Genomic DNA, 144,179 nt, shown 5'->3' with positions numbered 1-144,179 from the left:
AGAGAGTTCCAGCCAGAGTCCTCCTCAAAGAATCTTCCAGCCAGAGACTGTTTCAAAGGGCCTCTCTCAAGAGCCTCTACCACAAGGTCTGTCTAAGCAAGAATTCTAGTGACACCAGGCCAGCTCCATCTCAGCTGACTTCACCAGAGAGAGTTCCAGCCAGAGTCCTCCTCAAAGAGCCTTCCAGTCAGAGAATGTTTCAAAGTGCCTCTCTCAAGAGCCTCCAGAGGGACAGAGTCCCCTCAGAGGAGCTCCAGCGAGACCTCCTTAGAGATTGTTCTCCAAGAGCTTCCCTTCTCCAGAGCCTCTCTCAAGAGATTCTCCAAAAGGATTTTCATAAGAGCTCTTCCTCAAAAGGATTGATTCTCAAGAGATTCTGCTTTTTCTTATATAGGGGTTTTTCTCCTATGTCACCTCCCCTAAGTTCTTCTATCTACCAATCACAGTAGATGTTTTCCAAGGGACAGCCCATTCTGAATTCACTGCTGGGTCGACTAATCCCTTTAGTAAGTTTGAATCAGAAAAAACACTGCTGGGTCGACTAATCCCTTTAGTAAGTTTGAACCAAAAAAACTTCTGAATAAGTTTTCACCTCTTTTCTCCTGGCACGTTTACAAGTTGCCTGACCTTTAATAGGTACTTAGCACCTCGTTGTATTAATTCTAAAAATAGGCATGGCTTAAAGAACTTTTTGCCTCATTATAAGTATGGATTAAAGTACTTTCAATGTTTAGCAAGGAGTTCTCTCCCCCAAAGCAGTTCCAAGTGCGGGTGGGCAGAGGTCCTCCCATTCTGATCCAAGTAGAGTTCTCACATCCAAATGTGGAATGTTCCCAGTAGGGAATTGTTCCAATTGAAATTTCCCCAATGGGGAAATTTTTAACATTCACAAGTCTGAGAAATTTCAAGATTTATACATGGTAGTATAATTATTTATATTTATAGAATAATTACCTATCAAATAGGCAATCACCCACAACTAATTACCATTTTCAATTCAATATGACCAATTTATGATAATAATAGGCATTTATGTAGATTCATAATAAAATATCTTGAGAAGATTGTGAAACAAATTTTTCTGGACCTTATTATCTGAGTAGTAACACAATATATTTGGATAAAGGCAACCATAAAGTTTTCACCTTAGTTTATACTCTACTTTAGTTTATACTACAAAGAGAAAAAGGTTGCTTTTCTTGTTCAGAGGCAAAATATTCATGTGCATTAATTGAACAACTTAAGGCTTACAAAGCCTTTTCCTAGGCGGTAAAAGGAGTGTTCCATTTTACCAATGGATAAAGGGGATTCATAGAGGTTTAAATGACTTGGCCAAGTTTACATAGCTATTGTGTATCAGAGAAAGAATTTGAATCCAAGTAATCTCATGAAAAATCCTCCTATCTTTCCACTATGTCATATCGCATCACAATGAATATTAATTCAGTTTACCTAATATGTATCTAGTAGCTTTTTGTATGTAAAATAATGGCATTTAATGAACAAAAGTAAATTCATATTTTTCTCTATAGAGCTGACTCTGAAACTCACATATATAAATTGTATATGAATACCTACTCAGAGATATGCTCAGTTAAGGTACATGATGTAATATAAGATTCAAATATTCTTCTTATTACCATATTCTATACCTTTCCCCACACCTTTCTGAATTGTTTATAATGAATAGAAAAATAAAATTCAATGATATTCATTCATTTTCCCCATGCAATAGAAAGTAACAATGAAAATTGTTTCTCACTTTCATACCCAGTAATCTTAATATTTTTGATAGCTGTTGTCAGTCAGATTTTCTTCTGAAAGTACTGCAGGTTGTTGCAAATGAGACACCTTTATCATTGAAAGACATCCAATTTTCCCCAAATTCTGGAATTTGTCATATTTGAATGAAAGAAAGAAAGACAGGTCCTTTATTTAAACCATGGTTTGGGCTGGCCAGGATTTTGACTTACTAGATCACTAAAAAAAGAGATTAAGTAAACAAAACAAACAAACAAGAAAGCAAAGTTTACTAGTGGAGGAGGTTTGGGGAGAAGGGTGAGAGAGTTAAAGAATGGACAAAAACATAAAAACATGCAAATATCAATTTGAAACAAAGTGTTAGAATTATATGTGTATGGATAGAAAGATAACTATAGGGGAAAGTGACTAGTATTTTTAAACTGTCTTATTCCTCTATTTTTTTTTACATTTTAGGTACTATGAATACAATATAATCCAATAAACATTTATTCAGTACTTAACATGTGTTAGGCCTTTCAGTACAATGAATAAAAAGAAAGAAAAATCAAAACAACTCTGAGATATCATCTCCTTCCCATCAGATTAGATAAAATGACAAAAGGGCAAAATGACAAATCTTGAAGGGGGTATGGAAAACTGAGGACACTTAAACACTGTTGATGGGAACTGTGTACTGATCCAACTATTTGGAGAACAATTTAGAATTATATCCAAAGAGTTCTAAAACTGTGTATACCTTTTGATACAACAATACCACTATTAGGTTTATTTCCTAAGGTGACCAGGAAAAAGGAAAATAACATATATGTTCTAAAATATTTATAGCAGCTCTTTTCATGATTAAGGCAAAGAACTGGAAACTGAGGTGCTACCCATCATTGGGGAATGCCAAAGCAAGTTGTAGCATCTGATTGTGATGGAATATTCTATACCATAGAAATGAAGAGCAGGATTAAAAAAAAATGGAAAGACTTAAATGAAATTATGAATTATACTGTGAAAGGGAATTTTTAAAAATCTTAACCTAATCAAGTACTTGGAGTGCTCCACCCTTTTAACTTAATCATTCAGGAACCTGTGAATCCTTTTGATGAGTTCATACCCTCAGAGGACAGGAGGTGGATCCCACAGACACAGGCCCCTGGGTAGTGATGGAAAATTGAGAGATTTTGATTGGTTCTGAGGTGTGATAGATCAGCACACAGTGGAAGGTAGGAGGAACCAGAGAGACAGGAAGTGATGTTGAGAAAACTGCTTATAAAAGCCTGCTGAGATCATACTGGGTCACTACTTCTTCTGCTTCCACTGTGCTGGTGGCTCTTGTTGAGGGAGGACCTCTGTGTTGGTGTCTCTGCATTGGATTCTTCTGCATGACATTTCTTTTGCTTTGGAGGCTGAGATTCTCTTGGACATTGGAACTTTGTCTGGGAGAGAGCTAGATTTCTTTGGGGCAGACTTAGAGTGGTAGGCTAGACAATTCCCCTATTACCTTCCCACATTTCCCTCTTTACTATCTCTCTCCTGCTTTAACAAAGCTACTAAAGCTGCTAACAGCCTCATGACTTAAGAGTTAATTTTATAAATGGTGACCACAATAATTTTTTTAATTCTTATATTTATCAAACCCATTTTTAATTATTATAATACCAAGAGAATATTATATATGCTAAAAGAATATTGCTTGAAGAATAATTTGTTTATGTCTGCCTCCAGAAAAAAAAATGATAAACAGAAAAAAAAACAGCATGGTTTTATATATACACACATCTTTTTGTCAAATATCTTTTCTAATGCAGGGAAGAAAGCAAGAGAGGGAAATACCTAGAAATTCTAATGTAACAAACAATAAATAGATTTTTAAAAAAGGAAGCCCCAACCCTCAAAAAGCTTATAATTTAATAGTGGAGAGACAATACCCCAAAAGAGGCAGGAAAAGTAGGGAGTGAAGGATTACAGGTACCTGGTACAAAATTATACAGAGTTGAAACCTGCCAGAGTAGAAGATGTATAGTGAATGAAGCTTGTCCAAAAGTGCAATTTTTGTCTTTTACAAAAGAAGGCATTGGAAGCAGTTTGGAAAGAGGTGGAGCCAATCAAGGCTTGAGTTAGCAATAAAATGAGATTAGACTTGGTGAGTTTAGTCAGGGGTGAGCATTCTTGTTCCCTGAAGTTGAAACCAGACAGATCAATGGATGCAGAGGAAGAGTGGAATTGCAGTCTGAGAATTTTATGATAGGAAAAAAAAAATTTTAAAATCACTTAAGTCTCTGCATAATTTGTGGGGATAGGTAGGTGGGGTCTCTATATATTGATTTATAAATGAAGAATTAGAAAAATGGCTAGAAAAGAGCTACTTCCTATTGTTATTCTCCAATTCATGCAAGTAATAATTCTTTTTATTGTCCAGATGGGGTGGTCAGGATTTGATGCTGCTCTGAGTGGGATGGCAGATCATTTTCAGCAGGGTGGGAGGTGGTATGATTGGTAGATGGTTTATCTCAGGCCTGCTTGAAGACATGTGGGGTGCTCCCAGATGCACTGTCCAGATTTCAGAATTAGGGTCAACCTGGTGGGCACTTCTGCAGATGGTTCTGGTAGAAGGGGTCACCTTGACTATTCCCTTTAGGAATCTTGTGCTTCGTAGATATAGTTGAAAAATTCCTCCCCTAGAGCAGTGGATCCAGGAAAAGTTGATGGAAGTTAGTAGTACGGAGCCTGGAGGCAGTTGCTGAGGCAGTTCCTTCAGGTCTAAGCCAAAAGACCCAAGGACATCACATTTCTCCTTTCCTAAGACTCTCCTTTCTAAGCCAGTTCATGGGCATAGATTCTGGGCATAGATGAAGAGCAATGTCAAGTCTAATGGTCTATGAATGAATGAGATTATGAGTGATGTTGGGGTGATGGTGGTAGGGAATTATTGGAGCTAGCTCGAACCAGTGATTATTATATTTTCAGTGTCAGCATTTATCCCTGGTATATTTAAACAAATGTGTACCTTCAATGGTATAGGGAAATCACAATGAGGAAATTTACCAATGCGAAATGATGCCTGCTCTTCAATGTAAAGTTGCAGTGCTTAAGATACTGAGAAGTACAGTGAGAAGCCAGTTCACAGTCACTCTCTATCAGAGGCAGAGCCTGAAGGTAGGCTTACCTGCCTCTGACTAAGGCCATCTTTTTCATCATACCCCATAGCTTTTTAATGTTTTCCAAAAAATACTCTTATCGATGCTATAAATTTTAGCAGCTTTAATAATAAGTTGTATTAGTTTAAAATGGCATTGACTTTTAGGACCCTTTGTAATTTTAATATCTTCAAAGTACATTAAGACTTTGGGGACTTATATTACATAACTACATATGAATATAATACCCAGCTTTTGCCATGAAAGTCTGTCATTATACATTTTTATATGTGGCAAATAAAATTAAAAAAAAAACTACTAAACAGAAAAAAGAACATTCCATTTATACTCTTTATATTTATGGTATCATTTCTATTTTCATTTTCTTTACAACTAGTGAGAGTCTTATTCACTCATCTACAATATTAATTTTTCAAAATCATTTCTGCCTGAGTTTGCTTTGTCTCTTTCACATTTGACCTCCCCCTGCCTCATTATCCAAGCCTTCCTACCAGAGTAGCTCATATAATTGAGTTACAAAGTTCAAAATGAAATAAACAGGACTAAAGCCGATTTTGTGGGGCATCAAACAGAAGGCATTTAATTCTACATGTTTGTTGAACTCCTGATCATATATCAGCACAGAAAGTGCCCACTCAAGGAAGGACTTGGCTGTAAAATGAACCTATTGAACATTTTAAGATTTCATTAGAACTTTTTACACCATATTCTCTATATTAATCTCTCAAGGGACAAAAGTATTTAAGCATTCTCTAACATATTATAGGAATCTGCATGTCAAAATGCTTGCTAGCTTTAGTAGTTTTCCTTTGAGTTTTATTTAAGCTTTTCCTGGATTTGCAGATACATTAAGTTCATAGTAATTATCTTCAAGACAAAAGGTGTTTGTGTGCTTGAATGGAAATAACATTTCTGAGACTGAAGAATAATTCAGAGGCAGAACTAACCCTCATTCATTGAATTAAAATAGTAAAACCTTTGCTTTTAGGTACTTAAATTCAACTGCCTCTGAAAGGATTTCAGATAAGGTCTTCTTTGTTTTGTTTTGTCAGGAGAAAGTACTAAGAAATGCATTTTTTGAAATATTTTTTTAAACATCAAAACTCTGGTTTTTACTCTCTTTCTTTCCCTTGGTAAACAGCCTTCATTGATGAAATGTATGCTTCAAATTTTGTCTTACTCCTACCCAGAAGATCTTTAGGAAAATATTAGAAAAAGAAGAATTCTTAATATTGAATTACAAAATTTGTGGAAATTTTTTAAAGTTGATCTTAAAATTGTTTTGAATCTACTCAGTTTTATCTTGTGTCTATGTTTATTTTTAATATGTTTTTGTAAGGCTTAATTTTCTTATTCATCTATCACCTTTTCATTTTATTGGATTAATTGATTCACATGAAAATTTTTTATTTTTTTAATTACTGGTAGAAAAATTTTTGACAATTATTTTCTGGCATTTTAGAATTGAGATTTTCCTTCTTCCCTCCTTTATACTGACTTCCCAAGGAGATAAATAATCTGATATAGGTTATAGTAGTGCTTTCATATAATTCATTTTTGTATATTGTTCATGTTGTGACAAAGGATACCTATCACATGTATATTAAAAAACTCATTAAAAAATAAGTGGAAGATGATGTGTAATGCAACTCCAACAATTCCTTCTTTGGCTGTGGATAGCATTTTTCACCATGGGTGTTTTGTAGATACCTTGGGAACTTGCTTTGATGACAATACCTTAGTTCTTCAGAATTGATAATCTCAATATTTCTGCTACTGTATACATGGTTTTACTGTTTCTGTTCATTTCAGTTTGCATCAGTACTCATAAATCTTTTCAAGTTTCAAGGAACTTATCTTGTTCATAATTTCTTATGATGCAATAGTATTTCATTGCAATTATCTACCACAAGTCATTCATCCCTTCCCCAAGTAATGAACAACCTCTAAATTTCCAGTACAGTGATACCTTCGTACTCATCATTAATTTGTCCTGGAAGGCTGGCTGACTAACAAAACGATTGAGTGCTAAGTGAATTTTTCCCATGAGGAATAATGTAAATTGAATTAATCCCATACAGATGCCCAGAAAACTCAGATTTTATAAGGCATTATATGCATTAATGGAATTATGTTTTACTAAATAAACATTAAGAATACAAACACAAAAATAATAATAAGATTAAATAAAATAACTTTAATTTAACTACCTGTATTGAGAGAAGTTTAAGCCTAGGGCTATGGTAAGACAAAGAAATATATTGTCTGGAGAAGGAATCCCCTTATAAAATATACGAGGGCAACAGACCTCTTGGAATTCTTTCTCTTCTTTTTTCAGTCCCTTATCATCACTGAAGCCTGCTTGAGATTTACCAGGTGAAAACTTCACAAGAAAATCTATCCAATGATGTTTGTTTTTGTTTGAATTTCGAAATTCCTCTAAAGTGGTAAATGGTCTGGTCATTTAACGAATTTATAATTCTGCTTATAAAAGCTTTAAAAGGATGTCTTTTTCCACAAAATTTTGTACTTCTACCCATTTTTGCACACATTTCCATGATTAGTGAAGTGGGAACATCTTCATTTGCCTTCTCCTCACCTGAATAAAACTCCCTGGCCACTAATTATTGATGTTTCCCTTGAAGTCCCCATAGCTCTTCATGGTGGAGCTCTTTTTTATGCTCCTTAACTAACAGCAGGCATATGCTTCCTGAGGACATCATGCCAACATTTTCTAACAAGGGTGTGAAGTTTCAAGCAAACATCAGATACCATGACAATTTTTTCATTGTCAAAATGCATCAAATACCAAATTCGACTAATTCCCAAACCATCAAGTCCAAAGAGGTGGCTGTATTTGACACTGAAAAAAGAGTTGCTATAAATAATTTTAAACAAGTACATCTTTTTCTGATCTCTCTGGAATAAGGACTCAATATTTTTGTTGCTGAATCAAAGGATATGCATAGTTTTATGGCACTTTAGGCAGTGTTCCATATTGTTCTCCAGAATGGTTTTATCAATTCACAGTTCCTCCAATAGCTTAATAACTTTATTAAATCAAAGAAGTGGTAGTAGGAAAGAGAGAGAAACATAGGAAAGAGGTAGAGAGTTACTTAGTTTTCTATTCTGTGGCCACCATGATGGGGCTCTTTACTACACTCTATCAACTGTCTGCTCTTCCACCTGAATGCCAAAGAACCTCACTTGGCTTGACTTATAAATTTTTTTTTTCTCCACCTGCTAACTTTCACCTGTCACATCTCAGGAACCAATCACAGTTTCTTAATTTACCTGGGTCATCTGGAGGACTGTGCCTGTGGCTGTTTTGAGATATTTTTTGACCCTCATTGCTTCCTGTCTCATTAGTTCTTAATTTCCCTTTTTTCCAGTGGTCTGTTTATCTCAACTGACTCACTGGTATTTGACTTCCAGATGATGTCACATGAGCTACAAGGGCAAAAGGAGGAATTTACTTTAGAAAGAGGGGAAGAATTGCCCCAATAACTCATATCATTCATATAAACACTCCTTTAGGAATCTGGGTGCTGTATCACTTGGTACTTACATGTCTAGTATTTATATTATTTCATTTTCTTTGGAGACTTTTATCTAGTTATATTTTCTTCTTTTTCTCTTTCAATTAGTCCTTTAATGTAGAAGCTGCTAGGTTCCTATGAATTCCTGATTGTGGCTACAAGGTATCTGAATTGTTTCTGGATAATTTGAGTATATTCTTCTTGGCCCGAAAATTCTGAAATTTGACTATTTTGGTCCTGTGATATTTTATTTGGGGTTCTCTTTTAGGAGATGATTGGAGGATTCTTTTGATTTCTATTTTACTTTCTTCTTCTTTGAAGTTTTCCCTGAAAATTTCTTGTAATATAGTGTCCAGAATATTTTTCTGATCAGGACTTTCTTATATTATCTCCTTTGGATCTATTTTTATGTCAGTTCTTTTTTTCCAATGAGGCATTTAAATTTTCTTCTTTTTTATTCATTCTTTGTATTTTGTTTTATTATTTTCTAATTTCTTATGGATTCATTAACTATAGTTCTTAGAGACTTGCTTTTTTAGTGAAGTTTTTTTTAATCAGTTATTGAGTTTTTATGTCAATTCTCATATTACTTGATTTTAACTTCTTTTCAAGTTCTTCTAGGTATTTTTATGAGTTCTGACATCCTTTCACACATTTCTTTGAGGACTCTTAATTTTTCCTTTTTCACATTGTTATCTTCTTTTGAATTCATATTTTGATCTTCCCTGGCTCTCAAGTAACGTAACGTAAGGTTGGGTTTTTTCTTCTTTGCCTTTTGTTCATTTTTCTAGTTTAACTATCTAGTGAGGCTCTTCTATGCTCATAGGTAGAGAGATCACTATTCCAAACTTGCAGAGTATTCTTCTCTGGTATTTGGTTTACACCTGGTCACCTGTTTTCCCCATGGTGTTTATCAAGAGGGTGGCCCTGTTAACTTGCTATTGTGGGTCTTAAAATTAATAATCAAAACTAAATATTATATTTTATAAAGTTTTATTAATAATAACTAAAGCAAAAGAACTATCTGACTTCAGCCCAGTTGCAGGTCCAAAAGAGCAAGAGGGAGGAGTTACCACCACTTAAATACAATCACGCAAAATATGGGGACACAAGAAAATGGAATTTTGGGAAATACTAAGGGACATCTAGGGGATGAAGTCCAAAGGCTCAAAATCTCCATTTATACATATCCCCCTCTGATACTATTGGGAAACTAGTTTCTCCAAAAGGATCATGGAAACATAATCAACTTAAAAATTACAATCATTTGTGGATAAAAGGAAAAGAAAACAAAACCAATGATTACTATGTTGACAAAAAGCCAATTTGGGGGCAGCCCCCTTAAAATTACAATTAAATTGTTAGCTTATTAAATTCCCTACAAGTTGTATATAGTTTAACCAGTTTTGTTGAAATCCATCTATCATCATCTATGTGACAATTAACAAAGGCAACATATGATCTCTGATGGATCTAGTGTCAAGGGTTTGGGCAAAATGTTCATGGGCTTACAATGGTATTTTTCGTCTTCAGCAAAGTTAAAGGTACAAATTAAAGATCAATATAGGCAAAAGATAACTTAAAATTATTCAGTATAACAGAAAGATATTGATTAAATTAAAACAGATAAACTAAAAAAAATTTTTAAACCGTACAGCAATCAGTAAATCCAATACTAAAAACCAATGAGAAGGTGCAGACAGGCAGTGCAGTCAAAATCCTTTTCACCAATTTCAATAGACTTGTTCACTATTATAGTAGGAGAATAAACTCAATAGTTAGCAAGAAACTTCCAGATCTCTTTTAAAGTTTCCTTCCCCTCCCCCCATATTTATTATCCATTAGGTTTTGTTTTTCAGGGGTCTGAATTTCCTCATAGAAGCACAGGGCAGAATCTCCACTCTGCATATTGAGAACATTTAAGACTTTTAGAACTTTGTCAAAATATTTCAAGTTAGTTTGTAGTATAAGCAGCCTAGCTTGTGGCATATTCTTGAGGAGAAAAAATAAAGTGGGAAATCTCCAATGAAAATAAAATGTCCCAGGATAAGAATTAAGCAGATCCAAACTGCACTTTTTTGCTCTTCCAACTCAAACTGTTGTTTCAGAGTTTCAAGCATGCTTTGCAATAGCATTTTTCCTGAAAGACACTGAATGGTATTTGTTTAAAGAGTAAACAGAAAGAAGCAAAACTTGGAGGGAAAACAATAGCATATTTGCATATGAGAGAAAAAAATACTTCTCCTTGGTGTTTTGGATCAAGAGAAAGAAGGAAAAAGAAACAGGGTTATCCCCCAAACTGACTTTAAATCCACTGATTTGGAATTAACTGCTCTCCCTGTGAAAAACCCTTAGTAACAGCCTTCTAAACTAGAAGTCCAGTATCAGCTTAAAAAAATCTGCTGGAAAATTAGAAGGTGTGGGGTTCTTTTTTCCACACTGAAAAATGGCTATGGCAGGCTAGAAACACACACATGGAGTGTGGAAAGGGATTGGGGCACAACCATTTGTATACATCATCCTCTGGGGAAAAAATGACTGGGATTGGCAGGCTTTTGTGGTGGGTCTGGGCTCATCAAGAGGAGGCTCCAAGCTGGGTGGAGAGCAGTGAGGAATGCTGGCCAGGCAGATGGACAGGAGAAATATCAGGTTGTGTCAGGTAGCAGGGCAGGGCAGGAGTACAGGTACACCCTGCCATGGGTCCCTCCTGGTGGGCAATGACCGGGAAAACTTACTATCTTTACTGTTAAGCTATCTGCTCAAATTTTTTTGAGTATTCATAGTCCCTTTTTGGTTGCCAAAATGTGGGTTTTAAAATTAATAATCAATAATTAAATATTATGTTTTATAAAGTTTTATTAATAATAACTAAAGCAAAAGAATTGCCTGACATCAGCCTGGTTACAGGTCCAAAAGAGCAAGAGGGAAGAATTACCATTACTTAAATATAATCACGCAAAATTTGGGGACACAGGAAAATGGAATTTTGGGAAATACTAAGGAACTTCTGGGGGATGAAGTCCAAAGGCTCAAAATCTCCATTTATATACTATGGAATTTTGCAGCTGTTTTGTCCCACTACATTCTTTTGCCCTCATTACCAGGTCCCATGTTATTTTGTGACTTGGGTTGCTTTCTGCTCTGCTGCTTTCCTTCCTTAGTCAAGTGGCTTGGGCTTGGTAGGTCCCCTGTTCAGGCTCTGCTGCCTCAGGCACTCTAATGCTTCACTTCCTCAAGCCACATATAAGTGCTTTTGTCTCTGTTCTGCCAGCTCTACCTACACAGAGTGGCTTAAGCTGGGCCAGTTCCCCTCTTCTACTTTGCTGCTTCAGGCCCTCTTTTGCCATATGGGAGTGTATAGGTTTCCCTTCCCTCTCTAAAACCCCTGACTTCTTGACCTTTTAGAATCATTTAATATCCCAATAAATTAAAAGTTGGGGATGGCCTCCTTCTAGTAATGGGTGGTAGAGGAGCCCTCCTTACTGTCCACTTCAAAGCAGGTGAAGATATTCTCTGATTGTTTCCTGCAGACCATGATGAACCAGAGTTTGGTACTTTGTGGCAGTCCCATTGAGGCTTGCTTGGGAAGCTGTGAGCCAATCAGGGAAAACATATCCCTCATCCTCCTCTGAAGAGAGCTCAAAAATAATCTTTAGACTTAAAAGACTGACAGAAAGAAGTGGCTTCAAGAGTAGAGACTGTGCTTTCATGTGTTCTCGAAGTTCAGATTAAGTAGCCTAGAAAGGTCTTCTTTTACTTTTGTCTCCTTTCCTTTGGTGCAGAACCTAGGGAGAACCCCAAAAAGCAGTTATGCAGGCAATTGTGTTGGCAACAGAAAAAGGGAAAAGAGAAAGAATCAATCACAGAGACTAGAATAAAAAGAACTGTCTTTTTTGTTCTATAATCAGTGAAGGCAAAATATGTATAATGGTTATGTAGTCACATTCCATAAAGAAACTGTGAATGTCTCAAAGAGTTTTTATATATTAGCCACTCAAATGATTTTATTAGTTGTGTCAATGTGGAAATCTAGAAGTTCCTAGTTTATTTAGTAGGGAAGTAGAAACCCCAGGTTTTGACCTTGTCACAGGAGAGTTTTCCCCCTTGAGGGAAGGTCTCACTTCACCAGGCAACTGAGGACTTCTAGATTTCCTCATTGACAGTAGTGATAAGTTAGTGGATTCCGTTTTATTTACTCTATTACTTTTTTCTTACCATTCTTCTTTCTGTGGAAATAAAACTACTTCTTTTCCAAATGTATGTTTATAAAATGATATGTCTATATTTCCTGCCTCCCTCCCATTTCTGCAGAAAATCATTGTCTAGAGTCAGAAACAGAATTTATCCACAAGAAATTAAAGTAAGAGTAGAAGAGTATAGTTTTGTAAAAATTAAATTAGTCTCTAGTAATAGAAATATTATGTTTTATGAGGTATTTTAAAGATTATTAGATACAAAATAATAAATTACATGTGTGTCCATGGCTGATTAGCCAATTCAGAATCCCTGCACTTAGTTTACTTACTACATCATTGCAAAATGGAAGAGATTACATGGGAGGCAGAAAGACAGTTAAATACTAATTTTGATCTTGCTCAGGTGGAGACGCAGGTGATATTATGAGGAATTCTGGGAAATACCAAGGACTTCTGGGGACTGAAGTCTGGGGTTCAAATCTCCATTTATATATATATATATCCCCCTGTGATCATATTCGGAAATCAGTTTCCTCAAAAGGATCATGGAAACATAATCAACTTAAAGATTGCAATAATTTGTGGGTAAAAGGAAAAGAGAACAAACCCAATGATTGCTAGGTGCATTTGTTATGGGGTTCAGATGTGTACCCCTGGGGTTTGGGAAGGATACCTTTTGCAAGAATGCGAGACTCCAAAATTTAGCTTAAAAACAAAAAGAGAAATTTATTAATTTAGAAAGTAATGTTGAGAATAGCCAGGAGGATAGCAATGTGGAACAGCAAGATGGGGAGCAGTTCCTTGGGAGGACAGCATGAATGGAAAGGCTGTTCCCCCTGAGAGGACAGCATGAGTGGAAAAGCTATTCCCCCAGATGACATCAGCTCTGGGGATTTTATACTTTTTTTACAATGGAGAGTGTTAGTCACCCAGGCATTAGGTGAGGTGGGGTGATCATCTGCCTGGGGACATTAAGATTCCTTAGGGAACAAACAGATATCTGATAGGATCGAGGTGTGGCCTGGAGGTGCTTCTCTCTGTCTATCTTAAATCTAGAGGATGATCAAAGGGAGATATTCATCTCAGGACCCTAGAGGAGTCATTGGGTGTTTTTAGGCTCAGAGTCATGAAGATGGAAGGGAGCACGGGAGTTTCCCTGATAATAGTTTGCCTGGGTTTCTGGGGGGTACAGTGCCTTAGCAAATGCATTTTTAAACAAGGTAAAACTTATTTGGATCTAGAACATCATCAAAAAATCTAGATATCATTAAAAAATATGGCAGAGGAGTCTAGAGAAAAAAAAACCCAAACCTCTGTACTGTTGATGTTGGGTAAAGTGAGCTGAAGAATTATAAATGAGAGATTCTCCTCTTTTGGGAGTCATCCATAGGGGTACAACGCCCTGGGATTAGCTTTCCAGATCCTTTGGTATAAGACACCAATGTCTCATCCATTCACATTTTTATAAATGTGGGAGGTGGGGATTAAATTTGTATTTTACTTCAACAACTAAAATGGACCTTTCCTCCTGTTAGGGGCAGGCAAAATGACCAGAGTTGTTGGAAAAAAATATAAAAATCATGTCTAAAAAGATCCCTTAAAATCAATTTGAGATATTAAGCTCATTAAATTTTTCAAAGGTTGTTATACAATTGTAACCAGTTTTTATGAAGTCTATCCATCCTTTAGGTGACAATTTACAAATTCAAAAAAGAAAAAGGGCTGTTTTATATGGGCTTAGACAATAATATTTGTTCAGTATAGTTATAGGGGAAAAACAACACAATATAACAGTAGTTAAAACCCAGTACATTAAAATGGTTCAGTGTAACAGAATAGTATTGAATTCATTAATATATGAATTTAAAAACCAACAAAATTAAATCTTAAACAAAAAACAATCAGTAAAATGCAATAAAATACAGAGATTTATTATAAAACATTGGAGTCTGAAAAGTCTTAAAAAATAACCTCCAGTCTCTTTAAAGTTCCTTGGTTGTTTTTTTTGTTTTGTTTTGTTTTGTTTGTTTGCTTTTACCCATTTAGATGCCTATTGTTAGAAGGCAGAAGATTGGTAAGGGGTAGGCAATAGGGTTCAAGTGATTTGCCCAGGGTCACATAGAGAGGAAGTACCCGAGGCCACATTAGAACCCAGGACCTCCCATCTCTAGGCCTGGCTATCAATGCACTGAGCCACTGAGCTGCATAGTGAGGATGGGTTTTAGGAATCTCAAGTTGGGCAAAAGAGTTGCAGGGAGATGAAATTCTACCCTGAATCTCAGTTGAGATAGCTAACATAATCAGTGCACTCAAAATATAACCTGTGAAATATGCCATGCTTGTAACTTCCTGTTTGGAAAAGTCTCTTCCTTCTCCTCCTTGTACCCCCCCTTTGGTCTGCCACCAATCACATGGAGGTTAATTGTAGCCTAAGGAAAATTCACCTCCATTTTTAACAGCTGGTGTTTGTGAGTCCTGAAGAAACTGGGGCAGCTACCAGCAGCCGGGGTCCTTGGGTTGGGCATGGGACAATGAGCAATCTGGGTCAGAGGCCAGAGTTGCTGGGGTCGGGGCTGGGGCCGGGGTTGGGGCTGGGGCTGGGGCCGGAACTGGGAGAGCGATCTGGGTCAAGCAGGTCTGGATTGCTGAAGCGCAGAAGCAGGCAGCAGGAACAGGGCAGGCAGGGCTGGAACCAGCTGAGTGATCTGAATCAAGAAGGTCCGGAGGGGATGGCTGGAATGAGCTGAATCAGAAACAGCTCTGTGAGGGTAGAAGATAAGCCTTGGACAGAGAAACGTGGCTTAAAAATAAATCTAGGCTATTTTTTTTTAATTGAGAAGTTCTCATCCAAATCTTGTGGTTGCCAAAACTGTAAAACTTAAATCAGTCTCTAGTAAAATAAATATTATATTTTACAAGGTTTATTAATTATTTAGAAATCAAGGATACAAAATAATAATACACATTTGTGCCTATGGCTGATTAGCCAATTCAGAACTCCCATGCTTAGTTTACTTACATCATTGCAAAATGAAAGAGACCATGTGGGAGGCAGAGAGACAGTTAAATACTAATTGTGATCTCACCCAAGTGGAGACTCAGGTGACATTATAGGGAATTCTGGGAAATACCAAGGACTTCTGGGGATTGAAGTCTGTTGTTCAAATCTCCATTTTTATAGTTTCCTTCTTGGGAAGCCAGACAACCTCAAAGCAATGAACTTAAGGCAAATCTTAATATAAAGACAAAGAGAAGGGTTGATATAAAAGTAGTGTCAATGTGGTAGTGCCTAAGTGGGGGAGGAGGCAGAGATAGAGAGACAGAAACACAGAGACAGAATCAGGTACAGGGAGAGATATAGGGATGGGGTCAGAGACAGGGAGAAAGAATGATAGAGACAATAAGAAGGGAGAAAAGGAAAAAGGGAGGGAGGAAAGAAGGAAGGAAGGAAGGAAGGAAGGAAGGAAGGAAGGAAGGAAGGAAGGAAGGAAGGAAGGAAGGAAGGAAGGAAGGAAGGAAGGAAGGAAAGAGGGAATGAAAGAATAAAGGAATGAAAAATGAAGGAAAGAAGGTAAGAAAGAAGAATAAGCTTATACCTACTGATCTACACTCTATTAAATATTGCAAAAAAAAGTTACAATTAAAGAATTACCTGGATGTTGTTGAGTGACTATTTCAGACTTTTCTCTCTTTACTTCTTTTATCCATCACCAAAATAGCTAGTATTCTAAAGGTTATGAGAAATCAGGGAACAAATACATTGTTGATGAAACTATGGATTTATTTACGTTTACCATAAATCAATAGGAAAAAACATTATTTTCTTGGCAGAATCATTATCCTTTATAATATTCTTCAACTTTTATACATAATAGTATTGTGGAAAAGGCACTAGATTTGGAGACAGAGAACCTAACTTGGAATTCTGGATCTTCCAATGAGCTAACTGTTTTGGATTAGATGCCCTCTAAGGTCTTTTCAGACTCTAAATCTACAATGTAATAATATGAAAATTAATTAGAACAATGAAAATTACATATTCCTAGGATTAGGATTAAAACGAAGTTAATTGTAGGAATTTTATACCCATATGCAGTATGAGAAATAGATCCAGGGTAAAAAAAAAAAAGTATTAAATGAGGATACTGCTGATTCTCTTTTCTACTTTTTTTTCTATTTTTCTTTTTTTTATTTGCTGGGTAAATTTTCAGGAAAATTAAGCTAACCAGTAATGGTTTTAATTGTTGTTATACTGTGTTTACTATGCAGATACTGATTGGCAATTTAACCAGTCAATGACAAAGGATAAAAGAACTATGAAAGACATTTGATATCATTTTAAATCTGACTTTTATAAGCTGATTTAAGGCAAGTAGGTCCTGTGTAGCAATCTATCCTTACACAGTCTATAGTGTGTAGTTAGAATTTTATACCCCAGGACTAAGTTCCCCAGAATTCCTTTAGTATTTCCCAAAATTCCTTTTATCTGCATCCTCACATATGTCCTTACATTTTGTTGTTAGAAGTTTCTGTAAGCACACACTTGAGGTCTTTTTTTTTTTCCTGCTTAGGCAGTTGGAAAAATGCTCATTTCTTTCTCTCACTTTACTTCCCTTTACTTTGTTATTAATAAATCTTATAAGAATAATACTTGGAGTATTTGGATATTTAATTTTAATTTTACAATAGTATTGCTTGGGAAATGCTAGAGTAACAGTGAAAACTATTTAATCATTAATCTAGTAGGATTAGTCTACCTGGACATCTTGTATATAAATTGAAGCAGAACATTCTGCTGGGATTCAGTAGTTTCCAAACCTACAAATGTCCTCAAATATTCCAGTATGATTATGATCCTAATCTAAGAAAATAAATTGGACAAACATTTAAATAATATAATCTGTAATTCAAGGTGTGGGGAAAGTATAATAGGTTCCTCCTCTTCCTATCTGGCTACTTCTTTCTTTTAAATGCATGATGAAATTCAGAATTAAAATGGGAACCACAGGAAGTTCCACAATTTGTAAAGCTACCTTGTTTTCCTCTTTTCAATTCAATGTCTTTCATAATGGAGATTGGAATCCCAAATTAAACATTAATATTCATGTTTTAGTCAAGGGAGCTTGTTTTTATTGGATAGCCATTATATTTTTTTGGTTGTTTTTTCCATTTCAATAAGTTTATTTAGTCAATTTAGAACATTATTCCTTGGTTACAATAATCACATTATTTCCCTCCTTCCTCTCCACCCACTCTTCCCACAGCCAACACGCAATTTCATTGGGTATTACATGAGTCCTTGATCAGAACCCATTTCCATGTTGTTGTTTTCACTAGGATGTTCATTTAGAGTCTACATCCCCAAAAATATGCCTTCAACCCATGTATTCAAGCAGTTGTTTTTCTTTGGTGTTTTTACTCCCACAGTGTTTCCTCTGAATGTGGATAGTAGTTTTTCTCATACATTCCTCCGAGTTGTTCAGGGTCATTTCATTGCCACTAATGGAGAAGTCCATTATATTCGATTGTGCCATAGTGTATCAGTAGCTGTGTACAGTGTTCTCCTGGTTCTGCTCCTCTCACTCTGCATCACTTCCTGGAGGTTGTTCCACTCCCCATGGAGTTCCTCCACTTTATTATTCCTTTTAGCACAATAGTATTCCAGCACCAACAGATACCACAATTTGTTCAGCCATTCCCCAATTGAAGGGCATCCCTTCATTTTCCAATGTTTTGCCACCACAAAGAGCATAGCTATGAATATTCTTGTACAAGTCTTTTTCCTTATTATCTCTTTGGGGTACAAACCCAGCAGTGCTATGGCTGGATCAAAGGGCAGACAGTCTTTTAGTACCCTTTGGGAATAGTTCCAGATTGCCCTCCAGAATGGTTGGATCAATTCACAACTCCACCAGCAATGCATTAATGTCCCAACTTTGCCACATCCCTTCCAGCATTCATTACATTCCATAGCTGTCATGTTAGCCAATGTGATAGGTGTGAGGTGATACCTCAGAGTTGTTTTGATTTGCATTTCTCTGATTATAAGAGATTTAGAACACTATTTCATGTGCTTATTTATAGTTTTGATTTCTTTATCTGAAAATTACCTATTCCTATCCATTGCCCATTTATCAATTGGAGAATGGCTTGATTTTTGTACAATTGATTTAGCTCTTTACAAATTTGAGTAATTAGATCTTTGTCAGAGGTTTTTGTTATGAAAAATTTTTTCCCAATTTGTTGTTTCCCTTCTAATTTTGGATGCATTGGTTTTGTTTGTGCAAAACCTTTTTAATTTAATGTATTCAAAATTATTTATTTTACATTTTGTGATTTTTTTTCTACCTCTTGCTTGGTCTTAAAATCTTTCCTTTCCCACAAGTCTGACATGTATACTATTCTGTGTTCACCTAGTTTACTTATAGTATCTTTCTTTATATTCAGGTCATTCACCCATTCTGAGTTTATTTTGGTGTAGGGTGTGAGATGTTGATCCATCCCCAATATCTCCCATACTGCCTTCCAATTTTCCCAGGATTTTTTTATCAAAAAGTGGGTTTTGGTCCCCAAAACTGGGATCTTTGAGTTTATCATAGACTGTCTTGCTGATGTCATTTACCCCAAGTCTATTCCAGTAATCCTCCTTTCTGTCTTTTAGCCAGTACCAAATTGTTTTGATGACCACTGCTTTATAGTATAGTTTGAGACCTCGGACTGCAAGTCCTCCTTCCTTTGCAATTTTTTTTTTCATGATTTCCCTGGATATCCTTGATCTATTGTTCTTCCAAATGAACTTTATTATATATATTTTTTTCTAAATCTGTAAAGAATTTTTTTGGTAGTTCAATGGGTATGGCACTAAATAAGTAAATTAATTTGGGTAGGATTGTCATTTTTATTATGTTAGCTTATCCCCACCCATGAGCAATCAATCTTTTCCCAATTGTTTAGATCTAGTTTTAGTTGTGTGTAGAGTATTTTGTAGTTGTGTTCATATAGTTCCTGTGTTTGTCTCAGCAGATAGATTCCTAAGTATTTTATATTGTCTAAGTTGATTTTAAATGGAATTTCTCTTTCTAATTCTTGCTGCTGAGATGTATTGGAGATAATTGAAATGCTGATGACTTATGCGGGTTTATTTTGTATACTGCAACTTTGATAAAGTTGTTGATTATTTCGACTAGCTTTTTGGTTGATTCGCTAGGATACTTTAAGTATACCATCATATCATCTGCAAAGAGTAACAGCTTGGTCTCCTCATTGCCAATTTTAATACCTTCAATTTCTTTTCCTTCTCTAATTGCTACTGCTAGTATTTCTAGTACCATGTTAAATAATAGAGGTGATAATGGGCATCCTTGTTTCACTCCTGATCTTACTGGGAAGCCTTCTAGTTTATCCCCATTACAGATGATGTTTGCTGATGGTTTCAGATATATACTGTCTATTATTTTTAGAAAAGGTCCTTATATTCCTATACTTCCTAGTGTTTTCAATAGGATTGGCTGTTGTATTTTATCAAAGGCTTTTTCTGCATCTATTGAGATAATAAAAAAATTGAGATTTTTGTCAGTTTGCTTGTTAATATGGTCAATTATGCAGATAGTTTTCCTAATGTTGAACCATCCTTGCATTCCTGGTATGAATCCTACCTGGTCATAGTGAATAACCCTCATATCACTTGCTGGAGTCTTTTTGCTAGTATCTTATTTAAGATTTTTGCATCTATAGTCATTAGGGAGATTGGTCTATAATTTTCTTTCTCTGTTTTTGACCTGGCGGGCTTTGGGATCAGTACCATGTTTGTGTCATAAAATGAATTTGGTAGAACTTCTTTTTGGCTTATTCTGTCAAATATTTTGTATGATATTCTAATTAGGTTCTTTGAATGTTTGATAGAATCCATTTGTGAATCCCTCTGGACCTGGGGAATTTTTCTTAGGGAGTTCTATGATGGCTTGTTCAATTTCTTTTTCTGATATGGGGTTGTTTAGATAATTTATTTCTTCCTCTGTTAGTCTAGGCAATTTATATTTTTGTAAGTATTCATCCATATCACCTAGATTTCCATATTTGTTGCCATATAATTGGGTGTAGTAGTTTTTAATGATTGCCTTAATTTCCTCTTCATTAGAGGTAAGGTCTGTCTTTTCATCTAGGATACTGTCAATTTGGTTTTTTCTCTCCTTTTTAAATCAGACTAACTAGTACTAGTCTATTTTATTTGTTTTTTCAAAGTAGCAGCTTCTAGTCTTATTTATTAAATCAATAGCTCTTTGACTTTCAATTTTATTAATTTCTTTGGTTTTTAGGATCTCTAATATAGTCTTCATCTGAGGATTTTTAATTTGTTCGCTTTCTAGTTTTTAAATTTGCATGCTCAATTCATTGACCTCTGCCCTTGTAAATTTATTAATATATGAACTCAAGGATATAAATTTGCTGCTGAGTACTGCTTTGGCTGCATCCCATAGGTTTTGAAAGGATGTCTCATCATTGTCATTTTCTTCAATGAAGTTAATTGTTTCTACTATTTGTTCTTTAACCAGTTTTGGAGAATTGTATTGTTTAATTTCCAATTAATTTTGATTTACCTCTCCATGTACCCTTACTAATTATTATTTTCATTGCATTATGGTCTGTAAAGGTTGTATTTAGTATTTCTGCCCTAATACATGGTCAATTTTTGTGAATGTACCATGTGCTGCTGAAAAGAACATATATTCCTCTTTGTCCCTATTTATTTTTCTCGACATGTCTACTATCTCTAATTTTTCTAAAATTTCATTCACTTCTCTTACCTCTTTCTTATTTTTTTTTGGTTTGATCTATCTATTTCAGATAGAGGAAGGTTCAGGTCTCCCACTAGTATAGTTTTTCTGTCTATTTCATCCTTGAGCTGCTCTAGTTTCTCTTTTAGAAATTTGGATGCTATACCATTTGGTGCATACATGTTGAGTACAGATATTTCCTCATTGTCTATACTGCCTTTTATCAGGATTTAATTACCTTCCCTATCTCTTTTAACTAGATTTATTTTTACTTTGGCTTTGTCAGATATCATGATTGAGACTCCTGCCTTCTTTTTATCAGTTGATGCCCAGTAAATTTGGCTCCATCCTCTTACTTTCACCCTATGCATATCTATCTTCCTCATGTGTATTTCTTGTAAACAACATATAGTAGGGTTTTGGATTCTAATCCATTCTACTATTCACTTGCGTTTTACGGGTGAGTTCATTCCATTCACATTCAGAGTTATGTTTACTAGCTGTGTATTTCCCAACATTTTGATTTCTACTCCTGGTCCTGCCTTTTCTTCTTTCACTATTTCCTTCTACACCAATGTTTGTTTATAATCAGTTCCCCTAGTTCCCAGCCTTATTTTACTTCCCTTTCTATCTCCCTCCCTTCTTATTCCCCCCTTATTTTCCCTGTAGTCTTTTTAAAAATGGCCCCCTCTCCCTCCCTTGTACTGCTTCCCTCCCCACCAGTTCATTTGTTACCCTTTTACTCCCCTCTGCCCCAATGGATTGGATTGTTCTTCCCTCTTTGGGTCAGTTTCAAAGCATGTATGAGTTGAGTATTTCATATCTCCTCACTCTTTACCCTTCCGGTGTATCAATGTTCTCCCTCCTTCCTGCCATGAGCTTCTTTGTGACATATAAATTTACCCCCATTTATTTCTTTTCCCATTTCTTTTAGTATTTACCTCTTTTTTAAACTCTAGTTGTATATATATATATATATATATATATATATATATATATATATATATATATATATATATATATATATATATGCATATGTATATACACATCCATAAATGTTTATTCATGCATGGACATATCTATATACCTATTCATGTCTTGTCTTTTCAACCTATACAGTTTTTCACTGTTCCCTCTAAGTGTAATTCTTCTAGCTGCCAAGGTGATAGCAACAGTTTTTAAGAGTTACCAATGATCTCTTTTCTTATAAGGATACATATCATTTTAACTTATTGAATCTCTTAAAAATATTTTTTGTTGTTTTGTTTTTTCTTTTTCCCCTATTTTTTAATTACCTTTTGATTATTCTCTTGAGTTCTGTGCTTAGACATCAAAATCTCTGTTCAGGTCTGGTCTTTTCTTTACGAATGCTTGGAATTCTTCTATTGTGTTGAATGACCATCCTTTTCCCAGCAAGAATATAGTCAGTTTCTCTGGGTTGTTAATTCTTGGTTGTAGACCTAGTTCCCTTGCTTTCCAGAATATCATATTCCATGCCTTTCGGTCCTTCAGAGTGGATGCAGCCAGATCCTGTGTTATCCTCACTGTGGTCCCGTGGGATCTGAGTGACTTCTTGGAAGCTTGTAATATCTTTTCTTTGGTCTGATAGTTCTTGAATTTGGCTATAACATTCCTGGGTGTTGTCAGTTGGGGATTAAATACAGGAGGTCATCTGTGGATTCTTTCAATCTCCACTTTCCCCTCTTGTTCTAGGATATCGGGGAAGTTTTCCTGAATAATTTCCTGTAGTATTATGTCCAGGCTTTTTCTTTTGTCCTGGTCTTCTGGTAGACCAATGATTCTTAAATTGCTTCTTCTTGAAAGATTTTCTAAATCGACTATTTTGTGAATGAGATGCTTCACATTTTCCTCAAATTTTTCATTCTTTTCATTTTATTTTATAGTGTCCTGCTTCTTTGTGTGGTCACTTAATTCCAGTTGTATTCTGGTTCTTAAAGACTGGATATCATCCCTGGCTTTTTTGTCATCCTTTTCATTCTGGTGTGATTTTTTTGAAGGTTGTCTTTCATCCTCTTTACCTCATCTTTCATCTCCTTTGCCTCATCTTTCATCTCCTTTGCCTCATTTTCCAGCTGGTTGATTTTGGATTTCAAGAAACTGTTTTCTCGTTTTAGTTCAGGTGCCTATTTTCAGATGACTTATCTTAATTTTTAAGTTCTTTTCCCAATTGTCTTCAGTCTCTCTTAATTGTGTTTTGAATTCTTCCATAGCTTGTATCCAATTTGCTGGGATTTCTGATTTATCGTTTGCTGATCTCTCCCCCCTGTTCCATTTGCTGAGTAGAAGCTGTGTATTGTAGTTTCTTTCTTCTTTTTCTGTTGTTTGTTCATATTCATCCCTTCTTTACTCCCCATATTTGTCTGTGCTCTTGCTCCTCTCTTTTTTTTTTCATTTGGGGGCTTCTGTCAGTCTCCCCTCTTGGAGCTTTAATAGAAGATCTCTCGGTATAGTCTCTGGGGGAGGGTTGTTGGGGGTTTGAGCTTCCCTGTCCTCTAGAGGCTTTTGATTTGATTAATGTCCAGCAGTCAATGAGGATGGGTGTGGAGCCTGGGCTTCCCTGAGTTGTGGAGACTTTTGATGGGATTAATTTCAGCTTAGTTGGGCTGGGTGTGTTCTGAGTCCAAAACCTCCTGGAAGGCTGGAAAAAATATGGAGGATCTACACAGCTCTGGCCAGACTGCCAGGGCTATGCTCCCTCTCTAGCTCCTTCCCAGCTGTCTGTGTTTGATGCCCTGAATTTGGCACAACTCTGCCCACAAGGTATACCCTCCAGACCAGCACCTTTGCCTTCCCAGAAGTTCCCACTGCCGCTGGAGTCTCAGAGCTCTGGGTGGGAGGGGGTTTGGGTCCTGAGACCTTCCTTCTGTCTTCCCCTTAAATCCGAGTGTTCTTGGATTCCAGCTTTTCAGGGGGTGTACCTTTTGAATTAAGTCCAGCAGGAGGGTTCCTTGGCTCTGTCTTATTGTTAAGTTTGATTTTCAATCCCCTAGGATCATTCAGTTTGTGATCGGTTAGGAAGGGTATTCAGAGTTTTGAACTTCTGCTCCTTCTAGGCCACCATCTTGATTCTGCCTCCTGGATAGCCATTATAAAACAACATCACAGCATGAATTCTTGAATAAACATAGAGAAGTTAGAATAGATCATGATGATAATCTTTGGGAAGCTTGGTTTTTCTCTTTTTAAACATGATGAACAAACACATGCCAAAACAGATTAAGATAATACACAGTATATGTAGGACAGAGAAAGAAATGCATTGTTTGGATCAAACATAAATCCAATGTCTCCTAATGTCTGGTTGGATAAGACTTCCTTGAAGGTAGAACTTTTTATGAAAAGTACTTCAAAAAATTGGAAAGACATAATTTAGTAATCTGTAAAGGAAAGGTCTATACCAAAAATGAGAACAATAGGAGATTCCAAGGGATGGGATTGCTTTTGCTATTACTCCTTTTTCAAAATGGTCAGGTAGATATATGATCTTTAATTTTTTTTTTAATCTCTAGAATTCAACTTCTGTTAATGCCTTTCATCTCCTCCTGAATTCAAAGACACAGAAAAGATTAAGTCACTACTTTGAGGTAAGGGAATCAAATGTACTTTGAATCACTTCTTAGGAAATAAAATTAGACATCAATTATGTTTTTAAATTATATTTAGAAACCACTATTTTGATCTAGACTATTAAGGCAGAATTTGTAAAAAAAAAAAAAGTTATCATTAATGTCAGTCAAGGCAGCTAGGTGCTGTAGTAAAAAGAATGTCAGACCAGAAGTCAGGAAAATTCAACTTCCAGGGTTCTAATGTGGGCTTATACATTTAGGAGTTATGAGACTCTGGGCAACTCATTTAGCCCTGTTGGCCTCAGTTCCTCATTTGTCAAATGAGCAGGAGATGGAAATGGTAAACCACTCTAGAAAATTTGCCAAGAAAACCCCAAATGGAAGCATAAAGAATTGAACATACTGAAACAATTGCAAAACAACAGAAAGTGCCAGTCAACCATGTATATTTTAATATAAGGAGAATAATTTAAAAGGTAATCTTTGTTATAATTTTCTGCTTTCTTAGAGTTTATAATCTACAGTTCTCCATTAAGGGCATTGGCAGCCTCCTTGGTTTCACCTTAGGCTGCTCCTACCTCTCTATTTTCAAGACGACTGGCATTAGACAATTAACATTAGGATAGTTGATGGTCTTGTCTAAAGAAATGGTAATAGGTTTCAGAAGATTAATAGCATCTGTAGGATTTTATAATGGAACATCTGCAAAATAATCATTAAACATATTTGTCACGGTAATTTTATGTGGGTCTCCTAAATCTGAGTCCTCCGTAACCTGCTAATTTTTTAAACTGACCAAATATGAAATTGGCAAGGAAAGCAAGTTCCCTTGTGGATGTGTGGCATGAAATTAAGACGTTCAGATTTGGATTATGAATAATTCAAATTAGAGAACATAATTGAGCATTATATACTAATCTAATTTTCTTTCACCTGCATTATTTCTTGAACTGAGGATTTAGAGGAAACCAATAAACATTTAACTGTCTAAGCAATACTTCCCATCAACAACCCTGATGCCATAATGAGGAAAGAAATATATGGAACCATTTAGTGATGCTACATTATGTGTCTGAGTAACATACATCATTTAAAAATATTTTCCATTTAATTTGGAAAATTAGCCTATTTGGGATATGACAATTTTTTTAAAATTTAAATGTATTCTGCATATACAATTACTTTTGGAAATCTAATTAGAGAAAAGATTGCTAGAGTGAAATGAATACCTTGAAAAGTTAAGTAATGGTATTTGCAAAATTAGTTGTACTTTTTTACATTTACATTGTTAGTTATAATTTTTAAAATATTCTGTAATATTGACTACATGTAGAAAAATATAGTATCATTAGTAACAAAATTCTATTTAGATTCTTCTTCCTTTTAAACCAATAGTTTACCAAACACACACACACACACACACACACACACACACACACACAAACATGCATCTATACCATAGAGTGATGGAACAAAATAAAATTCCTTTCTGTTTAATGGACATTGCCTACCATTTCCTTTTTTTTAAGGCAATTTTAAATAAAAGAAAGATAGACTGGTAACTGAGGAAAAATCAACGCACAATTCTAAGGAGAAGAAAAATAGACCAAATGTTCAAAGTTTTGACTTTGGGTCTAACTAGCTACCAAATAAACATTTTCAATGACAAAAATGAGAACACGGAAGAATTAGGTGAGTGAAGATATAAGACTTCAGAAGGGAAGAGATTGTCCTTTGAGGTAAGCCAGTACTTACATCCCAATATGTTCAGCTTCAGAGCTGTGGGCCCATGGGGGTTTCAGAAGCAGAAGCTGCAACAGAACCAGCTGCTCCCACTTCTCACTAATTCTAGTGGTCTCCTCTGAGTCAGTCAAACCCTGGAGGTTTCTAGTCCTGCCCCCAAGTGTTATTTTGTTGATTCCACTCTGCTCTGATGAAATTGGTAACCTAACCTCAAAGGGGTTGCCTTGTGGATTCCATTCTGTTTATTCTCTTCCTGCTTCCTGATACTAAGGTGATCAGAAATTTTTCTCTATAGCAGTTCTGCTTCCCTCCAGACTCCTGGCTGTTTCTGTGGCTATTAGCTTTGATTCTGTGGAGCTATTTTTTTTATTCATTCATTCATTCATTCATTCATTCATTCATTCATTCATTTATTCATTCATTCATTTTTTTATTCATTCATTTATTTATTTATTTTTGAGAGGAGTATTAGGAGGGTGAGAAAGCCTACCATCTTCCCACAATTCATTTCTATCAATTATTTTTTTTAAATTAAATGCTCAAGGCATATTGATCACTTGCTAGGTGGCACAATGGATGGAGTGCCTGATCTAGAGTCAGGAAGACACATCTTCCTGAGTTCAAATTTGGCCTCAGACACTTACTACCCTTGTTTCCTGGGCTAGTTGCTTAATCCTTTTTTTCTTTGGTTTCCTCATTTGTAAAATGAGCTGGACAAGGAAATAGCAAACCACTCTAGGAAACTTACCAAGAAAATTCCCAATGGCATCATCAAGAATTGGACATGACTGATAAATAACTGAACAAAGACATATAAATAGCATTAAGTTAAGTTGTACTGAACCAAGGTTTAATAATAATGATAATTAATAACCCTTGTTTCATAATGTTTTAAATCTTGCAAAGATTTTGACATAGGTTAACTCATTTGTTTCTCAAAGTCTTGAGGCTGTTACTATTATTATCTCCATTTTATAGATCAAAAAACTAAGGCTGAACAAGGTTAATTGATTTGCACTGTCAGCCTGCCATTAAGTATCTAAGTATCTAAATCAACTTTAGATTTGGGTAGATTTTATTTTTGACAACTTAATTTGTTTTTTTTTCAGTAAACAATTTTTTTCTCCCTCTTATTTCTTTTCTTTGGAAAAAATAAACAAAAAATCTTGTAGCAAATGTGACTAGTTGAGCAAATCCAAATCCTGTGTTAGATATGTATAAAAATATGTCTCATTATACACCCCAAGTTTATTTCTTCTTTGTCATGAAGCAGGTAGCATGCTTCATCCATGATCCTCTTTTTGATTAGTCAGTCCTGTAACAGAATTCTTAAGTCTTTCAAAGTTGTTTGTCCTTACAATTTTGTTACTATGTAGTGTTCCTTTGGTATTACTCATTTCTCTCTGTATCAGTTCATATAACTCTTCCCAGTTTTCTCTGAAATGATGTCATTCCTAATTTTTTATATTGACATGCCATAATTTGTTGAGCAGTTTCCCAATTCATGGGAACTCTCTTAGTTTCCATACATTTGACACCACAAACATAAATGCTATAATTATTTTTCTGTGTAAAAATCCATTACTATTTCCTTTAATTAAAAAAAAACCTAGTAATACTATTATGGAGCTAAAGGATGTACACAATTTACTTTTAGTTGCCTCATTTTTAAAAGTATGAACCTGACAAGGTCATCCTATAATAAATGCATTATTCTTCCATGATTGCTTTTAGTTAATACACTGATCACTTTTATGCTTCGTGCAATAGAAGAATGAACATTATGACATAACACTTTTGAATGAAAAGAAAATATCCTTTAAATAGTTCAAAAGTTAGAAACAGACTTTTACTTTATGGGCTCAGTGATTCCAGGTTAGGGTTCCTGTGAGACATTAGATAATATAAATCCAGGCAAATCTTGCCCAACCTCATTAATTGTCCCTACTAAAACTAGACTTCAGGTAAAATGGCATTTCAGGGAGTAGTTAGTTCGATTGGACAATATTATAGATGGGCCAACAGCCAAATGATACCATAGTTGGGGCTTTGTAATTTGACAGGGGGGTATGGTTATTATGCGTAAGTGATGTGACCTTGACCAGGGCATGAATCTTTCCCCTATAGTCATATAAGGCAGTTACACTTCAAAATATACATTTCCCACAAACCCTTTATTTTTTTTGCATGTAGTAGGGAAAAATAAGAATGATTGTATTATAAAATAAATATTTTAAAAAAAATTTAGTATATATCTGACTTGATTAATGGTTCAGTTATTCAAAAACTAGAGATAGGTGTGTAAGTAGTCTCTATTAAAAGGACATTTATGGTCAAAGCCATTCAATTCAACTTAAGTAAAGGTTTATAGATAAGTCTAATATGGTTTAAGGTTAAATGCAAAATTGATTATGAATGAATTCATAGGAATAAAATTTTGGAAAACTCACCTAAAATCAAAGGAAGATGGAGAGCTTTTCTTTGACTTAAATTTGGCTTTTGACTGTCTAGACAAGTAGAGAGTCATCTAATAATTAGAGGACCTTCAGTCTATTATGGTTGACCTGTGACGTGTAGGACAGGAATAACAAAAGACATAATTAGGTCATTCTACATTACCCATGTCCCCATTATGCTGCCACATGAAAGTGGTGGTACAAAATGATTTGTATGCACATTATGGTCCTTCTGAACCTTGCAAAATCACTTAGCTTCCTAATAGAATTACCAAGTGTATCCTCTAGCAAAGGTTTAGAAGAGTCAGGAAATTTTGCACTGAAATGTTTCTCAGACATCATCTGGGTGAACCTCCTATTCTTTTATATATATATATAATATAATATTTATTTTTATTAATATATATTTTACATATTTATTTATATATAATAGAAAAATATTTTTATATATTTAAACTAAGGCCCATGGAGTTAGTAGCCAACAGTTATATACAGGCATATAAACATATATAATTATTTTTTTTCTTACAAATATATGGTGTATATGTGTATGTGTATATATATATATATACATATATATATATATACACATAAAATACACACATAGGGTAAGTCAGAGAAATTGTGTCTCTTGACTCCCAAGTTAGTGAATAAAACAAAATTTTGCATAAAATAAATGCAATGTTTGGATTTACCAGCAGCCCTTTCTCTTTAAATCAGCTGATTTTGTTTTCCCCTCAGTGATATGCAACACGCATAATCCATTTTTACCTAATCTCCCTAGGTGCACAGTATTTTAAAATAAAGTTTTCATTTTAAATCAGGAATATCAACATGTTTCTCTAAATCCAAAGAGCACTATTGTTATAAACACAAACATCCCCTACCCCAGTTTCTTTTTTGTTGGAAGAGCTGAAAGGAAAGCATTGTTTCTTTCACCCACATCAAAACCAGTGTCCCCTCTGGATAACTCTCTGTCCATTCTCTCATTGAAATCTGTTCACTAAAGAAAAGATTCTTGGCTTTGTGAATGCTTCCCACAGGTTTCTGGTCCTCTTAGGAGCCAGAACAAAGGCCAAGGGTCTAATTCCTGGTCAACTTCACTTGGAATTGTCTGAATAGTTTGTTGAATTAGAGTGACTAAAATACTTGAATTCCCACCAGTATGCATGCATAGTATACTGGGGAAAAACATCTTTATTAACATTTTAAAATGCATTACATGAAAAACTAATATTAACAAAAGAAAGGAACCACAACAAAAGGAGGAATAGTTGCTGCCTGACCAGAGTCACAAAGAAGCTTAGACCTAAGAAGGAAGAAAAGTTAGTATTAGGGAGGAAGGAAACATTTATTCAAATAAACAACATTTATTTTGTACCTATATAGGTTGTTGATTAAAACTCCATATAATACATAGTTATGATACAAATAAATTAATGTGTACATATATGTTTATATAATAGATATGTAGTATCTCAAGTAAGTTATATTCCAATGGGGCATTAAATATGAAAAGGTAAATTGATGGAAAAAGAGAATATTGATCAATCTATCAAGTTTTTATTAAAGATCAGTTATATGTATCAAATATTTATACACACACACAAAGGTGCTGTGCTAAGTATTGCTCTACAAATAGAAAAAAATTAAATAATGTCTAATTTCAAGGAGTTTCCCTTCAGTAATAGAATGCACTAATATATATATGTAAATTTATATGGCATAACATCAAGGATGAAGTAGTGATCATATGCTTATGTATGAAATGATACATATCATGACAAGACAAAGATATAACATCAGTTGGAGAACTTCCTCCCAAGGTAAAACAAATGTAAGGCCAACAGGCTGTTTGAGAGTTTATGTTGAGCATATTATGTTGAGCAATGAATATTATGAGAGCAGTCATAATATTCTCCATTGTAGTAGAAATTTGAATTAAAATGTAACTAGGAAATATTGACAATAAAATACAATAGAACATACTAATATTAGTTTTTAATTTTCTAAGTTAATATGCAGCCCACAGGAATCCTTCTGTATGATCCAGTGGCTCTTATTTTTTTATTTGCATTTGATCTTGCTATGGTAGAAGGTATCCCACACATACAGGAAGCATTCATTCCAGTCACATTGTCCAAGGACTTCTATGAACCCTTTTGTCATAGATTATTCAACAATTCTGTAGTCATTAAGTATCCACTGTATGTAAGGCACTGAGCAAAGAGTGAAAAGATTACAATCTCTCTCCCTTTAAGGAACAGACAAATCAAATAGATTAAGATCAAGACAAAAATGCTCTAGCAGGATTTAATTAGGAGAGAATAATTTTTATTTTTTTATTTTTTTTTAGGAAAGAAATTAAGAGAGAAAAATAAATTTCAGATGGAGTCATTAGGGAAGGCTTCCTGGAAGAAAAAGTACCTGATTATTACCTTAAAAAACCAGACAGGAAGAGTTGAGAAACATGTGCATTCATACTACTGAAGGATGACCTAAAAATGCAAAGAGGAGGAAGAGAGCCAGATGAGGACAGAGAATAGATTTCAGTTCAACCACAATAGAGAGTGGCTCAAGGATGTTGCATGGTGGTGGTGATAATGAGTGAGGGGGATATTATGAACACAAAGCTGGAATGACATCTTGGAGCCAGATGACCATGTGTTACAATAATTTCTCTCTAGAAACAACAATCTTCCATTTCACACTTGTTCACAATGAGATACAGTTTCTAAAAATTTTGACATCTTTTTCCTTTCCAGGCAGAAAGATATAAGGTTCAGCTCCATTCCACATCATCCAATTGTATGTAACTACTCCCCTTTAGCTTCACCTAATTAAGAGGCATCATTGTCACTACTAAATTCCTAGTTGGGCATCTCTTTGTCCAAAAGACTTTAAAATGGCCCAGTCTCCCTACATTCTCAAAGGCAATAGAATTTAAGAAAATGACAACTAATCATTTGTCATATTAACCAGATAGCCCTGGCTTGCACATAGTAATAGCCTATTTATTTTGTAGAAAGCATTCAGATTTACACAGTCCAGGAGAAAACAGATAGTTTAACAAAACCAAACAACAATTATTTTAGAAATATCAGTATTTCAGGGATAATTTGAGAATAAATTAATATTTCATAAAGTTTCTGTAGTACACATCTTTCATTTGATGTTTTAGAGAGTTCACAGTGAAGCAAATTCCTCTACCAGTGCAGACCTGAAACAATCCTACAATTTATAATCTTAAAGTTCTCTGAGGTTCTAAAAGATTAAATGATTTTCCTGGGATTACATAGTCAATATATCCCAGAGTAGGATTTGAATTCAGGTCTTCTTGACTCTAGGCTCAACTCTATCCACTTTTCAAGGAACTCCACTAGGTATTAGAGATACAAGTAAATAAATAAGGTAACAGTGCTGCTTGGACTGGTAAATTGGCAGGCAGAACTGTCAATCACTTTCCTATTCTTCTGTCTTTTGTGTGTTCTGAGCCACCCAGAATCCATTCCTCAGCTGATTATCCTGTTATTCTACTCTTTGTTTTCTTTTTTCAACTCCTTTCAAGACTGGACTCAGAAAAGAAAGATTAATTTTAGATGCCTGACACTGCCAGCTTGCTGGCTTTTGGACTATAACAGCCCTATTTTGAGCTAAGGAACATCTTGGTGAAAGTACCATCTCTGGAAAATTGTTCAAATAAATTGACAATTTCTGTCTTCTTTAAATAGGAGACTTAAGCCAGTGTACCTTGGCAACACCTTAGTTTAAAGTTTCCCTCTGAGTTTTTTAAAAATCATCCATTTAGTGCTATACTCATACACAGTACATGTATTAAAAGGTAATAATTTAATAACAAAAATTTTTCAGGCAATTATTGAGATAAATTCCCAGAGATTCTCTGCTTTGCTAATCACTTTTGAGTACAAAAAGACTGCTTTCTCTTTCCCAAAAAAGGGAAGAGTACATAGCTTCACACTGTGGGCTAGAAGGAGCCCATTCATTGATCATAATCTCTACTTGGGATCTCAGTGTTCTGGTCCTATGCAGCTACTCCTTGAACACTTTCCCTGACTCCTGCCTCACATGCTTCTCTCACACAGGCAGAACATTCACACTTGGTTTGGTTGTCAGTAACCTTTGCTACTTCATCTTCTCATCATTGCCCTCCCTCTGGTGGTGCCATGCTTCTAAAGATCTGGGAGCAGGTTGGAATATGAAACAATATCAAAGAAAAGTTCCTACCTGGGATATTATCTCAAAGCCGTCTCTATTCCTCATTTGACTCCAAGCTCTGAGAACAAGGCTCTTTTTATCTTTTAGCCTTTCTTTTTATAGACACTTAGTGTCTGGTACATAGTAAGTACTTAATAAATGTTTGTTGACTGACTTATCCAAAGGTGCTGACCTAGGAAGGGGGCTAAATTCCAGTGTTTCCTCTACTAATACAATCACTGGTCCAGATCCTGACCCTATTTTCATTTAAAAGATAGGCACTTAGATCTTTTGTTGAATTTCATATTTATACATAGTCAGAGAGATATAAGAACTATAAATTATATGCAATTCAGTTGTGTATAGAATGAAGACAGAGTTTTTATTTTCATGTAATACACGTGTCGTCTGAATGTCAAAACTGATATCACCAAGTTTTCAAGGACACTGGAGCCAATAAATCTCTGTATCAAACCTCTTTTAGTCAATACAAGTTTACTGACAAGGCTATTTCATAATCAAAGAAATGGAGTTAGGGCATTTCCCCTCCCCCCAGAACAATCCTACCTGGTTATAATCATCATGCCTTAAATTTTTAGAAATTAAATCAAACCCTTTCATTTCTATGAGTCACCTGTCCAAAAGCAAGATTCTCTTTCCCACTCATTCCAGGACAATACTTCCTAATCTTTGGTACACAAGCATCCAAAAATAATACAACATCTTATTCACTTAAGGATGTGCCCAGCCTGATAATACTTTAATGGAAACATCTGGCTAAATGTTTAGCATAATTTATTTGTCTTTCGAACAATATGTAAAAGATGTAAATATTTTTTCTCAGCCATCCCAGGTAATATGGGAAATATATCCAAAGATTTTCTCCAAGCTGGATTTTTAAATTATCATAATCTTTTCCACAAAAAAGTTCAATCAAATTCATACATTTGAAATTAACTGGATGGTTTGTTTGTTTGCTCTTTGATGAACACTGAGCAATGTGGCAAACCTCATCCATCCAACTGAACAGTCTAATTGGGAGGATACAAGGCAGAAAGTGGAGACAAGTCATTTTAGCCCATCAGTTGAATGTTTTGTTTTTCATTCTTAAATTGTAAAGATGAAATACAAAAAAAGATAAGTAGTAAATATTTTATATACGATGTGACTTCTAAAGAATGAAATCAGATGTCTTTTGGGATCAAAGTAGGAGGTTAAGGTTTCTTAGACTTACTAAGTTATAGATAGTAAGAGTTAATATTTTGTGAGACACTCAAAACTGACTGTGTCTTGTTAGATCTTTTTTTTTGCGTATATACACCACATATAATATTCATTACATTACTTGATAAAGTGATACAAATGGAGCTTGCAAGTCTACCTCCTCACTCCCAGATTTGGGTACTATAAACATATGTAGCCAGGAATAGAGGGTGTGTGTGTGTGTGTGTGTGTCTTTTCAAAGAGATCTTAATTTAGGCATGTAGCCTATAGCTAAGAACAATCTATATTTGGATTCATATCGTATGGCACAATGATGAAAACTAAGAAGACACTACATAAATGACAAGCATGAAGTTGATGCTGGATGCCAGCAGAGGGCATTCTATAGCTCTGTTAGCCTGATTCAGCTACTTCTTTTTATTTTTGTAATGTTTCTAGACTGAGTTACTGCTTCATATTCTTTTAGCCATTTCATACATTTCCTGTTTAAAAGTTGCTGAAGAATACGTTATTCCTAGCATAATATTCTGTGCCTAACATCGTGTTAGAAATGTTACAGATTTGTATTATAAATTCATTAATATATTGGATTATCAATAAATGTTCAGCCCAATTATTTAATCTTATCCTTTGAGAGAGGATGAGTTTTGGCTTTATTATAGAGTTTTGTCTCTGATGGAGGGGATATCTTAACCTCATCCCATTTCTATGGGTCTTATTCTAGTTACCGGGCTGCTCATTCAGAATTCAGACCAGGGAACCCTGCAAAAAGTGGTTGGAAATTCCCCCTAGTCCCTCAGTGGGTGTGTGAAGGAGGGAATTAAATACTCTCTACTCCAGTAACTTTGATATTTTTACTGAATGAAACTGTTGTCTTGTCCTTCATTACATATCCTTTAGCAGTAAGACAATGCCAAATCAGCTCAATATAATCATATGAATAAAATCCTAGAATCCTGAAAAAGTCCATGTGCTCTCTGTGACATTAAACTTTGCAATGAATGTAATATATTTGGCTGAATATATAAATGAAATGAGGGGAAATTGGATTAAAATATTGAAATTATCAAATTATTAGTTGTAAATATTCTCATGTGATTTAATATAATGCTAGATGCTTTTGACATCTAACCCAACTCCTTCAGAATTGTAGTGTTCCCCTGGGTGAATCTATAGTAATAAGAAGTCTCTTTTGGGATAAAAAGGCTTCTTTACCACTGGTGGCTTTATAATTGATCTCAGATGTTTCTTATTCTATCAAAGTTTCCCTGATTCTCACTGCTTTGTACGTGATCATTTACATGTCATGTAGTTCCCAACTTCGGTTGGTTCATAAATATTTATTAAGCATTTTCTATGAGAAACTTTTTTTTTTAAAAATCCTTACCTTCTGTCTTGGAGTCAATACTGTGTATTAGCTCCAAAGCAGAAGAGTGGTAAGGGCTGGGCAATGGGGATCAAGTGACTTGCCCAGATTCACACAGCTAGGAAGTGGCTAAGGTCAAATTTGAACCCAGGACCTCCCATCTCTAGGCCTGGTTCTCAATCCACTGAGCTACCCAGCTGCCCCCATGAGACATTTTTTTTAAGGAGTAGGGATAAGAAGAAAGTCAAAAGACAATTAGTGCCCTGAAGAAGTTCATAATTTAATTGAGGAAGAAATCTCATATAAGGAAGTTGAAAAAGGAGGGAGAGGAGAAGGAAAAGAGTCAGAGAATACTTGGTGGTTCAAAGCCATAATGGAAGTCTAGAGGGCTGGAGATTATAAGGTAGCTGCTCTGAGTTCCTTCCTTAAAATAAAGTTTGGTTTTTTTGGATGCCTATCTGAGTCTCTAAGAAGATTTAATAATTTCAATCAGCTCACATAATATCATAGTTACACTATTCTTCTTCCTGCCCAAACTGTTCAATATCTAACATGCTGTTGAAGTCTACTGCATTGACGCATATCCTTTCAATAGTGTTAAAATCACAGTCTATAGCTACCTTTCAAGTCAACAATATTTACTGAAATTCCAAACCCACTCCTGTGCTATAGTAACAACTTGGTAGCTGTGATGACCAGCCACCCTAACATATAAAACATATAAGATACCTTTAAACTTTGGTCTTGATACTTCTATACAATTCTAATATGATATAGATAATATAGCATAACGAATATGTGAAGATTGGATTTAGCTATCTCTTGATTGTACCAATGAAGATACTTAGCTCTTACTTTATAATAAAGCTAGAATTTTAAACTACAATCATTTTTTAGATTTTTAACTACAAAAAGGTGTTAAATAACTACAAAAGGTGAACTTAACAAAAGAGGTGTTAAGTAGTTCACTAAGATATAACCTAACCAAAGAAGGTGAGAACTAAAGAATGGGCAGTCCTGGAGAAAAGCATCTGCTGTGATTGGTAGACGTGAAAATTTGGAGGAGGTGACACAAGAGGAAAAGGTCTTTAAATAGAGAGAAAAAAAAAGATTGAAGAAAACAGGCAGTCACCTGGGCTTGGAGTGAAGCATCAGTCACTCAGAGCTGAAGGGAAGACGGACATTCATGCGGAGATTTGTTCACTGACTTGGAGAAGCGACTGGAAGACAGACTCAGAGTAGTGACTAGAAGACCAGACTTCTTTTAGACTGTTACCATTGGTGAGTAAAAAGCTGACTTAGTGACCCTGCCTTTTTGGAGGCGTGAAGCCTCCAGGTAAAGCCCAACTTCTTGAGACTCTCTTTCCCTGGCTAGGACTTAGAAATTCTAACTGGTATAAGAAGAAGCCAGAGTTTTCTGTCTCTGTCTCTGTCTCTGTCTCTCTCTGTCTCTGTCTTCTCTGTCTGTCTCTGTCTCATTCCTTAATATCTTCCTACTTTTATAAATATTGTAAATAAACTACCATAATTTCCATTTAATTTAGTAATTCTTATTGGGATTTAGAAATTAAATACCTGGCAACCACATAATTTATATATATTTTCAGAGTCCAACCACAATTTAAATTGAACAAATAGAACACAAAATTTGGAATCAGGGATTTGGGAGTTTTTGAAATTTGAAACACCATAACAGCAATATTGTGAAAAATTACACTTTTAAACATTTAAAGACATTATGACTATAACCAAATCCCTCAACATTTTAGAGCTCTAGTTTTTTTTAATCTGCAAAATAATGATAATATTATAATATTGGTACTACCTAATCCATAGGAGTTATGAAGAATGTATTTTGCAAAACTTAAATGTAAACAAGTGTTATTTTTTGATAATTACAACAATCTAATTGTATATTTAGTACAAATAGTATTACTTAATTTTATTTTTAATTAAAATATATTTTATTTCGTCAATTATATATAATCATAAATTTCCTCATGAATTTTCTGAGGTTATATGATCCAAATTTTCTCACCTCCATCCCTTCCCTTCCACCTGCCAGAGCTGCCAAGCAATTTGATCTGGGTTATACATGTATTATCATGGAAAACATATTTCCATGTTGATCATTTTTATAAAAGAATAATCATATAAAACCAAAACCTTAAAATTAAACTAAACTAAAACAGTTAAACTAAAGTGAAAATGCCATGCTTCTATCTGTATTCTGACTGCAACAATTCTTTCTCTGGAGATGGATATCATTCCTTGCCATAAGTCTCTCAGAATTGTCCTGAATCATTCTATTGTTGGGAATAGCTATCCATAATATTACTGTTACTGTGTATACTTTTCTCCTGGTTCTGCTTATTTCACTCTGTATCAGTTCATGTAGGTCTTTCCCCTCTTTCTGAAATAATCCTGTTCATTATTTCTTAGAACACAATAGTATTTTGTTATTAACATATACAACAATTTGATCAGCCATTCCCCAGTTGATTAACATTCCTTCAATTTCTAATACCTTGCCACCACACACACACACACACAAAAGAGCAGCTACAAAATTGTTTGGATTACTTCCATTTTAGAAATGAGACAGCTAAAGGTCTTGAAGACCACAGAGATAGTAGGTGACTGAATACAACTTGTATTCTGATTTCATTTTTTGTATAATATCTTTTATAATAACCTTTCACCCACACATACACACAGTTATTTCTTCTTAATAGTATGTTGTAACCAGATTAAACTGATTCACAGAACCAACTGTTAAATCTGACTGAGAATTTTGAGCTCAGAAACTAGCAAATGCTACAAATCAAGACTTCATTTATTGTTTTGTTGATTGTTTAGACTTAAGAAAATGTTAACAAAAATTTAAAGTATAAGTGAAGAGTATTCCTTTTTTTTTCCCAGCAAGATTACATATTTACTGAAATATTTCCATTTCCCCTCAGCAAGAGTTGTTAATTAGAGGCCAGTGAACAATTAACTTTATATATTAATATAAATAAATAAATAAAATTATCTGTGGATAGTGGCATATATGCAATTAATCTCTTTTATGATGTTATATATTTTATTCTTTATTTTTAAATGTATGATTCTAAGAAGGGGGTTCCTTAGGTTTAACCAGATTGCCAAAGGAGTTTATAACACAATAAAAAGGTTAAGAATTCCTTTCATAACTTATAGGTTATCATGGGAAATTCTAAAGATCATAGGGCTTCCACTCTCCTGCTGAAATAAATAGAAAGTTATAGTCATTATTTTCAAGTGGAAAAAATTAGGGGTTTTTTGGTCTTTTTGGAAGGATGATAGATTTTATTATTAGACTTCCTGCCTTGGAGTAAAGTGGATCATGAAAGAATGACCCTCCTTTCTTTCACTCTTCCCCTGCTATTGCAGATATAAGCAATATGAAAATGTACCATGTCTTAACAGAGACAATTGAAAAAAGGATAGGCAAATGATCAGAAACCTCTACAAGAAGTAATGTCCATCTTCTTGCCCCACATTTTTTTTGTTTTCTACAATTAAAATAAACATTGACATTTATGCATTATTCTCTTACTTTTCTTATTAATTCTTAAGCTTTTTTTCTTATTCAATTTGCATATTCTTAATGTAGTTGGTAGCAAAGGGAATCTTCAGCATCAGTGCCTTTCAGTTATTCTATTCAAGCACAATTCTGTTTCTATCATCTTTTTATGACACTTTATTTTTACCAATAATATGTAATAACAAATTTCTACAAAAATTTTCAAAGTTATCTGATCAAAATTATCTTTATCACTCCCCCGTACTGAAGCTGGCAATCAATTTGATATGAGTTATACATGTATTATCATGAAAAAATATATTTCCATATTGTTCATTTTTGTAAGAGAATTATCATATAAAACCAAAATCCCCAAAGAAACCAAAGAAAATATTGTATTTTTTGATCATTCTATCTCCAATAATTCTTTCCCTGGTGTCAAATAGCAGAACTGTCCTGGATCATCATTGTATTGCTGAGAGTATTTCCTATCTCCAACCTGTTTACCATTCCAGTGTATTGGTGTTCTCCCCCACTCCCACCATGAGCTTCTTTATGACATATACATTTACTTCCATTTTGTTTCTTTTCCCATTTCTCTTAGTATAACCTCTTTTATTAAACTATAGTGTTTTATATATATATATATATATATATATATATATATATATATATATGTATGTATGTATGTATGTATACATACAATGGTTTGAAGATGATTTTCAAACCATTGTGGACAGATTCTCTACAGCAACAAAACTGTTTGGCCTGACTATCAGCCTCAGCAAAACAGAGGTGCTGTTCCAACCTGCACCAGGGAGGCCAAGGAACCAGCCGTGCATTACAATCGAGGGCATGCATCTTTCTAACATCAACACTTTCAAGTACCTGAGAGCACCATCGCCAACGACAGGTCCCTAGACCACGAGATTAATGCCAGGATCCAAAAGGCCAGCCAGGCTCTTGGGTGGCTGCACTCCAAAGTCTTCAAACACAGCGGTGTAAGCACTGCGACGAAGCTCAAAGTGTACAAGGCAGTGGTCCTCAGCTCGCTCCTGTACAGTTGTGAGACATGGACACTGTACCGGAAGCACATGAAACAGCTGGAGCAATTCCACCAACTCTCCCTCCGGTCAATCATGAGGATCCGATGGCAGGACCGACTCACCAACCAGGAAGTCCTCGACAGAGCCAACTCCACCAGCATCGAAGTCATGGTCCTCAAAGCCCAGTTACTATGGTCTGGACATGTCATCCGCATGGACCCACAGCGAATACCAAGACAGGTATTCTATGGTGAACTGTCAGCTGGACTCAGGAAACAAAGTCGACCAAAGAAAAGATACAAGGATCAGCTAAAGTCCAACTTGAAGTGGGCTGGCATTACACCAAAGCAACAGCTTGTTATTTTTCCCTCTAAGTATAATTCTTCTAGCCACCCAGGTGATAATAACAATTTTAAGAGGTAACAATATCTCCTTTTCTTGTAGGAATACATATAATTTTACTTATTGGGTCTCTTAAAAAAAGTTTGTTTTGGGTTTTGTTTTTTCTCCCTTTCTTAATTACCTTTTGATGATTCTCTTGAGTTCTGTGTTTGTGCATCAAATTTTCTATTCAGGTCTGGTCTTTTATTTACAAATGATTGGAATTCTTCTATTCTATTAAATGACCATACTTTCCCTTGTAAGAATATAGTCGGTTTTGCTGGGTAGTTGATTCTTAGTTGTAGACCTAGTTCCCTTGCTTTCCAGAATATCATATTCCATGCCTTTTGGTCCTTCAGTGTAGATGCAGCCAGATCCTGTGTTATCCTCACTGTAGTTCCATGGTATCTGAATGACTTCTTAGCAGCTTGTGATATCTTTTCTTTGGTCTGGTAGTTCTTGAATTTGGCTACAACATTCCTATTTATTGTCAGTTGGGGATTAAGTACAAAAGGTGATCTGTGGATTCTTTCATTCTCCACTTTTCCCTCTTGCTCTAGAATGTTGGGGAAGTTTTCTTGAATAATTTCCTGTAGAATGATGTCCAGGCCTTTCCTTTCGTCATGGTCTTCTGGTATAACAATGATTCTTAAGTTGTCTCTCCTGGACCTGTTTTCTAAATCTTTTGTTTTGTGGATGAGGTGTTTCATATTTTCTTCATTTTTTTTCATTTTTTTGATTTTGTTTTATAGTTTCCTGCTCCCTTGTGAATTCATTTGCTTCTAATTGTTGTATTCTAGTTTTTAAAGACTGAATTCATCCTGGCTTTTTGATCATCCTTCTCCTTCTGGTTTAATTTTCTTTGGAGGTCATATTTCATTTTCTTTGCCTCATCTTTCTTCTCCTTTGCCTCATTTTCAAGCTGATTAATTTTGGCTATCAAGACACTATTTTCTTGTTTTAGTTCAAGTGCCTCTGTTTCCAGATGACCTTTATTGCTTTTTAAGTTTAAGTTCTTTTCCCAGTTGTCTTCAGCCTCTCTTAATTGTGTTTTGAATTGTATTTTGAGTTCTTCCAAAGCCTGTGTCCAATTCACTGGAGGTTCTGTGTTTTTGCTTGGTGTTCCTTGATCCTCCTCTGTTCATTTGCTCTTTGTTTATTGCCTGGATAGAAGCTGTTGATTGTAGATTTCTTTTTTTCTTTTTCTGTTGTTTGCTTATATTTGCCTCTTCTTTTCCCCCTGTATTTGCCCGTAGTCTTGCTCCTCTCATTATGGGTTGGATCTGTGGGTTTGGGCTTTTCTGTCCTAAAGGGACGTCTCTGCTCTGCTGATTGGTCAGTTTGAGTCCTGATGTCAGACCTTCCCCAGCTTTCAGCAAAAGCTGAAAAGGAGCTGTACTTCCCACCTTGTTATTAATGTGTTCTGTAGAAGTTGCAGCCTTCAGTCTTGGAGCTTGATCAGTAAGGCTCTCAGAGAAGTCTGTGGGGAAGGGGTATTGGAGCTTGAACTTCCCTGCCCTCTGAAGGTCTGATAAGATGTCACTCCATGATGTCACTGATCATCTTCAAAAAGGAAGGATAAACAACAACAATCTTCCCTCAGAGAAAGGTAGGAAACTGATGGTCCATTTTGCAAATCTGCCAGATAAATATTCTGTGTACTCTTTTCTCACTCTTTGTTGCATAGGAGGACTTATGTGCTCAAATAATACCCAGATGTGATTGTGAGGTGAAAACAAAAATAACCAATAATAATAAAACAAAACAAAATAAATATCATTTTTTCCCTTAAGAATTATACTTAGTTTTAGTAGGAATATAATTTTTAGTTGTTTTCCTAACTCATTTTCCTCCTTTATATCATATTCCAAGACCTTTTCTCTTTTATGGTGGAAGCTGCTAAATCTTGTGTGATGCTGATTGTGGTTCCACAATATTTAGTTTTTTTCTGACTGCTCATAATATGTTCTACTTGATAAGAGCTCTGAAATTTGGCTATAATATTCCTCTGGAGATTGGGAAAATACATTCTCATCAACAGGGGACCAGAGCCCAGCTTTAACATAATGCTCAAAGATAAAATTTGAGGATCTCTTTCATGAGGTGACTAGTACATACTTTTAGTTTCTATTTTAAATTCTGATTCTAGAACATCAGGAGAGTTTTCTTGATACTTTCCTGAAATATGATTTCCAAACTCTCTTTTGATTATGTCTTTACTTTAGGACAATTATCCTTAAATTTTCTCTCCTCACTCTATTTTCCAGTTCAATTGTTTTGTTTGTTTTATGATGAGATACTTCATTTTTTTTCTATTTTTTACATTCATTTGATTTTGTTTTATTGTTTATCTATCTGTCATGGGGTCATTAGTTCTATATACCCAATTCTAATTTTCAGAAAATTGTTTTCTTCACTGAGTTTTGTATTTCTTTTTGTTTTTGTTCAATCCTACATTTAGGGAATTCTTATCTTCAGTGAATTTTGGTTGCTTTTATCATGGGGTCAAATTTAAGGTGATATTTTGTCAAATATTTTTGTCTCTTAACAAACTATTAATTTTCTTTTCATGATTTCCTTTCATCATTCTCTTTTCTTTTTTCCCAGTTAGTCTTTTACTGTTCTTACTTTCTTTATCTTCCCCAGAAATTCTTGTTGGTGGTCTTATATTAAACTGGCATTTTTCCTTAAGGCTTTACTTGAAACTGTTTTTACATTGGTGTATATTTCTGAGTTTTTGGTTTGAACTGCTGTAGCTCTAATGATCAAGTTTTATTGTTCTTGCTATCATTTCCTCATTTTTTCTAAACTATTTTTTTAACTTTGAGCTTTATGTTCCTCTGGTGATGAAAATACACTGTCCCAAGCTTCAGTGTTTTTTGTGCTTCTGTTTTCAGAGTCAATCCTGGGAGTCTGCATGTTTTTGGTGCTTCCAAAGTGGTGTGATCTGGGAGGAGGTGTGATCATTGCTTTCCTAGTTTTATTTCTAATCTTACCTAGAAAGAGTCTTTTGTTCCCTGGTAGCCACAAGCACAGATGTTCATTTTGGACCTAGAACTATAATCAAGGTCCCTGCTTTCTTGTAACTGAACAAAAATTGTACTTTCTGTCCTAGAAATGCAACCTAGATCTGTTTATGGACAATAGTTATCAAATAGGGCTTCTACTCAGTACGAGCAAGAGTTTCCCTGTAATCTTCTTCTGACAAGTTGTCTACCCTTCTTCCTATCTTGGTGAAGAGTTCTGGAAATTCCTCTGGTTTCTCTCTTAGACACCTCCAAGGGCAACTGGTACTGTTGCTACCACCTGCACTTATTATGGCTGGTCCCTTTCTTTGGTGTCATAGACCTTTCCTGATGAACTTTTAAATTGCTTTAGACCAGAAAGGTGTCTTACATTGACCTTTTATTGTCTTGGGCATTCTAGAATTTGATTTAGCACATTATTTTAAATTTGTTTGGAGGAAAATATCAGGAATAGTTTGCTGGATCCGCTTGAGCTTTTTTGCTACTTCCTGGGTTTCAGTGCTTTTTCTACCATGCCTTTCTCTATATACATCATGTTCCTTTAATAGAAAAAAAATTACTTGGGCACAGGAACTATTATTTTTTGTCTTCATATACCTAGTACCTTACACAGTTCCTAGAACATAGTAAGCATTTTAGAAATATTTGTTAAATTTATATAAATTATAAATTTAGCCACTTTACTTCTACGGGCCTCAGTTCCCTTATCTGTAAAATGAGTAGTTTGAAATAATCTCTAATAGCTTTTCCAATTGCAAGATTCCAAATTTAATTTCATATTGATACCTTATACTATGTAGATAATTATATCTAAAAATAAGAATCTTCAAAATATACATTAATTATATCAGTATTTTTGAGTAGTTAAAAGCTTCATCTCTAGCTCGTTATATACTTGATTATTCAAGGCAGAAGTTTCATAGATAGCAAAAGGTAGGAATAACTGTTTTAAAGGATAAAAAATCAATTTTAATTTCTGGTACTGCAAAGGAGAAGGTAAAATAAACATATATGTTGCCTCCTATTATACCAGCAAAACCAGCCATCTTGTCCATGAATATTTTTTAACTTTTCTTCATTTTTATTCACCCTCATCTGTTTCTTTAATTTTTTTTTGTAAGACCAGCACCATAGGACTATTTCCAAGTTATGATAAATTTTGTATGAACCACCTTGAACATTTTATGTCCCGTTCGGCAATACTACCATGCTCTCATTAATAAGTTACACGACTTGTACAGAAATTGAGTATCTTGGATATTCTGTAACAATCTCTAATTCAAGGGTCTACTTTTACTGATATTTTTAAAAGTTTTTTATCTTGGGTAAAATATAATCACTATAAGTAACCTTATGCCTCTGGATATATTTATTCTGCTTTGGTCACATCGTTTGTAATGATTATGGAATTTGACGCTCTTAATGTGTCTAATCATCAGAGTGTAACTTGTAGACAATATGTTCTTGCAGTGAGTTTGGAGTCACCAGAACTGCAGAGGTAGATACCGCAGCTACATCCACTACCACAGCAGTCGTGACAATAGCAGTGGCAGATCAGATCAAGAAGGCAAAGTAAGAAATACTCAGAACCTGGTAATTAAAACCTAAATGAACAAAGAGAGCAAAAATGCCTCAAAACAAATGTAGAAGAAAGAATAAAGCAATGTTGTGACCCCAAATAATATGGAGATAAAGCAAGAAGACTCATTTCAATGAAATATGAGGAGGGAGTTCTAAACAAGCCTCAACAGATATGAAATGAGACACAGTGCAAACAGTAGGGTAGAGAACAGCTGGCTCATTCTAGCCTCATCAGGTTAAGAGCAGAAATCAACATAATCAAGAATGAAGAGCAGTAGAAGGATAATAATCCTGCATAGTTCAGCCAGAACAGAAGCCAGGCATGACCCATTATAGGCAGCAGTGGAAAGAATTCAGTCTAACAGGGTCCAGCTTTGGTGGAATTAAACAAAATCCAATTCAAACCAGATGATCTGAACAGTTACAAACCTCAATACTGCAGGCCAACCAGGTCACTTCTGCAAAGTACTCAATCTGAGATCAGGACAGCTGATCTGACCCCTGGCATAGTATAAATGAGGTATAATATTCCCTCTACCCCAAGAATAGAGTCTCAGCTTATAGATAAAATCAAGAGAAAAAATAACCACCCAAATGAGCAAAAGATAGAGAAAAAGCATGACACAAGAAAAATATCTTAGTGAAAGAGATGACCAAAATAAAATTTCAGAAGGGAATAACAATAAAAAAATAAAAACATGAGAAGCCTCAAAGAAAAATGTGAAAGCATGTCAAGTCCAAAACAAATTATTGGAAGAACTCCAAAAATGGATGGTGAAAAAATAAAAAGAGAATTAGAAGGAAAAATAGAAATGAAAATGATAGAAAAAAATCAACAGCTTAGCACAAAAACTTATTGAGTAAAACATTTTACTAAAAAAAAAGGAAATAACTCAAACAGAAATATAACTCCTATTGAAAGGCAGCAAAAAGACTAAAACAATGATCTCCTAAAAATTATGGCTGAATGGAAGTTAACAACTTTCTGAGATAGCAAGAAATAAACAATAAAATAAATTTTAAAAAGATTAACAAATAGAAAAAAATTTGAAGTATCTCACTGGAAAAATAACTGACCTGGAAAACAGACCTAGGAGAAATAAGCTAAGAATCATTGGATTGCCTGAAATCTACATTATAAAAAACGATCCTGGACAACATATTGCAAGAAATTATCAGGAAAAACTGCCTTGATATTTGTAAGCAAGAGGAGAAAATAGAAATGGAAAGAATACTCTGATCATTTCATAAAATAAACCCCAAATTTAAAAAATCCCAGTAGCCAAATTCCATAAATCCTAAGCCATAGAGAAAGTATTCTTACCATTGTTTTATCAGGCTTTGTTTATAAGCAACCAGAAAAAAAAAACCCTAAAATAAACAAATCTTAATTACATACGACCTAGCAGCTTCTACATTAAAGGATCAGAAGGCATGGAATGGAATGTTCCACAAGACAATGATTTTAGGCCTATAATAAAAGATCACCAACCTAGAGACACTGAGCATAACACTCAAGTGAAAGAAATAGGCATTTAATAAAATAGAGGAATTGCAGGAATTGCTGATGAAAAGAAAGAAAAATATGATAATGAAATTGAATACTTAAAAGAAGCAGAAAAAGCTCAAGGTAATCAGTGAGGTTGAATAAATCACATCCCTGCATAGGAAAGCAATCACTAAGATACTTAGGATTTCTACAGTATAAGACATACCCAAAATACTTAACATACCTAAAGTAATTAAGGGAAACAATGAAGTTAAATGCTTATATTCTTTGCATGGGACAGGGATCACTACAACACTTAAATTATTTATGTGAAAAAAAATTTACGACACTTAATATACTTTAGTGTAATTAAGGGAAACAATGTTGTTTAGTTGATTACATTGCCAGTAAAAAGGTGATAACTAAGATGTGTAAGATATCTATGATACCTGAAATAACTAAGATATTTAAGGTATTTATGATGCTTGAGGTAATGAAGAAACTCAAGAACTTCATAACTATTAGGTCAAAGAATAAGGGAACATAAAGACAGAGATCAGGAAGTAAGTTAAATATGAAAGGGAATATTTTTTTAACAAAAGAGTAAAGAAGAGAAAATTGGGGGAAAATTATCTTACATGAAAAGACATGAAAGAATAAATAAAATGGAAGATAACATGAGGGGGGAGGAAAGCAATGTTTGAATCTTAATCTCACCAAAACTGGCACAAAATGGGAATAATGTCCACCCTCAGTTAGGTATAGAAATCTATCTTACACAATAGGGAGTAAGAAGGATTGAAGGGGAAATGAATGGGGGTAAGGGGTAGACAAAAGGGAGGGGGAAATTGGGGAGGTAGTTAAAAAGAAATAAAAAATATCTGTGACGTGGGAAAGACTAAAAGTAGAGAAAGAGAAGGATAAACAGGGAAACATAAGATGGAGAAAAGCACACAATTAGTAAATATAAGTCTAAATGTGAATGAAATCAACTTACTCATAAAATATAGAGGATAGCTGAGTGGACTAAAGGCCTAAATTCCAAATATATTACCTTCAAAACTCATTTAAAGCAGAGATACCCAAAGTAAAAGTAAAGGACTAGAGCAAAATCTAATATGCTTCAGTTAAAGTTTAAAAAAGCAAGGGTAGTAATGATGATCTCAGAGAAAACAAAAGTGAAACCTGATCTACATAAAAGAGATAAAGAAATTACACATTGATAAAGGGAATCATAGACAATGAAGTAGAATCTATATTAAATACATATGAAGCAAATGGCATGGAATCCAAGTTTCAAAAATAGAAATTACATGAGTTACAAGAAGAACTAGAAAATAAAATCATATTAGTAGGGGATATTAGCTTTAAATTTTCTGAATTATATTACATCAAACCATAAAATTAAAAAAGAAAGAAATTAAAGTGGATGAATATAATTATAGAAAAACTTAGATTTGATAGATTTCTGAAGAAAATTGAATGGGAATAGAAAAGAATATAAACTTTATCTCATCAGCACATGGCACTTTAACAAAAAAAAATAGGGCATAAAAGCCTCACAATCAGATGCAAACAAGCAGAAATATTATTTATACACAAACAAAAAACTGGAAAAATTGAAAACAGTATTTCAGAAATTAAGCACAGACAAATACTTCATGCCATGTATCAAGGTAAAGTCAAAATGGATAGATGACTTAGAAGTAGAGGTTGATACCATAAACAAATTTAGGGAACAAAAAATCATTTAACTATCTTACCCTATACATAAGAAAAGATTTTGTGTGAAAACAAGACATAGAGAATATTATGAGATATAAATTCAATTACTGATGAAATTAAATTTAGAAATTCTACACAAAACAAAAATGAAAAGGCAAACAACAAACTATATAAAATCTTCATAGCAAGTCTCTGACAAAGTCTTCATTTCTCAAATAAAAAGAGGATTTAGTCAAATCAATAAGAATACAAATTATTTCCCAACTGATAAATTGTCAAAGAATATAAATAGGCAATTCTCAGATAAAGAAAAGAAAACTATCTTTAGTCATATAAAAAATGTTCCAAATTATTATTGATTAGATAAATTCAAATTAAAACAATTCTGATGTACTATTGAGCACACATCAGAGTAACTAACATGTTATGAAAGGAAAATTACAAATTCTGGAGAGGATATGGTGTGGAAAGGAAACAAGAACAAGTTCTGAACTTTCTGCCACTGTGTTGAAACAAACAACAGTGGGAATATCCATAGAGAAGAAATTGATGAGACTGACAGTTGGTGGGGGAAGGGGCAACTAACTGGGAGGTCCTGTGACTAGGACTTCCTTCCTGGCATGGGATGCGGGAGGAACTTAGTTTTTGGTTCTGAGTCTCTGGATTGAGGTGCCCCGACTTGCTTCAGCTGGAAGAGATGGGCCCAATCAGTTCTGAAAGTCAGAACTGTTCTTTTTGCTTTATGTCTCCTGCTAAGATTCTGAAATTAAGAAAACTAGCACAGATATAGCTTAGTCAGGAACAGGAGAAACCTTCTACCAGCCTGGGAGGCCTGGTCTTGGCTCCAAAGCTGAGAAAGATTCTAACCTTATTTAGGGACCTCCCTCTTCCCTTTTCCCTGATAACTCTCCAATCAGAACTGGTTATTAAAATATCTCTTATAAGAATATTGCAGTCAGATAAGTGGACTATCTTTTCTGGGGCATAGAGGGAGCTGAATCTCAGTTCAGTCATCAAATTACAAACAGTCCCTATAGGACCCCTGCTGGGTGACCAAATTCTGGGGAAAGACTTGTCCCTCAGGAGGGTCCATATTTACCCTTCCCTGGGGCAACTTTGGCAGCAATCCAAAGAGAAGACATCCCCACAGGGTATCATAAGTGGTTCATTTCTCAGATACCCCATTTTGGTCAAAAATAGCCTCTTGGCAGGGGGCATCTCTCTCCCTTCAACTCCTCCATTCCCTGCAACAAACCTTCTAGTTTCCCCTGTTTTTTTTTTAATTTCCCATCTTTCCGCTATAAATATTACAATGGAAACATTGGGAAACTAATACACTGTTGGTGGAGGTGATGCAAACATTCTGGAGAGCAACCTGGAATCATGATAAAAAGAGTCATCAAACTGTGACTACTTTTGGACCAGTCACTATCATTATTAGGTCTGTATCCCAGAGACAGGGGAAAAGAAGCTATCTGTACACAAATATTTATAGCAACTTTTTTTGTGGTGGTGAAGAACTGGAAACTGAAATAATATCCATTGATTGGAAAATGGCTTATCAAGTCATGGTATATGCTTGTAATGGTATACTAATGTGCCTTAGGAAATGAAAAATGAAATGATCACAAAAAAAATAAAACAATCTGGAAAAGCTCATATGAAGTGATACAAAGTGAAGGGAGCAGAACCAAGAGAATGTTATACACAAAAACAATAATGTCTGATGATCAACTGTGAATGACAACTATTCTCAAGAAGGTAAGGATCCAGGACAACTCCAAGAGACTCAAGACAACTTCCATAGAAGCAACAGAGATAATCCGATTACAAATTGAAATATAACATTCTTTCCTCTATTTTCAACATGGATTTCAAAATATCAGAAAATTAATATTAAGAATTTATATTGACATGTAATCTGGATAAAAATTTTAAAAAGAAAATATTGGCTAAATTAAGGTTTTACCATCTACTAACTTTGTCCTTCAATCAATCAATAAACTGATAGAATTCAAGTGTGGGAAGTGATACTATAGGTCATTGAGTACAAATTATTCCATGATTCTCATATCTTTTGTTAATCAATAACATTGTTACTTAATCTCTCTCAGCTAAAATTTCCTTTTTTGATGAAAGCCTGATAAAACAAGGGTAAGAATACTTTCATTTTTAACCATTAAATGTTATAAAGATGTAAATGACTGCTGTTATTATTAGTTCATAATGGGTAATTTGGTATTCCAGTTTAAATGAAATTTTAAGACTCCCATGACTAGATTACTCTTTAAAACTGTATTAGAGGGATTGGAACCAAAGTTAGAAAGGTTTGAGTAAGAGAGGGGACAGATAAAAAGAAGCACTAATTCCTTTCTTAGGTAATGCTACACAAGGGAAGGGGAGAGATTTAATCAAGTTCCAGAGCCGAGAGGTAAGGAGGAAATCCCCTTCAGTCTCTGGTTTCTGGTTTCTTCCCTTGATATATATTGTCCTGATCTCCCCTAAAACATTAGATGGAAAGGAAGAAGATGTTTCTTCTCCTTCTTTGGCTTTAACTAAAGATTGAGGCTCAGTCTCTGCTAAATTATAATAACTATTTATTATTTGAAAATATAAGGAAATTGGGGTATATGGGTAGAGGGAAAATTAGGAAATCCCTAATTTCTATTTTATCCTAAATTCCCACTCAAGGGTTGATGGCTAAGGTCTGGGGACCTGAGTCCCTGGATATATATAGAGTCAGATTGTTGGACTCCTGATTTAGAGGGATGTAGTTATACAGTTACTTGAAGATCTTCTTGAATAGATAGCCTCTTCTGTTCCCCACAGGAAAAAAGTCTCTATCCACTCATAAAAATATAAGGCCTATGTTCTGATTCACATCAGCTAACTGAAGGAACTTAACATGGTGAGCTCAGAGTGATGCTCCTCTTTTCTCCTTGCCAGGAGAGAAAGAATCCTCTTTCCAACTGCCGATCTCTTTTTCTTGGCTAGAGTTTTGTAAAGATAATTTTAGCTTTGTGTCTTAAAATCTAAATTTAATTGGTCACCAGGGAAAATCACAAATAATAAAATACCCAAGTCAGCTGGAAATTTATGGTGATTTAATTGATATAGTGGGAAGAGGTTAAGAAGAAGGAAGAAGGAAAGGGAGTAGGATTTCTCCCGCTTGGCTAGTGCCAGAAAGAAGACCAGAGGCTCTAGAAAGTAAGGAGGAAGGAACCTGAACTCCAAAAGGGCTCAGCCAAGATGTCTGAGCCTGAATCAGCTCAAGGACAAACTCACCGCCAAACCCAGAAAAATAGCTGCCAACACGCCAAGATGTCAGAATGCTTAGCATGCTGCCAGCCAGAGTCTCCTCTCCAGGGAAAGAGGCAGAGAGAGGAATTGACATGCCTTATATAAATGGTTTTATGCCACTTTCCTGTGTCTCATATGTACCAATGAATAGCTTAGCTTGACTTAGGACAGCTCAGGGGTCTGTCCACTGTTTCTGATTTGTCATTTGCTAGCACATGCCCATGTAATGTGGGTGTGCACATTCCTGGGTGCTAGACCAAGCAAGATGGAGAGAATCTAAAAATCACAATCCCCCTTGATGATGATTGGGGAACTAGTCTCCCCAACTGATCATTAAACATAAGTGTCCTGCACCCCAAAAATTTCTAACTGCAGTTGTATACAAAATTTTACTGCCTAAGAGGAAAACTACAATAGTTAGACATAAGGGGAAAATAGAAGAGAGAGAGACAGCAAAACCAAAGTTTTGCTGGGTGCATTGACAAAAGCCAATTAGAGGACATTTCTCTTTGGCATAAGAGTGTACATTCAAAATAAATTTCAATCAACCTTCAGTTTAATCAACCACACTCCAAGGTTCATTCTAGATGTTCCTGTAGTATAAAAGTTTAGGTATCTTTCTGCAAACAGTTCATTCTCTAGATTTAGGAGTTAGCAAGCATCTTCTCTGAAGATCTTTCTTAAACAAAAATTTAAATTTTGGATTTTATGAAAATACAATCTCCCACTTAAGAAGGTGTTGAAAAACACACAGTTCAACTCAGGATGCAAAGTTTAGTTATGAGGGTGTGTGAATCAATTAAAAAATTAAAAAACAAAAGCAAAAACAAAAACAAAAACAAAAAACAAAAAAATTGAAAGAAAAATTAAACCCTTTTATTTTTTTTCAAAGAAGAATTCAAAATCAGTATCAAAATATCAAAAATCTATGTATACAAAATTTTTAGTAAGCAATAATAAATTTTTCACAGGCCTTTGTATTAGGGTCCAATTAAGTAATTTCTAATCCTACAAGTTTGTAGGAATACAATGCAGTAATATTTCAGATACCCATTTGCAGCCAAGGCTACAGGAAGTTGCTATACTATAGGAGAGAAAAAATAGGATCAGATTTTTATTTTGATAAGGGAGTGTCATTCCCTGGTCTTATTTTACCTTCATTCTCAGGGATAGAGGGAGCTAGGATGATAGCCAACCTTTGGTACTTGTCTGTAAGTATTTTCACAAAGAGTGTGGACACAAGGAAGGCCCACATCTTAACATGTGTCAAGGGTCGCAACCTTGAGTCTTGAACTGGGTTAAAGTCCTTAGTATTGGCTTAGAAGTGCATCAATCCTACCTGGATTGGTTTCTTTTTCTTTTATTTTTTTGACCTGTGTGCTCTTTTGGCACTATTTCAGGTTAAGTCTGTGCTCCTGATGCTACTGGGCCCAGTTGGGCAGAATAATAAGCAATTGGTCACTGAGAAGACCCCAAAGTCTGAGTTAAAACACCTGAAGCTACCCCTCTTCACTCATGTACATAAAAAGTAAATGGCTTGTTGTAATCTGGGATGCAGACAGGAAAGCCTGTTTTAGGTCTGATAGGGCTGACAGGTGTTCTGGCTCTAGTTTAAGTGGTCCAGGGACTGAATCTCTTGTTAGTGCTATAAGGGACTTAATAATTTCCCCATAGCTAGGGATCCATTGTCTGCAAAGCTCTGCTGCTCCCAGAATTGATCTTAACTGTTTCTTAGTGGTAGGAGCACTTCAATTTTGAATATTCTCAATTTGTCTGGGAGAAATCAAGTGGGCAACTGCAGACAGGATGAACCCCAAATATTCTACTTTAGGGAGGCACCACTGAACCTTATCCTTCGAGATCTTACACCCTCTTTTGTGCAATTCCAAAACAAAGTGTTTACTATCTTCCTGGCATGCTTCTGTATCTGTGGAAGCCAAGAGTAGATCATCTACATATTTGATTAATTTGCTGTTTTTAAATTTTACATTATCTGTATCTTGGCTCAAAATTTGTGCAAATAAGCTTGGGCTATCTACAAAACCCTGTGGAAAACAACTCCAGGAGTACTTAAAGCCCTGCCAGATGAAAACAAAGATATGCCTGGAGTTCTCATGTATGGGTATGGAAAAGAAGGCTGAGCACAAGTCCACTACTATAAAGTAGGTAGCTATGCTAGGAATAGAGGAAATAATAGTATTGATGTTGGAAACTATGGAGTGTCTCTTTATAACATGATTGTTCACAGCCCTCAAATCCTGTACAAATCTATAGAGGTGTTTGCCATTGGGCCCTCTTTTTTTTTTTTTAACGGGCAGGATGGGCATGTTGCATTCAGATTTACAATGGATTATTATTCCCTGTGCAATTAATGAGTTTATTACTGGGGTAATTCCCTCAATTGCCTCTTTTGAGAGGGAATACTGAGGAATGGAAGGAGGTAGGCTAGATTTAGTTTTTATCTGCATAGGAACAGCCAACTTAAGTAAGCCTACATCGGAAGATGTGGCCCAAAGAAACTCTGGTATATAATATCTTCAGGTATTACAAAGATGGGAGGCTCTTTCCCCTCCTGACTCTCTGAGAGAATTACAGGGAGGAAATTTAAAGGTTCCTCTGGTACTTCCAATGATAAGGAACCATCAGGGGAGCAAGTTATTGTGGCTCTGAGTTTGCATAGAAGGTCCCTCCCCAGCACATTTAAAGGGAAGTCAGTCATCAAAAGGAAGGAATGTTGTACCTCTAGGGGTCCTACAGACACCATTCTAGGGGAAAGTTTTTTAAACCTTTGGGGTATTCCTGACACTCCCATTACATCCTCTGAGGCAACAGAATAACAATGTAAATCAAATGTACTCTTTAATACAGACCTGGAGCTCCAGTGTCTAAAAGACAATCATAATAGGTGTTACCCACCTTTAATGTAACATGGGGTTCATTAGTATGGGGGAGCAGTGGATAGGGACAACAGGTAGTAGGACATCAGGGTCTGGAAAATCAAAGTTTGTATCCTCTGATTCCTGTGCCCCAGGCCCACCCCCACACACACCTTCATTGTATTTTTGAAGTTCCTTGGGCACCCCCCAGAAGGGCACCAACCTGAGGGGTATTAACACCTTGAGTATTTTTTGGATGAGCACCACTTAAGTTATATTGTTGTGGAGTCAATTGGTTTGAGTTGTCATTTCCCCAATATCTATTCCTATAGTTATCATTCCTAAATTTGTGGTTTCCATTATCATTATTATAGTTATTTCTATAATTATCACTTCTGTAGTTGTTATTAAACTGCATATTCCTTCTGATAATCTTGAGTAAAGTTTTATACTCTACCATTTTGTGGCCCTTCTTCTCATAGAATTGGCAGTTACTGGATCAACAATTAGATTTCTGGAGAGGGGCAAGTGTCATTGGTTGATTATCATGCCCACTTTCTGTTTTAGTTATCTCAATTTAGTATCTCAATTCTTTCTTTATTTCCTCTATGACATCATCATTTTCTTCCTCCTTTTCTATGTTTCCCTTTGAAACATATAGAGCTGTTTTCTGTCAGAAGACTTAGCATGCTGCCAGCCAGTCACCTCTCCAGGGAAAGAGGCAGAGAGAGGAAGTGACATACCTTATATAAAAGGTTTTATGCCATTTTCCTGTGTCTCATATGTACCAATGATAGCTTAGCTTAACTTAGGATAGCCCAGGGGTCTGTCCACTGTTTCTGATCTGTCATTTGCTAACACATGCCCATGTAATGTGGGTGTGCACGTTCCTAGGTGCTAGACCAAGCAAGATGGAGAGAATCTAAAAATCACAGGTTCTAGCCCAATCCCCCATTGACATCTGAATTCCATCCTCTTTCTTCCTGGTGTTTATTGTAAATCAAGTCCTTGTAATGCAATCTGTAATTTTTCTCAGTTCCATAGACCCACTTGCACTCTGGGGAAGTCTATAAAAACCTTCTCAGAATATTAGTTTTCAATGCATAAAATATAATTAGAAAGGAAACTAATTATGTTGAAATACAATTAGGAGATTGGTAGGTGGTACAGTAGATAGAGCCCCAGGTCTGGATTCAGGAAGATCTAGGTTAAATTCTATTTGCCTCAATTCCTCATCTGTAAAATGGGGACATAGTGGAGATGACAAACAACTCATGTTCCTTTGACAAGAAAATTCCATGAATATGAAAATATCCATGAGATCATGAAATGTCAGACAGAATAGCAACATTTATGTATATATCTGCCTAAATTTTAAGGACGTTCTCTGGGTCAGACAATAAACATATATTAATTGCCTACTAAGTGTCAGGTACTGTACTAAGCCTAAAGACTACAAAAATAGAAAAAAAAGTCTTTACACTCCAAATATTGACTCAAGGGATTTCACTGGTTTTCATGGCAATAACTATAAATTCTGAGTTCCTTCATGGTCTGGATTATTTTATCTTTGACTTTGTGTCCCCAGTACTTGTACTTTCCACATAGTAGGCACTTTTTAAAATGTTTGTTAAATAGAATTGAACATTCCTTTAGTCACTAATGAAACATCAAAATATAAATCATTATTTTCATTTTAATTACTATGGTGAAAAAAAACTGTCATGTGGATTAAGAACCAAGTGCTTTTTTTCAGCTTCCAGCTGTGTGTCCTTAGCTTGAAAAATACTTAAGGCAAAGGGAGAAAAACAGGGGAGGAAAGGTAAATTTTGTCTTTCGTATTCATGCTAACCTTTCTAGTGTTCATATAACTTTATTCCATTGCCTTATTCCAGATTTTAATGTCCATTTTTTTTACTAAATCTCAAAGTTTCTACTGAAAATGGCAGTCATTTATGAAGATAAAATTAATAGCCCTATTTAAAAAAATCTATAGCAGATAATTGGTTAAATTTAAAGAAACTACATTAGAGGGAATGAATAGAACTCATCATTGTTGTGATTCAAGAAAGGACACTAAATTCCAGTAGCATGAAAGCATGCTGGAATTTCTGACAGGTACTGTAATTAAGAAACAGAATATTATAATTTCCATGAAGTAGAATAATACAAAAGGAACAAACATTTAAACTATTTCTATAAAAGGAAAATGCAAGCTCTGGAAGACAAGAAAAATTATACTTGTAAACAGATAGCATAGGAAGAAAAACAATTCAATAGTTAAATTTAAAAGGTTAAAGAAACCCAAAAGCAGAACAAGTAAACAAGAAGAGAATTCTAGAATACGGGTGATGAGTCCCATTTGTAAAATTCTTTTGGACAGCTTTTTCCTGATAAGTAAATGTCAAGATCAAATTACAAATGATCCCGATGAGCATGATTTGTCAATAACTTCCAATTATTTAATTTGAAGAGAGAGAATAAAACAAAGATAATATTGTGTAATTATAATAACCAATATTTATGCCTTAGGAGAAATATATCTTTCTCGTTTAACTAGAGGGGTGGAGACCTATGGATGTTGAACATTGGCTATGCTGCCAAAATAATTTCTATGTTGGTTAATTTTGCATAATAGTATTTTATCTGTTACAAGATTAGGTTTACTAGTCAAGGGATAGCAGATGTGAATGCTCCAGAGGGAGTATATCCAGAAACAACAAAATAAAAGGCAAAAAATATAATGATTTTTAAAACATGGATGGTAAGGACATCATTCAAAGGAGCTAACTTTAGTGACAAGGATGGTCTGTATAATATTTTTGGGAATCTCCACAGGTCACAGGAACATTCCCTTTTATGTGGGCATATGGGTGTATATGTGGGATGAACATATTCCTATATTAAAGTCAATCAAACTTCTAGAGATAAACATCATATAGCAAGTGAAAAACACTTATTAGGGAATACAGGTCTTGAAATGTTTGCCAGAGACCCTGATGTATGTGACATGCTCAGTTTTCTACAAAATGATCACAATATAAGCTTTCAGCATATTTTTACATAACAAGCAGAAATCCAAGTGTCATGTATATAAACTTAAGGTTGTTGGTTTTCCTTTTTTTGGTTGAGATTAATAATCCTACAGAAGTGTGTTGTAGATTTGTATTTCATTGGAAAAGCAGGTATAGGTATGAAAAATGGTGACAAGGTGATGACATGAAATCTACAACATATTATAAAAGAAGTACAGTTTTTAACAACAAAGAAATGAGAATATTGAAAGAGGGAAAGAGTTATAGATGAGCAACTTCTCCGGCTTGCCTCAGGCTCTCAAAACCAATGGATAGTTCTAGGAAAACATCATAAGTTATAGAATTTTAAGTGGTATGATGGTAGGCAAAAAGGCCATAACTACAGTTATTCACCTTGTCCCTCCTTATGTCAAATCAATATAATGAAGTTCCTAGGCTTATATGCCCTTTAAGTTTATCCTTTTATTTTTCACTTTAATGTCTTCTCCACAACATGGTAAATCTTGGAAATATGAATCAAAGTAAGCAGAATAAAATGTTAAATATTATAGACATTCCCAATGAATTAGAAATACAAATTGAGGCTTTGTCTAAAGAGACACACATATTTATATTGATATTTTAGTTGTAGTATATTTTTAAAATGTAATTCAGGCAAAAAAAAATTTCCTTTTTTCTAAGAGGTATTAAAATAAGTGGTTTAAAATTTTCATTTTTTCTGAATATTTTGATGCCATATAAATATAGCTGATGGTATCTAACATCTTGATTTTTTGATTAAAGAATAATTGTACTCAAAAATTGTGGGATTTTTTTGTGTAGTTTTTTCTAGGATGTAAGAGTGCTGATCTTGAAATGAGGTAGAGCTGAGTTCTGGTTCTTTGATACATACTGGCTTTGATAAAGGCTCTCACTCCTTTAACACATTCATATGGGCTATGTGACTGGGCAATTCACATATCTTCTTCAGTATTGCCCACAACTTTTGACATGAGCTGTAGAAGTCCTCACACCAACTCCATACAATTTCAGGTCAGAAGCTTATTTTTCTTTAAATAGTAATGGTGTGTTCAGTTTTAAAGAAAGCATGTCAGTGTCTCTGCTATTGTTTTGGAGATCAGTGGACTTAAAAAAAAAAGCTTTTTAATTTAAAAAATAAGTGTTTCTAAAACTGTACTTTGGAAAACATTTGAGTTCCTGATTAAATGAATCAAATTAAAAACCAAAGCCAAAAGATGTCTTAATACCCTGGGATAGGTATTAGGAATACAACCACAAAAATCAAAGACTATTTTCTTAGAATGTTAGGTTCTACAGGTGGTTTACAGTAGGTGTAAAGTATTAAAACATGGACAGACAGAGAGATAAATACACATATACATAAACACACGGAGAGAACATTCATTAATGCTCTTGGCACTGTAGTATATAATTGTAAACACATTACTTCCTGCCCTCAAAGAACTTACTTTCTAATTAGGGAAAGATGATACATAAAGAGATGCTAGAAAGTAGAGAGAGATAGCTATAGCTCAGTGGTTAAGAACACTGGGCCTGGAGTCAGAAAGAATGGACTTCAAGTCTGGTCTCAAATGTTTCCTAGCTTTATGACCCTGGGCAGGCCACTTAACCTCTGATTGCCTGACAAAAGGATCCCTTGGAGAATGAAAGGGCAAACCACTCCTATATCCTTGCCAAGAAAACTCCATGGATAGCTCTGATCCATTGAATCACAAAGAATTGGTCACAACTGAGTAAATGTACAATAACAGAAGGAAGAGGAGTCTTTTAGGTGACAGAAAAAAAATGCTATGGAAGCTTGTTACCATGCTTCAGCTCTAAGACTGAGAAGAGCTATGGTAGATCCAAAATTGCTGTTTAGGTGGAGATAGTTGGAAGTTAGTGGCATGGAGGGAAGATTTCAGGAAATGGAATGCAGTCCTGGACCCTGGCAAAATAAGTCAAAACAAATACCTATTGAAGGTAATTTCTAGGTAGAAAGAATATTAATTACTGGAGGAAATCAAGAACATCTTTTAGGAGTAGATGATACCTAAATTTAGGTAGGAATTATGGATTTTAAGAGTAAAAATTGAAATTGGAATACTTTAAAATATATGTCAATGTGCAATTATGCAAAATGCAATACTGGTTAGCCAGTTTGTCTGGAATTTGGAGTGAATGAATAGGATTAATAATAAATAAATATGGAAGACTTGGTGAGTTACAGATTGTAACAGTCCTTTAATAACAAGATGAGATTTTACTCTAACTTATAGAAACTAGGAACCATTGATAATTTCTTGAGTGATTTAAGAAGATAATGGGATCTATGTCATAAAAATTTAAATGTAAAAACTTGGTAGAGAAGAGATTGAATGGAGGAGAAATAGGAAGTAGAGGACATTTTAAAAACATTATGACAGTCCCTATGAGAGATAAAGACCTGAACTAAGTTAATGGTTATGTTAATGAAGAGAAAAGGATAGATGCAGGGGTTGTTGTAGAAGTCGAATAGCTAAAAGTAGTCAACTGATCATTTAAAGAGTGAAGAGTGAGATGGAAGAGTCAAGAAACCCAGGTTGCAAGCTTAGGTGACTAAAAGGAGGTTCTAAGACAAATGGAGATTTGCTGAATGCACAGTTCCACCAACAATGGAGACTGCTTTTCTATAGCTTCTCCAACATTTTCCTCATGGAAAAAAAAAAAAAGCTTCTTTAGCAAACAGTAAGTGTTAGGTAGAACCTCAGAAATGTTTTCATTTGTGTTTCTCTAGTAATAGTGACATAGACTGGGTTTTCAAATGTCTTTTCATAGCATGAGTTTTTTTTTAATTTATCAACTAGGGATAATCTTAATCTTAAAATTTGTGCATTTTCCTGATTTGTCTTGGAAATGAAGCCTTAATCAAAGAAAATAGCTGGAAATATTTTCCACATTGTTTCCCTTTTGTCATTGTTACTGAATTTCTCCAAAAACTTTTAAAATTTTATGTAATCAAAATTAGTCATTTTATTTTTTTGATCCTCTCTATCCCTTTGGCCATGAACTCTCCCTTTACTCATAGATCTGGTAGGTAATAGCTTCTTTGTTTATGATTTAACCTTTTATATTTAGGTCATGTATCAATTCTGAGGTTCTCTTTTATAGTCATCAGATTGATTGCTCTGTTGAGGAATCTATAAATTCTGAAAAGCAAATTGGTATTATACACATGAATTTAAGAGAATGCCTAGGAAGTGGCAAGTAGCTCCACAATTCTGGTTATATAAGTGGAATGGAATACTATTTATCTATAGAGAATGAAGAAATAGAGACAGCCAAGATAGGAACAAAGAGATATAGGAAGACTTTTATGAACTAATCCAGAGGGAATTGAACAAAGCCAAATGAACAATTTATAACATAATATCAATATTATAAAAATTTTGAAGAATTTTATAAACTGATAAAGTGAAATTAGGAGAGCAAGGAGGAAAATTGATATAATAGCAATATTATAAAAATAAGCAACACTGAAAACTGTAAGAACTATGATAATAGCAGTGATCCAGCATTCAGGAGAACCAATTATGAAGATTATTATCTACCTCTTAAGATTAATAAAAAAGAAACCAAAATATTCAAGGTGACATCTATCTATCAGTCTATCAATCAGTCTATCAATCAGTTTATCTATCTATCTATCTATCTATCTATCTATCTATCTATAATGTATGAGGAAAAGGATTAGAGTTAAACTCAGGATTTTAAGTGACATTTGAAATTCCTTATGAAAAGCAATAGATGTAAATGATAACTATTTTTAATAGGGAACTAGGTCAAATGACATAAATAATGAGATGAACCTCAAAAAGTAGAGGAGGATGACTGATGGCAGCGAAGGGAAAGTCTGGTTTGGAAGTGGGAATACAGAAGTATGGCTATTTATCTTCCTGGTCCAGTATGTCAGGAAGCATCATGGTACAATGGATAAAGTGCTGGACTTGGAGTCAGAGGACCTTGGTTTAAGTCCAAGCTCTCCTATTTATAGCCTGTATGAACCATGGGCAAGTCACTTAATATTTCTGTGCCCCAGTTCCTCAACTATAGAATAAAGAGGTTGGAATAAATTACTTCTAAGCATTTTTCTTCTCTTTTTTCTCCAGCTTTAAATCCTATGGAATACTATGTGAGATCAAATAAACAGTACTAGAGTAGGTGGCCCAGGAGTGCAGTGTGTCCTAGAGAGATCCAAGTTTCTGTTATTAGAGCAAAGAGAGGCAAAGAGTGTGAAGTGAAGAGACTCTTTATGACCAGGGCTTTGTGAATAAATAGATCAGTGGTTCTAGAGGGCAAAGTGGGTTAGGGGAAAGAGGAAAGTATGTATGTCAGAAGAGGAAGGTTGAGGAAGATGGTTATGAGAGTGTTGAGAAAGAGGAGAACAATATTTCTATTTAATCTTAAGGAAACAAGTCTTTGAATTGCAAGAATAGGGGAAGAAGGGATGGGATTTTTGCTTATAGAGGTAAAATTTTAATACAATTACATCTTGTGTTTAAACAAGTTAGTTCATTCAGGAAGCTAAAACCATATTAATAAATTTAGTATCTGATAAGTGCATGTTATATAAATAATGGGCATGTAAAACCTATATCTTTCTATTGAAATGTGAAACTGGCCATGATCCCAAGCCTTTAAGATCATGTACAGACTGCCTATGATGCAATCTCCATGTGAAAAAAAAAAGCTAGGAACCTGCTTCATGAGCCATAATTATGTGGGCTTTATAGCATGTCTAGACACTGGAAATGGTTCTGACATATAGTTGATAGAGGCTCAGGTTCCTTCTCCCTGTAACATCTTGTTTTGGACATCTGGTAAGAGAAAAGAAACAATGCTATAAAGAATTCACAGACCTGTGAACACGGGTGTTAGTTCTGTGTCTTGGTGTTTGTTCTTTTATTTTATGTTACAGAGACTGGAGCTAGAAATCAGTTATTTGTCAGCTTCCAGAGACCAGACTGCTAATGAAGAGGACTGGAAGTTAAGTTTATTCTTGTTTTTGAAGACAGCTAGTCGAACTATGAGGTCCAGGTAGTCAAAGATCAACTTTGCAACTAATCTATCTATAACAAGTTAAGGGTCTCTCCATCATTGATATCCCATTTAGGCAAGGAGTTGGTGGAATATTATCTAAAAATTGTCTAAAATGTGAACCCAGTCTCCCTAGAGTCTAAGGTGATATAGGGAAGAGCATACCTCTGAGATGTTGGGAGGAAATGTTTATAGTTTACTTCTTCTTATACCTTCAAAGTTAATATCCATTTTTAAGTTATTTGATACTAATTTGTTCAGCAGAAGTGGTGCAGCTGACCACTGTTGGCTAACAAGAACACATGAAACTCAAAATAATGCAATTAGGGAAAGATACCCTAACCCCCAGACAGAAGCCCTCTCAAACCCTCAGAGGAAGATTCAGCTTTGGGAAAGTAAGGCCAAAAAGTACTACCTATACAATTTATTGTTTATTTATACTTCATTTCCACAAACTTTTTCAGATTCATTGCTTGGCTTTTCCTCCTGACCATGCCCTCTAGTCATGTGTCCCTAAAAATCTGTCTTGGGTTATCCTCTTTTCTCTCTATATACTTCTTCACTTGGTGATCTAATGAGCTCCCATGACTTATAATTTCCATTTTAATGCTCAAATATACCTTTTCTACCCCAATCTCTCTGTTGACCTCCAATCCTGCATCTCTAGTTGCCTTTAAGAAATGTCAAACTGGATATCCAGTAGACTTCTTCAACTCAGTATGTCCAAAACAGAACTTATTATCCTTCCCCCTAAACACTATCCTTCCCTTTGCTTCCCTGTTACTATGGAGGCTACACTATCTTGTCTATTGTTAAAGAGGGCAACAGTATTTTCCCAGTGCCTAGTTGTTACTCTGGATTCCTCACTATCCATTTCCATATTCCTCCCTTCTCATACCTAGGCTATCACCAAGGCCTCTCAATTTCACCTTTGCAACATTTTTCACATTTTTCACATTTCTCTTCTGACACTGATACTACTCTATGCTGGCTCTCATCATCTTATACCTCAATTACTTTAATAATCTACTGATGGGTCTGCCTGTCTTGTCTCTGCTCACTTTAATGCATTCTCCATTCAACCACTAAAGTGATTTTCCTAAAAGGCAGGTTTGATTATGTTACCCTCCAGCTCAATAAACTCCAGTGGCTTCTTATATAGTCTCTAGGAGCAAATACAAAATGCTTTGTATGGCATTCTAATCCCTGCATGACCTAGCCCTCTTCTACCTCTCCAATCCTCTTACATTCTATTCTCCAACATGAACTCTCTGAATAGGTAACATCCAGGCCTCCTGGCTGTTCCACAAACCAGATATAACATCTCTTGACTTTGGGCATTTTCTCTGGCTGTTCCGGATGCCCGTAATGTTCTCTCTTCCAGATTCTGACTTCCCTGGATTCAAGTCATAACATAATTCCACCTTCTTCAAGAAGTTTTCCCCAACCCCTCCTAATTCCAACATCTTCTATCTTTCAATCATTTCCTATCTATCCTTTACATAGTTTGTTTGTGTATTTTTGTTTTCATTTTGTCTCCCCCATTAGATTGTAAATGCTTTGAAGGAGGAGACTATCTTTGGCCTCACAGTAGACACTTAATAAATGTTCATCGAATGAATTAATAAAAGTATTTGTTTTTAAACACCGCTATTCTTTTACAACTCATCTCAAAGTTTTAATTTGCACACACATGAAAAATATTTTTGTTAATTTATTAATACAATAAAAAACAATTGATTATATAGTGATCCAGAGAACATCCAACTGAATGATCTATGAATGGATTTCTTTATAGCTACATTTAACTAAAAACATATTGGCATTATACACATAAAGTGAAGACCTTAGGCCTACCTTATTTTGTTATAATTTTAGAGAAATTGGAATTATGGCAAAGGCCAAAGGGTGCCTTAGATATTGCTAACCCAAAGAAAGTATGGAAATTAAACTCCTCATCATGGGAATAACACTAGTAAGAAATAGATATAAGTGGTAACAAAATACCTTGTACTGTAAAAAAATATGCTGAATTCAAATGCCCTTGTTTAGCATTGCCAATGCCAGGAAATAATAATAATAATGTCAAATCAGGGAATAATAGCAAAAATTTAAAGAAACCAGGAAAGTCAAATTTTGGGTCATAGCTTATTTTTCATGGATAATATAAGATTTTTTTTGTTTTTGCCTTTTGGGAAATATTTTTTCCAGGAAATAGTTAAAAGAGTCTTATCTATTTTAAGGGGAAAAAAGTCAAAATTATTTAGTCACCAGAGAAAGGTTCAGTCTTACACATTCAGCCTAAGCATCCACAATAACCAAGTAGAAAAGGATACTCTACCTGCATAATATCAGATTTGAAGTTTCATAAACATTTGCATTAGTTGCACTCTATAAAGGTAGAAATCAGAGTGCCAATTTAGCAACATGGTGGTTACTCTATCATCCATGAAATATGATCGTTAAGAGAGACTCTGAGATAAATAGAAAGCTCCAGTTGCTTAAAGGATACATATGATTATAGCCAAGAAAATTGTAAATTCATGAGCACCCATGGATATTATGTTGCTTGAAAATATTTATGTGAATATTGTGTTGTCCAAGTGCAATGATAAGTGGTTTCTGAAAAGCCAAGTTGCACCTCTAGCCAGTTTTTGGTGTGTGGCTACATTAATCATGAATTCAGAACTCTATTAATCCTTCTTACAACTCTTCTCAGCAAAAATAAGAAATGTCTTGTCTGCAACTGAAGCCTGTGAACAGATCGGCAGGAATTTGAAAGTATATTGATGTAAATGAGGAAGAGCAAGAGAAAAATGTATCCCTGCAGAATACTAAGATTTACTGTGGCATGATGAGAAGTTAAGACAGCAAGTGAAATGAGTTACTCTCAGTCTATTTGTGTAAATAAACTCAGCTCGGGAGGATGCATTTTTAAATAGTAGATATGGGGTTAGAAATTACTACCTTATATCAAGGCCAGCCACAGGGTGTATATTTCTATGTGTATGCATGTGTATATATTTGTGTGTGTGTTTTGCAGATGGCCAAAACACCCATTACCCTTCTCTCATCTTGTTAAAAGCTGATGAATTTTAATGAAATTTATCCATCTAAATATCATGTAGCACTAAGATTTAAAACAAATGCTAAAGTGAAAGAATGAAAAAATAAAAATGTACATCTCATAACTATTTAATTATGAATAGCTAGGGCAGGAGAAATTGAAGGACATTGGAAGAAGTTCCCAAACAGTCAAGAATAGCACAGGGACATTGTATTGTGGTAATCGAATTCAGAGGATGTCCAAACAGGTTGAACTAATGTCCTTTGAGCCACTGTCACCTTCTCTGTGCAGAAAGAAAAAAAAATTATGTTTATCTGTTTGCTATTTTTTCCATGACTTTCTTGAGACTGAAAGCTAAAAAATAATTTTTTCTAGCAGTTTGTTTTGTTGATAAACTGATAAGTTACTACCTACCCCTTTCAACTGGTATAACAATATTCTTTTGGAACTCAAACTTTATAGAAAGGTTCAGATTCAATCATTCCCAAACCCAACTAAAGCTTAGTTTTGGGGAGTTTCCTGTGACTGAAAAGTGTTAAGCACTTACCTATAGACAGCTCCCTAATAGCTGTCCCAGGTGGATTTGAACTGAGATCTTCCTGATGTGAAATTTAACACTCTCCACCATACATTAATGCACATATAGGCTATGTGTAGCCTATATACATAAAAAAAAGAAGCAAAGGACCCTTCCAACCCTCAAAGACTTTATAATTAATGGAAAATTATAATATGCAAACCACTACTAACACGCAAGAATAAATAGGTAATAATTTGCAGAGGGAAGGCACTACAATTAAAAGGATTTGCAAATGCTTCCTATGGAAAACAACATTTTAGTTCAGACTTCAAGGAAGCCAAGGAAGTCAATATGTAAAGATGAGGGGGTAGAGCATTCAATACATGTGAAATTTTTCATTAGTCAGAGAAAATACCCAGACATAAGCAAAAGGTAGATGTAGATTGATTGATTGACGAATAGATAGATAAATGGATAGACAGATCTCTACAAAGTCAGATAGGCTTTAACAAAAATGATATCACAAAAGACTGAATAAAGAAGCACACATGAGGCTCTTAGCTGTTTTCTATGAAGCCAGGTATTAAAGATTTATAGAAATATGTAAAACTATATCATTTTCATTAAATATTTTTGCTTTGAAAAATTAGCAATTTTCATAAAATCAGTTATCTTAATGTAACTAACTTCTTATTTTAAAAATGTATTGTTAAATGAATGTTTTAAAACAAGTTCTAATTTCTAATATATTAATTATCAATAAATATAATCCCTATAAAAACTCTTTTGCGGATTCAATAATTATTAAAGTTTAAAAGGATTTTGAGAAAAAAAGTTTAAAAATATTGGAATAAATATAGACCACACACACAAATCAGTTACTTCATTTTCCACTCCTAGACATTAGTTCATTGGTTAGAAGTTGTCAGCCCCAGATCCATAATCTAGCTTTGCCATCTTCTTGCCAACCCCTGGAGACGTCATATATATATATATATATATATATATATATGTATGTATCCTTAAGTTTGCAAGACCAATGATACTCTGAAGGCATTCATTCCTCATAAAGATAATAGTTAATAGGTTCACATGAACTTTATTTTCAAATTTTACATATTGTTGTTAATATTATTACCAAAAACTTTCAAATAAACTCCCCCATCCTATATCTCTGAAGAAAAAATACTAAGGGATACCACTTCTGTGCTCATAGGATTCAATAATTTGTTTCCCTTTTTTTTTAATTTTCCCCTCACAGTCACTAAAAAAATAAAATGTTGATGATCTCCCTTCTTATCCTCTTAGACATGGGAAGAATATTTGAGATCATCTACCCCAATATCATTTTCTAGCTTGAGTAAACTTACCTTAAAAGTTATTTTCTTGGAATCTTTGATGTTTATATTCTTAGTGATCCCCAAGATAGTTTCAGACACCTGCTTGTTGCCTTACCTTTGGGACTGTAGGAAATAATCTGTGATGATAGGACTTGACCTAAATGACTGAACCTGTACCAATCCTTGTCAAGTTTCTTTATTAGTCTCCTTATCAGTCTTTATCTTCCCCAAATGCTTCTGATCCCAAATGGACAGCAAATATAGAATTTTCATCACTTTTATAAATAAAACTCCTCTGCTCTTAACAGAAAAGGGACCACTTGGGTTTCTTGTTCTAATTTCTCCCTTCTTTTTTTCCCATAGGGCTATGTAATATAATTTAATTTTTTAAATTTAAATTTAAAAATGTAAATTAAAAAAATTTAAATAAAAAATTTAAAATTATTGACTTTGTCTTTCTGTGAAAGCTGCCAGGCATTTTATTTTTGTTCAAATATGTTTTAGTGACTGTGAAATAGATAGTCTTACAATTAGTTTCCAGACAAATCTTGTAATTTCCTTCTTGAAGATTAAGAACAAAGAAAAGTAAAGACCTTTTTGAGCTTCTAAGACCAACAAACTTGTACAAGAAGAAAAATTACTTCTTTTCTAAGGTTTTAATGTATTTCAATTTGAATGTATTTCAAGCTATATTTCAAGCTGACTTATAGAGGTTGAGTGTCTCTGTTGGACACTCCCCACTTCTCTCTTGCTCTTATATTATCAGCACCAAGCTAAAAGGAATATAGGTTAGGGAGAGCTGAAATGTCATGAAGCACCAGTAACTGCGGATTACAGAAGTTACATACAAGATATGTGATTTTCCATTTGCTAATTCTCAGCACTGAGACCAACTAAAGGGTGTTATCATTACTAGCTGCACTATGATGTGAAGTTACATTTTTCCTCAGCTTTGCTTCTTTATTTCATGTTAGTCAAAATGATTTTTTTTCTACTTGATTATAGACAAGCAGTATGGCATTGAGTAAGTTATTTAGGTTATCTAGATCTCTGTCACATGAAAAAATCACTAACTTCATTAAATTTGTATACTTTAAAATTTACCTTTAGTGTCCTTCCAAATGACGATCAAAGTATACATTGTACATATATGTACAGAGCAGAACTGCAGAAAAAGCTTCACCCACAAGAAAGCTATGTAGTCAATCCTCTAATATTCATCTGTGTTTCATTGTGAAAAATTAAGGAGGAGGAATGTTATTGCATCATCAGACATGATGAAATGATAGATCCATAACAACATTGAATATTGGTGCAAACTGATTCAGGATGAAATGAGTGCTACATGGAAAACAGTTTAAAGAATAATAAAACTAGTATGAAGAAAAACAGTTGTGAAAACCTCAAGACTCCTACCAAAGCAGCTAATAATCATGACTTCAAAAGATCTGGTGAAACATCTCTCTCATGACTTGATAGAGAGTTAATGAACTAGATATTCTAAATGAGATTGTTTTACTGGACTCTACATGTTTGTTACAAGGGAAGACTCTTAGGAAAGGCAACATTTCTAAGTAGGAGTAGATGGAAAACAACAAACATTAATAAAACATATTTTAAATGCATGGAAGAAAACGTAAAATCAAATAAGCATAGCATTTTTGGGTCATCCTATTATATTATATATTTCTATAAATGTTGTTTTCCAGTATGATCCTGTGGACCATAGTGAGCCAACACTGTCCATGGAATTTTCTTCACAAGAATATTAGTTATTAACCATTTCTTTATCTAGTGGATTAAGGCAAACAGGTTACTTGACTTGTCTAGTGTCACATAGCTAGGAAGTTTCTGAGGTCATATTTGAAGTCAAATCTTCCTGACTCTATGACCAGTGCTCTATACAATGAACCACCTAGTTGTCTCATATACATATATATGTATTTATATATATGCAAAAATTTCTATTATTTATATATACTAACAGATTGCTTATATAATTCCTATAATTTGCAGATAACAGTGATTCAATTTTTCATATATCTCTTTTATTCTTTTTTTGGTTAATGAATTATTTATATCTCTGAATGATTGTTGTGAAGTCAAAGTAAAAATAAATTAAAAAGAATTCAAGAGAGAAAGAAATAGAAGAAAATAGTTTCAGGATCAGTTCTCATTATGAAGTGAGGTAAACTAAGTCATTGACCAGAAAAATCTGTTTTTCCCCTGGGAAAGTAGAAATCAGAAATGAGCTTTCCTGTGAGGGTCAGTCAGCTCAGAATAGTGAGAAAAATAACTCCCTTTGTGCCGGCCGCTGGGATAAGATATACAAGGAATGCCCTGTAGCCCACGCCACTAGACGATGAGGCTGCTCGCTCCATCAAGGTTATGTCTCATAATGAATGTTGTTTGCTTTATACCTTGCACCCTCTAAAAACTGCATTGTAACTTCAGTCTGGTACAACTTTCACTAGGATGGTTGTCCTGGCCAGTTAGGTACACATTATTAATCAATAGATGAATCAATGAATATTGGTTCTATTAATTGAAATTCTGGGTGTCCAGACTCGCTTTATGAAGTGTACCACTTCAGTTACATCAAAAGCACAATAATATTTCTTCATTTTAAACTAATCATGGCCTTTGCTTGATGATTGTAGCACTGACACTTCTCTGAAGTATAGGAAGGAGATTCTGAATTGTATTTATGAAGAGATGCTCCATTTCAGGCTGCTCCACAAGAGCATATTCTGCCCTGTACTATTCCCCAGTGACAACAAAGTCAATGATAGTTGTCTCTCCCCGCTCCCCCTTCAAGTTTTGCTTCAGTGGATCCCTACAGACTTTCCTCTGTACACTTCACATATGGCTGCCCTTCATACAATAACTGCTTTGCAACACTGCCACCATCCATTATTGTTATACAGCCCGCACCACTCAGTTCAGCAGCAATCTGCGTGCCCTGGATGGCCATGCTTGTTACAAACTTATTCCAGACTCTGCTGGAGACTTTTTCCCCTTGATGTTTGATGAAATGTGCAATAGATAAATTCCATTCTCTCTCTTGAATATCTTCAGTGCCTCCCTCCTCACCGACTCTTTTCTTTCTCCTTTCAAAGATACAGACACTTCTCTTAAAGCCATCTATAAGATATGATGAATCAGGGTTGATTGGGCTTGTCCTTGAATGTTGGTTACCATGCTGCTAGGGTCTGGGCCGTGATTCAGAGAGACAACAGCAAGACCAGAACAAGGTGGCTCTGAATTGGTGCTAAAAACAGACCTGAGGTTCATATGCATACAGTCACTATATAAGGACTCCCACTACCATCAAGATAAAGGAATAAAACATTTTTACCCTTTCTGCACACATATTAGAAGATATTCTTTTGCAATTTTTCCTTTTCAAATTCTTCCCTCAGCTTTCATCATTTAATTTTGTTTCACTTACATATAAATATTTTCAGGGAGAAGAAAGAAAAAGAAGCACTGGATATCTTGTTGCTCTTTCTAGACCATCTAGCTGATATGTGGGTCTCCCTTTTTCTGAAAATTAATCTGAATATTTTCTCTCAATATTTTCTCTGTCCTTTCACTGAGACTTCATGAATGAGTGGCCCATATGTACTGCCTCTATGCTGGTACCAGACATTGTCTTCTTCATACTTTAGAATCTCATCTTCCCTAAATATTTTCTGCCTTTTGTCTACCTACTGAATATGCACTCTTAACAACAATTGCCAATTTGTTTTTATTGTTCAATCCAGAGGCTTTTACATGAGGTTCTTATTTTCCTGGATCTGTCGTCTATTACATTTTATTAAACATTTGCACACTGAAGTGTCAATGCCTTATCATTTTACCAACTGCTCAGTTAATAGAGCATTTATTAAGTGCCTACTATGTTCCAGACACTATGCTAGGCATAGTAGAAGAATAAAATAAAAGAATCCTTATTTACAAGAGTTTACACTCTAATAGAAAAGGGAAAATGTTGGGGGAGAGGGATATAACATATCCAGAGACAGTTTTAGTCACTAGAGTAAGTTTATAAGAAGCTCATATAAAGTTACAGTAGTAGGTAAGGTAATTTTAGCAGTAGATGCAATGGAGAAGGTTTGTGGGTGGTAAAAAAGAAACAAGATCCAACAGAAATAGCTAATGTTTAAGGATGGCTCAGAGAGAGGAGAGGGAGTTTGAAGAACTTGCCCCTTCAGCCTTCTCTCCTCAGATATGGCTGCTCTCACAGATGGGCTCTTGTCCCCCTACACTACTAAAGCCTAAAATGTTTCTTCTCAGGAAGATGTCTCTTCTCCTTTAAGCTGTTCCATTCACACTTGATTCAAATTTGGGAAAGGATAACCACTTTAATATAAATTAATTCAATTAGGGTAATACAAAGGAAATGGTTGGCAGGGAAAGACTAGGAAAGGAGAATGGGGAAAGGGGGTCCTTTACCTCTTTACCTTCCTCCTCAAGTTTGGGGAAACTCGGGCTTTGGCAGCCTGAGCCCCCTGAGACATAGTCAGGTTGACTGACCCTGGGTTTGGACCCCTGGCCACAGTTCATACCCAAAGCACCAAGAGCTGTGAGGTAAAATTTTGATAAAGGCTTAAAATGTCTTCTTCAAATGTTCCTTTAGTTTGGGAATTAGGGGAATAGGGAGATGTCCATTCACCAGGAGAGGAAAGAGATGGATATATTCCAGGAGAAAGGCTTGACCAGACCTCTCCTCCTAGGCTTCTCAAGTATCTTCTGTCTTCTCAATATTCCAGAGCTCCTGGGACCCCTCCCCCATTGAGGTGAGCAGATGCATAAGCTCTTCAGCCTGGCACATTTTCTTATGTGCAAACCCTCTGTCACATAAGACAGCAGAAGCCATGTTGCAAAGGGGAACATAGAAATAGTTACTTTTAGGTTATCCCATAAATTAAGGGAGAACAAAAGTTACTTGCACTCTATCTCTTTTAGGTAAGCACAGGAACTACAGGAAACTGTCTCTTTAATTAATTAAGGTTGCATCCTGAGACTATACTGAATTAGAGGAAGCCAGCCAGGTCTTACTGGAAGGATCCCTCAGTTCTGATGATTTTCTCTGATCTGTAAGCCTCAGATAAGCTCCCAATATGTGCAGTAAAACAAGCAAAGCACTATGCTAATAAATTAACTGTTATGGGGGTGAGATGGTGCACCCATGGGGTTCAGAAATGATACTTTTTGCAAGAATGCAAGACTCCAAAACATAACTTAAAAACAAAATAAGAAATTTATTAATTTAGGAAGTAATGCTGAGAATATCCAGGAGGATAGCAAGGTGGAACAGCAAGAAGGGGAAAAGTTCCTTGGGAGGACAGCATGGATGGAAAGGATGTTCCCCTGTGAGGACAGCATGGATGGAAAAACTGTCTTCCAGAGGACACCAGTTCTGGGGATTTTATACTTTTTTACAACAGAGTGTGTTAGTCACTCAGGCATGAGGTGGGGTGATCATCTGCCTGGGGACATAAAGATTCCTTAGTTTTGGGGAACAAACAGATGTCTGATAGGATCAAGGTATACCCTGGAGATGCATCTTTCTGTTCATATCCATCATCTCAGGACCCTAGGGGTTATTGGATGTTTTTAGACTCAGAGTCAGAGGATATAAGGGAGCAAGGGAGTTTCCCTGATAATAGTTTGCTTGAGTTTCTGGGGGGTACAGTGCCCATGTCATAGCCATAAGATACTGCTGATAACTTTGAGATCATCTGGATATGTTAATAAACTACTAAGCCAGTGAAGAGGAAAGAATTGAAGATATTCCAGAGAGAAAGGTTAATTTCTCCTTCACTATCTAAACCCTACCCACCACCCCCAGACCCTAATCATTTCTCCTGCTATGAGTCCATGAAGCTTCAGAGCTCCCAATTCAGATGTGACATTTATAAGTGTTCAACTCCCCTTCCCTGTTCTCTTTCCCATGCTATCTACCTCCCTTTGCTAACCCATTTCCCAAATTTGTATTTACTGTGCCATTTGCCTCTGCTCTTCCTACCTTATTAAAGTGTAATTTAAGCATCACTCCCCATTTGTTGATATTGTATTTTTTCCAGGTAAGTATTCACAAAACTTCATGTTTATCCAGCCTCAACCCAGAAGGACCCCCAAGAATTCCTATTCTAGAAGTCTGGAAGCATCAATCCTGAGATAATATACAATTCATAGCTGCTCCTAGTCATGTAAAAGCAAGGCAGGATGAATTAATATGAAAAATGCAAGGGGAGGTGGGAAACTGGACCTCATACCCCCTTCTAGATTTTTTCTTATTTTTCTTGGTTTCAATAAATCAGTAAAAAATCCATAAATTAATTGGGGCAGGGGGAGAAACAGACAGACAGACAGAGGAAGAGACAGAGAGACAGGCAGACACACACACACACACACACAGACTGACCAATAGACAGGCAGACAGAGACAAAGACAGATAGAGACAATTAAGAATTTGCAAACTATCAGTCAATGAATTTGAATTTGATGCCACTCAGCATTCTAGAAGAGGTGAGGATTTTTGCACATTAGAAATGTTAAGTCAAATCAATGAGCATCTATTATGTACCAGACAGTTTGTGTTTGGTATATGTCAATTAACCTTGTTTATATATAAAGACTGACCATTAAAAAAAAAAAAACACTTCCTGACCTCAATCAACTCACACAGTCTAATGGGGGCATACTACTTACCAAAATTCTGTATAAGATATTATAAGGATAATTTAGGGTCGTGACCTAATCTAAATTTGATTTTTGGTCACCAGGGGATATTCCAAATAAAAATACCCAAGTCAGCTTGGAACTATATGGTGGTTTAATCAATATACAGGGAAAAAATCAAGGAGAAGAGAGAGGGAGAGGGTATAGGATTTCTCCCGCCTGGCCGGTGCTGGGGGGAATTCAAAATCCTCTGCCACAAGATTTATGAAGAAAATTAGAGGCTTCTAAGTGGATGGTGTTTGGAAGGTAAAAGAGAAAGAATCAGCCTAAAACTCCAAGAGATCTCAGAGAAGATGCCTCACCAAACTAGTTTACTAGGTTTCCTCCAGTATGGTATTAAGGAAAACTCACCACTAAAAACCAGACAATAGCAGCCACCACACCAAGATGCTGACACTCAGCCAGCTGCTGCCAGCCACCTCTCTGCTGTCCAACAGGCCAGAGAGAGGAAGTGATGCAAAATATGTATACAGTTTTACATCACTTTCCTGTATCTCACATGTACCAATGATATCTTAGGCTTGACTTTGGACAGCTCAAGGTTCTGTCAGTTCTTTCTGATTTGTCATTTGCTAGCACATGTCTGTCATAGGCCATCCTCCTAAATACTTAATCCTTAAGTATTTAGGTGTAGACATTCATGATTTTGTTAGACTAAGTAGGGTGGAGTAATCTAAAGTTCACAATTTCCTGATTTTTGTTAGACTAAGAAGGGTGGAGTACTCTAAAGTTCACAATATAACACTTATCTGGAGCTATATGATCAATATCAAACTAGATTAAAAAAAGACAAATGAAGAATTAATATTGAAGGGGTAAATATATGTCCACATGCACACACATATACATAATATGTTTAAAATTATATATATATGCATGGATATGTGTGCATGTATGTATAATATGATAAACTGTAAATAATACTAATAGAAAACCACTAGAACTGAGAGGGACCACAAGAGGGTTCATACAGAAAGTGAGTTGTTAGCTGAGACCTGAAGGAAACCAGAAGGTAGACATGAAAAGGGCAAGAATTCCAGGCAGAGGGACAGCCAAAAAAACTTGGTTTCATTAAGAACAGATCATCTGGGCTAATCTAATTTCTTTTTTATAACAACATAACATGAAATGTCAATCAAATACAATAGATTTAGTTTGCCTAGACTTCAACAAAGATCTTTGATAGTGTTTCATGTTATGCATGTGAGAAAAAATGTATACATAGACTAGGTAATCCCTCACTCAGATGAATTCAAAAGTTATGAATGAATGGATGACCAGATCAGATCCAGAGTGTAGACATGGTGGGATCAATATCAACTTCATTGTTATTGATTACTCATTTCTAACTTGGAATGACCATATTCTGAGTTTTCTTGGCAAAGATACAGGAATGTTTTGATATTCCCTTCTCTAGCTCACTTTATTGATAAAGGAACTGAAACAAAGAGAATAAGTGGGGTAAGTCACTTACCCAGGGTCACACAGCTAGTGTCTGATGCTAGATTTGGACTCAAGTCTTCCTTACTTTAGACTCAGTACTCTTTCCAATGCATCATTGAGTCAACTTGATATGAAGTGTCTAATAGAGTGCGGCAAATATTTGTGTTGTTCCTCTCATTATTCTCCTAGCAGTCTGATTGATCCTTCTTTATTTTAACAACCAATATTCTACTGGATCTTCATCCAGGTCATCTCTACTGACTATGGCTTTATTCTGGACTCTCTTCTCTTCTCCTTTTATAATATTTCACTTGGTGATCTCACCACCACTAGTGTATTAAGATGCATCCTTACGTTGATGATTCTGAGATCTCATTACTCATTTCTAGCCTACCTGCTAATCTCTCATATCCAAACCAACTTTTGACATCTTGAACTAGATATCCTGGCCAGGGACTGCATTTCCCAGCATGCCCCAGGGGTCCCTCCCTCCTCTTTCCTGTCAAGGGATTAGTCCTAATTTTAGGGTTGAGACTGAATATGGCTTTAATGGTTACCAGGGATTTAAATTCTAAATCCCAATGAAACACTAAATTCAGAATAGAATTTTATGGTGTTTTATTTACAATAGAAGGAAGAAATTAAGATTGAGGGAGAAAGATAAAAAGGGAAGAATTGCTCTGGCCTGGCCTGAGTCTGGGGGAGTTTAGAGACCTCAGCCAAGGGGTCTTCCCAGAAGATTAAATCTAGCTTGGTTTTTAGCCACAAGGCCTCCTCCAAGATGAGGAGCCTCCTTGGAGGCTGGTGCCTTCAGAAAGGTCAAGGGAAACACTCATCACATGGTCACCTAAGGGAAGCAGTCTCAGGACCCATGCTCCACCAAGTCAAGTTCCACTGCCAAAAGAATGCAAAAGCCCTCTCACAGGAAGTAATGTGAAATATGAAGGCGGTTCTTTACATCACTTCCTGTGTCTCACATGTACCAATGGTGGCTTAAATTTGGTTTAGGACAGCCCAGTGGGGTCAGTCGGTTGTTCCTGATTTGTCACTTGCTAGCACACACGGGTCATAGACCTTCCTCCCCCACAGTTAATCCTTAAGTGGGGGTGTACACATTCCTGTTTGCTAAAATTCTAAAGACTAAACAGGGTGGAGAAAATCTAAAATTCACATGATCCCATGCTAGGGAGAGACCATGCCCCCCTACTTCCAGGTGTGGGATTGGGCTCTTGCTCTCTCTCATGAAAGGGTGGTGAATGGAGTTAGTAGAAGTGAAATCCTTAATCTCAGCATGGAGAAACTCTGGTTGCTTTCGATAAAGTTTTAGAAAGATCAGAACTAGAGAGGAGTTTTCTTTATAGCTTTCATCATTTGGCAATCTACAAAGGCACCCCAGAACCTAACCTACAGGTAAGTAGGAAACCCCAACTTCCCCTAAGTCTTGCTGCCCTTCTGCTCATGAAAAATGCAGGAAGCCACTCCCTGGCTTCCACTCCATCTACTCCCTTTTATCCCTTGTCCCACTCATCTGTCCTTCCCATTCTCCATTCTTCTCTCTCCACTTTTTCCTCCATCTCCTTTTTTCCTCCAGACCCCCTGTGGAACTGAGGTTTTCTTTTTCCTGCCAGCCCTTCTGGAGATCCACCCCCCAGATCCACTAAGGGACTCCTTTGCCATCTGGCTGATCTCTCTTTCCCCCTCCTTTCCCCCTTCTCTTCCTCCTTTCTTCTCCTCCAGCCTAGTCTCTCCAGGTGACTTCTTTCTTTCTCCCTCCTTTCTCCTCTTCCAGGGAACAACTCTTCCAGTGACCCCCACTGAGACCTCCTCAGGACTCTTTTCCCACCACTTTCTCCTGTTACCCACCCTTCTTTAATCCCAACTCTCCATCTGCCTTTATCCCCTTTTCCCCCCACCAGGTTAGTCCTTTATGCTGACAGAGAACCCCCTGATTAGTGCGGTTCTTTCCCTCCAAATCCTCTAGTTGACCCCCTTTATCCTTGCTTTCCTGCTATCCTCCTTCCCCTCTTCCTCCATCTTTCCCTCCTCCTTGCTGTTCCCAGATCCAAATCTCCCCTGAGCACCCCAGATCTGGTGCTCTCCATTTTTTTTTGTTGTTGATTCCACCTACCTCCTGCTTCTTGCTGCTGCTGCTGCTGGGCTCTCTCTCTCTCTCTCTCTCTCTCTCTCTCTCTCTCTCTCTCTCTCTCTCTCTCTCTCTCTCTCTCTCTCCCTCTCTCTCTCTCTTCCTGCTTTGCCTTCCAGGCAAGCTTCTCAACTTAAGGGTTTAGCTGAGGCCCCACCCCCCAAATTCATCCCTCCCACCCTGGAAATCCCTGGGCTCCCTACTCCTGCTCCTGCCTGACCCCTGCCCAGCCTGAAGCCCCTCATCCCTGCCACTGGACCCCCTGTTAATAGTTCATCAGAAGCAGGTAAGGTATACATCTTTTCCCCCATCCCCTAGCAGAGAAGCCCCCCTCCCTCATGTGGAATTTTTCAAACTCTCCCTCCACCCCCATGCAACCCCCAATTTTCTGCCTTGGGGCAGTTTGTACTTGAACCTGCTATTTTCTTTGGTTCTGCTATAGTTCTCAAATAAAGTACAGTGTTGCAAATCCTCATAGACAGCCTTTTTTCCCCTAGGGTATTTGATAACCTTAGGGTTTCAGACTGGATTCCTTTGCTTGTCTCAGGATTTTTCCTTTTTATAAATCTTTAATAATATTAGGAGATTTGGTTTTTCTAAACCTCAATAATAAACACCCAAAAGATTGACTGCTTAACATGCAGATTCAAATGTAGGCCCAAATGCAAGCCCAACTGGATATTTTAAAGAGATTTGTGCTTGGTTTCCAAATACAACAGGAATACCCCTCTCCACTTCTGCCTCAGGTGGAAGATACCTCTCTATCTACACCTCAGAGGGAAGAACCTTCATTGCCTGTACCTCAGGTGAAATTTCTCCTCTCTTGGCTTGTGCAACTCCTGGCCACCCTGTCAACTCCAGGTCTTTCTTCCAGTGACCCACCACGTCTTTCCCCTTCTCCCAGCCCACATCCCTGCCTGTCCCCAGGCCCAGCTCCTTCACTTATCCTTCTCCCCACCCCTCCCCTTACTTTTCAGTATCCACACAAAATCCAGAAAACAAACAAACAAACAAAAAAAACTAAGACCACATATGAATCATATGAATTCATTTTCCCCTTAAGGGAAGTGCCCACATTACAGACAAATGGAAACGTGGAGTCCTTAAGGCACTATACACCTTTTACTACCCAGGGTGTATATATATATATATTTAAATTATTTATTTATTTATTATTTATTATATATATTATTTATATTATATATTTATATTATATATATTAATTATATATATATATATGTATATATATATATATATAAATTTAAATAATTGTTCCCTTATTTAAAGATTAACCAATTATAGTCATTAAAACCCTGGATAACATATTCTGCACATATGACCTTGGTTATCAGGATCTGCAAAACTTGCTCCATGCATTTTTAGCTGAACAGGAGAAAGGCAAAATTATTTCCACTGTTAATAGAGCTGGAGAAAGGAATGCATTTCATTGGCCTGAACACAACACAAAATGGAATTATAATGATGATGATGAATATTTGCAGCTATACTGTGCCAGTGAGGCATTGCTAAAGGCAATGCACAAATGCCCTGTCAGGCCTGGCACATGGACCAAATTTGAAAACCTTAAAAAATTGGAGGATGAGTCACTCTCCCAATTTATGGACAGACTAATTGAACTAGGAGGAAGGTATATAGACCTGAACCTCACTGGAGAAAGGAATGTAGGTCAAATAAGGAGACAATTTGTGAACAACTGCTCCAAAGTGGTACAAGACTATTTCAAACTAACTGCCCAAATTGGCCTAATATGGACCTAGAGGAATTGCACAGGGTCATAGTATACATTTCTAAAGGCCATGAACAAAAAAATGAGGAAATAAATGATTTTCTTTTAATGTGTCTTACCCATTGCCTATTGTTTTATAAACTAATTACTTTATTTGGAGAAAATCATTTGCACTCACACTGTGGATCATGAATAACTGAAAAAAGGAAATGGATCTCAATTCTTGGGTAAGAAACCTTTATATTCTATCTCTCCTTGAGTGACACTGATTGTAATATATATATTCATTATCACTGATTGGAAGATATATAATTTTTATTTTTAGAATATTTATAATTGCATGTGCAATTGAATTTTCCTAAGCACATTTCATCAATATTTGAAGACTTTTTGATTTTCCACAATTGTAGGTTTAGAATGCCCTTTAGAATGTTCATTAGTCTTGAATGTAGCTGTCTGTCCCAAAGCCTTAGGCTATTGAAATTGCCATTGACTCTCTAACTATTATGGGACTTTGCTTCATGGATATGTCTGATTCAAGGAAATGGGATTATAAAGGAGCACAGACTTCCCCTGTACAACAAGAACTTAACTTGAATAGTGCCAGAAGAGCATGGAGGTCAAAAAGAAACCAATCCAGCTGGGATTGATAAAATTCTGCATTAATACAAAAGGACTTTGTGTGAGACTCAAGGTTGAGGCACTTGGATTATGTTAAGATGCAGAACTCCTTATATCACACTCCTTGCAATATATTTTTATCAAGTACCTAACAATTGGCTGTTCTGGCTCTGCTATCCCCGAGAAACGATGAAAGATTCGAGCAAGGAATAAAATCTAGTCCCTTTTCCATCTTTTATGCTGTGGCAGTTGACTGTGCTCTTGGCTTCTGAGTGAGTAAGTGCATGATGTTGGAAATAAATTACTTTAATTGGGCCATTATTAAAGGACATATTATGCTTTTGTTTTTCCTTATTTAGAATTTTTACATATCAAATTTGGAATTGAATATTTAGAATTTTCATCCAGTAGTTATTTGGCTTTTTGTGCTATATGTGATTTCAGTGTTTCTTTATATCCTCCTTGGAGGTGAGTGTATTTTTATTTTATGTGAAAAAGTTTAAGTTTTTTTAAGGATAAGAAATTTGCTTCTTAACCTAGAATCCAGAGATAGAACTCCTTGTGTAAGATGCCATGGAGATGCCCGCAGAGACCACACACTACTCCAGGAGATCCTAAGCAGACCTTTTTTATATTGCAAAAATTGAACTTTGTGGGGGTTAAATTCATTTGTTTTTGTTAAATGCTTTCATTTATTTTTAAAAAAGGGGACTGCTCACTAATTGGTTTTGTTCTTATATCTCTTTTGTTTCATTGTGCCCAGGTTGTTATATTTTCCCAGTGTAAAAGTGTATGTACGTACATTAGTCTGTTATGTTTGATATGATCCATTGTGGAGACTGAACTCCCAAAGGATTAGAGGGAGATTTGTGGGTTTTAAAAATATATCCTGGCCAGGGATTGCATTTCCCAGCATGCCCCAGAGAACCATCCCCCCTATTTCCTGGTTTAAGACTGGTCCTGAATAGATCAATTCCATGCTAGGGAGAGACCATGCTGCTGCCTCCCCCACACACACACTTCCAGGCATGGGATTGGTCTATATTAGGACCAATCCCATGCCAAGAGAAATCTTTCTTTCTCTCATGAATGAGGGTGGTGAAAGGAATTGGTAGAAGTGGTAGTGTTAGTTAATTTCAGCCTGGGGAAACTCTGGTTGCTATTGCTTTCAATACAGCTCTAGAAAGATCTGAGTGAGAGAAGAATTTTCTTTTTTAGCTTTCATTAACACATTCCAAGGTCTGGAATTCTCTGCCAACTCAGTTTGTTCTCCTGACCTCCCTGGTTTCCTACACATGCCAGAAAAAGTCTCATTTTCTACAAGAAGCCCTTCCTGATCTCCTTAATGTTAATAGCTTCTCTCTTTTGATCATCTCTGATTATATATATGTATATATGTATATATATATATCTTTTTTGGTCATAATTATGAATATGTTATATATTCTAATTGACAGTGAGCTCCTTGAAAGCAGGGCCCATTTTATTTTATTTTCCCTTTCTTTATATTCCTAGAATATAGCCTGGTACATGACACATAGTTAGCTCTTAATGTGCATTTGTTGATTGACTTACAATGTAATATTTCTATCAGTGGTCTAGATAAAACTATGGAAGATAAGCATGTAAAATTTTCAGATAAAAATGAAGTTATCAGAGATAGCTAATATACTAAATGGAAATTAGTATCCAGAAAGAAATCAGCACATAGAAATTACGGGCTGAATCAAATAAGATATTTTATTTGAATAAATTGAAGAAACCCAGAATTGGAAATGTTCTCAAAGGCCATTTTTTTTCTAATATGTACACAGAAGAATCTTCTCTATCCTATATGACAAATGATTATTCAGGTTTTAATTAAAGACTTTCCATGAAGGCAAACCATCTAGGTCTGAGGCAGCACATTCCCTTCCCAAGGAGCTCTAATAGTTCAAACCTTTCCCCTTATCTTTAGCCTAAATTTATCCCTTTGAAATTCCATCATCATTGCTAGTTCTTTCAGGGGCCAATCAGAATAAGTCTAAAATTTCTTCCACCTGAATGCCTTTTATCTATTTGAAGTCAACTAATATTCTTACCACCCCATGTTCCCATTGTCTAAGAAAAACTGGTTATTCCTGTGAAAGAGAATTCTTTACTCCATTGTCTATCCTGAGTTAACACTGACTTAAGTACCTCACTAGATTGTGAAGACAGAATTAACCCTCCTTTGCCTACCTTCTGATTGAATCAACACAAGCTTGAACTAGGTGGAGGAGCTCTCAAACCACTTAGTGAATTCACACTCTACTTAGTGCTAGGTGAGAAGTGATAAAAGGGAGGGAAATAGTTGTTGATACAGACCAGGGATCAAGTATTTTGGGCAACCTAACCTGTCAGGATATCACCCCCCCCAGAGACAGAGAGCAAAAATGGCTACTCTCTGTCTTAGGGCAGAGACCTTTGGGGGGGGGGGACAAACTGTTGCAGTAACCTGTGTCAAGATAGAGAACAGCTCAGGAGAAGGAGATAATCAGTTGGGTAGGAAGTTTTGCTGAACAGCCCATGATGTCCTCTTATGAACAGAAGGCTGGCTGAGAGAGAGCAGTAGCAGTCGACCTAGGAGTTTAATATAACCTGGCCTGAGAAAGCTCTCCCTCCAGGATAAAAAACCTCCACCTATCAACCTTCTTGATTCTTCTTGATATTTATCTGACTGCTTTCATATAATAACAGATTTATTAAATGATAGGACAACAAGGGTGATGTTAGGGAAGAGGATCAACAGGGTTTCCCTAGCTAAAAGCACAGGTCAATGGCAGGTCCTTTCAACCTGAGGTTAACCTCTGGGGCTGACTTGGAAGCCATCTCTGTCTGCTGGATTCTTCTATGCTAGCTAACTTAGGCTAAACTAAGATGCAGCAATGTCTCTTGGTGTAGCTGGCACGAATTAAGAGGTTCAGGCTTCAGCACTGACCCAACATACCCTTCAAGGTAAACCATCTCAGGCAAATTAAATGTCCAATCAGTCCACACAGGTCTTGGATTTAAAGAGAGACAGGATCAGTAAAAAGTCACAGTGGGTTTTGGATATGACAGGGAAAATCCTCATTAATGGCATTTGTTCCAGTCCTCGGAGTGGGTCTAGGAGCTGTTTCCTCCCCAGGGTTCAGAACTGAACTCCCCCAGAGTTTGTTGCTCTCCCAGAAACCTTTGCTCCTTAACATTACAATTGCTCCTGCCTGTCATCTCTGCTTCTCCTGTATTCCATCTCATATATGTGTAAAATCCTTTCCTTCAGAAGCCAGCAAGTTACTTGGAGAGATCCGCCTTTTTTTAAACTCAATCAATTAGAAACATGATTTTTTAAGAGTTCACATCCTCAAAAACTGTTCTATGAGGACACTGTGAACCTTTTTGATGATAAATTGACCTTCAGATGGCGAGAAGTGGATCCCACAGACACTGCTTCCTGGGCAATGCTAGACAATTTGAAAACTGTAAAGAGGGGAGGAGACAAGAAGTCACCATAAAAACAAGCCTGAACTCCCTCAGAGTAGATGGTCTTTGAGAAGATAGTCTGAAGAGATCGTCTTCTACCTGGGGAGAGTCTTCAGGGGAGCTTTGCTAGTCTTCAGCTTGGATCTTGGGCTTGGAGCTCAGCTTCAACTTAGACTCTGACTCCTGTAATACTTCATTGGCTGAGTGAAAGACTGACTACTTTCCTATTTCCTAAGAGACTAGCTTTCATTTTGGAGGAGGCCACATGGTTACTCACCACCAACCTTCCTGGTTGAGATAGGATAAATAACTTCTCTATTCCCCTCACATTTCTCTTCTTTATTGTTTCCTACTTATTTATAAATACTTGTAAATAAATTTCTGACTCAAAATATAATAAATATTGGTGACCATATAATTTCACAAAATCATTGTCCAACTGTTAATTACACCTTTATATTCCTTTAAGTGATTCTCAGATGACATCACTACTTTAGTTTCACTTATGGAGACTCAATAGCTTTTCAATATCATTCTTTACTACATCACACAGTCTTCTAAAAACAGTCTTCCTGCTCATCAATGTCATGCCTTTTTAAATCCAAACTAAGAAAATATTAACATTCTTTTAGGTATCATATTTTTATTGATTAATGTTAAATTTATAAGCTATGAAATATCCTAGTTTTTTAGATGAACTTCTAATTATGTCTTTACTATATTATGCTTGTAAAGTTTGTATTTTTTCTAATTTTACTAGAAGGCTATGTATTGATCCTTATGAAATTTCATTTGAGTACATTTGCTAAACATTCAAAAGTGCTGAGGTATTTGGAGATTTTGAATAGCTATGACTTCTTGCTTTGTGTCATATGCAAATTTGATAAGCATACCAGCTATATGTCTCTGAGTTGTTGATAAAATCTAAAAGTGCAGACATCTTGGGGTTAATGTTCTGAAGACTTTATTTCAAGTTGACATCTTGCCAATCATATTTAATTTTTCAAATTCATTTAATTTTCTCAATCATATGTAAATAAAAAAAAAGAATTTGTTTATCTTTCAATTTTGAGTTCTAAATTCTCTCCCTTTGTCCCCTCCATCTTACTTGAGAAAGCAAGTAATTTTATATGGATTATATGTTTATAGTCATGTAAAACATTTCCATATTATTGCAAAAGAATTTTGCATATTGCATTATTGCAAAAAAAATCACAGTGATAAATAATTTTAGAATATGGCCATCATTCAGTTCCAGGGCAGCCTTGATGGTACATTTCTGAAAACAGACCTTATATGAAGGGAACTAGATGCTATTTCCTTCCTTAAATTCTCTGAATTATATTTGAAAAGGTTATCTAAACTCTCCCTTGGGTAGAATTTAAAATAACTTTAACATGACTTATTTATGGTTGATCCATTTTCTAGGATTTCTAGGAATGACCAACTCATTAGGCCAGACTGAGAACAAAGAAAGTTCTCTTTCACATTTGCTGTCCATTAAAGGAAGAAATATAATTCTAAAGTTCTCTGACCCTGGTTAAATTCAATAGAACCTTAGAAAATTGAAATAGGGAAATAGAAGTCCACAACATAGCAATAGATGATGAATCATCAGTAAGTGTTTCTGTACACAAAGAACAATACTGTAACTTCCACAGTGAGTGGCACTGTAAAGTACAATTTATTTTACAATTGATTTTTCATTCTTTGTAATGACTTAGTTAAAGGGAAGCTATCTTTCTCTCATTATTATCAAAACAAATGCAACATCCCCTGATTTCAGACCGTGGTTGAGATGCATAGCTCTGAAATGCCTCTGAAATAGCAATAATTTTCAATGCTTAGAGAAGACTCAGTTAACACATTTCAATCATGTGTTCACTTACTAGATCTTTACTACTTCTGCCTGACACATGAAAAATAACTCACCTTCCCATTAGCTATATATCACAGATACAATGGGATATAAATATATTACTGTTATATATTTAATAATTTTATGTGAACTTCTAAATAGGGTAGCAAAGGCAGAACTTTTATACTTCAAATATTGCATTTTCCTTATATTTCATTTAAAGGTGGAATTTTAAACTCACTTATGCTATTATTTAATGGCTTCATATTTCCAAAAGGACACATACAGTTGTAGAAAGTACTGTATAAAGTAAAGGCGTAAACCTATATTAAGTAGCTTTAGTGACTCTTCTGGTTCCTTGTGATGACAGGGATGTTTCATCAGGTTCAATTGTTCATTTTGTTAAGGGCTCTCCATATGAGGTTGTTGCCATGACTGATGGACAAGATAGGCAAAGCTGATTACTAGCTTTTACCATGAATCAGTATAGAGACAAGTTGATACTTCTTCAGTTCCAGAGTATGGTTGGTAGGGAGGAGTTACTATATTTGCAAGGACAATGGAATCCTAGATCTCTAGCTGGAAGGGACATCACACACACATATACATATGTATTTAAATAAGTATGCAGAATGTTAATGGTTTTATATTTCCAAATAGGAAAGTATAGTTGTAGAAAATATCACAGAACATAGAGGAGTAAGTCTACATTAAATATATATTTTCCTTAGAAATACATCTATAAAAGAAATATACATTTTCATAATTCTTAAACTCTCTGGAGTATTTTATGCATTATTTCTAAATTTTTAAAATTATCATGCCCTAAAATTTTATGAATTTATATAATTTCCCTTGTTTTTTTAATATTTTATTTCATTTCAATTAAGTTCTCTTTGCATTGAATCACTGTGTTATTTGAACATGTTAAGCATAAACTACATTGGCAAGGAGCAAAATAGAGGTCAAGTTATACCAGGAGTTTTAATTTTCTGAACTTTGTCACCATGCTACAGAAAGCTTCTCCACCCCACCCCCACCCCCGTCTATACCTAGTTTATTCTTATTTAATTGTTTAACTTAATGCAAAGTTCAGGTAAGCTTCACTCATAGATAAATGAGGAAACTGAGTCCAGGAAGAAGACGATTTTATTTTTAACACCAAAGGACACATAGTGGCACTCAAGTGTAGAGTTTAGGTCTTTTGGCTCTCATTCAGTACTCTGCATAGTATGCTGCTGGTTAGACCACACAGCAAAACTTTTTCCTCAGCCAAGAAAAGATGTATAGTTAAATGTTCATGTTGATGTTGAAGATGTAGATGATATTTTTGTTGTTGATGAAGATGATGTTGTTGATAATGATGTTGGTGGTGAGAGGATCTTGATGATGTTGATCTTGATGATGAAGATGGTATTGATGATGGTGTTGATGATATTGATGAGGTAGATGATGTTGATGATGGTTTTGATGGTATGGTTGATAACAATGATAGTGATGTTGTTAGTGTTGATGTGATGTTGTGAAGTTGATATTATTGATTATGATGTTGATACTGTTATTGATGTTATTGATGATGATGGTGTTGATGTTGATGATGATGATGATGATGATGATGATTGGATTTGGAATTGGAGGGTTTCCTTCCAATTGAACCTTTCTGTCCCTTTTCACTGTAATGATTAAAAATTTCTTGGAGAACATCTTTCACCCTTCCATTGTATTGATCTTCTCCCCACCTCCCCCCAGGAGCTTCTTTATTTAATATGTATTTACCCAATTTTATCTCTTTTCCCATTTCTCTTAGTATAATCCTCTTTTTTACCACTAGTTTTTTAATATATTTTTGAAATATCATCCTATACAGTTTATTACTGTACCCTCTGAGTATACCTCTTGTAGCTACCCTGATGATAATAACAGTTTTTAGGAATTACCAATATCAATCAAGAATTACCAATACCAATTTTCTTATAGGAATACAAATCATTGGAACTTATTGGGTCCCTTAAAATGTTTTTTCTTTATACACAGATATGGAAACATTGTGGCACAATCGAATATAATAGACTTCTCTACTAGTAGTAATACAATGTTCCAGGATAATTCTCAGGGACTCATGAGAAAGAATATTATCCACATTCAGAGAAAGAATTGTTGGAGTAGAAACACAGAAGAAAAAACAACTGCTTGATTGCATGGTTTGAAGGGGATATGATTGGGAATGTAGACTCTAATGATCACCCTAGTGCAAATAATAATATGGGAATAGGTCTTGAACAATGACACATTTAAATCCCAGTGAAATTGCTTGTTGGCTATGGGAGAGGGGTTAGGAAGGGAGGAAAAGATCATGATTCATGTAACCATGGAAAAATATTCTAAATTATTTCATTAGATAAATAAGCTTAAAAATGTTTTCCTCTTTCTTAGTTACCTTTTTCTGTTGTTTGGGCATCAAATTTTCTGTTTAAATCAGGTCTTTTCTTTAGGAATGCTTGAGAGTCTTCTATTTTATTAAATTACCATACTTTTCCCTGCAAGAATATAGTCAATTTTACTGGGTAATTGATTCTTGGTTGCAGATCCAGTTCCCTTGCTTTATAGAATATCATATCCCATGCCTTCTTGTCCTTAGGTGTGGATTCAACCAGGTCCTGTGTTATCCAAACTGTGGGTCCATGATATCTGAAAGGTTTCTCTTAGCAGCTTGTAGTATCTTTTACTTGGTCTGATAGTTCTTGATTTTTGGCTATAACATTCCTGGGCATTGTCAATTGAGGATTAAATGCAGAAGGTGATCTGTAGATTCTTTCAATGTCCACTTTTCCCTCTTATTCTAGAATGTTAGGGCAGTTTTCTTGGATAATTTCTTGTAGAATGATATCCAGGCTTTTTTGTGGGGCATGATTTTCTGGTAGTACAATACTTCTTAAATTGTTTCTTCTGAATCTATTTTCCAAGTCTGTAGTTTTATCAATGAGGTGTTTCATATTTTCCTCAATTTTTTCATTCTTTTTTATTTTGTTCTATAGATTCTTTCTGCCTTGTGAAATCATTTGCTTAGTTGTTGGGTTCTAATTTTATTTGATGAATTTCTTCCTGGCTTTTTGGCATCCTTCTCCTTCTGGTATATTTTTCTTTTACTTTCTTTGCCTCATTTTTCAATTATGGCTTTCGAGACACGATTTTCTTGTTTTAGTTCTTGTGCTTCTGTTTCCAAATGACTTATTTTGCTTTTTAAGTTCTTTTCCCAATTACCTTCAGCCTCTCTTAATAGTTTTTTTGAATTGTGTTTTGAGTTCTTCCAAAGTCTGAGTCCACTAGAGAGAGTTTCTGTGTTTTTCCTTGGTCTTCCTTGGTCCTCTGCTCCATTTACTCTTTGTTCATTACCTGGATAGAAACTGTTGATTGTATTCCTTTTTTTTTCTCTTGTTTACTTATATTTTTTTCTTCTTTCCCCTGTCATTGGCTGTAATTTTGCTCCTCTGATTATTTGCTAAATCTGATTTCATACATTAAAAAACTCTTTACTTCTGCCTTTTACTCTCAGAGTTTTCATGACTGCCTTCTTTGCTCTCTTTCTATCTGTCTGACCTTCAGTTCTTTATTCCTTCATTCCTCCTTTGCTTGATACATGCCTCACCCACTTACTATGAGGGCTCTCCATGGATTACTCCCTTTTTTTTTCAATCCATTCTCTTTCTAGTTACCAAGGTTCAAAACATCAGCTCTTCTCTCTCACTCCATAGCAATAATCATGTATCAAATCTCATTGTTTCTACCTCACCATTCCTCTCATTATCCTCTGATAGCCACTATTCTAGTTGAGGGCATCATCACTTCAAATCTAGACTAATATAGGAGTGTCCTCCCTATAGAAGTTAATCTCTCTGTTTTGAGTCACTTCTCCCTTTAATTAATTTTCTACATAGACTCCAAATTGGTTTTCCTAAAGCATGTCTGGCCAAATTACTGCTTTACTCCAAAACACTAACAACAACAATAACAACCAGAAAGCTTTTTAAGTGTTTTACAATTATTTCATTTGAACTTCACTGTTAACAATCCTGGGAGGTAGGTGCTATTATTATATCCATTTCGGGTTGTTGAAACTGAGGTAGACAATGGTTTAAGTGACTTTCTCAAGGTTACATAAGCAATGTCCAGAAAATAAATCCAAAATTAGTCATACAATGATGGAAGGAAAGGCTTGGTAGATACTGAGCTTACTTTCACTGGAGTTTTTTAAACAAAGATTACTTGTTAGGTATATTGTTAAAATAATTCACATTCAAATGTCAACTCTACAGGAAGGCTACTAACATATCTGTTCAATCTGAAATTCTCTGATTTCGTGTTTATGTTATATAAATGAGTTGTTATTATAATGCTTGTTTTCTTTATTACATTAATAGCTCAAAGGTCATTGTAGTATTATCTATAGATTCAATATGGATTATCCAGCTGAGTTGTGACTTATAAAAGAAAGGGGTATGATTAAATTTGGTGGAAAGGTCAGTAAATAGAAGTGAGAATTAGTCTTTTCATATGTGCTCATCATTCACCTCATTTATATTTCCAGAAAAAGTTGACATCACTGAATGTTCCACAAGATCCCATTTGCCATTGAGGAATTTCCCAGAACACATAGTAATAGTATAGAAAGCTTTAATAGTGATTCCAATTATAATTTCACTATTAGACTATCTGAATGTCTGAATTTTCAAAAGGAAACAGAGTATAATGGGGCTTAATAGGGTTCTTTTATGCAAAGACTTGGTAACTTTCACTTTTTATTATTCTCTTTAATTATAAAAATGAAAATACAGTGAATAACATTTTTAACTTTCAGTTCAACCTTGGAAACTGTACTGAATTTCTTAGCCCCTTGTGTTACAATGAACAATCCATCAGAGAGCTTAAGTTAAGATTCATACTTCAGGTTGAAAATCAGGCAACCAAGTTGCAGTAGCCTACCTGCCAGTGAATTATTTGTTCAGAGAATTCTCACTTTACTACTTTCCAGTGAATGGTGCACAGAATTCAATTAGACATTGCCAAGAAGCTTTCCTTCCCTTTGGGTAGGTTGTTAACTTCTTTTAAAGCGCTAATGGGAAAGAGGTTGTACAGCATCCACTTGACCAGAATGACTTAGAACCCCCTGAGGTGGCTGTCAATGTATTCTCACAACCACATTGGACCTTTCTTAGACAATAATTAGAGATGTCAGGGTCTCCCCAACTCCATAATAATTTCTTTCATGCTGACATTATAACTGAAAGCCCAGATTCATATGGCCCAAAGGCAACAGATGATCTCTTCGGTCCTTTAATAATGGCAGATTCTGCAGTACTTTGGCTAAAGTACTTTTATCCAATTACTAATATATGTGAGTTAAAGCTCGCCTAAAGTGTAGATATGTTATTTTGACAAGTCTTCTATTATGTGGATTGTTCTAAGTTTGATTCCTTAAAACCCATTTGCCTGCTGTATATACAAAATGATGTGGTAGAAAATAAGATTAACAGATCTCCCTCAGACCCCAGGTGAACCTCAGAGGGAGAGAATACTTTCAGTCATTTTGACTTTAATAAGAATTCCCTAAATAATTTCATGATAGTAAATAAATACACTTTAAGCATTTCTTTTATTGAATGGCATGAATGGAATATAAGTTTTAGAACCAAGCACTCAAAAATACTGCCCTTTTGTAGTAAGAGTACATGTCATTTTTTAAACTAATATTAAGGGTTCATTGTTATCAATTTGTTGAAACCATGTAAGTGATTGCAGTGGATTATAACTGATTTATAGATTGAACTCCCTTTAAAGGAATCCAAGTTTATGAGTTTTCTTGAGAGGTGGAGGGCTTCCTTTATTTATTTAGAGGCACAGAAGCAATTAAATGTCTCAAGACACTAGACCCCAATGATGGCAGTGAAGTGGCACTTTGCTACATCACATAAAATGATCATATATGATGAATGAAAATTCCAGCTCAGGAAATTAAAAGCCACAAGGGACAGAGAAATAAATGGATTGGTTGTGGAACATGAAATAACATACTCCCTTTAATTAGCCTTTTACACAGAAAGGGAAGCTAAAATACAAAGGCTTATTGTGAATTTAAGTTGAGATGCAATTATGCTGTAAATATTCTCCATAACAGTCAGTATAATATCTAGCTACTTCCACATGTCTAAAATCCCACTGACCATTTTAAATGAATGGATTTCATTCTTATTGAAAAGATATTCTATCCTTCTTTGAGCATGATAAAACAACAGGAAATTGCATATCATAGTTCTGTTTCAAAACTTCACACCAACTGGGGCCCTGCAAGAATGACTACAGTTTTTTTCTGAGTATTGTTGTTATGTTTAAGATGTATTTTTTCCTTTAAATCTGCTTTAGCTCATGTGATTGTTAATGTTTCCTTGTTTTCTTATACATGTACATACTTGGCTACCTTAATATAGCATATTTGTGTTATATTTTCACAAATTTGTAAAATTTTTTAGAAGCATAGCTTTTAAGTCTGCATTTACTGTTGCTAAGTGAAGGAGAAAATTATGGGCTTAAAAACAAACAACAAAACCCTACTTTTGCCCAGAATAACAAGAAACTTCTTGTACAGATGCATATTTAACTTAAAATTTATAAATGTTTGTTTTCTACTTCTTCTTTGTCCATTTATATCATTGAGGCCATCAAAAATCCACATAAGATGACTTGATCATCAATAATGAACCCACAGGAAAGACAGAAATAGGCAATATTTCTCCTCAGTGTCCTCAGTCTGATTTAACATTTTTAAGGAAAATCAGTTAAATGTCTGCTATCTGTAAAGCATTTTCCTCATACACAGGGTAGAGATTGCAGCATAGTGAATACAGCTAATCTTGAATAAAAATTGGCTTCAAGTCCCTCCACTGCCACATATTGGCATGGAAACTTTGGACATGGCATCTAGCCTTTCGGTGTTTCTCTAAACTGTTAACTGAAAAATAAGAGTTGACCTGCATTGTTAGATGTTTTAACAACACAACTTTCACATACTAGAAGAGTCAAAAACAAAAAATGTATAAAGCATTGTATTCAGTGTTTGGAGATTGTTTTAAGATGAAAAATTACACATTTGTTTTCTTCAAGAAATTGTAACCTAAAGCAGGAGTCCCCAAACTTTTTATACAGAGGGCCAGTTCACTGTCCCTCAGACCATTGGAGGGCCAGACTATAAAAAACAAGTATGAACAAATCTATATACTGTGTCTGGGATAATGGAGGCTGCAGTGCTGGCTGTGAAAGGCCTGTCACACCTTGCATAGGCCCATCACCACCACCACCATACAGGGCAGCAGTATACACAGTGAAGAATCCCCTTCCCCAGATCTCGGCTCACTATGCTGATGTCTTCCATTGTGCGGCCACACAATCCTTTGTGTGGCACCTCGTTCTCATTCAGCTACTCTCAGAACAAGGTTTCACATAAAGGATTATGTCACCGGAAGTAGTACTGTATGTGAGCGAAGCCACACTTTGTGGCGGCACCAGAGCACAGGATGCATTTGCACTGACCACCAATGAAAGAGGTGCCCCTTCCGGAAGTGCAGTAGGGGCTGGATAAATGGCCTCAGGGGGCCGCATGTGGCCCGCGGGCCATAGTTTGGAGGCCCCTGATCTAATGGAAGGTTGGCAGTAACATACACCCAAATTATGATGGTACAAGTTAGAATATCATTGGGGAAGTGGAAACAGACACAGACAAAGAGCTTTAGGAAATTTGAGAATGGAGAAATTACTGTCATCTGCTGAATCACAGATTACTTTTTAAAAAAGAAATGGCACTCAAGTTGTTTCTGAGGTAAGTGAATTTCAACTGGCAAAGGTGACAAGGGGTGTATTTCACTTGTAACAAGTGGCTGGCTCACAGGTATATATGGAGATGTGGTTGGCAAAACAATATTGGGGAATAGTCATTGATTTAGTTTTAATGGAGTATCAATTAGCAGTGAGAAATAAAACTAAGAAGATAAATTGGAGCCAAACTGCAAAAGGTCTTAAATACTTGTGTTAAGAATTATACCTTCCTGGAGTTAATAGGAAAGCACTGGAATAGTTTCAATATGGTAGGTAGGTGGGAAGATAGATTGTAAGTGGTTTAGGATAAAATGGCCTGTTCAGTTCTTTAAGATCCTAATTCAAATGTTTTAACTTAGAAGACTATTTTGTCAGTAATAACTTTCTTGATACTTCATCTAGTATTAAAAAAACAAGCAACTCAATGCTGTTATAATGTGAAACAGAATAAAAGAACTGGATCTTTAGTTTAATTGGTATGTGCCAGAGAAGGGATATGTTGAAGCCAATTTGAACTGGCTCAAGAGAGCTGATTGTTAAATATTCAGTATGAGCATTTACAACTAAGAACTCTACAAATTCTACAAATCAAAGATTCATTCAACATCTTACTAATTATCTAGAATTAAGAAAATGATGAAGAAAATGTTATTAATGCAGATTTATCTTTACAGTATGTCATTCCCTACCCCTTAGAGAGCCAATCACTAAATATTTACCAGCACATTCCTGAGGAAAAATTCTTCAGTAGAAATTCCCTATGCTAATGTAGGCATTATATTCTATACAGTTTTTAGTTAGATAAATAGCTAAATCCTAAATTACTGTGAGATTACATAAAATATCCTGAGTCAAAAAGTAATCGAGTCAGAAACATGTCTTGATTCCAGGTGATCTTGTTTTGGAGAAACTATGAATTATCATGCTTTACTGCCCTTTTTAAAATTTAAGAATATATATTATAGCTCTCAATCTTGAAGCCTTATCTCTTTGCCGAATTTAGTCCTTTGAAGTTAACAATAGTTTCTCTCTCTCTCTCTCTCTCTCTCTCTCTCTCTCTCTCTCTCTCTCTCTCTCTCTGTCTCTCTGTCTCTGTCTCTCTGTCTCTGTCTCTCTGTCTCTGTCTCTCTCTCTCTCTGTCTCTGTCTCTCTCTCTCTCTGTCTCTGTCTCTCTCTCTCTCTCTCTCTCTCTCTCTGTGTATACTTATCTAAGTTTATTTTTGATACATGTTTTCTTATGGTTGTAAAGAGAAGCAATTCTATCCTTTGTAAACATCTAGCCCTGAAGAGAGGAGAGATTCAAAATGGTGATAGAGGTTTAGGAATAGAGGAGATGATAATTAAAAAAAATACATATGTGATATTATTTTCAGGATATTATTATACTAGGTAAACAGATATCTGGAATAGAAGATTATGGAGAAATCTTACATCTGTTCTATTCCTCAATTCTCGCTTCTCCCCAAACTTTTTGTATCATCTTCCTTTATATTAACAAACTTTTTTCAATCATTTCAGTCATGTTTGACTATATGTGACTCCATTCGGGGTTTTCTTGGAAAAGATACAGATTAGGAAACTGAGACAAAAAAGAGACCTTTGCCCAGGTCACACAGCTATTAAATGTCTTATATCAGATTTGAATTCAGGTCTTCCTGACTCCAAGCCCATTACTCTGTCTACTGGGTCCCATACCTCCCCCAGTAACAAGTCCAAATAGCAGAAAATCTTCCCAATTGATACTCATCCAAAACAGAGAGCTAGAGAATCTGTTTTTAAGTTTACATTTTAATGATACTTTTTGTATAACTTGGATCTGTTCAATTAAACTGTACACATTTTAATGCACTGAGTACATACAAGTTTTAATGCAAATAATGACTTATGGACTAGATTTCTATTTTATACAGCATACTTACAGTACAGAAGAAAATAAATAGGGAGAAGAGAAAGCGTAAATAAAATTTAATTGAGATGAAGATAAGATGATAAGTAGGCTTGTGTGCAGGAGAAAAGAGGAGGATACATTGGTTGGTCAAGGAAGAAAGACCAATACTTGGACAGTTTCACCTTTTTTCCATAACTGTCCATGCTGTGGTGATTCTAAAAGTTATTGTCCCTGCATAACTTTATTTAGGTCACTACACTCCAATTGATCTGGTCATTCCAACCAAAGAATGAACATCTCAAAAACCCTTGACTTGTCTTCTTGATAACTTAATTTCTCAGAAGATAAACACTGAGGAAATTAACTTATTCAAGACTTAATTAATTCAGTCCAAGAAATTGTTCTTGGTTGTAATAGTAGAAATGAAAGCAAGCTTTAAGGAAAATGAAATCATACCATCTTATGATTTGTATTAGCTGATAAAATGCAAGCTAACAGACACATATCTTGGACTTTATGAAATCAAATTTTGTCATCAAAAAGATACACATGGATCCATGGTGAAAGATTATAAATGGATTAGCTTCAAAGCAAAGGGAATTGTTTTAAAGCAATTTAAAATCTTGATGAAGAAAATAGGAATAAGATCTTTAAGGAAATCATTAGGATAAAGGACATTCCACAGTGAGCCCATATTTTTGGTAGTAAAGATGGAAGTAATGATGCATCTGAGGGAGATTATCTTGACACTCCTACTGCACATACTTCTTTAACATTTTATAGATTATTGTTCTTTTTTCCTAATCAACAAGGAATATACATTGGCATTTGGCATGAAAACCTTTTTTTTTTAGTTTGAAAATACACTAATATAAGGGTTTTTTTTGTCCCTTCCAACATTTTAACAGAACTGATTTTGTTTTTGTCTTATGCTTTACACACATGTTTATTTGTGAAAACATTTGCCGACTGTCAGATAGATAGCTGTAGAACAATGAAGGAGACATGGAACTATATTGAGCCTCTAGGTGTCTCCAGAAGCTGTCTGATGACATATGCATATTAAGTGGGATTTTTGTGTGTCCCCAGTTCAAGATTTAGCCTTTTTATTTTTAAGGTGAATCTTGCCAAACTTGATAAAGTTTTCTTTCTGGTCTAATACGGTGGTGCACATATGGGCCAGCAACAGCTTGTGGCCAAAGTGTGGCTTTTCCTTCTCCTTGAACTATTCTAATTATTCAAATAATTGCTTCCATTCTCTACTTCATCTTGCAAATGCTTGCTTAGTTTTAGTATCCCAGGAGTCAGAAGTTGGCAGTGATTAATAATCAGGCAAACCATGTCTTGATGAATATATTCCTTATGTCATCAATTTACTGATGGGAAGAGTGGATAACAGGACAGCTGGCAAGAAAAGTAGTAAGAGAGATGTGCTTCCCAGGAAGTGAACAACTTAATGTTGTATGATAAAAGTATCCTAAAAATGACACTGTTGTTTACACTTATATCATAATTTATCTGTTAACATTCACAAACTTGTTTTTTACAAAAAAAAAAAACCTGCTATTCAACACTGTAAATACTAGAAGGGTGAAAACATGGAGGGGGAAAGGATCTAGGTTGCATATCAAAATTAAATGATTTTAATATTTACAGAAAACCAAAGAAGCAAGAGAATTAACCTAATGATATTTGAAAGAGCAATTTGTAAAAAAAGTTTCTTTAGCTTTTTATAGAACATGTATTTCTTCTAAATAAATGGATCATTTGCCAGGGTTCAGATAAGATATGCTAACTTTCACCTTTGATTAATTTCTCAAACTTTCTCCTCTTTTTTTTTTTAAATAGTAGAATGACAGGTAAGGGAATTCAATTCTTAGTTCTAAGGAGAGTTCTTCTAGCCATGCTCCTAATTTAAATGGAACTTCATTAAAAAGGAAGCCTTGAAATGCAGTTCATGAGATATTTATAACTCATCATTATAAACCAAAAGAGTACAGTCAGATTTGAATAATCATGCACATTTTCATTTGTTTCTGTAAACCAACCATTTGTGAGAATGCTTTAAATTTCACCCATCACTCATTGTGATCTTTCCAAAGAGGATTGGTATGAGGAATACTTGAAACTGACTATTCAAAGTATTAGGGCATATATAATGAAGCTTAAAATTTAAGAAGTTATTTAAAACAATGCAAGATTCTAGGATTATTGAGATGAATACATATACTTTTTGAAACAACAAGGAATATATTTCATATGTGACTATGCATAAGATTAATGTATTATTGTAGCTCATCTCTCATGCTAATACTTCCATGCACAATGTCAGCTATTGGTAATCAGCACTTGAATAAATACATTTCTAGATGCTCTTATCCTCTAATCTTGTCAAAGTCATCTGAGGAGGTGAAGCTCTCTAGACATGCATTTTGAAATTTTGTTTGCAAAACTTTCTTAGGCAGAGATACACTAGGACAATAGAAATAAATGCCATTCACTTTTTAAATATGAGGGAGTATATTTTGCATGCTCTTTGCCCTTTATAAAAAAGAGAAGATATATGGAGGCAAGAGAAACATAGGGGTTCCTTTTGAATATTAAAAATAAAGCCATTCTGACCTACTCTCTGCCCAAACCTAGGGCTAGTGTAAATTCATTTGCTTATTTTTTAACTCAAGGTTAACATAAATATGCATAGAAAATGCAAAGGACCTTGATTTTCACAGATTTTGACCTTTCAGAATATGTTTCATGAATTTCCTTTCCCTTTTTGTCATTTAACTTTAGTTTCTCAGAGCTTCAGCATACACATTTACTATTGATTTTTAACTAAATACCATACATATTTTTTTTACCAAAATTGTTAAGTGCAGATATGCCTTTCTATAAGATTATGCTATTTTTGTATAAAACACTTGCTATTTATGGGATCTGTGTTTCCTCTTAGATTTAAGAAAATGGTAATCATTCATCCTATCAATCTTCTGAAGAATTTAAGTAAAAGTTCTCCTAATCTTAAGGAATTCCATTAAAACTAGTCTCTAACCTTTTGAGAAACTCCTGGCAGAAAGAAAAATCTAGTTATTTAAAAGGAATATATAACTCTGCTAGAAGAAAGAGGTATATCCACAAAGAGACTTCAGTATTTACTAATTTGCTAATGACCTGAATGCTATATTTCTTTATTCTGCTCTGCCACTTACCTAGTTCTCACCTTGGCTATGTTTGTTGCATGGCTAGCCTTCTCTGAGGCAAGAGCAAGGAGTTCTCTGCTTATGATTGAATGTAAAGGGAAGTAGTTCTCTCTTGCCATATCATCAGCCTAAATGCTTACAAAAAATCTCCATAATTGCCTTATGAACTTTAATTCTACATATAAAATATAGATTTATTACTACTCCCATGACAGACTACAGGATAAATCCCATTACTATATAAAAGAAGTGTTTATTTTCTTATACTGCATTTAACTGTAAAGTTGTATAATACTTGAATTTTGAAAAATCTTTAAAAATAAATGAACCATAAACTGGAGCTTAGGAATCTTAGTTATACAAAGTTACGTCAGTTAGCTTCTTCCACTTCAGTCCATCCATTGTTTAGATCCTTTAGGACTTTAGAGGTCTCAGAATAAACAAGTACTATAGGGAGGCCAGCCACTCTCCATGCTCACCTTCTGTAAAACCTTTGACAAATTAAATAACTTTCCATTTTGTAACCCTCAAACTTCTTATCTATAAAATAGCAATAAAGATACTTATCATGCCTACCTGAAAGCATTATTTTAGAGATGAAACATGACAAACTATGTGAAAGTGTTTTAAACTATCAAGAGATCTATAGACATGCTGTTCTGCCACACTTTAGGTGATGACAGTGTTTGTTTCAGCTTCACAATAAAAAAAAAATAATTTTAAATTGAAACTTCCTTGTGAAAAATAAAAGGTCAGAAAAACTAAGGGAATACAATTAGGAGGGTGACAATGTTGAATAGAGGAGAAAGGAAAGGATCCCTTAATAGTTATAGTTAGGAAATAAGTACAATAGCGTTTAAGAAGGAGTTGTTTCCTCTGAGAAAGTTAATACTTGTCTTTCAAAGTAAATTATATATTTTTTTCTGTAATGTGAGAAAACCTCTAGTAAAGGTCAAAGAAAGAGAAATGGTTGATGGTTGATGATGTCTTGCTGAAAGACATTGATATTATTTTTCAGCTTCATAGTATAGTATTGTCTTCCATTGTTATGTATCCAAGATGTGAGATGAGCTCCAAATAATTGTCAAAACTAATAAGTAATAATCAGTTTTAGAGACTGAAGTGGACACAAATATTAGAACTAAAGGGAACCTAGAAAGAAAAGGCAAAAATATTTTAAACCCAAAATATTTTAAACCCACACATCTTAAATATTTAGAGGCACAAGTAATGTTTACATCTTTGATTCTCTTCAAAAGCAAGGAATTGAGAAAAGATTAGAGAGGTTTAAAACCGATTAATAAAATGATATTTGCATGATGCACTTGGATTTCTGGATCATGACGTGAAATATAGGAATAGTAGTCTCTTTTCCAAAGATAGAGAATGCTTAACAAGAACTGATGAGAAAGAATGTACCCAAAGCATTGCAAGTCTAGTCAATATGTCTTAACATTGAATAGTAAAGGAGAGGAAGAAAACTTCTTATTTGTATACATGAAGTAGATATTGTATAGAGCTGGTAGAGTCTAAGATAATAGTAACTGGAATAGTCAAAATTGCAATGGAGAGGGAAAAGCCAGGAAAATAACTAGCAGTGAAACTAAGTCTCAGAAATGTCTACATACAAATTAATAAATCATATGCCACCAGAAATATAACTAGCATTCCTAATATAAAGGAGAACATTTGACCTCACAGATTGCCACTTCAAAGAAAAACCAGAAAGCAAAGTGGGGAAACATGGTAGAGAAAATTTGAGTGAAAACCAAGAGAGGTAGAAACAGAAGACATTTTGTATTTCTTGTATAGTATAAATTACCTGAAAAGAAAGAGAAAATAGATGAGAACTTCAACAAAGAGATTATAAGCCTAGTATAGAGGCTTGATAAAATAGTGACCGAGCACTTCAGTTAGTCATACATCTGCTGCACTTTTCTTTCTTACTCACTATTTACCTAACAATTTCTCTGACTTACCATAATGAGAATGTCATCCTTCTAAAGGCATAATAACAAACGATCGACAATCCTATTCCAGACTCAGTTCTCATTGACGGGAAAACTTGTGGCTAGTGTGAAAATGATGGAAACTGGGCAAAATGAACACTATCTTATCTCTGATAAAGCATCAGTAACATGGATAGATACAAATCCACACTAGATGCCATGTCAGGTGATCAGATTTTCAAAAGCTTCAGAGGAGGGCTGGTAGGATGCCCTCCTCTAAATGGTATAGGTGAGGTCACCCTGGGAAGGAAATTCTGATGAGCTAAAGAAAAAGAGTTTCAAAAAAGGGCAAGAGGAGAGATGTCAAGAAGTAATAACTATTTATTAGGCACCCACTCTGTGGCTAGACACTGTGCTAAATGTTTGGGATACAAAGAAAGATAAAAGACAGTCTCTGTTCTCAAAGATCTCATAGTCAGATTGGGGAAATCGTATGAAAACAACTATGTACCATCTATCTGTCTGACTCTGTGTGTGTGTGTGTGTGTGTGTGTGTGTGTGTGTGTATATATATATATATATGCACATATATATGTATGTATGTATATACATATATATGCTCAACTTCAACATGTGGGCAAGGCCATTGAAAAAAATGTTTCCCAAATGAGCAAAAAACAAAAAGCCTGACCCTAGAAAAACTTAGCAACAAGGAAGACCAAAATGGAATCAGAGAATAGGACAGCAATTCCCAAACAGAAATGTATGAAGTCTCAAAGGCAATTGTGAAAGGATACTGGGCCCAAAATGAACTCCTAGAAGAGTTACAAATGAGGATCACAAAATGATAACAACAACAACAACAACAACAACAACAACAATAATAATAATAGATGTAGAAGAAAAATTGTGAGAGGAAATGAAAGACCAAAAAAAAAGGAAATACAAAAACTTCAAGCAAGAAAATGGCTTCCTAAAAAATTAGAAAAGGGAAATGGAAAGCTAATTACTCTATAAGACAATAGGAAACAATAAAACAAATTTAAAAGAGTGGGAGAAAATGGCTGAAAATCTGAAATATCTCACAGGAAAAACAACTCCTATATTACCAACTGCCTGCTGACCATCTTCATCTAGCTATCCCATAGGTTCCTCAAATGATGTTTTGCCAATATTTTACCCCCCTACCAAACTATACTATTTCCTAACTTGTGTATCTCTTACATCATAATCCTTTCTCAAGATAAAGTCACAAGGCAAATCTTCCTCTTACTAAATTACATTCTGTCTGTGAATAACTCTAGTCAGTAGTATCTGAATAACATGTTTCATATTCATTCTCTTTTCTCCAGTAACATGGCCACCATCATAGTTTAGGCTCTTATTATTTAGCACTTAAATCACTGCAATAAAATCCTAACAAATTCGACTTCCAGTCTTTCTATATTCTAATTGAAACACATTTGCTAAATTTCTATTTCTATAGTAAGTGTCTGAATAAGGCAATCCCCGACTTGAAAAGCACTAGTGGTTTTCTATTTCCTCTAGATTAAAATACATATTTTGACATTTTAAACACTTCAAATATGGATGCAATTTATTTTTTCTGGATCAATTACTAACCTTTATAAGATCTTTATTATAGGCAGCTGATTATTATCTCTTTCTCCATATTCCAACTTGTACCTCTATGCCATTATAGAAGCTATTCTGCCATGCCTGGAATGCTCTCTCATTTTATATATGCCTTGTATAAAGGGAACCCTCATGCTAATATCATAGCCCACAAGAGTGTCTTCTGCCTGAGCCACCAATGCCCAATCACATAAAGACCCTCAGCCAAAGACTTCCAGAGAAGACCCTCATCTCCTCTATATTCTTACTTTTTATAATCACCCTTCTCCATGCCACTATCCTTTCCCTTTGTGCTGGTCCATCACATCTCAGGAACCAATCAAAGTTTCTCTGACCCAGATCTATAATTCTATGCTGCAAGGGCTCTTAACCTATGACCTCTGTTTGGAACATTCCAGCCATGCTAATGAACTGACTCAGATGAGCAGAAAGTTCACAGTTCCGGGAGGAAGGGGTTCCCGTTACACAATCCCCCTTATGATTCTTTTGGGAGACGAGCATGTTGAATTCTCCCAGATTTACATGCCTAGTTTCCCCAATGAATCATTTCACATAACCAGCTTTCATCTCTAAAGATTCTCTTACTAGAGGTGCACACAATATTGCACTTTTTAAGAAGAAATTACAATAATTTGGGGATAAGAGGGAATTAAAAGAGAAAAAGAGTAAAACCAATGATTGGTAGGCATATTGACAAAAAGCCATTTGGGGGCAATCCCCTTTGGCATAAGAGTTTGCATTCAGAGTAAATGTGGTCAACACCCTTCCTTTTCATTCACTAAATCCCAAAGTTCATTATGGATCTTCTGATGCAGTGTGTGATTTCTGTAGGCTTCTTTATGGTGCCTTCTTCAAAAAGTTCACTTTATTGATTTGGGAAGTTAGCAAGTTTCTTTTCCTGAAATTTCTCTCAAAAATTTTTTTTTAATCTTGAATTTTACAAAAATTTTACAGCCTCTATAAAACATAGTTACCTTCAAAAGTACACATAAGTACTCACTTTTTAAAGGTCAAGTTGTTGGCATTATCAATCCCTGAAATTTCTTTGATTTTGTTTACTAAAAGTTTTCTACATTGTACATAGTTTTTCAGCCCATGGAAATCTATAATCCTTCCTACCTGTTCAAAACTTTCTTTAGTGGCAAAGAATTGGATACTGAGGGGATGTCTCTCAATTTAGTTGTGCTATATGTTTGTAATAGATTATTATTGTCCTGTAAGAAATTACAAGCTGGATGAGTTCAGAAAAACTTGGAAAGATTTATATGATCTGATAAAAAGTGAAGTAAGCAGAACCAAAACACTGTATATATAACAGAAATATTGTATGATGATCAACTGTGAAGAACTAAACTATAATTAGCAATGCAAGTTTCCAAGATGTCCACAAGGGACTCATGATGAAAAATGCTATCCATAGTCAGAGTCTGATTATAGATCAAAATATGCCATCTCTCACTTTATTTCCTTCATGAATTTTTTTGTTGTATATATGATATATGTCTTCTATCATGGCCCTAGCACTATGGAAACACATATTACACAAAACTGCTGATATAATTTATATCAAACTATTTATCATCTTGGGGCAGGGTAAGGGAGAGTGGGTGCGAATCTGAATCACAAAAGGTCAGAAAACAAATATCAAAAATTGTTTCTATGTATAATTAAAAAAACTTTAAAATGCATAATTCTTGTGAGCAGGAAAGCTTTGGTTATTGTTGTCTATTTTTAGTTCTTATGTTCTAAACATGTGGCATATCACACATGCAATAAAAATTTCATGAAGGAAATAAATAGGAAGATGTCACGCTCTGATCTGTAATCAGACTCCAGGATCCATTATTCTATGGATGCAGTTTATTTAGATTTAAGCAAAGTATTTAATAAAATGTTACTATAATCTTACAGAGATAAAAAGAGACATTGACTACATATAATTAGCTATATTCAGAACTACATGAATGGCCAAAACAAAAGTGAAATCAGTGATGATTTCTAGTCATTTTCCTCCCTAGTAGAGACTTCCAAAGATCTATATCTTGCTTTATATTATTTAATATTATAAGTGACTTGGGAAAAAGTATTCTTATGAAATTTGTAAATGACATAATATCAGATAAGGAGTCAATACCCAAAAACATATTACCAGAATATATTTCTAGACCAAAATAATTAAGATGAAATTTAATAGGGACAACTTTAAAATTTTGGATGTAAAAGTTAGCTTCATTAATAGACAAAAACTTCATTTTTTCTGAAAATTAATATAAGTTAAACATGCTTCATTAGTAGGAGAAAATAACCAAAAAAGCTAATGTGATCTTGGACTGTGTTGAAAAGCAAATATTCCAGGAATAACAAAATGATAAGAACTATTCTATTCTTCTCTAAATGGACCTCATTAGTATCACTAGTTTCAGGCACTATGTTTAGGAAGGGGAAATAATGTGAAGGGAATTAAGAGGAAGACAACCAGGATGGTAAAGAGCCTTCATTTCATGCGATATGAGGATCACATGAAAAAAGGGGAGATGTTTAGTCTAAAGAAGAAAATGCTTGAGAAAAATGATAATTGTCTTCAAGTATCTGAAGCTTCATTTGTAAAAGAGGGCTGATATTCCTACTGATATCTCTTAGGATATAACTAGGAAAACCTTTAGGAAGTTTAAATGAATAAAATTTAGGCTTGGTTTCAGACAATACTTCCTTACAATTAACTTTCCCGGAACAAACTACTATAAAGAGGTAACAAGGTTCATCTCTAAGTGAAAACTAGATTCATATTTATTACATATACCACAGCAGGAATTCTTTTTTTAATTGATTGGATTATATGATGGCTGATATCTCTTCCATTTCTGAAATCTGTAGTTTGTGAAAACTAGGTTCATAAAATTTCAAGATTTACTCATAATCACATCACTAATATGTATGAGAAGAATTGGAATCAATATCCTCCTGACACAAAGACTACCATCCTATGTAACTAGAATAATTGTGAGTAATTTCCAAAGGGAAGTTTAAATTAAATTAAAATGTCTTTTGAGGACAAAATGAGTCTGATGTTATGAAAATAAATCATCCCTTTGCCAAGAATCTTTAAAAGATAAAGAAAAATGAAAGTTTAGGATATATTTTAGACAAATATAAGATGTCAAACCAATTATCTCTTGGGCCCCAAAGGATAGTTGAAGTACATAGTCACTTTAAAAGAAAAAAAAAGGATATAGAAATTGTGAAAATTACTCAAAATGTCTAATATCATTAATTGAGATGTAAAGTTAAACAAATTTGAAGTACTGTCTCATCATTAAATTGTTGACTGTTATTAATAGCAATCACACAATTCTGGTGAATTTGTAGAGAAATACATACTTCATTATTGGAATATATGAACTTAAAGGTTTTGGAAAGTAATTTACAAAACTGTAGTAAAACATTTAAAAAATCTTGTTATTTGACCAATAAGGCCATTTTGGGAGAATGTAACTTTAACATGTTATGAAAAACAAAGATTTCTCTTCTTAAAACTGACATAGAAAAATATGCAAAAATATTATCTTCTAAAAATTAGAAAATGATTAAATAACTAATGGTCCATAGATGTTAAGCAATTTTAAATTTCTTTTTTGAATCATATTATCTTTATTGATTTCTTTTGAATGATAAACAATATTGCAATCAAAATGAACATGTACGGGAAATAGAAAATGACCCTTGGGTGAAAAAAAGAATCAAAAAAGCAGAACCAGAAGAAAGTGAAAGGGAATGAATAAGTAGGCAAAGAAATAATCCTCATGTAAACTGTGAGGCGCAGTGAGAAAATAGTGGTCATATTTTGTAGTGAAATTCATTTATTTAAATCTAAATAATTGCTTAGAAAATCCAATTGGTGGATTGACTTCTAATAAAAGTTGAAGCAAAAATACTTAGAATAAATTATATAAATAGCATGAACTCTTTTAAAAATCTCATTTGTTTTATTCAAAATAACACTTTTTTCCCATCATGCCATGAAAAACTTACTAAAAGTTTTACTAGAATTTAGATAAACTATATAGGTATTATTTTTTGCCATCTACACATGTAGGAAGCCTGTTAAGAAAAAAAAAAGACTCTAATCTGGTGTGACTTGTTCATGATCAAAAAGAATTGTAGACTTGTCATTACTGCTTTCTTTTCTAGATGTTACTGGCCATCCCTTTAATAATAATTTCAGAATGTTGTAAAGAATTGAAGTCAACTAGAATACCCTATTATTTCCTGGCATGTATTCTTTTTTCTTCTTAATAAATTGTTCTCTTCCTAGTGGGAGAAAGTGGAGTATTTAGGAAATTTTCATTTCTAGGCACTTTTTGTATTTCCCATAATCTGCCAGAGATCATGGGATAATAGACATATAGCTAATAGGGACCTAAGAGGTCAATCTAATTTTTTACACTTTACATGAGGAATTTGAGGCTCAGGGAGGTTAAGTAATTGCTCAAAGTGGTAAGCATTAGAGCTAGGATCTCTATGTTTCCACAATCCTACTCAACAGTGTGTTGAATCTTGTATAATTCTTTTTTTCTAAACTATATATTCTAAATGTAATTTATGGGCAAAGAAGAACATTTCTAAGAAGTGTTTCACTTTTGCCTTTAATTTTCTCCCTAATCTAGGTCAGCCTTGACCTTGACATGAAAATGACACAGAAATGAGAGTGCAAATTGTTACAAATATATAGTAGAAATCTTCAAAATATTTGTTTTTCTATTATAGATTAAAATATTTCCTATTCAAAAAGAAACTAATCTTATCTCTAATTTGAGGCTTATAGAAGAAATCACATTGTTTTTATGTTTAGAATTTTAATATATGAAATGAATGCTTAACGTAATTAAATTTTAAACATTTAATTAAAAAACTATCAAGAGAAATCCCCTTTTTTATTTCCCTTATTGTAAAGAGCTATTATTAGTCAAAGTCAAAAATATCATTGAATTAAACTATTTGAAAAAGTTGCTGACTTATTTTAAACAAGTTACAAAAGCACTTTATCCTGATAACTGAAAATCAAAGGGCATGAAGCCTATCATTTTCCAGTAAACTGCTTTTTTGCTATTAAATTCTATACAAATTTGAAACTGTCATGTGCCCAGTCATTGACTTACCTCCCTGCCAGGCAACAGCTGTTCAGTTCACTCTTCAAGAGTTCTTCTTTCTAGATGACATTGGAAGTGAAACGAAAGACTTTACTGTTGATAAATTCTCATCTCAACAAAAAATATTATATAAGAACCAAAGAGGGCAAACATGTTTTAGAATATTTCAGCTATATCATTTAGGTACAGAAATTTAAATGTGTTTATTTTTCTATATAAAATTGTTGCTTCCTTTTAGATATGGCTAAAATGGACAAGATCTATAAGATAACTAAAACATGATATGGAAATATAAATCTTTCAATAGTTCTCATTCCTTTTTATTTTAGGGGTGCTTATATATATATATATATGAGATATTTTTTTACATTTTCCTGGTGATCATTTCGTTCTTCAGAAGATGATGGAAACCACAAGAATCTGATTCTTACTAAGAAGTTTACAAGAGGTAGATAAGATAAAAACTTGTAGAAGGAAGGCATTCCCTCCTAGAGTTTATGATACAGAAGGAAAGGAAATTGATTCACAGTTTAACATAAAACTGGAATTTGTAGAAAATAGATTTCAAAAAATTCAAAAATATTCAATAAAATAGTTATAATCTCATTGACTAAAATACTACTGTTCAAAATCAGCCCAGGAAGGATGGAAGAAACTCAAGATCTGAAGTCTGGAAGAAAACAATTGCAATTATAGTGAAAATATTTTGTCATTGGACCAACATGGATATATTTAACCAGCATCCATTTTCAATCTAAAAAAAAGTACTAAAAGGTAAAAGCAAAACCAGGTAAAAGAACATGGCCATGACAAGGTGATATAAAGATGGAAACAAGTATTAAAATACAGAATGAACTGTAATTGGCATTGGAAGCTAAGGATAGCAAAGTAGTCTTTTGCTTTTTATTTATTTTTTTTTACCTATATTTGAATTAAAAAAAAAAAACAGCATCCAATAAGGTTTAAAACCTCCTCTTGGGATGAATGGAAAAATTATAACCAGGTGCACAGAATAGTTAGAGCTATTATCTCTGCCAAGGAGAATCATCTTAGCATTGGAAATGACATAATGAAAATGCCTTAACAAGTGTTGATAGATAATTTAGGAGATAGTAAAGATCATTTAGTTACACTAGATGATTTCCCATCATCTGGATAGGGTATCTTACATCCTTTGGCCCTGAAAAAAACAGCAGATGTGATTGCTGGATTACTATCAGTGATATTGGAAAGATCACTAAAAATGGGAGAGTTAATATAAGAATGAAGAAAGGCAAAAATCTTAATCATCAAATGGAAGAGAGACAGAGAGAGAGAGAGAGAGAGAGAGAGAGAGAGAGAGAGAGAGAGAGAGAGAGAGAGAGAGAGAGAGAGAGAGAGAGAGAAGAGAGTATGGACTATAAGGTACTGAGTTTAGCATTGATTTTTGGAAATTTATTTTTAGAACATACAATTAAACAACTGGTTTGCAAAAATCTAGAAAGAAAAATAGTGATTACTAAGATCCAATATGAGTTCTAATATGAAAGCTCAAGATACAATCCTTGGGCACTTTAGAAAAGATCACTAAACTAGTGGATAAGGGGAAAGCTGTGGATAAAGATGGCTGAGATTTTAACTAATTATTTAATCAAATTTTGTAATACAATACTTGAGAAGAATATGTTCAGAGAGAGATCAGAAAATTATCGATTCAGATAGATTCAGAACTTGTTGGACAGTCAAACATAAAACAACTACTATTAGTGATTCAATGGTAGTGTGACAGGTCTCTAGTGAAATACTCCAGGGATCTATGTCTGGCTCTCTTCTAGGTAATATTTTTATTTCTGGCTTGGGTTAAGGCACAGGGGCCATAATCATCAAATTTGCAGAGGTCACTAAAATGGAAGGGATAATTAATACACTGGAAAACATTTAGCTAGAGGCTTCCAGATGTTAAGGTAGATAAAGTGCCTTTCCTGGAATCAGAAAGACCTAATTTCAAATTCAGTCTCAGATATTTGCTGGTTGTGTAATGCTGAGCAAGTCACAAACTCTGGTTGCTTTAATGTCCTCAAATATGAAAAACATGGGAATAATAATAACACCTGCCTCCTGGGGTTGTTGTGAGGATTTAATGGAATAATGCCTGGCACATAGAAGGTCTTTTATAAATGCTTATATTTCCTCCTTCCCTTCTAGACAGGATCTAAAAGCAAAAAAGCAAGAATTTGGCAGACTAAAATATTTGGTTGGTTGAATATATTATGATGAAATTAAACTGGGATACAAACAAATAAATATCTCAGGTATAACATGAGGTATCTAGGGTTAGGTAGTAATTTATCTTAAAAAGGTCCTGAAAAGAGATTGTTAGCTCAATATAAGTCAACAGCTTGTTGTGTCAATCAGAAAAGTTAATGGTATCTTAAGTTGCATTGAAGAGCATTGGTTCTAGGGAAAGAATAATGAAAGTCCTACTGTAATTTGTCCTTGTAAAACTTCATCTGGAGTATTGTGCTCAGTTCTTTGTTTCAAAATTTAAGAAGGCAATTAACACCAAATATATAAAAAAAATAATTGTTAAAATTGTACCTGGAAATAATCTGGAAAAATTAAATATCTTCTTTTTGTGGTACAATGGAAGAAAATTAAATCTAGTCATAGAGGACTTGAGGTCAAATTCTAAAAAAAGATGGATATTATAAAATTTTCCAGAAGAAGACAACCAAAGTAATGAAAGGTCTTGAGTCTCTATTATTTCAAGAACCATTGGATGAAATGAGCATATTTAGCTTGGAGAAGAGGATAAAATAATAGGTGTTCAATTATTTTATTCATTTGATTTCCTGTGGAGGAAGGATTGACTTAACACATTTCCAACAACAATGAGTAAGAAAGGTAATATGAGGTAGTTAATAAGAGTAAGAGACTTGTAGTCAGGCAGATCAGGGATCGAGGTCTTCCTCTTCATGACCTGGGGAAGTCATTTAAGCTCTGTTTACTTCAAGCTACTGGAAAAGAAAATGAAAAACTATTCCAATATCTTTGTCAAGAAAACCCTCTGGACAATATTGGTATTCTACAGTTCATGGGGTCATGAAGAGTTGGACACGACTGAATAACCGAATGACAACAATGTGAAGTAAGTTTGGAAAGGCATGTGAAATGCCACTCTGAGAACTTTGCAGAAATTCAATAAGAAGCCACAACAAAGGCTTTTGATCTTAGAGTAGTCAGGCCTGTATTTTAGGAATATTAATTTAATATTGGTGTAAATGATGAACAAGAGAAAGAAGAGACCGAAAATATGGAGATCAATTAGCAGACGATTGCAACTATATAAACAAGAAGATATGAGGTTTAGGGGAGCAGCTAGGTGGCTCAGTGGATAGAAAGCAAGGCCTAGAGACAGGCTGGGTTCAAATCTGGCCTCAGACACTTCCTAGGCATATGACTGGGAAAAGCACATGATGTCAATTGCCTAGCTATTTCCATTCTTCTGCCTTAGAACCAATACTTAGTATCAACTCTAAAGCAGAAGATAAGGGTTTTTTTTTTTTTTAAAGAAAAAAGTGATGGGGTAAGAAATGATGAACAAGGAAATAAAAAAAAAAAACCTGGAAAGTCTTATATGAAATCATGCAAAATGAAGACAGCAGAACCAGGAGAACATTCATGGTTACAGAAATAATGTACAATGATCAACTGAACGACTTAACTATTATTAACAATACAAGGATCTAGGGAAACCGCAAGGAACTCCTAAAAAAAAGGTCTATTCTCTCTCATAGAAGGAACTGAGGCATTAGAAACCAAGATGGCGGAGTAGAGGCATGGAAAGTTTCAGCCATTCTAAGAATCCTCCGCAACCAAGCTTAAAATAACTCTTTAAAATGAATATTGGTGTGACATGAATAAGTGGGGAATAGGGTAACACAATTTTCCTATAGAAAACAACTTAAAAGGTAGCAGAAGGTCTGTTTCACTGACATGAGAGGGGAGTGGAGCTCTTGGCAAGACCATAACAAGGACTCCAGGCACAAACCAATAGCAAGCCCTCCTTCCCATAACCCCCAAGACTGTCAACTTGGGCCTAAGCCAAGACCCCAAGACCTTGCCTAAGTCAACAGTAGAGCATTCCCACACCCTTCCCTTCAAGTTCCAGACCCTAGCCCAAGCCTACAGTGAAAGTCAAAGCCCCAGTGTACGGCAGTCCATAGTGTGTCTAGTTGGTACAAGTCCAAGGGGAGGCCCAGAGCTCTTGACCAAGCCTTCAGTGAGTACCCAAACCCCAAAGCAAGGCTTCCACAGTTGACCTAGCCACTGTAAGCCCAGAGTAAGGCACAGACCCGCTGCCTAAGCCTGAGGTGAAGACCTGGGCCCCAGAACATGGTAGCTCATAGTACTCTGAGTCCTGAAACCCATCAGTAGAATGAATCAGCAGTGGGAAGTGGCTTTCAGAGCTCCCAGCCCATAGGCCATCATACCACCTTGCAGAAACCTGGAATTAAAGATGAGGATCGCAGAAAGGAAGAGCTAAAGAAAAGAGAGTATACTCCCCACCCTGAGAACAGAGCCCATCTTTAAGATAAAAGTCAAGAAGAAATTTGGAAAAATTAATATTATAACTATGAGAGAAAACAGTTTTTTGTGAAAAAATAGTCTGTGCTTCACACATTCAAATGAGGCAGTTTGATACAAGAGAAAGAGAACTGACAACAAAGTTAGAAGATGAGTTTAAATGCTGTTTCTCTCTGTGTGACCATGGGAAACTCATTTAACTTTGATGGTGTCAGAAATGAAAGAGTGACATTATGTGCTCTCTGAAGTCCTTTCCTGATCACATGTCTTCATGTGAAATGGGAGATCTGGTATCTAAAAAAAAGCTATTGTAACCTCAGCATTCATGAAAAGGGAGAATGTCTAGAATAAAGAAAAGAACAGTTTTATTGTGCCCTCCCCTCCTACATTCACATCCAAAGGACTGTTTTTGCTCTGGGGAAGAGAGTATAGAATAGAAAATGCACTGGATCCTGGCAGGGGGACTGGTATAATGGGGGGACCAATAATAATACTAAGTATGCAAGTGTGATATAAACTATTAATATCCCAGAGAACCCTTCTAGGGGTGAGGAAAGATAAAGTAGCTACTGCTAAGTATCTGAAAGGCTATGATTTAGAAGAAAGATTGAACTTCTTTTTGGTCCTAGAAAGAAGTGAATCAGATTTAAAGTCAATATTGGGGGAAATATCTAAAAAATAGTGCTTTCATAGGGAGAAAGATAGATAGACAGATAGATAGGAAGGAAGGAAGGAAGGAAGGAAGGAAGGAAGGAAGGAAGGAAGGAAGGAAGGAAGGAAGGAAGGAAGGAAGAAATAGAGAGAAAGAGAACGAAAGAAAGAAAGAAAGAAAGAAAGAAAGAAAGAAAGAAAGAAAGAAAGAAAGAAAGAAAGAAAGAAAGAAAGAAAGAGAAAGGAAGGAAGGAAGGAAGGAAGGAAGGAAGGAAGGAAGGAAGGAAGGAAGGAAGGAAGGAAGGAAGGAAGGAAGGAAGGAAGGAAGGAAAAAAGGAAGGAAGAAAGGAAAAAAGGAAGGGAGAAGGGAGGAAGGAAGAAAGAAAGAAATGTATAGGTAGATAGGTAGGTAGATAGAAGACAGACAGATAGCTAGCTAGATAGATAGATAGAATATACTCTAATCCGATAGTATTATTTTACTAAATGAGTAGTAAACTGAGAATCATAGTCATTAAATGACTTCCCCAAGGTCACTTAAGAATTACCACAGACAAAAATAGAAGCCCGGTTAAGCTTATGAATTTCCAAAACATAGAATGGTTTACTTCAGGAGGTAATAGTAGTATAATTGTCATCTCTGTTATTGTTATTCAGATTTTTTAATAACAGGCATTTATATAGAATTGTAAGGGCTAAAAAGAATTTTATATACTTATCTCCAGTTGAACATCAAAACAACCTTCTGAAGTACATACTATAGGTATTATTGTTCCAAGTCCAATATTATCCTCATCCTAGGATTCCCCCATCCGTGATACCATACTGATTTTGGTTCACATTGAAGTAGACAAACAGTGAGATGCCTTTGAAATATGATATTCTGTGATTCATAATAAATGATGTATTCTTCCAATTTGGCAATTAGTGTAAAAAAACCAAACAAACCAAAAAAACTATTCTTCCCTCTTGGGCCTAGATAATCCTGGCCTTTCTTTATTTTCTCCCCATAAGCTTCTTAATACTATTTCCAACACTGAACACAATTGAATTCTCTTGGTAGTGGGCAAAGGTAAATAGTTTTTAAAAATCAGCTTTTTATAAAGGCTTGAGCCTATAAAAGAGGTCATCCATCACAAAGAGACAGCTCACAACTCTATTATCATTTTAAAAATCCCTTCAGTTGACCTACCAGCCCCTCAAGCTATTGTCCTATATCTCTATCTCATCTTTCTTTTAGTTACACTTAGAGGAAGGAAAAAAAGACCAAAAACATGTCTGCAGTTCTTGTCTATTTCCCCAGCTCTCACATCGTTAGTTTCCAATTATTCTTCATTTTTGCACAATCTTGTTTCTGACTTCATCATGTAACTTTAACTAATCTCCCCAGCATTATCATAATCTCCCACTACCCATACCACTTGACAAAAACTTTTATTAATTCTGAAGCAGAGGTAAATCTCAGGAAGTATAGATAGCAAAAATTATTTTTATTTGAGATGGAATTCTGAGTGTTTGGGAAGGAGGAAAATTGGAGTCATATAAAGACAAAATACTAATGAAATGTATTTTTAGAAAAGATTAGGGAACAATCAAGTACCCCTGGGATTTCACATAGTAGAGGCTATCAATCTGAACAATTTTCTTCTAGGATCCAAGAAACAACTTTGGTAGAAAACCTTCCAATAAGAGCCATCTACACAGTGGTATGTGTAACATATCTGCTTGATTGTTCAAAGGAGAAAAGGTCACAATCTTCATGACCTCATTATCCTTCACTCTCCATCCCCAAGCTATTGCCAAGGCTCATGGATTTCACCTTTACATCTCCTTATTCCATTCTCTTATCTGACTCTGCCACTATCCCGGTTCTGAGCATCATCTTGTGCCTGGATTTCTGCTGTTAAAGATCCTGCTTCCAAATGACTCCCTCCAAACCTGACAGGTAAATTGAGTCCCACTAGTATGATAGCAATAGCATTTGTTTTCTGAAATTGCAGCCATGCTCTGCAGTATTTCTGGGGGAAAGGCAGTTCAAACATAAAGTTAGAATCTAAATTCTTTCTACACTTTCTACACTACAATAGACTGCTGGTGGGTCTGCTTGCCTGTAATTTTTCCCCAGAATACATTCTCTATTTATTAACTAAAGTGATTTTCCTAGTAGGCAAAGCCAACATGGTGGAGAAAGTATAGACCACTTGATCTCTGCCAAATTACCTTCCAACATAACTTTAAGATAATGCCTCAAAATAAATTCTGGAGCACCAGAACCAAAAAAAGTGTGGAGTGAAATAATTTTTCCATACTTGAAACTAAGTCCAGGGTAACTTAAAAGGTCAGCACAAAAGGTCTATCTCCCTGGAATGGGAGTAGTGTCCAGTCCCCACCTCTTCAGCAAGCTTTTGGAACTCTCAGCCACAGAATATAAGTGGGGTATGGGGAGTGCTGCCTCTAGATAAAGAACTTCTTTGTAGTGTCCACACAGAATCATATGGCAGTCCCAGATTGCAGTCCCGGAGCAAGGAGGAACACTAACAAACATTAGCACTTATAGCTGTAGAAGAGCAGACAACCCTGGTCACTGTTCCAGGGCATTGAAGAGTGTCTTGTGGTCACTCAAATACAAAACCACAGGCAAGGAGTATAGAAAACATAACTTCTTTTCTTAGATCATAGATCTTTCACCTTGGAGGAATTGAAAACTTATAGATCCAGAGTTAGATCTGAAAGTATCTGATCATGGTGCAAAGACCATGAATCATGGGGCAGTGTAGCCTTCACTATAGGAATGGATCCTGCTTTTAACTTTTTTAAGTTAAAAGACAAGAACAATGCTGAAAATTGAGCAAAAAAAAGTGACAGGGAAGAAGAAAACACAAACTCAGAAAAAGACAAGAAAATCAATATTATGCATCCAAAACTTCCAAGAACAATGTAAATTGGTGTTAAGTACAAAAAAAAATTAATAGAGGAGCTCAAAAAGAACTTTAAAAACCAAATAAGAGCTCTAAGGGTTGTCTTTTGAGGATTTGGTGTAGAGGGTGTTCTATGAACTCTTTCAATGTCTATTTTCCCCTATTGTTCAAGAACATCAGGGCAGTTTTCTTGAATAATTTCTTGTAGTATGATGTCAATGTTTCTGTTTATTTCTGGGTTTTCAGGTAAACCAATGATTCTCAAATTGTCTCTTCTTGACCTGTTTTCTTGATCAGTCATCTTCTTAGTGAGATATTCCATATTTCCTTCTATTTTGTTAATCTTTTGATTTTGCTTTATTAATTCTTGCTGCTTTGCGAGATCATTTGGATCCTAATTGCCCAATTCTTGTCTTTAAAGACTGGTTTTCTGACATAATCTTTTGATTTTCCTTTTTGGTTTGGTCTATCCTGCTTTTCATGGCTTCCAGCTGTTTAATTTTTGTCTCTAATTTATTTATCATTTCATTTGATTTCTGGGTGGCTTTCTCCAATTGGAAGTTCCTGTCTTTTAAACTGTTATTTTCTTTTATAACTATTTCTCATTTTCCTTGCCAATATTCCTCCATCTTTTTGATAAGCTCAATTTAAATTCTTCAGGAGCTTGTGGCAAATTTCCATTGTTTTTGGAATGTTTGGATGCATTTATTCAAAGGTCCTCTTCTGCTATTTTCTCTGTAGTCTGGATTTTTCCTCCATAAAAATTGTCCAGGGTCAAATTCTTCTTCTTTTTCTTCTTGGTGTTGGGAAGTTGATATTTTGCCATCATTATGCTAGTTTTTCCTTTCCTTTCCAGTCAGAAGTCTGAGTGAGGAGGGCAAGCTCTCTGTGTGTATGGAGCTAAGGGGCGTGGTTTTTGCCTGAGGCCACCTCTTGAGAATCCCGAGGCTTCTACTGTTTGCAGCCCTTCTCTGCTCTATCTCTGCGCCCAAGGTCTGTTTTCTTCTGCCTGTTGGAGTCTCAAGTATAGCTGCAATCAGGGATAGGCCTTTGGTGGTCTTAGTCGGTTGCCAAAGACCTAGAGGTGCCCCTGCCTCACTCACTGATTCTAGCACATGCTGGCTCTGAATCTAGTGCACTGGCTCTGTAGGTGGGGTGAGGAAGGGTAGACCACCTCAGGTTTTGGTGGAAGCTATTTCACCCCCTTATACTGCGGAAATGCCCAAATCCCACATACCTTCAATGCTGCACCCTACTGTGGAGTTCCTTCATTCATATGAATTTTTTTTTGTCCTTTTGAGGTAGTCTATATTGGTATGCTCTGAGGACATGTAGATTCCTGCCTCTAAGTTGCAGCCATGTTTACCCAGAAGTCCAAATAAGAGCTATAGAAGAAAAGCTGAGAAAAGAAATGAGAGTAATAAAGGAAAATCATGGAAAAAAGAGTAGACAGATTGGTAAAGAACTCATGAAAAATATTGAAGAATATAATTCCTTAAACAACAGAATAGGTCAATTGATATGATAAAAGAGGCAATAAGGCAATTGAAAAGAAGAATTTCTTAAAAGGTAAAATTGGCTACATGGAAAAAAGATATATAAAAGTTCAGTGAGGAAAATAACTTTTTAAAAGTAGAATTACCCAAATGGTAAAGGAGACACGCTGAAAAAAATTCTTAAAAATTAGAATTTGTAAAGTGGAAACTAAGACACGAGACATAATTACAAAACAAAATCAAAAGAATGAAAACATAGAAGAAAACATTGGAAAATTACTGGAAAAACAATGGAAAATTTTGAAATTTGGACTTGTAAAATAGATCCAGGAGAGATAATCTAAGAATTATTGGAGTACCTGAAAGTCATGACCACATGTGAAAAAAAAAGAAAAGCCTAAACATCATCTTTATAGAAATTGAACAAATCCACTATTCACCTACTGTCACCTCCTGAAAAGAAATTCCAAAATGAAAACTCTTAGAAATAGCATAGACAAATTCTAGAACTCCCGGGTCAAGAAGAAATTATTGTAAGCAGCCAAAAAGAATCAATTTATATATTGTGAAGCCACAATTAAGATAACACAAAATTTAGTGTCTTCTATATTAAAGGATCATAAGGTCTATAATTCAATATTCCAGAGGACAGGAGAAATAGGATTACAAGCAGAGATTTCCTACCCAACAAAATAAATATAATTTTTCATGAGAAAAAGGGCACTAAATAAAATAGAGAACTTTCAAGCCTCCCTAATGAAAAGATCAGAACTGAATAGAAAATTTGACTCTCAAATGTAAGACTCAAGAGAAGCATAAAAAGAAGTGATGAACAGGAGGATTTCAGAAAAAACCTAAAAAGACTTATATAAGCAGAATCAGGAGAACACTATACATAGAAACAGCAATATTTTATGATGAGTTACTGTGAATGACTTATTCTCAGCAATATAATAATCCAAGACAATCCCAATGGACTCCTGAAGAAAAACATGAGCTGCTTTGAGAAAAAGAACTGATGGAATCTGAAACAAAATTAATATATTATATGTTTCACTTTCTTTCCTTATTTTTTGTTTATTTTTTCTACAAAAGGATTACATGGGAAAATATTTTATATTATTTTATATATAAAATCTATATCAGATTGCTTGCTGTTTCAGTAATGGAGGAGGGGAATGATTTTTCTGAAATGCAGTTTTGTCATATTATCCTCCAAACTCCCTGAAAAAAAAAAAAACAAAACAAAACTATAGTGGCTTCCTATTACCTCTGTAAGCAAATGAAAAGTGCTCTGTTTGACATTCAAAGCCCTTTATAACCAAGCCTAATCCAACTTTTTTAGTCTTCTTATTCCTTACTCTTCTATCTTGTAACCTTGACTGTTCCACATAAGACACTATTTCATCTCAGGATTTTTCTCTGGCTTCCTCACATTCCTGCCATACTCTATTCTCTCTTCTCTGATTACTAAATTCTCTGGCGTTTTTTACTTCTCAACTAAATCTCACATTCTATAGGAACCTTTGCTCAACCCCCCTTAGTTACACTGCCTTTCCCCTTTTAATTATTTCCTATTTATCTTGTCTATAACTTGTTGTATATATATTTGTTTGCATGTTGCCTCCCCTAGTAGATCATAAACTCTCTGAGGGTATAGACCAGTGATGGCAAACCTTTGAGAGACCAAGTGCCAAAACTTTAACCCTCATGGTGCATGTGAGCCTGCTGCCTTACCCCAGAGAGGGGAGGTAGGAAGAGCTCCCATTGGGCTGCTGGGAAGAGGGGTGGGTGATGGGAGAAATGTCCTCAGATATATGTGGAGAGGTGGAAGGGAGCAGCCTCCTCCAGCACACATCATAGGTTCACCAACATGGGTATAAACCATCTTTTGCCCTTTTTTTGGCACCTCAACACTTAGCAGAGTGCCTGAAGTTTAGTAGGTATTTAATAAATGTTTATTGATTGATTTAAAAGCTTTTCAATCATCATACTCATCATGGACACTGATTATACTTGTTACTCTCAACCTCAACTATTTTGGAGGACCAACATTAGCTACTCCCACCCTAAAACTACAGCAATGTGGGTTTCTTTCTCTAGATTACAGAAACACATCTCCTCACAGAGTTTATAGTATCTAAGTGCAACAAGGTAGATTTATTCAGTTCATTATTTTGGTAGTGTAGTTGACATATGACTGCATCTGCCTCAGCCTAGATATCATCAGATAAGGTCATCCCTGAAGAAGAAGGGGAAGACCAGGTAGGTCAACTATACTGTGGGCCATGATCTAGCAAATTTGACTGACTAGTTGTTGTTGTTTTTGTTTTTTTTAGAATTCAGCATTCCATATCCTGTTTTCATGGTTCTGTACAAGCTATCTGTGATCCTTCTTACTTCTACCTCCTGGATTACTTAATTTACTTAAAAGTTCAGTTTGTGTGCCATCTTTCCAGATTCTATTAATTGCTTACTAGCAATTAATTTGCCTTTCCTCTAATTATTCTAAATTCACTTAAAACAACAATTGCAATAATGAGATTTAATATATCAATTTATGGTTTAAAATAATTTTATTTAAGATGAAAAATAATATTATCTCTTTTTATAGTCACAATTGTCCTGGAAAATGAGTGCTATTTTATCTTTATTTTATAGATAAGGTAATTTTTAGATAAGGAAGTGCGGTAGAGATTTAAGTGATTGCTAAAAGGTCACCTAGCTGTTAAGTATCTGGGTTCACATTCTGATTCTAGCTCATTCTAATACTAGGAGGTTTTTGGAATTATTTCTCTTTTGATCTATCCCACCATCTAGCTTGCTCTATTATTCTGATGTTATCTACACCCCCAACCCATGTCTAAATTGTGTATATCCTTTTGGAGAGTAGGGAAAAAATATTTTTTTTGGTTCTTCTATTACTAGCATCTAACACAATCTTGCATATATTAGGAAATTATGTATGAATATAATGTATATCAATTTAAAAGCGAATTGATATTCATTATACACACACACACACACACACATATATATATATTTGTTAAATTGATTTGAAAGTTCAATAATTATAAGAGTATTCTTCAAACCCTAATATTTGGCGTGTTGTCTCTACCTTTTTATTCATCTGAGGAGGCTTTAGCTATGGACAGATCTATTGTCTGTTTATTTTGATACTATTTCCTGCAAAGAGGATATGCCAGCAGATAATTTGGAGAACTGGGGTCCAAATACATAAAATCTTGACTTGTTTGAATATTTTGCGTACGAGAACTTAATCTAATCACTTTCTCTAAAGATAACTGAGGATAAGATAGGAGAAGGAAAAGAAATAAGCAGTTATACTGTGTCTACTATGTACTAGACACCGTACTTAGCACTTTACAAATCTCTTATTTGATTTAATGGAAAGTATCTGGAATGATTTTGGATTACCTAGTCTTTAAAGCTTAAAAAAAATTTAAAGGAAAATTAAAGTCATTCAGAATGTCAAATCATCTTCAGAGATAGATTCTGTGGGATATTTAACAGGGGAAAATCTTACCTCAACATACAGCTCTAAGCATGCTATGGGAAGGTGGATGTGAATTTTTTTACATGTTCAATTGAATTCGATTCTACCGTAAACTATATCCATCTATGTTCTAAAGTAAAATCCCTTCATTTTGCAGCAAGGTCAAAGCTGAGGATGCTAAACTTTAAGCAATATAACTTTGATGCTTTTCCCTTAAGTTTGGATTTCCAGAAGATGAACTTCCCAGCATGGACCAGCAATTAAATTGTAGCTTGTAATTCCATTTACCAGTTCAATTTCAAGTTATATACTTTCCAGTAAATGACTACCTTCCAAAGCCTCAAGAAGAATACTAAATTTAACAAATGAAATTAGATGATATCATGTATTAGTTAAACAAGCTATAAATTAACTGACTTAGAAGCCTGATCAGTGGCTGCAACCAGGGAGCAGAAGCTAATATTTTTGGACACATTGAAAGAAATGATCTTGGAGGAAAAGTAATGTTTTTTACATAACTATATACCCTGAAGCAGTGCAGGTTGTTGCTAAACTGTAATTTATTGGTGAGATTGCATTAAAAACACTTCCCCAATTTTAAGTATTTCTTCCTGTTCCCCTGTAGCTTTAAGACTGTGCACAACTATACAAAACTGAAATAGGAAACAAAAGCAATTATCAGATAAATAGGGGGCAGAGAGGATGATAACTTAAAATGAAAAATCTAAAAAACTACATTTCCTTTGAATTATACAGATAATTAATTGAATCCTTCATCGGACTTACTTTCCTGACCCCAATCACAAAGTTGCTTCTGTAAACGGGCAAATCAAGTTCCTTCCTCTGTCTCAGTTTCCTCATTATTGCAGGAATAGGGACTGTGAAGGTGATATTGAACTCCAAAAGGCCCTCTCTAACACTCTACTGTTGTATGAGCTTGTCTCCGGCTCCCATTGGCTATGTGACCCTACAAATTATTTAACTTCTCAATGTTCTTAGTAAACTGCAGAAAAGGTACGAATCTGCATTAGTAAAGGAGGCTTCCTCACTAGCAGCATTTTATATTGATGAAATAGAAGGTTCTGTTATTTTCAATCCCATGAACTTGTCACAGTACATTAAGTGTGCTTTAAAAGGCAATGCTATATGCATTTTCACTCATACATATGAAATGAAAATCAGTAAAGATAAAGACACTAAGGTAGAGTTAGTTTCAGCTTTCCTGTCGTTTTAAATAATGATTCTCCAGGCTGAAAGCTATCAAACCAGAAAAGGCTTTTCGAATAGCTTCGTGCAAATGACAAACAGTAATGTTTCCAAATGTGTCTGAAAACAATGACAGACAATATAGACAATTCCCTCTCCTCTAGTGGCAACAAAGAAGAAAAATTACTCAAGCAGTGTGTGGTTCTGATAAGTTTTTTTTTCCCTGTCATTGAAGAAAAGTTAAATGATTGACAATAGAGTCAATTTATGAATGGAATCATTGAAATGTGTGATAATTTAGTAATTAAATATAAAAATGGACAGCCTCAAGAGTGAGACATCATACAATATTACCACTGGTTTGGTAAAATCTTGTGGTTTGACAGAATTATTCAAGGTAAAATGTAGTTGTTTCAAGGAGGGACACTTTTTTTTCTAGAAGAATATAGAACCTATAGGAAGCAATAGAAAGAGAAATTATAACCATTAATATTATTTTCATGTAATGAAATTGTAATTATTATTACTGTTATTTTTCATGTCACTTCATAAATGAAGATAAAGATCTTCTCTCTTCAAAGAAATTTAAAATGATAGCAGATTGTCAAGGAATTTTATTATCTGTTTTTCCTCACTGTCTAAGGCATTAATAACTCAATCTATGATTAGAAAGAACATTTAACTACTTATTCAACCTAGATTTGCCAAAACCTACTCAAGCAATCATTTGATAACTGAATTTATAGACACCTCAATGGCCAGTTTTAGCCATGGAAAAGTCTAGACCTAAAACATGTTTTTCAGGAAGGCCTGAAAATCTGATCTACATACTGAATTAAACCTAGAATAAACATTTTATGTAAGCCTTAAAAATTAATTTCATATAGACATTTAAAATGTTTTGATACCATTTATATATAAATGTAATGCTGATTGATTTCTCAGATGTATTTTGAGAAGGCCTTGATGGTGTTAGAGTAATAGAGAAATTATTTCACACTGCTATAATATTTATTTCAAGAATTTTAAATGTATACATAGTACATCTAAATATATCATTGTGAATTCTAAATTTCTGAGATGGAACAAAGTTTTTATGTTGCAGATTAAATAATACTAATTATATTGAATTCTATAACACTATAAATCTCATTGAAATCTAGTCATTTAAAAGACTTTAGTCCAGCTGTTTTCTCAGTGAAAAAGTATTTTGAATGTATATTGATAGATGGCAAAATAAAGTTAGCCCATTAGGATAAATGGATAATAAAGCCAGAGCTACAAGGGACCTCAGAGGCCAATCTAGTGTTATCCCTTATTTAATAAATGAAGAAAACTGAAGCTCAGAGGGAGTGAATTATTCAAATATTACATGAGGAATAAATGAGACAGAATTTGGAACCAGTTCCTTTTATTCCATGATTCAGTGCTCTTTCCACCTTACTAGACATATACCCATACAGACACAAATAGACCTAAAAATACATTCATATATATATATATATATATATGTGTGTTTATATATCTATAAACCTATACCCCTCTCTATGACTCACTGTCTCTCTGTCTCACTATCTCTTGGACTCTCTTTTTCTCTCTGTCTCTCCTATCTATCAGTGCTTCAAGTAATGAAGATTGGCAATCATTTCTGTCTGTCACTGAATTATAGGTTAGAAAGAGGTCTGCCTCTATAGCTAGAGGACATGGGTTCAAATATTGCTTTTGTGATCTTGACAATTCCCTAAATTTCTCTGAGCTTTTCCTCTAAGGTCTTTACCAGCTTTAGATTCTTAGTCCTATGATCTCAGGAGGCAATGAGGGATCTGGATGATTCCATCCTTCTCAATGCCTCAGAATGAAGTTTTTTTTTTATAAATGCTACTGACGAGAGTAAATGTCTGAGACTCCCAGAACACATGATCTCCTCGTCAATACCACGAATGACCTATAAAGACGGCCAGCAGATAACCAACGATGCCATGTTTACAAGGTCTGTTTTCTAGAACATGCATGGCCAGGGAGTTGTAGCAATCATGGAACAAGAATGATGGCTAGAAATGGGTGACTTTAGTGCTGAAATGATCATCGTAAAATATTAAATGAAGCAGAGGAAGGCCTCCAGTGCTTCAGTCATATCCTCTGTAGAGGATTTATGGAAGAACATGGACAAGAATCACCAAGGATGAGGAGGGTTTAGGGAGGTTAATCTACATTGGTGGCAGAAGTCTCCACACTGATGAGAATATAAATCTAAGCGTTACAGAAAACATACCTGTCAGGAGCAAGACCTAGACGAACACAAACCTCTTGTAAAAGAGTTGAGTGAATTTGAACCCTTTATGTATGCTTGCCCTTATCTCTGGAAACAGACCTCTTTCCCTAGTTTGTAAGTGATGCTGCTCTATTTTTCAATGTTAGAATGAAACACTATCAGGCCTACATTGCAAAGTCTACCAGTTTGAGATAAATATGGGTTTTCAATATATGAGGAAATCAATGAATATGAAATATATCTAGAGGTTCATGCATGCAGGGGGAAAAAAATCTAAGGAAAGCGTGCCATGTGGGCTTAAGAAAAGAACCTTTTTGGATTTGCATAACGCTACAAAGTTCTCTAAAGCAGTTATTTTCAACGTGGTGGCTCTGTCCACTTCTAGATAGCATCATTTTTTCAACCGAGGCCTGTTTGTCAGTCTCCATCGAAATACATCAAGTCAAATAATGCTCCACTGAAAAGCGGCTCATTAAATATTCATATTCCTGCCCTGTAAGAGAGCTCTTTCTATTTGCATTTAATTAAATCACACATGCAAGTGAAAAACTTCCTGTGCCAGTAAAAGGAACATTTTCACCTCTATTTGTTTCTGGAATTCATATAGGGAGAGCTGAAATTTGCAAATGCAGAACCCTTGCTTACAGAGACTACATTTCTATCTGACTCCTTTAGGGGCATCAGATTTTTTTTTTTTTACTGACATGCTAATCTCTGGTGTTAAATTACTATTTAAAGTTCATATTTTAGTTTACAGTGGGTTTGCATCTATGCTGATTTAGATTTAATCAAAAATGGGAAATTAAAAGAACACATAACCTTTTACATGCCAAACAGATTACACAACATTTGTAATTAATAAGCATGGTTCTGTGAGTAAATGGCATGCTGAATGACAATCGCATAGCACCATTAATATCAATGAGAAAATGTCAAAGTATCCAAATGTCAAAGCATTTCCCTTTAACTTAGAGATAGTATGTTTATAACAAATGATGTAGCACTTGTGATTTGATAATAAAGTCATCTTGTGTTTAGGGGAGAAAAAATAGACAAACAATGATTTATAGGCATAGGATTAAAATTGCCCTTGATCTCAGGCAATCTTAACAAGTGTTCCTATTGGGAAGTTTTATCTTCAGCTAAAGATAAACCTGGAAACTCATTTTACAGTGGATCAGAGTACCAGGCATTTGCCTAGAAACTCAGTAGAGATTCAGATGAGTCATCTACTCTGGAATCCTCAGTTATTGTAGACTTTGTTCACAAAATCCCTGGTCAGGGAAGAGAAGACAGACATTTATGGAAAATAACTTTTCTTTATATTTCAGAACAGTGCTAACCATATTATGTAATGCCACCACTATTGAATCTGATGATGTGCCAGAAATCATTCAGATTGCTATTAAATGTGATTTTTTATGACTTGCATGGTGCAAAATAGATGAATGAAAGCAATTTCACAAAGAAAATCAATATTTATCTTCTGTTCTTACATGCATTTTATACCAATGAAATGAAATGAATTTGAAATCAAATAGTATATCTATCATGGTTACTTACAGTCAACAAGAGATGTAGTATTTGGATACTGAAGACAACAATGCTTGATCTTTTTTTCTCCACAGACAAGATTGAATCTCCCACTGCAGATTATGTCTGTTGGCTGAATGATGGCACCAGACTGTGACAGAGTGATGGGGGACCCAAATAACCTTTGTTCACTCACACACTCATGCTGGGTGACTCTTCAATCTAACTGTGATGGGGTCATATAACCAAGGACAGATATAACTGAAATATTCACCCTTTCTGCTCCCATTTCTCATCAGTGCCTTTATATCCATTTCCTCCAGAATGCTGCCAAATATCTACTGTTTGCCTTCCCCTATGTTGCTCCTTAAGAAAAAGAAAAACTGTCTTAATAGATGAACTTCTCCAAATAAAAGGAAAGGTATTCATTTTTTAAACTGGTATTGCCATTTAGTTTAACTGAATCCACACAGAAGAAAAGCACAACTGTAATTAAGAATCTTTGTGTTGGAGGAAAAAAATCACCTTGGGCAGGTAGGGACAAAGTTTGGATTTCAAGTTAGAGAGAAGGGTCTGGGAAAGGTAGGACGAGGAGTAAGAAAGTGACAGCCACTTGCACACATAGGCATGCAAATCTTTCCAAGTTTTTTTTGAACACATGCTGTTCATTTCTTTTATTATAATCATATCCTATCACAATCATATACCATGACTTACTCAGCCTTTCCCACATTGATGAGCATCTCCCCTTCCCAGTTTCTAATACTTTGCCACTACAAAACAGCTGCTACAAGTATTTTTGTATGTATAGTAACTTTTCCTTTCTTTTTGGCTTTTTTTTGGGGATTCCACTGGTGATGTTTTTGGATCAAGTATTATAGCTCTTTGGGCACAGTTCCAAATTACTCTCTAGAGTGGTTGAATTAGGTATCAACTCCCCCAACAATGCATTAGAGTCAATTGGGATAGTTTAATAGCAGTAGATGATTCTGATTTGATTGTAAAATGAAATACCATTAAATTCTATAGCATTATTTATGCAAACAAAATGTATGGGTTTTAATTTGATGGTAGCCTAAATCTCCATATTTCTGGTTCCACTACTTAGATTATGTCCTCTTGAGGGAACATTCCCTTCATTAGAATAGACCAAAATTCCTATGTAAGGTAAAGTCTTAGAGAGTTGCCTTAGCCACTGTCAGATTAAATTACTTGACCTGATGCATACAGTTAGCAAGTGTTACAAAAAGAACACGAAATCTACCTGGTATTCCTGTATTGAAATGATTTCTATCCCTGCAGCCATACCACTTTGCCTCTAAAAGACACTTCTTAAATATGACACTTCATTCACAGATTAGAGAAGTCTTAAATAAAACGGGATGTTTTGCCTTTGAAGCCAGGGTATTATTTATTCTGCAGAGCACACGGCTCCTGCTATTATAGGTAGTGTTAAGCTCTAAATATAAATTACATCTTCCTTTTTCATTTTTGAACACAAATCTAGCAAAACACCTGTAGTCTTAGACCACTGTGAACCACAGATGGTCTCCCTTAATAGCTTTCACTCTGTATATGTGACATGTGTAGTTTTACTGTTACTGGTAGAATGGTCTAAAAATCAGCATAAATATGCCTTTTTGCACCATTAGCCAGACAGATTGTATTTTGGAATCAGAGTGAGTAACACACCCAAAGTCAAGTAAACAAAAAGTAGCAGAGTACCCTAAGGTTATTTTAAAGACTCTTTTACAAGGCTCTTTGGCAAAATAAAAATGAGAGAAGAAACCTTGCCTGTGATAGGTATTTAATGAGTGTTGATGCAAAGACTAAACATGAAATCCTTTAACAACAACAGAAACTCTTCCCTTCTTACCTCCTCCCTCACCCCCTAACCCTCTGAGGTTGGTATTATAAGTTCAACAGATGAAGAAATGAGGTTTTGAAAGATTAAATGATTTGTTCTCAGTCATACACCTAGTCATAGAAGTGAGACTTGAACCCAAGTTTTGCAGTTACTGAAGAATTTCTTAACTTGTTTTTCCACAAGAAACTAGGAGTAATCTCACTCACCATCAGGTGTGAAAGACTGAAGACCAAATAAAGTAGGTTGCCAAAATGAAAGGAAAATAAATTTATTAGCATGCTAAAGAAGCCTGTTTTCTGGTAACAACTTCAGTCCCTTAGGTAAAAGATCTCATTTTATATAGCTTTTTTCATCTTGTTTAGAATATATAATAAATCAGGAGTGTTCTATGGCATTTACTGGTGTGACGTATCCTGTCTCTATGTGTCCTCCCCTATTAGAAGTTGGTCTAGGCTAGGACAGCAAACTGGCCTGATAGCCAAGGCTGACCTGTTTCAATAATTGAGTCAGGTTTAGAATACAGTGTTTAGTCTTTAGGAGAAAGGAAGGCAATTAAGTCAAACAGCATATTCTGACATCAAGATCATTTTTCCTTCACACTACCTTTATGGGTAGCACTCTAGGCTGTCATGTAACCAGCTGTCCAGTTTTGTAATGAGTAAGTACATATACTCATGCCATTGCCCTTGTATGTATTTTCATCTTGTCACTTCATCGCTCAAGAACCTATGATGATTCACTATTGCCGAAGGACATCAAGCCTTACCAGTAAACACCTGTTGTCGTTCAGTTCTAACTTTATTGTTCAATACTATGTCTACTCAACAGCAAAGATTTTCAGGGCAAGGATTGTGCTTTCATTTCAATTTAATTAATAGGTCAATTGGTTAAATAAAATAATAAATTATTAAGTAATGGTTCACCAATAATAATAATGATAAAACTAACTCATATTTAAAGCACTTACTATGTGCCAGGCACTATGCTAAGTGCTTTACAATTAGGATTTTATATTATTTCACAACAATCAACCCTAGGATTATCATTCTTATTTTACAATTGAGGAAACTGAGTCTGAGGGGTTAAATAACTTGCCCATGATTACACAGTTGTTCCTAGCATATACGTTAGTGATTAATTACTTTTCTAAAAACTGTTAAGCTTTTCATCCCCACACAGGTTATAAGAAACATCCTTGAGTAAAGTAACCATATTTTTCTCTTTTGTTTCCTCCATGATACTTAGCAAAAAATATTATGCTAGTAAAGGCACTAGACTTAAAGTCAAAGAAGGACCTCTGACATTTAATGGAATGGAGAAGTCACTTAATCACCTTAAAAACAAACAAATAAGATAATGCTGGTAGTCCTTGCCTCATGGGACTATTTTGAGTCTCAAATAATATAGAATATGCAAAGTGTTTTCTGAACCTTAAAAGGCTATATAAATGCCAGTTAGAGTTCTGCGCTCAATAAGGGCTTTCTCATTCTTTATCCTGAAATTATTTTGTATTACCTCTTGCAAGGTACACATCTCCTTTTAGAAACCTGATGGTTCCCTTGAATTTAGCTGCATCACTGTATAGCGAGTCTCTGACATATCTTGAAACGTCCCTGACTAGTTCTTCCTTTGCTAATTTAAGTTTATCATATTTAAATTAACCCCAAATTTCTTCACCCATAACAATAAATTTCTTTAAACGTTTTAATACATTTTTAGGACTACTGAATCTTTTCTGATAGTTTACTGTGACCACAATATATTCATGTCACCACTAAGCACTTTGACTAATGAAAAAGAAGCTGTCAATCTTGTTCTTAGAAGACAAATATTTAAAACTTCAAAAGTGAGGGGGAGGCTTTTCTAAAAATCCATTTTCTTGTTCTAGAAAAAGAAACAATTTGCTTTCAGTCTCATAAAACACATAGACATAATACATTTAGGTATACATATATTATACTTTGATAAGATGTGACTGTCATGTTATGGAAAGATATTGACTTGGAACCTGAAATCAGAGGCTGACTGACATCCAAGATTACTGGGTCGTTTCATGGCTCACTTATCTGAGTGTCAGTTTACTCATTTGTAAATTGGAGATCAGAATTATAGTGCCATCTGCTTCCTGGTGTTGGTATATAGAGATATACACGCATGCATGTATATGTAGATGTATTATGTGTATGTGTTTATGGTGTGGGTACTTATATACTCATATAAAGTACAACATAACTCTAAAATATATGAGTGAAAAATATATGGCGATAAACATATATTGATATTTCTGATCTCAGTTGCATCTCATTTGAATTATTTTATTTTATTTTATTTTTTTATTTATTTATATTATTTTAAATATTCATAAATAACACTTTGGCTTTTGAAGATCTTGGGATTGGTTTTTCTCAGTAGTTCAGAAACCAAAAAAGCTTCCATCAGCTGAACCTTTGTACATGATAGCCATTATTTAGTCTATCCTTATCCATCTATCTACTTATCATCTCATATATACACACATAATTTACTTGCTTACATCTGTTTTCATACTCACATGTGCGCCTATTATGGTCATATTCAGAAGACTCAAGTTAAGCTTATGGACAATATTAAAAAGACTCTTCTGAATATTTTCATTCCCTTGGAGAATTTCCCTGAATTTGATCTGTACCATTTGTTTCATTGGGAAATGGAAGCATAGGAAATTGCAGCCTCATTAACTTTTAGGATGTAGAAGTGGATTTTTCTTTTGCATGTCAACAATTTCTGAGAAGGAAGCGGAGAGTCACAATTGGCACAATCATTTACAAAAGTGAGAGAATAATGTATTTGTCCATGCTGGCAAGTCACAGAAATGCACCAAAACCTTCAAGGTCGGAAAGTTAATGTTTTTGCATGTGCAATGATCTCTTTTAATTTGTCATAATGGCAGGAACAAATCTGTTAGCATGTAATGGTTCTAATCTATGTAACAAATAATGGTGTGCTAAGCTGACTAGATCCCATCTGTCTACTGAACTATTCATAGCATCTCATTCATCCTAAGCCTAGTTCATTATTTTTTCAATGACACATATTAATTCTCTACTATGAGAAAATGTAGCACATCATAATAGGATCCCATTCTTTTAATATCCAAAGTATACAGTAGGCACTTAGTAGCTAATTATTCCAGGTTGTAATTTGCTTTCAAATGTTTAAATGCAAATGTTATTTCCTCTCTGCATTTTTTACCAGTGAAAACAATGTGTCTTCTTCCAGAACATGAAAAACAGGGGAATATGTATTATATGATAATATATGTACAACCTATGTTGATTACCTGTTTTCTTGGGGAGAGGTAACGGGGGAAAGGGAGAGAGAACATGGATTGTGAAATGTAAGGAAATGATGATTGAAAAATTGTACTGACATCCAATCTGGAAAAAATAAAAATGTATTATAATAAAAATCTAAAGGCACTTCCTACATTAATATTAGTAGCAACTGGCAATCTTTATAGTTCCTTCTTTTTTTCAAATTCTTCTAAAACCATTACTGAAAACTTAATTTTAAGAAAAATTTACAATGTTAAACCAAGTCTACTTATAGTTAGTCTTTGTCAAGATTAATATTTATATGGTAATAATGGAAAGTTTTCTTGATAAAGCACAGAGTAGTTACAATTTTATTTGGTAGCCTCAATTTATATTTAACAAAATTGTGTTAAGCATCTGCTGGATGAAAGGCATTATAGGAAAAAAAAAGCATAGGGTATAAGCTTTCATTGAAAGAGAGAGAGAGAGAGAGAGAGAGAGAGAGAGAGAGAGAGAGAGAGAGAGAGAGAGAGAGAGAGAGAGAGAGAGAGAGAGAAAGAAAGGAAGGAAGGAAGGAAGGAAGGAAGGAAGGAAGGAAGGAAGGAAGGAAGGAAGGAAGGAAGGAAGGAAGGAAGGAAGGAAGGAAGGAAGGAAGGAAGGAAGGAAGGAAGGAAACTAAGCAAAGTTTAAAAATTGTATGCCCTGTATCTTATTATCTACTGTAAAAATAGGCTGTCTCTGTAACACATGACTCCTCTTAAGATCAATTTGCCAAGGAGTGTAGCATGTCTGACATTAAAATTTTCATTTTTAAATAAATAACAATATTAAAAGTTGCAATTTATTACATCTCTCTAAGTAAAGATCAAAATTGCTTCCTTCTTCACCTACCTACAAGTCCCATCCTCTAATTATGTGCTGTATGATTTTTTCTACAATTTCAGAGGTACATTCAAAAAAGAAATGTGTGTAAAATGAATCTTTTAGTATAGCCACATCAGTTCACGGCAATAAATTGATCATGATTTTAAGATTTTTTTCAATTGCCAATAGAATTCTTGAATACTAGATCATATTAAATGCTTATCCCCAAAGTTCCCAAACTGTGACATACCAAGAATTCATAGGCTCTGGGGGGGTATTATAAAAGTCAAAGTAAATATAGCAGTTCTCAACCTCTGTCAGATACTACATGTATCATAATTCCATTTTTAGAGTTCTTTAATATTTCAAATTATTTTTATTGTAGTTTTGGCTACTACAATATCTTCCATATTCCTATCATTTACTGTGCCATATCACCTTTTGCAGTGTCCAGCAGGCATATATATAGTCATACCTCCCTATATTGTAGTTCACTTATCAGGGCTTCAATGTATCCTGGGTTTTCAAAATATACATAACTAATTGTATCATGGAGTTACACTTATCGCGGCACACTATTGGCTGATATGAATGAAGGACAACCAAACACAGGGCTGTGTTCTGAATCCAAGGCGATGATTGGCTCAGTGACTGTAGGTTAATAATAATGTGGAAAAGTATAGGAGAGTGGGAAGGGTTTATAAAGCTTTAAAATATATATAAAAAATAAAACTAATATAACACTGCTACTTTGTGGATTTTCACTGTCACAGGGGTCTTTGGAACAACTCCCACAATAGGTGTGAATCTTAAAAATTCTCAGACCCTACTTCATAAGATTTAGTTAAGACCATTCCCCATTTTAAAAAATGAAGGAACTTAGATCAGGAATGTGAGAGCTCTACTCCACCCCTACTTAAGCCTGCTTTAGGGGAAGAAACTCCTTGCTGAACAATGAAAAATACTTAAACCCATACTTATAGTAAGGCAAAAGTTCTTAAGCTGTGCCTATTTTTAGATCTAATACAAAAAGGGTGCTAAGTACCTATAAAGGTCAGGCAACTTGTGAATTTACAAGGAGCAAAGAGGTGAGAACTTACTCAGAGGTTTTTTCAGGTGTGAACTTAATCAAAAGTTTAAGTCTACTCAGGTGTGAATTAAGAATGGTCAGTCCTTTGGAAAAATGTCTATTGTGATTGGTAGATGTGAGAACTTAGGGGAGGTGACATATAAGAAAATTCACTTTAAAAAGAGGTCAAAAAGGAGGTCTCCGGAGATTCAGCTGGGAAAAGCTGAATTGGAGGAGGCAGCTGGTGTCTCTCTGAACACTAGAATCTTACTTGGGCAAATCTTGTGGTGAGTGGATAAAAAACTGACTGATCTCTCTCTTAGGGTTTTCAGCCTAGGCTGGCTCATGCTGGCCCAGGCTGGTATAGCCCTTTTTCTCATTATTTCCTTTTTTTCTCTCTCTCTCTTTCATTAATCCCTCATTTGTATTAATTAAAATCTCTATAAAACCCAGCTGACTTGGTATATTTAATATTTAGGAATTTTTCCCTGAAGACCACCCTATATTTGATTTAAAACAAGACACAATCTTGAAACCATATAATCTGTGGTCACAATTTAAGCCAACCACTCTTTTATCTGTAACAGTTTATGACTTCCACTATTTTAATCATCACAGTTTATATGGCTTATACTACTTTAAATGTCACATAGGTCACTGTATCACATTGGTAAGTAATTATTGTTATTTAAGAATGAAATCAAGTTTTATTTTTCTTTCTATTTATATATTTTTATGGCTACTAAGTAGTTAGTATATAAATAATTAACTTGTTTGGATTTAACTAATTAATAAATTTACCTATTATGCATTTATTTTGACTTGGGGGATATCATGAAAAAAAGTTAATGAGAGACAGAGCACTGTGAATAGAGAAATCTGGGGAACCTCTGCTTTGGATCAAAGACAAACCTAGATTCTCTTAGAATTTGACTAGGTCTTAACTTTGAGCCTATAATGGACCTCATCTAACAGGAAACCCTTCTTCATTAATAACTCTGTAATGTATATCCTCCACGATTGTGGCAAATACCTTTTTGAGCCCCATCACTTTGTTGCTTAATGTTGTTATAAGATAGTCATTGAACAACATCTCTATTGTTATATCTTTCAAGGAATCTTGTAATATTCTTACATCTACTTTGCAGACATCTTTTTGAACAGAATTTTGTCTTAAATCAAATCAAATTCATAGTCAACAAATACAAAGTATTCTTTAGCCTTTTTAGTTACTTGTGATCTACTAAGGAATATAATTTATTAATGTCTGATGTCCTCAAACTTCATCAGTGCTGCCAAGAACGAATGTGTTGGTTAATTTCATTTTGTAAATATAAAGATGGGAAATTAGGCACATTGATCCTGTGTTGCAAAATTGAGTTGAAGAAAATCATAAAACAATGCTAACTTCAGTTTCATATCATTCAGTTGTCTTGTTATATAATCTCCTCTTTGACTCTTATCTCACATGAAGAAGTAGCCTTTCTTTTGTTTAAGTCAAACCCCTATGCATGCACAAGTGATTCCATTCCATGCCCTCTTCTCTAACAGACAGACCCTTCTATTTTATCTACTCTATCACTAATCTTCAATCACTCTCTTTTCTCTGCTTTCCTACTGCCTACACCCAAATCCCTGTCTCCTCCAGACTCCCAAAATCTAATCCTCACTATTTATCTTATATATATATATATATATATATATAAAATATATATGTACATTTATATGTATAAATATATTCATACATAGTATATATTGCATCTTTTATCCATTAGATTATGAGCTCCTTGAAAGCAGAATTTTTATTCTTTTTCATGTTGTTTATTTTCGGTTTTTGCCTTTCTGTTTTTAGTGTTTTGCAGTGTATGTGTCACACAATCAGGACTCAATACATGTTTGATAACTGCCTAGATAGTTAACATTCTTTATGTAAATTTTTTTAACATTAACATTTGCTACTTTTCAGTGTGTTTGATACCTTGAGGATCCAAACTAAGTCCCTTACATCATTACCACATATGAGAGGTCTTCATCACTTTCCTTTGAACATACTCCAATTCGTCAATTATTCTTTTCATTTATTATAATGTGAAAATATACCTCCATACTGGTCATTGTTGTAAGAGCCCACTCATACAAAACCAAAATAAAATTGTAAATACATCGATGTGAAAGATAGTATAGTAGATTTGCATCTACTTAACTCCAATCGTTCTTTCTCTGCAGGCAGATAACATTCCCCATCATGTCTTTCAGGATTTTTCCAGATCATTGCATTGCCAAGAGTAGTCAAGTTTTCACAGGTGATCATTGTACAGTATTGTTTTTACTTTGTACAGTTCTTGTGGTTCAGCTTATTTGGCTCCGCATTAGTTCATGCTGATCTTTCTAGCTTTTACTGAAATCATCTTGCTTATTTCTTATAGCACAATAGTATTCCATTATCGACATGTGCCACAATTTGTTCAGGCATTCCCCAATTGATGGACATCCTCTCAATTTCCAATTTTTTGCCACCACAAAAAGAGTTTCTATAAATATTTTGAACAAGTAGGCTATTTCCCCTTTTATATGGTCTCTTTAAAGATACAGACCCAATAGATATTACAGGAACAATGGGTATACACCGTTTTATAGTTCCAAATTGCCCATAAGAATGCTTTGATTAGTTCACAACTCCACCAACATTGTATCAGTGTCCCAATTTCAACAAATCTCCTCCAACTTTTATGACTTTCCTTTATTGTCACATTGACAGATCTGATAGGCATGGGGTGGTACCAAAGCATTTTAATTTGCATTTCTCTAATCAAGAGATTTAGAACATTTTTATATGATTAATAATAGTTTTGATTTCTTCATCTGAAAATTTCTTGTTAATTGAAGAATGGATTGTACTCTTTTAAATTTGTCATAGTTATCTATAAATTTGAGAAATTCATCATATTTTCCTGATTTTGTTTCCCTTCAAATCTTGGTTACATTGCCTTTGCTTGTATAAAATCTTTTTTTTATTTAGTATAATCAAAATTATTCATTTTATATTTTATGATGTTCTCTATCTCATGATATAATAAATTCTTCCCTTCTCCAAAGATCTTCCAGGTAAACTATTCTGTTCCCCTAATTCACTTATGGTATCACTCTTCAAATCTAAATTATATACCTATTTTGACTTTATTTTTATATAAGGTGTGAAATATTGGTCTATATCTAGTTTCTGCCAAACTGTTTTCAAAATTTTCCAGAAGTTTCTGTTAAATAGTAAGCTTTTATTCCAAAATTTTGGATCTTTGGTTTTATCAAACACTAGATTGCTGAGGTTTTATTTACTCCTAGTCCAGTGATGAAAAACCTATGGCACTAGTGTCAAAGATGGCACACAGAGTCTGTAGGCACATGGCCACCTTTTCTGCCCACCCCCAAGTTTTTTACTAGAAAGGCAGAGGGACTCAGGCAGAGCTGCTTCCTTCCCCCTCTCCACCATGTGTGACAACATTTTTTCATATTACTTGCCCCTCCTCCCAGGAGCCCAGTGGGAGCACACAGGGGATAAAGAGGGCAACTCAAAGTTGGCAGAGCTATAGGGGGGAAAAGCACTCAGGCCCCTCCATTCCCCCTCTTCACCTGAACTGAGGACATTTTTTTTTTACTTTACTCAGCCCTCAGCCCAACAGCTCAATGGGAGTATGAGAGTACTTTCTCCTTCCCCTGTGTGGGCTGTGGGGTGAGAGAGGGGGAGAGAGGATGTCTGGCACTCAGTGGGAGGGGGCACAGCATGCAGTCTCTTGGGGGAGTGGACACAGCACTGAGTCTTCAATTTCTTTTTCTGAGATGAGATTATTTAAGTATTCTATTCTATCTTTTGTTAATTTGGGTAATTTATATTTTTGTAAATATTCCTATTTTTCACTTAGATTGTCAGATTTATTGTCATATAGTTTGGTAAAATAGCTCCTAATGATTGTTTTAATTTTCTCTTCATTGGTGGTGAGTTCACCCTTTTCATTTTTTTATATTGATGATTTAATTATTTTTATTTGTCTTTCCATGGATAATTGGTTATAATTTTTATTGTGTTATCATCCAAAATGAATGCATTTATTATTTCTTATTTTCTGCACTTAGTTGTAAAGTTTTAAGGACCTAACTCATGGTCAATATTTTTTGTGGAGGAGCCATGTACTACTAAAAGGAAGTATATTCCTTTTTATTCCAATTAAATTATCCCCAAAGACCTATGAGTTCTAAATTTTCTAAAATTTCACTCAGTTCCTTTACTTCTTTCTTTTTTATTTTTTGGTTTGATTTGTCTAGATCTAGATGGGGGAAGTTGAGGTAACCCACTGATATAGTTTTACTGTCTATTTCCTCTTGAAGTTCATTCAATTTCTCCTTTTAAAGTTTGGAGGCTATGCCATTTGGTGCAAATACTCTGATATTACTTCATTGTCCATAATATATTTTTGGAAGAGATAATTTTCTTCCTTATATATCTATTTTTGCTTTAGCTTTGACTGATATCATAATTTCTACTCCTTTTTAAAATTCAGATAATGCTCAATAAATTATACTCTAGCCTCTAACATTTACTCTGCTTCTCCCTTCTTCAAATATGATTCTTATAAACAACATTTTGTAGGACTCTGGTTTTTAATTCACTCTGGTCTACACTTCAGTTTTATGGGTGAATTCATTCCAATCACATTCATAGACATAATTGCCAACTGTGTATTCCCCTCCATCTTATTTTCCCCTGTTGATCCTGCTCTTGCTCCTTTCACTCTGTCTCTTCTTAAAGGTGTTTTGCTTTAAGTCACCACCTACTACTTCCCCATCCCTTCTATTATCCCCCTCACCCCTTTTCTTATTCCCCTCCTACTTCTCTGAAGGGTAAGATAATATTCTATAGGCAAATGAGTATCCTTTCCTCCACTGTATCAGTTATTCATACCTCTTTAGGTGAGATAACTTACCCAATTCCACCTCTCTCTTTCCTTTTCTCTTAGTACAATCCTAATCAGCTTATTCCAATATACTATTTCTATGTATACTTCTAACTGCTCTAATACTTATGAATACATTTTTAAGAATTACAGATATCTTTGCATATACATACAGTTTGACCTAATTGAATCCTTTCAACTTTCTCTTTCTTTTTTTACTTTTTTGTTCTTCTCTTGAGTCTTGTTTTAGGATGTCAAATTTTCTGTTTAAGTCTGGTCTTTTCATCAGGAATGCATGGAAATCTTCTAGTTAATTAAATGATCATTCCCCTCCCCCCCAAAGGATATACTCAGTTTTAGTGCATAGCTGATTCTGGTTAATAAAAATAGATCTTTCACATTCTAGAATATCTTATTACACGCCATCTAATCCTTTAATGTAGAAGCTGCTAAGTCTTATGTAATACTGACTGTAGCTCCTTAGTATTTGAATAGTTTCTTTCTAGCTGTTTATAGTATTTTCTCCTTGATTTGCATTTATGCTTCATTTAGGTAAAATATTCCTGGAAGTTGTCATTTGGGGATTCATTTCTGCAGATAAGCCATAGATTCTTTCAATTTTTAGTTAATGCTTTTATTCAACGATATATCTTTGATAATTTCTTGTTTATCCAATTGTATATTGTATAATATTGTATTATTGCATTTCTTGTATTATGTCCAGACTTTTTTTAAAAGTCTCTCCTGGATCTATTTTCCAGATGTCATTAAAAAAAACAAAACACTAAATTCAATTAATTAATTATTTAATTTAAAGTATTTTTTCATGGTTGCCTGATTCATGTTCTTTCCAAGGACGTGAACCTATAATCTTCTCAAACTATTTACTGCTCCCCCTCAAAATCTTCAGGTAAGTTAAAAAATTCCTGCCCCAAAACCCAACCCAGCAGGGGTCCCTTTCTCCTACTAAGCAGTTTGGCTCATCTGCCTTAACAAGGGTTCCTGGTATTTTTTGCCCCTACACTCAGACCAGGAGCTTTACCCTAATCCCCCTCACCCTTGCCTCTAGGACCCAGCAGGGTATCTGACTAAAGAAACCAGCAAGGGTCCGGGAAAAACCCTAGTCTTTCTCTCTTCCACCCACCCCAGCCTGCTTCAAAAACTCCCTTACTGCCCCAAACCCTTACTGCTTATCTCCAACCTTTCACTCTGGAGCAAAATTGCCCTGAGACAGGCAACTCTCAAACCCAAACCCAAACCCAACTTACCTTTTAGAGCAAGTCACCCCAGAGTGCTTTAACTTCACCCCCTTCCTCCATTCTGATTCACAACACCACACAGTGCCTTAACTCCACCCCCTTACCCACAATTCCCTTTTCCAACTCCCATCCCCCATTAGCAATTTGTTCCTCCAACCACTAGAGGCCAACACTGAGCACAAAGACAATTCCCCCTTTTCTGCTGAGTTGCAGTGCTGCCTTTATGCCAGCAGAGAGCAGCACCAATATATATGTAATATATATAGCAAAAAGTTTTTTTCTTCCTATACCATCACAAATAAATAAATAAACAAATAAATAGACATACAACTAAAGAAACAAATACATAAATACATAAACACAACATGAACGTTACCCTATATGTAAGTCTTTTGACTTTTGCCAAATTGAAAACCTTTAAGATTTCCAAATGTCTTCTTTTCATAATGATGCTAGGAAATTTGCTTTTCCTAATTCTTGGTATTAAGATGCAAAAGTCTGCCAATTGGAAAATACAAGCAAAAATACAAGCAGCAGTACACATTCAATTGGAAAATTTCAAACACTCTTTCCATGGTCCAGTGGAAAAGGAGGATCCTACTGAACTATCTAATTCTAATTCTAATTTTTGCAAGCCTGAAATGTCTAATTCTAATTCAAATTTTTGCGAACCTGTTCCCAAATTACTGAGAGAAGATCCTATTTTCTCCTGAAATAGACAGACCCTTCTCAAATGTCTCAAGTAGAAAAACTCCTCTCTTATGTTGTGCACCTTCTGGCCAACCTCCCTCCCCTGCTCCTTCTCCTGACTCCTCTGCTTCCTTTCCTGACACCCTGTCATCTCCTGTCCCTACTCCCCATCCATGACCAATCCTAGCTCCGAGGAAAACCCATACTGCCTCAGTCAGCACACAAATGACTCAAAAGAAACAGAGACCACAGACTGAGTCCTTTGGGTTACTTTTCCCCTCAAGGGAAGTGCCCACAATAAGACAAACTGGGCATGTGGTAAATTTGAGATATTCCTTTCACACCATAGGATATAAAAGAATTTAAAAGAGATCTACCTAGCTTCAAAGACGAACCAATTGCTATAATGAAAAAGATGGCCAATATATTCTTCCAGTGTGATCCTTCTTATAAGGATGTTGAAAAATTACTTCAGGCCTTTCTAACAGAATGTGAGAGAAATATCATCATCTCTCAGGTTAATAAAGCCTAAGGGAGGGGGGCAGCTGGGTAGCTCAGTGGATTGAGAGCCAGGCCTAGAGATGGGAGGTCCTAGTTTCAAATCTGGCCTCAGACACTTCCCAGCTGTGTGACCCTGGGCAAGTCACTTGACCCCCATTGCCTAGCCCTTACCACTCTTCTGTCTTGGAGCCAATACACAGTATTGGCTCCAAGACAGAAGGTAAGGGTTTAAAAAAAATAAAGCCTAAGGGAGCAATGCAGTTCACCAGCCACATCAAGATCCTCACTGGGACTATAATGTTCCTGCACAATATTTACAATTAAACAATGCTAGGGAAGCCATTCTCAAGGTAATGTGAGAATGTGCTGAAAGAGCAGATGTTTGGACAAAATTTGACTGTCTTACATAATCTAATGATGAAAAACACTTCCAATTTATGAATCAGCTAATTGAGTTGGAAGCTCAATACCTGGATCTGGACCTTTCTACTGAAAGGGATATCACACAAATTAGTATCAATTTGTTAATAATTCTTGTAGGGTATTCCAAGACTATTTTAAAACACATTGTCCAAAATGGCCAGAAATGGATCTGGAAGAGTTGAGAAGGACTTCAGTGTATGTCTCAAAAGGACATGCAGAGAAAAAGGCAGAAACTAATGATTTATTTGACATGATACAAAAGGACCTGAAACCTTTACGTGATAAAATAGATAAACAAGAAAGAGGGCATGATACTACATTAATACTGCTTGCCCCTCTCAGAGAATCTAATTTTCGATCTCTGACCTGCCACTTCTGTGTGAAGAAGGACTACGTAATGATGAATCATAGAAATCTATTCCAGGCAATCAAGAATAATACCTACTGGAATAATACTAATACTAATAATGATTTCAGGAACAACAACTATAGAAACAATAATTTCAGGAACAACAAATGTCAGAATAATAACAGGAATACATTCAGGAATCAGAATTTCAGGAATAATAATTCTGAGAACATAAATCAGACAGATAACTCAAACCAAATGACCTCACAACAATATCTCTTAAGTGGAGCTCATCCACAAACTGCTCAGGATGCCACTGCCCCTACATGTGGGGCAGAAGGTCATGCCCCTTAAACTCTATTGCTTTTGTTGTTTTGTTGCTATTAACTCTTTTCAGTTTTGTCTCTCCTTAAACATAGCAAAAGAAGAAGAACCTGTCTACACCCTTGATTGATTTGTGCCATCCTTTATTTGACCCTTATCTTTATGTGTGCCTTTATGGAAGCCCATAACAACTTGTATTGACAATTTGGAAAACTCATATTTTGTGAATTTTGAACTTTTGGTATTTTCTTTGTACCTATATTACTTCACAGGAAAAAAAAAACTATATTAGCAATCTGTATTAATGACTTCTATTGACTTGATTTTCATTTTGTGCCTTTTTTTGTGAAAAATTTTTGTATTTTCTTTAATATATTATTGATTTTATACCTCATTTGCCCTCACACTGTGGACCATACCCAAGGTAAGAAAAATGCATGTGAATCCTTGGCTAAGAACCTTTATATTCCACCACTCCTTAAGTGACATTCACTGTAAGATATTTTTTTATTGTCACTGATCATAGAAGATATAGATAGATAGATGGATAGATAGATATATAGATGGAGAAAGATAGAGATATTTGAAATTTTAGCACATTTCTTATAATTTCATATGCAATTTAATTTTCCTAAGCACATGTCATCTACCTAAATTGAAATATTTTTGATTATAACATTAGTGTAGGTTTACTATGTCCATTAGTTCTAACTGTAACTGCCTACCCAAAAAAAAATTAGACTACTGAAATTACCATTAGTATTTAAATATTCTGGGACTTAGTACATGAGTCTGATTTGAAGAAATGAGAATAAACAGGAGCACAGAGCTGATCTACATAGTGCCAAAAAAGTACGGTTATCTACACAGTGCCACAGAAACACATATTTAACCTAAATGGTTCAAAAAGAGTACACAGGTCAAAAAGAGAAAACAATCCTGCTAGGATTGCTGAGACTTGTTGAAATTTCTATGCTAATTAAAAAAGGACTTGAATCTAGTGTGAGACTCAAGATCTTGTCACTTATCATATGTTAAGATGCAGGGCTCCTTGTACCACAATCCTTGTGAAATTTATGTTAAGTATCTAACAACTGGCTATTCTGGCTCCATATTCTATCCCTGAGAAGAAACAATGAAAGAAGAAATATATCATACTAAGGAATAAAATTCTAGTCTTTTTTTCCTAACTTTCTTGAGGTGGCAGTTGACTATAGTCCTGGCTGCTGAGTGGGTAAGTGCATGATGTTGGACATGAATTATTTTAATTAGGCATTATTCAAAGTCCTATTGTAATTTCTTATTTAGAATTTTTTCATATAAAGATTAGGATTGGATATTTAGAAATTTTATCCAATAGTCATTTGGCTTTTTTGTGCTATTTTTTCTGATGAATTTAACTGGCAGTGATGCATATACCTCATGCCTCAGACATGTTTCCCTGTGTGACTTCAATGTTTCTTGATATCCTCCTCAGAGAGGAATGTGTTTTTATTTCATATGAAATAAGAGTTTAATTTATTTTAGGGAAAAATATTTGCTGCCTCCTGGAATCCAGATGGAGATGCCTGTGGGGACAACATGGAGACCTCACACCATACCAGGACATCCTGAAAGAAATCCCATATGCAAAAAATTGAACTGGGGGGGATACAAAAATTCACTTGTTTTGTTAAAAAATTATTTGCTTTTTTAAAAATTGGTTTGATATATTTACATATTATATATATATATATATATATATATATATATATAATATGTATATATTGTTGTGAAGAAGGGGACTGTCCTCTGATTTCTTTGTAAAAAAGCACCAGATATTTAATTTTCTTGTATTTTAAAAATTATTGCCATTTCCCCCCTTGTAATGATGTATATACCCTTTATTTTGATTGTGTTTGTAAACTTAACTTACTTATGTTTGTTTTGATCCATTGGGGAGACTGATCTCCAAAAGGATCACAGGGGTGAATGGGCATTTTAAAAATGGCTCTGAACCCTGGAAGACTACATCTCCCACGACTCTCTACCCCAATTTCCTCAGGCACATCCCACTTCCTTTGTGAGAGGTGTCTGAGAAAGTATAAAAGAAGACAGAAACATGGATTTTGGCTCCTTTTCTGGGGAAAAGCCTTTTCCTGGGAGAGAGCATTTGGTTCTTTCATATCTACAGGATATCAAATTTTCTTTAGCTTACCCTAAACTTTATTTTCCTAATCTAAATAAACCTACCTAAAATCTGGCTTGATTCAATTTAATTCCCTAGTGCAATTATAGCTAAGGAGAAAAGCCTGGTCAATTTCCCTACCAGAGCGGTGGGGGACTCCCTACTACCTTCCCTTCCTTTCCCTACCTTTTCCCTCCAATTTTCCCATCAGCACTGGATCATTGCATTGCGGCTGATAGAGAAGTCCATTACATTTGATTGTACCACAGTGAATCAGTCTCTGTGAATAATGTTCTCCTGGTTCTGCTCCTCTCACTCTGCATCAGTTGCTGGAGGTCTTTCCAGTTCACATGGAATTCCTCCAGTTCATTATTCCTTATAGCAAAAATAGTATCACCACCAGATACCACAACTTCTTCAGCCATTCCCCAATCAAAGGGCAGACCCTCATTTTCCAATTTTATCTACCACAAAGAGTGCAGTTAAAATATTTTTTGTACAAGTCTTTTTCTTATTACCTCTGTG

At 35.0% G+C, this 144,179-nt stretch overlaps 1 long non-coding RNA gene across 1 annotated transcript; it reads right to left on the bottom strand.

Annotated features, from left to right (window-relative positions):
* Positions 1 to 28,949: 28,949 nt before the first annotated feature.
* LOC130455903 (uncharacterized) lies at positions 28,950 to 139,327 on the bottom strand. The gene is made up of 3 exons (XR_008914163.1): positions 139,210 to 139,327; positions 107,753 to 107,802; positions 28,950 to 29,313 (listed from the first exon to the last, which is right to left on the bottom strand). It is a non-coding gene; the product is annotated as an uncharacterized LOC130455903 (long non-coding RNA).
* Positions 139,328 to 144,179: the final 4,852 nt, after the last annotated feature.

Source organism: Monodelphis domestica, chromosome 8 (assembly GCF_027887165.1).
Source record: "Monodelphis domestica isolate mMonDom1 chromosome 8, mMonDom1.pri, whole genome shotgun sequence".
Lineage (NCBI taxonomy): Eukaryota > Metazoa > Chordata > Mammalia > Didelphimorphia > Didelphidae > Monodelphis > Monodelphis domestica.
The sequence above is the reverse complement of the archived record's forward strand: the minus strand, read 5'-3'. Positions and strand labels throughout refer to the sequence as shown.